This window comes from Phalacrocorax aristotelis, chromosome 2, assembly GCF_949628215.1.
Source record: "Phalacrocorax aristotelis chromosome 2, bGulAri2.1, whole genome shotgun sequence".
NCBI classification, from domain to species: Eukaryota; Metazoa; Chordata; class Aves; order Suliformes; family Phalacrocoracidae; genus Phalacrocorax; species Phalacrocorax aristotelis.
The window spans coordinates 114,554,645-114,664,430 of NC_134277.1; the positions used below are offsets into that span (position 1 = coordinate 114,554,645).

The 109,786-nt window shown below is 39.1% G+C and overlaps 1 protein-coding gene across 2 annotated transcripts; it reads right to left on the reverse strand.

Annotated features, from left to right (window-relative positions):
* Positions 1-8,151: 8,151 nt before the first annotated feature.
* Positions 8,152-92,051, reverse strand: SMCHD1 (structural maintenance of chromosomes flexible hinge domain containing 1). Of its 2 annotated transcripts, none has more exons than XM_075084774.1 (48): positions 91,036-92,051; positions 78,814-78,889; positions 78,188-78,349; positions 71,809-71,891; positions 71,570-71,700; positions 69,958-70,072; positions 69,697-69,816; positions 66,696-66,862; positions 64,540-64,633; positions 64,199-64,409; positions 63,235-63,358; positions 62,952-63,135; positions 61,089-61,286; positions 60,846-60,959; positions 60,270-60,376; positions 59,907-59,989; positions 59,642-59,755; positions 58,431-58,508; positions 58,231-58,350; positions 52,002-52,146; positions 51,678-51,774; positions 48,617-48,689; positions 46,790-46,929; positions 45,606-45,740; positions 44,524-44,751; positions 43,646-43,794; positions 41,619-41,707; positions 40,348-40,466; positions 39,459-39,626; positions 38,106-38,231; positions 34,534-34,613; positions 32,866-33,023; positions 28,813-28,928; positions 28,322-28,383; positions 25,652-25,739; positions 25,114-25,245; positions 23,760-23,909; positions 19,605-19,731; positions 19,319-19,438; positions 17,892-17,974; positions 16,757-16,879; positions 16,293-16,483; positions 15,441-15,550; positions 14,379-14,449; positions 12,522-12,693; positions 10,390-10,548; positions 9,567-9,693; positions 8,152-8,583 (listed from the first exon to the last, which is right to left on the reverse strand). In XM_075084774.1, exons 1-48 carry the CDS (start codon positions 91,816-91,818, stop codon positions 8,457-8,459), a joined length of 6,729 nt encoding a protein of 2,242 aa, XP_074940875.1. In that variant the 5' UTR covers positions 91,819-92,051; the 3' UTR covers positions 8,152-8,456. The 2 variants fall into 2 exon arrangements, with proteins under 2 accessions (XP_074940875.1, XP_074940874.1); XM_075084773.1 differs by having other exon boundaries at positions 17,889-17,974.
* Positions 92,052-109,786: the final 17,735 nt, after the last annotated feature.

Sequence of the window (109,786 nt, forward strand, 5' to 3'; positions counted from 1 at the left end):
TGAGACAGCCCTCTGCCAGCGCTCCTGCTGGCCTCACAGCGTTTGCAGAGTAAGGAGGACAAGGATGGTCAAAATCTCATGCAGGTTGGATGCTCTGATGCTGACTCCCAGGTGGGCTCAGTTTTGCAGGTAGATAAAATCTCCATCCAGAGTCCAGCTGGATAAATCAGTCCTTGCCTGACCACCTGCTTTCAGAGGGACTTATTTCCTTTTAAGCTGTGCATGACAATAAACTGCCTTCGGCATCTGAAGGCTCTCAGGCTCTCCACTCAGAATGTAATTACAAACTTCAAAATGGTGGTTAAAATGCCAGTGAAGGACATGATTAGTTGCAAGCTTGCACCTGTCTAACACACTGCAGCAGCCATACACCATAACTTAGAACTCACCTAACCCATCCCCATTTTTACCACACCGTTGCAGCAGTATAACTCTACCAGACTTATATGCCTTCAGGTCAACTCAGGTGTTGACGATAGAAGATAAAGTTGCTATACTGAAGGCAGCTCTCTGTAGCCAATTTATCTGCCAAAATTACCATTTACAAGAGAAGCAGGCTCAGTTTCAGCATGCGAGGCTTCTCGCATGTGTACCAGTCTTCAGTGTGCTTCCACTTCAGCAGCTCTGCTTTGGTTTCCCCTCACAAAGTTAGCTTTGGTAAGCATTACTAAAACTACTCTTATGGCTGCTTCTGCTAGAAATCCCTAACATTAAGAGGATTTCTAACCACCCCTTCTCACTTTTCACAGGACATCCTCGTTGCCCCAGGACTCTGCTGGAGAAAAGCAGCTCTTGAGCAATCTGTGGAATGGCCTCCTCCATTGTTTCAGAAGAATTCTTTTCACTGCATTCCTCAGGCTGTCATGAATCTTTCTCTTGCACAACCAGCTCTTCCAGCTTAAGCAGAGATGGACCTGCGATCTGCATCTTCCAACACAGAAGCTGTTCATTTAGGTCGATATTATACCTGCACACACGTGTAGGTACGCGCTAAAAGGCCCTTAGAGTTAAAAAGGCAGGTTCTTGAAAGTACGACAAAGCAGGAGCACACCAGTCCACCCTGCCTGTTTATTATGAAGCAGTCTTAAGTAGCAATTTTAGGATACTGCCATTTTATTTCTCTACTATATTTTGGATTTATTTGTTAGAACATGCTAAAAGCAGGAGCTGTATGTAATATGAAATATTTGTTTTCCCTAGCTGTTTACTGGGGAAAGTTAACTTCATTTTTGGGATCATTTTCATTAAACAAAGCAGCACCAACTTTTAATTCAATAGCCCAGTTTTTTATTCAGTAATTTTTTAACCTACCAAGTTTTTGTGAAAAATGATGGATGAGAGGTTCCCACAGTTAGTTAATTGGTTCACCATTCTACCAAACTTATAAGTACATTGGGGGAAAATAAAGTAATTTTCCTGTTCTAGAAATTAGGCTTAAATGCAACAACTTGTGTATTTCTTGCATGATATGGTGTAGTTGATTTGCCAAAGTTATAGGATGAGGGATAAACAGGGAGGGGGCAATAGGAATAGGGATCCCACTAAATGTCCTTCAAGCAACTAGAATGTAACACTCCTTTGCTAAAAAGAGTGAATATTAAAAAAAAAAACAACTTACATAATTTGTTCTTAGTAAGACTGTGAAACAAGTAGTTCTGGTGTTGTAAAATATTTTCAATTCTGGCAAATTGAAGGAGCGTCTATTCTTTGGAGCCCATTTCTGTTGCAACCTGTATGCGTGCTTCATCACGTGCACACAAACAGAGCCTTAATATTGTAGCCATAAACAGCTAGCTGCTAGCATACTGTAAAATAATTACCCACAAAGTAACAAGCGGGGATTTCTTTAGAGCCCTCATAAATACTTAGTCCTATAAAAACTAACAAGAGTTGTAAGAATCCATTAACATACATTAAACATACAGTAAGCATTGTGGAGTTAATACATTTGCAAATTTAAGGTGCTTGTTTGCCTCTAATAACTGAAATTTTTCCTTAGTTTTATACATAGGTTGCTTTAAAACAAAATTGCATTCAATTAGTTTACTTGCACAATTTCCTATGTAAGTTTTGTTTGCCGAAGCTGAGACTGATCCATTCCTTGGATCCCTTTTGTTGCAGAGAAGACACGACACAAGCAGAGATAGAGTATCTGTGCCGCTGAAGTACGTCTGGGCAACACAGTAGCTCTGTTGCAATTTTATGAATTTCCATTGTCACAGTGGGCGTGGAAGAGCCTGTTTACAGAAATACAGAATAGGAGAGGAATTACATGTACGCTTATACATATACAGCTTTGTGCGTGTATGCACATACACGTCTATACTTTTTATGAAACAGAAATGATCCCTGTTGCTGAAGCCTGGGGAGATGATCTGGTGTGGCAGGAATGTCAAAATCACCGGATACACCCTTTCCAGCAACAGGCAGAAAGGGAAGCTAATGGTAACAGTACCTTTCAGTATGAAGTAGCTGCTACCATCAGTAAAACGTGTTTTAATTCCTAACGGATAAGCAAACAGACTTTTTTAAAAAAATACTAAAACTAATTTGGGCTTCTCTTATGCTGGACTGCGTCCTGGCAGGTGAAAAGGAACCGACTGCAGATCTGTTCTGGGATGGGTGTCTCACTGGAAACGATTATACTTGCTGGGTGATAATGAAATGCAATCTTAACTGGCTTTGTTTCCTAAATATGAAACCAACTTGGGAGCAGAATTTTTTGGGAGAAAATGTTGATGCATGAAGACAGACATTTTTAAAAACATGACAGTTCCTTACTAATGCTTTATAAAATGTCCATAAAATGACACCACCGCAACCCCAGCCACATTCTGTAATCATAAAAGTCTTTGACTGAGAACCCCTGTTCCACTGGCTGGGAAAAGAGGTGAAAATAAAGACCTTTAAAAACAATGCTGACTCCTTTGCTGTAATTGATATCTTGAAGAAATTGGAGTTTTTGGAATTCTCTTCTAAGCCGTAAAAATGAACTACGTGAGCTCAGCAAAACAGAATTTGACAGCCAGAGGAGGGAACTGAGAGATAGTTGTAAAACAAGTGCTTCCCTATATCCTTGAGGATTGCTGAGAGACTAATCAAAGCAAACATCTCCCCTCAGAAGACACTGAGAACGGGTGATAAAGTGCATAGTCAAGGAGAACAACTAATTGGGATGGAGATAAACACTAAAACAAAGTGCCCTTTAGGTGAACTATCCTCATTATAATACCAAAAGTCACGCCCTTAGGCCAGGAACCCCCCCCTCTAGTAAGCCCCTCGCTCAGAGAGCCCCTTACTCAGCATTCGTGATAAATTAAAAGTGAGTGTACCTTTAAATTGAAGTGAGAAATAAATTAACCAATTATTAGCTGAGGTGTGTGAATATTAGCTGTGACTGACATTTAACTGTAGAAATGCCTTGTAGTTTCTCAGTGTGGTGTGCTAGCTTTGTGGGTTACCACCTAGCTCCCATCTTTATGCAAAAATTAGTTAAATAAAATATCTCAGCTCTGTACATAGTTTGGTATTTTGTACACTGGGCAAAGAAACCCACTTTTTGTGGTAACACTATCACATGGGAAAAAAAAAATAAAAGAGAAGTCACTTGATGCGTCAGAAAACACAAATTGTGATAAAGGAGGACGAAGGGATCAGCAGAAAGTGTTAGGATTAACAACAAAAAGAAAGAATGGAAAGTCTGAAACAAACTGACTCCTGGATGATATATTTGCCTGAACAATTAATACAAATTTTTAAAGAATCTTCAAAGACCTGAGCAGCATAAAGTAAAATGGAGTTCGTTGATTGAATCATGGAATAGTTTGTGTTGAAGGGTACCTTTAAACATCACCCAATCCAGCCCCACTGTGACTCCCCCTTCAACTAGATCAGGTTGCTCAGAGCCCTGTCCAACCTGACCTTGAATGTTTGCAGGGATGGGGCATCTACCTCTTCTCTGGGCAACCTATGCCAGTGTCTCACCACCCTCATAATAAAAAATTTCTTCCTTATACCCAGTCTGAATCTACCCTCTTTCAGTTTAAAACCATTACTCCCTGTCCTATCGCTACAGCCCCTGCTAAAAAGCCTGTCCCCATCTTTCTTATAAGTCCCCTTTAAATACTGAAAGGCCACAACCAGGTCTCCCCGCAGCCTTCTCTTCTCCAGGCTGAACAACCCCAACTCTCTTAGCCTTTTCTCACAGGAGGGGTGCTCCATCCCTCAGATCCTTTTTGTGGCCCTCCTCTGGACCCACTCCAACATGCCCATGTCTTTCCTGTGCTGCGAGCCCCAGAGCTGGACGCAGCACTCCAGGTCGGGTCTCACCACAGTAGAGCAGACGGGCAGAATCACCTCCCTCAACCTGCTGGCCACGCTGCTTTTGATGCAGCCCAGGATACAGTTGGCCACCTGGGCTGTGAGCACACATTGCTGACTTATGTCCAGCTTTTTGTCCACCAGTACCCTCAATTCCTTCTCCTCAGGGCTGCTTTCAATCCCTTCATCCCCCAGTCTGTACTTACCCTAGGAGTTGCCCCAACCCAGGTTCAGGACCTTGCACTCGGCCTTGAACCTCATGAGGTTCACATGGGCTCACCCCTCCAGCTTGTCCAGGTCCCTCTGGATGGCATCCCGTCTCTCAGGTGTGTCAACTGCACCACTCATCTTGGTGTCACCTGCAAACTAGCTGAGGGTGCACTTGATCCTGCTATGTCATTGATGAAGATATTAAACAGCACTGGTCCAAAACCAGATGCCTGAGGGCCACCACTTGTCACCAGTCTCCACCTGGGCATTGAGCCATTGACCCTCAGGATGCAATGATCCAGCCAATCCTAATCCACTGAACAGTACGGAATTCGTCAACAGTGACTGCAAATCTCTGGAGCAGCTTAGTTGAAATGGAGTTCAGAATAGCAATATAAACTTAGCTTCATCAAATATACACCTACTTTGTATGCTTCAGAGCAAAATATTCAGTAATTATACTGCTCAAGTCTCACAAGGTATCTCAGTGGACATTTGAAATGGGTGCATTTTTCACCCAGGCTACTGATGTAGCAATAGCATAGCATCATCCTGCAGTGGTTCCCTGCCTTGCTTACTGCTCTGCCTTCCTTTAGCTCCCCTGGGCACTACCCTTTCCCTCCTTCCCTCTCACTGCTCTTTCCCTGAAATGGCACCCTGGCTGACAGTAGGACTCAGAGAAGCCCTGGAGGAGGCAGAAGGAAGTTACAGGTGAGATGCATGTGGCTAGAGAAGTACTGTAGAAGGCGGAGATACTGGGACAGCAGAGTTGTGGAGCCAGGGCGATGGTACTGATGGTGGAGCTGTAACACCACAACAGCATGGTTTGGAAAGGAAGGACTTGTCACTGACCAGCTGGGTTACATGGGGTATCCCCATTCACCTGACACAGGCAGTCTCTGCATCCCTGCTTGCTAGAGGAAGAACAGAAAGCAGGGAAGTACACAGCAGCACGGGGAAACAGAGCTTAAACACCAAGTCAAGCTATGGTCCTTTAGGGGTGGGTGAAAGAAAAAAAAAGCCTTGCCATTGATGTTTTCTCCTCTGCTGAAGGGAGGGAGAATGAAAAGAAGAAAAGCGCACTTGCTCACACAAGCCCAGGCACAGGACTCACATTAGGTTTCCTCTTGATACACTTTTTCTGGAGGTTCCCTGCCCCACAGGAGACCTCAGCAGCTTACACCATAGCAGTGCAGCTCCCTCTCTCTCCTTGTTGAAGTGACAGGTGCTCTAATTTCCATCTTTGCTGATGAGCGCAGCACATAACACGATGATATTGGGGCCTGATGGGGCAGGGAGCAATGACACCTGCAAGCTGGGTGGGGAAAGAGCAATGTCTCAGGCCTTTCGATGAAGGAAATGTTGTCTACCTTCTTAGCAGGAAAGCTGCTGTGGTGGGTATGGGGCCAGCTGTGTGGAGTGGGGTCACCTGGCACAGCAGTGGGCCTCCGCCTCAGCTTCCCGACAGCAGCACCATGTCTCTGGGAATCTCTGTTGGAAAAAAGAGGGAGAAGGTGAAGTCCCGTCTCCCTGGGCTGGGAGAGGTGCCAGCAGACAAGAGGGAACCAAGGGGACACCCAGCCAGCCCTGCTCTGTGGCCGGTGCCACCAGTGCACCAGGTGTACAGGCTGGGCCTGACCTGATGTGCCTGCAGCCCCCTCCTCCATCCATCACCGCCCGGCACTGCTGGGCGGCTGCTCTGTCTCCCTGTGCTGAAGCAGCAGGCAGCAGCCCTTCCCTGCCTGGAGCTGCTCCTGGCCTCCATCAGAAACCTGCTCCTTGTTCCCATGAGCTGGCCCAGGCCCCAGCAAGAACCGCTTCCTCTCACATTTCCTGCACGGCTCTTCACCAGCCCCACATGAAATCAGCAAGCACAACATACACACCTTAGCTTTCAATCCCTAGTTTGCTCTGTTACAGAGTAAAGAATGGGTGAAGAAAAAAAAAAAACATTGACACTTACCTTCCGAGCCTGAGTGTTTTGTCAGCCACCCTCAACAGCTGTGCAAAGCAGTAACTTGCGCTGTAGTAACCTGCAATCACTTCGCTGGAAAATCTTGAAAACTCCCTGGTGAAATTTCCTGAAATCTCTTAACTCTGGAAACCATCCTTAATTTCCTGTTTGCTTCTGCCATCAGGGAGATACATCACATGACACTGGTAGTGCCTACACTGACCGCAGAAGGCAAGAGATGAATTTCAAAAGGAAACATTTCTGGTCGAAGAGGTATTTAATCAAATAGGATTCAAGGTCACGCAGAGGTTGGAGGTTGAGGCTAGGCAGATGTCAGAGTTAACATGAGAAAATAATTAAAAGAAGTACTGCCAAGAAACCTAGTGCGGTGGGACAACTTCTTATGAGGGAAACCCTCCATTATGGCTGCCTAGTCCAAGTCTTATGTCTAAATTTAGAACAGGACAAAGGGCTGAGACAGGGCTAGCAGAGTCTTTGACTAATGTTACGTTACACCTGAATAGCGTCACAGAGATGTGCCCCAGTGACCAGCATTCTGAAACTTCCAGCAGGATGCCATCATGTCTTTTTATGTTTAAAGTCCTTTTCTGGAAAAGCTGTACATAAAATGCTTGTTGCTGAGTGAGTATAAATGGGTAGATTTGATACCAACTTTCACTCCGAAGCATATATTCTTTGAGGCTGGTGTGAACCAACATGTCCACATCCTTGAACACCTTCTCCTGCCATGTTCTTTATTTACATAGCTTCAAATAATAGTTTTATACTGTCTCATGTTTAGCTTTCTTCTCCTGCCCTACCTTTTTCATCCAGTCAAGCCTATTTTCAATTGCTTACTCTGACCCTGGTTGAAATCTTATCTTTAATCATGCCTGGTACTTTTCTGCCCTCTATATTACTAAAATCCTTGTGCTGCAGATCACTAGAAGTGACCTTTGACTCTCCCCTCCCTTATTTTTTTGTCTCATTTACCTGTTGACTACTTTCTCTAGCATTTTAATACTTCATTTCTTAAACCATGGAAAACTTTAATTTTCTTTAGGTCTTTATGAAAGCAAACAGAATTGCCTATTAAAAAAAAAAGCTGGAGATGACCACATAAAGTGAAATTCTGTCCAGGTATCTACAGCTTCCCAACATGATTATTTTACCTCAGGCTTAAGTCTCAATTTCCAACTCTTAAAATGCATACACAGTTCAGCTGTAAGGATTTGTCTTTTTCCTTTGTGACATTACTATTTCCTAGTCAAATCTCTCTGTCATTCCCTCCTCCCCACCCTCCCACAGTCCATAGAAGAGCCTCCTAGTAAACCTGTTACGCTTTTCATACAGGTAACTACTTTGGTTTCTCCATTGGCACTGCCTGAAAGAGATCTGAATTCCCACGTCAACGCCTTGGACATACTCTTAGGACATAGCCTTGCCATTAACTGCCTGAAGACTCCACAAACGGCTGTGGTTAGATCTGAGTATATCACTGCTCAAACCCTCCCTTTTAAATTGATATTGCCTTGACACCTCATCCATCAAGAAGAGCAGTCCAGAAAGTTCTCCTCCCCAGGACAACCAGGGGTGCTTTTTAAACGCAAATCTCATTTTATGGCACAATCTGTTGACTTAATTATTATGACCAATTATATTGGCAGTGCTTTGTATTGAAGCAGTTTTATTGAAAAGATTGATTTTTTTCATAAATAAAAAAGGATATATTTTAAACTTTTTTTCACACATGAACATAAAAACTCTGAAAGCTTTTAGAAATGAAAATTAGCTATATAAAAATTAGGCTATGTTAAATACTTAAATTTTTGTTACGACTAACTGAAAAACATTTATATCCTCTATCAGTATAAAAATCTTCATAATAATGGGTAATACAACATGAATTTTTCCTTTAACTGAACGTATTCACATTTTCAATATATAGCTATTTCCAGCAAGTCTCATCAGTCTATGCCTTTCTCTTCCGTGGAGTTCCATTAAGTTCTGAAGAGGATGCTTGTGGTGTTTGCTGTTGCTGCTGCTGCGGCTGCTGCTGCGGCTGCTTCTTTGTGGGAGAAGAGATCCATTCTTCTGAGCTAAACAAAAACACAGCACAGTAGCTTATAAACCAAGCCCTTTTTTCTCTTTCTATATATAATATATGTCTTTATTTATATAGATATTTGATATAATTAATGCAACAGAACAGAGCTTCCACTAACATAAACATTATAAACCCCATATTTGTGCACAGCTTCTTCCTGTAATTATTTTTTTACAATCAGGAATAGCATCAGGCTAATATTAGATAGTTTAAATACATGACCACTTAAATTCTCTACATGTGGATAAAAAAATTAAAATAACAAATATAAATAATAGAGACATAGTAATATAGTGAAAACTCATTCTGAGAAAAATCACAACTCAATGAAATCGAAATAATCTCAAAACCACAACCATAGTTCAGCAAAGACAATGATGCAGTCAGGACAGACATGAGAAGTGGAAAGTCAGTTCCATGTCGTCTGAAACATACAGACCTACAGATTTCCCTGATTTTTTTTTTTGTGTGTGTACAAATGTTCATTAGCCACAGAGGCAATGCAGAAGTAGAAACAGAGGGAACTGTGTTAAATAAAATATCACCAGCTCACCTCAGACAGCGACTTAGAAAAAGCTATTCAAGAATCATTCTTTCTCTGTTCACCTGCCCAGTATTTGATATCGAACCTTAAAAGAATTTACAGACCAAGCCCTCTCAAATATTTCTGGGGTATAACAGAGTTGAATATACCAGAAAATACAGGGAACACGAATGCACAAAGATGCCAATCGATCAGTTCATAAAGAGAAACAGAATTACAATGAGCAAGCAAATCTTTATATCAAGCTTAAATAACAGCAGAAACTTTAAAGGAAATTAAAATTACCTTAAAAACCAACCTTATGCAAACTGTTGGTTATTGTATACAAATATGAATTAAAAAAAAAAAACTCACATGCAAAAAAGCCAAACTAGTTTTTGCTTTGAATTCAGAATATGGGAAAGTAATGACTAGATCCAGAGTAGACTTACCTATACAACTTTTTTACTGTTTCTCTTCGCATTCTTTTGGGAGGGATGGGCATGTCAGGCATATCTAACATTACAGGCTGGAGTAATGGTTCAGTTATCTTCATCTGGTTATCTGATGAAGTCATACCTATGAAAAAGTTGCAAGTAAGAATAAACAACAACAACAAAAATAATCCTATTGGTTATAAATGGGTCCTGTAACAATAGTGTTAAACCTTTGAAATGAGGCATAAATTGCATAGTAACCTTATGTCTGAAACTGACTTCAAAGATGACAGGTAAAACATTTGCTTTATTTATAGTTGTCACAGAGTACATGTTGGTTTATAAATGTAGTTTGAAATATCGTAAGTTATATGACATTGACATAAAAACATTTCTAACTAAAATACTATCCTTGCAGAATTAGGGGTGTTTCTTTATGTAGTACAATGTTTTGATTTTGTTTCCTTAGCAAAAGCAATTCAGCTCTTTACTACGCAGTCATTTCAAAAAGAATGTCAATGTTCTCTACCGCTGGGCCAGCCAGACTAACAGTTATATAATCTCGTATCAGTGAGATCATCGCTTCATGTTTGCAAGACACCAACTGACCACATTTTTATTTTCTGAACACATTACAGGGCAGTGCTGGTCCAGGCAATATCCAAAGCATTGTACTACGTACAGTTTTTCTATTCTTTCCCTAAAATAAGACATCTCTAAGCTCTTAATTTTAACAATCATGGTTTGAACTTGTTAGTTTCTAAGAGTAGAATACATCTGGATTCACTTAACAGTTCTCCTCCTTTAGGACACCAAAAAATATAATACAATAACCTACCCAATTTTTGTTCTATTAGCTTGAGACTTTTCTCTTGTTTGGCAAGTTCCTCTTTTTTCTTTTGCACTTCTGGAGTGTTAAGTGACTGCAAATGTAAATCAAGGTCCTTATTCACATTGTCGAGTTTCACCACTGCTGTACGGTATTGCTGAAGAAGATCTAATTGAAGAATAATAAAACACAAAACAGTAAAAAAGTGGTCATTTTGAATTAGAAGGCTACCAAATACAACCCAGACAACGTATAATATTCACAAGAAAACATATCTTTAAAAAAATCACTGCTTAAAATAACCCACCAAAACTTGTAGTGGACCAGTGGCTGTTCTTAAAATGACTGTAAAGATGGATTGATTTCTCTCTTTGAGCCTGTACCTCAGACCACAGTAAAGTACCAGCAAACTCTGAAAGTGACATGGCAGCCAGGTACTTCTTTACACATCTTGTCACCTTTATGCTCCAAACTGAATTCTCTGCCTTTGACGCCCTTAAGTCTGCTTGGAGTACGTTTTGCTTTTACTGCTACAAAGCTGAAGCTTGTATTACTGACTTGAATTCTAGTCCACCTTGTGGAACAAGAGAACATTTACTGAGTTCCACTTTGTCCCACCTACGGAAGTTTAAACAAGGAGACAGCAGTAGACTCGGGTACAGGGGCCTATTTTGCTGACAAACTTTGTTCCTCTTTTAACATATGAGACGAAGAATTTCTCTTTGTCCAGGCAGTGAATAAATATATCATGTAATAAAGAAAGGGTTCAAGCATGTTAGCCCAGGCTCATTCATTTTACTTTGCGGTGAATATGAGGTAGCTTGCACAAAGCTGAACTGAACACTAAATTACCTTACATTTGCCACAGGGTGAAAATGTTCACATAGATAGTTACTGCAGACTGACAAAAGGCACTGTAAATTCTTAGTACAGTTCATTTTAGAAGTACCTTGTCAGTGTAATCACAGTTTAAGTAACTATTTTCCTTTTATGCTACAAACATAAAAGAAGAGCAAGTCACAACTAATGTTAAGGCTGAAATTCAGTTCAGAACAAGTCTTGTGCTGTTCTTTATATGGAATTTTGCCATTATTTTCCTTTAAATGTCTAGTAACTATCCAAGTGAAATTAAAGCATGTCCATTTCTTTTACCATGATTGTACTAAATTATAGGCAATTCCAATTTAATTTGTGTTGGGTAATAATTGAGTTCAACAATACAAAATGCGTTGATTGTAACCATTTCAGCTACAGACTGAAATATGCTGGTTTTAGCACACTTTATAGTTGTCTACGTTTTTCCTACATGTAATATATTTCTGCTGAAATGCCTAGGAAAGATTAGTTCAGTCTTTTTTATCCCTCAACTGGGCAATGTTAAGTAATTTGCTCATATCTAAGGCTACTTCAATAGGTACAAGTGTTCCCTCTCTCTTGTTCTCCCCACACCCCACTCCATTGCACACTTCTAGGAATACTGTCATGGAAAAACTCCACATCCTTTTTGAAAATAAGTATTTAAGAAGAACCTTATTTATGAGTAAGACTTCTCAATGTTTTACAAATCAGTCAGGTCAGCTGTTACATGTCAGAAGCTGCCATCTTTTAACTTCATTTATAACTTTTATTCTACAAGGAAAAATCCAAGCACATAATGAAATGTAAGTGATCCTACAGGAAATACAAGGTATCTTCTTGTTATGGCAAATAATGTAGATGAAGTTGTGCATGACTGATGAGAACAGGAATTTTTCTACCACTGCTTCATAGAGCTTACTTGCACAGTAAGAAAGTCTAAGTTGATGTATGGTGTTTCTGGAGGAGAAAGACCTGAAACTTCTGTTTTTCAAGGATGCTGGAATTCAATCAGCTCAAGCTTCTCATGCCTGCTGTCTAAAGGAGTACCACTGCTTATACTCTTTCTTTAGTAAGGCGAAGATTTTTTTCTTTCAGGAAATTTAATAGCTATAAGCTTTTAAGAAAATAAAAATTCATAAATAGGACAGTGTACAGGCCATATTTCTTAAAATAACTTTATGCTATAGTGAAGTTTTCCTTTTTATATTACATAAGAGAATAACAAACATAGGCAAGCACTATAATTTTGGAAGTTCTGTGCTTTCATGACTTCATTAACCCACCTATCTGTCCAGAGAAAGTAGAGTAAAGTTTTGGCATGGGTGCTCCAAATACCATTCCTCTCAGTTTGTCCATTGGAGGAGCTTTATTCTGAAGGCCTCCAAATTTTCCATTGCTGCGAATCCTGTCTCCTTCCCTAGTCAGCAAAGTAGGGCAATGTGTGATTTTTACAACCTACACAGGTATAAAAAGTGATACTGAATTAGTACCTCCATGAAAAAAAAATAATTCTAAGTTTTCAGCAATGCATTTGTAAAGCTTTGTATCTTTCAACTACAATGCAGCTTGTTCTCTAATGAGAATGTATTTTATGAAATTACATTTCATGACTTTTGCTTTCAAGTAATAGAATGCGTATATTAAAGTTAAACAGTACTGTCGATAATTATGAAGACTACATTTTTTGGGTTTTTTGTGTGCTTAGATTTTAACAGAAATAAAAAGCTAATTATCAATATATACTATGAAGTAATGACAATAAATATTAGTGTTGATAAAAAATGTAAGCGCTTATTCAGTTGTTTGATGAAGATGGCTTTTGTTTTTAAATGCATAAAATTTAAAGCATCTAAATTCAAAGGGATTTATTTCTTATAACATATTCAATAAAACTTCTATATAGTTGATGAAATTTACCTGTGGTGGGTGACTGAAACAAATGGGGTGATAGACTAACCAAGTGAAATGACCCAGACCTCATTCTGAGAAATGACCACATATACAAACTCCTTTTCCCAGACAGACACAGATGGTCAGTCTCCTGACACTGATTAACAACAGAGACCTGACTCTGTCTCTTCTGTTTGATTATGCAGTAAAAAAACCCAAAAGTGTACTTTTTGATGAAAGAAGTACACACAGTCTTCACAGTTAAAAATGGTAGCTATTTGGTAATGCTATATTAAATAGTAAAGCTAAATGGTAGCTACTTGATGGACACTGAGATGGTTACTACATGTGATGAAAATTAAAATATTAATGTCAGTCATCTGGTTTCTACTATGACTATATCCATATTTCTGAGATACTCTTTGGAAACGTTCAAGACAGTCCTTGTTCCCAGGTTACCAGCTAGCAGTAGCCAACAAAAAGGGAACAGAAACAAGGGAACAGAATCACAGAGTAAACGAGCAGGTCAAGCCCAGAGCAGGAAATCCATGTTGCACTGATTGCAAAAGAATGAAACAGGCAAACAGTTTTAGATGCCACCAGAGGTTCCTTGTTAACTTGTTCTCTTGAGAACAACCCAGCAGTACAATTACTTATACTTCTGGAGACAAAAAACAAAAAAAGATATCCAGCCCCAAGAGCTTAATGTTTAATCAGTACAGTTCTATATCTTATGCTGAATCATTATTTCAATTCTTGCAAACTCATAAGCTGAAACAGAAAGTGCCCAGTGTCAGGATTTCCTCAGAGACTCTTGCCTGCTAAAACGTGTCCCATTAAACCTAAATAAACTAGGTCAGAAAAAAGTCTAGTACGTTTCACATCAAGATCTTAGTGGATCGGAAATTTCATCACGTGCCCCAGACTCCTGTGTTTTATTATACACACAGGGACCAGGGAAGTACTGCAGAATTTGCATTCAACACCAACAGCAAAACTAAAAATGTTTATCTTTAAAAAGATGGCCCCATGTTTCACGGCAACCTTAATTTGTTGAATTAAGGTAATTTTGTTAGTGGCAATAACAAAGATTTCATTCACTGTTAAGTGAATTGAGCCTTACATACAGTAAGCACGCTTACAGCTAGTGCAGCATTAAACTTAGCAATTATTCTAAGTTTGTAATATATTAAATATGTAGCTATGCAATATATTTGTTTTTAAAAATATCAAGAATAATTGAAACATACCTCTTTTCTGTAATGGTTAGCAGCATCCAAGTTATCTATAATGATAGTGTCACCCAAGAGCATCCCAAACACTGAAAAATGTAATTTTTTGAACCATGAAATTCCCCTGCAACAAATAACCTGAGTTTTGAAAAATCAATTCTGAGGCATCATTATTACAGCTTTTCAGAAAAGTGCAAGGGAAATAGCATGGGCATGATCTTTTTTCAATGAAATTTTATTCTGAAATGGCGATAAATATGCAGTCTTCTATTTTCATTGAAGAATTAATGAAGAAAATGATTTAGTATGTGCCTTGTGGCATAATTGACTGTCTTTTCCACCAAAGTACTCTCTTGATATCTTACATTTACATTTACGAAGACACATGTAATAAAATCCCAAGTTTTAGGAAATTACATAAATGATATTTTTTAAAGTCCTCCTTAAATGGCGTTCTTGGTTTCTTAACATTCAATGGGTTATCAAAGGAAAAAAAACCCTCAAACATTCCCAGGCTGATAACGCAACTGATTTTAAGACCTTTCTTCTGTTAATAAGACTGTTCTATACAAAGTCTAACTTGCTGTAGCCTTGGATGAGGTATGCCAAGCAATGTGGTTTTTAAATTCCCCGAGAAAAGTAATAGCCTATCGGCTAATGACAGACACAAAGAAGAATTTATAGTTAAAGTCTCTGACAATACCCTTCTGTAAATAAAGTGGATTAAAAATTATTTTTTATTAACAGTAGAGAGGAATATTTCAATACTGGGAAGTTGTGAAGTAAAATGCAAAACTTATTTTACTGATTCTAACTCTCAATATACAGGAGTAGGTCTACTTAATTTAAGAGTAGTAGTGTAGGAAAAGGAAGGTACTGCTATGCTGTCAGAAAGGGCAAGAGGATGATGGTTCCGTAAACTGACATCTACATAAAGATCGAAAGCTTACTTCTTTCCATAACTATTGTATTTGCAAATATCTTAGTGAAGATTACTGAATAGGTTATGATTGATGATGTTTCTGTATTTCATTTATTAAAAAGAAAGAAGTTATGAACAATTTCTTTAATATCATTTACCTGTTTGACAATGCTCTACGTTATCTGGAAATGTTAACAGTTCTCTGGCAAATACAGGATTTCCAATAGGTCTGAAGCAGATTTTTCCATTTCTTAAGTGAGGTAAAGGCCTAGTTAAAGAAAGGGGAGAGTGAGGGAGAAGAAAAGAAGAAAAAAAAAGTATTTTGTCGTTATTTCATTGTTTCTGACAATCTAGTCAGAAATCTCAAATTGAATTGAATGCAACTTAACACTTCCACATTAAGTCCTAAATGATCCCAACATTATCTGAAATGCCAGTTATGTGAAAGATGCTTTGGTGAAACAGTGATTTGTAGAGACATATACCCAACAAATTCAGATGACTAATTTTATGGACAGATTTTGAAAACACTATTTTATAAAAACTGAGATTTTAGGCCTCATAAATACATCTGCACATCAGATCTTTTCTAAAAGGCATTCTTTATGATATTAGCAGTCATCCTCATATGCAAATTATTTTCAGCCACAGAATTATTATATTTTCCTTTATCTTCCAGGAAACCAAGACAGCAGAATGAATATCTATTACTACAGATGATTTTAGGGAATTACAATTAAAAATTAATTTTTTTTTAATTTTTAAAGATTTAGATTTTTAAGAGAGTTAGAATTTGATTTGAAGCCCTATTAAATAAAGAACAACACACAGTTAAAGATACAGAACTAGGATTTCAGCTAACTTTTCAAGGGGCATACTGTTGCTATAATTATGAAGACAGAAATTTTATACTTCATATCTTTAATAGGAGTCTATTTGAAAAAGATATTAGAAAAAAACTTGAAGCAGTATGTAATATAAATGCAGAAGTTTCATTGTTTTTTCTCTACCTGTTCCAATCAGGGAGTGTCTTCTTATAAATAGAATCAAGGGGTAACACTTGTTGTCGACCTTGAGTTTCATCAAAAATAGAACGAGCGGCTTCAGTAGTCAGTGTCACTACACAGTCCATGTCACTTGCCAAATGCCAAGAGATAACTTTTGCTGCTTCATTATCCTCAATTTGAGCTAAATGTGCAATCTGTGCCACAGAAGTTAGAACAGTCAAAATAGAAAGCCAAGACCACCTCCCCTTTTCATACTACTCACAATCATCCTGCAACATCAGTCAGATATTTATTTCCCCTGTTAATGGCCCTGTTAGAAGTGCTGGTCACCTGACAGGCTGAGAATGCTACCTTTCTTTTTAACTCTCCTCAAAAATTACTTGCATATTCAGTTGGCTAAGGTTTAATTAGTAGCACTTCCTGGAACCAACAAAACACTTTTGAAGGTGCTCTGAGAGAAAACTCACCTTGCCTAAAATATCCTGATTCCCTTTTGGATAGTTTGGGAGGGTACAAGTTCGCCTTGGCTGTTTCCTTACTCCTTCTTGATCCAGCATCTTTTGTTTTATAAGAGAATCCACATACTGAAGCTGGGAATTAAAATTTAAAGTTAGCAAGCATTTATCATTGGGTTAAGCTGCAGAAGTTGTTACTTCATCTGTTGTCAATCAAGTTCCTAACAAAATATTCAATAATCTGAAACAGACTCTTAATATATAGGGACCACTGAGTATAATCTCAGCAAGTGAAAGGAGGCACACTGCAATTTTGACTATGAACTTTTTTTTTAAAAAAAAAAAGACTTCCAGGCAGCTTTTTGCAAAGAGCTACCAGAACTTGATTAAAGCCAAACCTGAAGAAAGTTTAAATCAGTAGGAAAAGGCAACCACAAATATACAAAAAGAAACCATTTTAGAAGGGGACTATGTCTAAGCCTGAAAAATTTAGCCAGCAGGGGGAACTTTAGTATCATAATTGCAGAATGTATATAATTTGATTTTACTGATTTGTGATTAATAACTCTAACACTTTTATTTGATCTAAAGATAACTGATAATTTATATATTTTTTTCCAAAATGTTAGTATTTTGAAAATTTTCTTTAAAATTTAATTGGATCTTTATGGGAAATTAGCAATGGGGTACATTGTCCTGAATCTTTCAAACTTACATCAGCTTTAGTAGTAATGTATGAAATTCACTAATTCTCTGAAAAAAGTGTTTTCCTTTAGTCTGCTTATGCCAGAATGCATCCAGTGTATATTGAACAGCCTGCAAAAACCCATTATTAAAACTAGCAGTACCAGTAACACAACTGGTAACCTTAGCAGAAAGGCAAAAACAAGATCAGGTTATAAAAGAAGTCTTTCTTATTTCTCTAGCAGTTTCTTTAAGAGACAGTCACACCAGCAGAATGGTAAAAAAATTTCAACTTTGGCATAAAGCCACAGATTTTACTCATGGTTTAAATTTTCAGGGTTTCGGTAACAGGTACTTGCACATATACCAGTCTGATTCAATAATGTTACATAATGATATTTCATATTAAGATTAGATTTATATTTAGGATTTTATGGAGCTAGCAAGAAATAAGCCATACTACGTTTGTCTGTGGTAATTCAATTTGGTGTTTTTTCAGTTCATTTTTCAGGTGAGTTTCTCTTGTTTCAGCTTCTTTAACCTGACCTGAAACCAATAAAATCAGAGAGTAAGGAAATATTGAAAGCAACAGAACATTTCTTACAACTTTTCAGAATTGTGCCACCCACAGATGCTAGTATTAACTTCTCAGATTCAGCACAGAATATCAGGATTTGTCCTGCTTCTTAGCAATTTTACCAGCTGCTATCTCCTTCAGCTTCAGGATCAGTCTGAGAATGTAAGCTCTTTTTTCTTTTCATCCTCAATTATCCTTCCAAATCGTTCTCCAACAGGCAAAATAGCAAGAGGGAAGTGAAGAGTGCTAGTTGGCACTGCCCTCTTTTGTCTCTTATAAGGGACACCACTTTCTGGACAACATTTCCTCAACTCTCATACCTGAACTGAAGCAATTTTGAAAACAAATGAGTGAGTTGCTTCCCACTCTCTATTCAAACAGGTTTATATATTTGGAAATGTTACTTAAGCATAAAGTATAATGTTGTGCTCTAACTCTGTCTCTAGAGATATGTAAAAATCTGCAAGTATTAAGCAGCACTTTTTGCCTTTCACACTAGAATTCAGAAATTTGCATCCATAATGGAAACATGCAGTAAGCAAGTAACAGAAACAAAGCCCTGTACTAAAACCACAAGAAAAAACAGCATCTTCTAATTCCTGCATGCTTTATTTACATTTGGTGTTTACTTAAAATAATAATTCAAAATGCAACTATCAAAACAAACCTTCTGATCAACAGACAGGATGATTCAAAAAAAACAAAAAAAAAGCAAAAAAAAACATTTCCTTTCTCTCTCCCATTCCTGTAAACAACTGCCTTCACACTGCTCAGCTGTTTTAACAAACTTTATAAAGGATTACATTTGCTGAAGAACAGAGAGATAAACAATGAAAAGCTACACAAGACTTTTCAATAATGTATGTAGGGTCAAATGAAGGGGGAAAGAGTAACATTTTGGAAATGTAAGATTAACTTTTTGAAAGAGGATTATCTGTAGTTCACATTCCCTAATGTAGTTTTTGTTGAATTTCTAGATGGATGAGTATTCACAGATCCATTGCAAAGACAGGAGTGCAAGGCAGTCATTGGAAAAAAGAATCAGATCACCAACTTCAATGTTTTATTCCTCCTATTGACAGTTTTGACATAAGACATTCTACCTCAAACCAAGACCCTTTATAGGTAGGTTGATCCAAATAACTAGATGCTTTCCTGCTAATGCAAAGATACACTCCCTTCTGCTCCCCTCTAATTACTGTATCCCATGATTTCAGTAGTGATTTTTCCCCCCCCTCTCTGTATTGTCAAAATTATTAAAGGAAAAAAGTTTAATTCCCAGGAAATTTATTTATATATTTGATTGAACTTACATTTAATTTCAGTTACAAGCTGATTAGTAGTATCAAACCAATTTCTGTAAACACCTATTGACTGAGATAATTGGTCTCTCTCCCGTGTAAGGGTTGCCATCTGTTGCTGCTTCTTGAAATCTACAGAAATAAATACATATATTTTTAGAAGAAAAGACAGTAACATACTTGGTGTAAACATCAGCAAAAATATAGTAGGCTATTACACAGTTCCAAAGAAGTATTATGAACCTAAAAATAGTTAGTTCTAAGGAAAAGCAAGCATTTTAGAGTAATTAAAACATACCATTGTAAAACATGAATGACAGACGGTATGGTTCCAAAGGTTGTGTCAAACCCGGCAGATCTGGCTCAAATACAAGAATATATTCGGTGCTATCTCTTCCAGGACTGTTTTCAGCAAGAACTAGATTCTAATAAAACAAACAAACAAGCACACATAAGTTTATGTTCACACTTGAAGTAATACACAAAATAAACATTCTTCTAACACTACATCTTAGAAAGTTACCTAACAGATGATGTCTATACAATATTACTAGAGTTTTAAGTATTGACTTGAAAATGCCTTTTATACCTAATAAAAAGAAGCAAAATACAAAGATTTAGCATTAACTATTTTATTATTTAAGAATTAAGATTGTAATTTTACCTGTTTATGGAGTCTTATTATTTTTGGCTATATATTTTATTTGAGACATATGCTTAGAAAAAGGTATTATTTGCACTGTCCCATAAGCAAGATTTCCTCAGGTGTACTTCATTCAGCATGTGAACAAATGCAAATGGCACATTAAAAAGAAAGAGCCAATACATAAACATAGAGAAAGAAAAATAAACTATTCCCAGTGCTGAGTTAAAGTTACTGCTGTTACCATGGAAGTAGACAGCAGGTCCCAAATGAATGAACAATATATAGCCAAACACTAACATGAACATCCCATTTCTTATCAATTCCTTATTGAAATGACAAGCTAAATCCTTTGCCTTTCTTTATAAACACAGGAAATATTATAAAACCGTAAAGAATGGTAAACAGAAACAAAATTAGTATAGGTAATATCTAAATGTGCTGTTACTTTGGGAAAGGTATCATGCATAAAATGAGTAATGCTTATAATAAAACTCATACTGTTTCCACCTTTAACATGTAGAAATTGCTACTCAACTGGCCAAATCAAGAGAGAGGTGGTTGCAGCCTAAAAGAAGAGATAGATATATAACCTTCAAAGATAGTCTTAATGGCTTTCAAAAAAATTGCAGCTACATATTTCATCAGAAGTCTGTAGTGGAAATATCTTTTCCTTAGAAAATTTACACTAATAAACATCTAAACATTTTCCTTCATCAAACAAGTTTAATATTCCTGAACCTCAGTGTAAGGGTAAACATGTCAGATTATCAGCTTCATTACTTTGATGCTGACTGCACATGATTATATTTATAAATGAGATGGAACAATTTAAAGGTATTTGAAAAAAAAGAAAAACAAAAACCAAAACCACCCCCCCCCCAAAAACCCACAAACATTAGTGTGTCCCCTCCCCATTACTAGTCATATGAAAAGTACATTGCATCACAACCAACAAATCCTTTCCACATGAGTTTTACGAGTTGTCTAAAGTCAAAGAGCTCAGTATAAACTCGCCAACTGAAAACTGCCCGAAGATGGGAAGAGGCATGGAACTCACTGGAACAAAATTACTCCCAAAAGAAGATTAGGGGACACAAGTTACTGTCAAAAGCAGTAGGATCTCATCAGGTTGCAGTAATGAGAAAGCAGAAGAATGCAAACCTCACCCTCTGAACAAACCAGGAATATATAAGTAGAAAGAAAAAGCACCTGCTTACAAAAAAAAAATTCCAAAACAAAGCAAACAAAAACCAACCCCAATCTTGCCCCCTGCCCCATTACAGAGATTGTTAGCTTAGTCACTTGTCATGGTTTAACCCTAGCCAGCAACTAAGCACCACAGAGCTGCTTGCTCACATCCCCACCCCAGTGCAATGCGTGAGAGAATTGGAAAAGAGTGAAAAAATCCATGGTCTGAGATAAGAACAGTTTAATAATTGAAATAAAATAAAGTAAAATAGTAGTAGTAATAATAATGTACAAAGCAAGTGATGCAAAATACAATTGCTCACCACCTGCCAACCAATGTCCAGCCAGTTCCAAGCAGTGATCTTTGTCCCCAATTATCCCCAGCTTTATATACTGAGCATGATGTCATTGCTATGGAATAGTCCTTTGTTCAGCTGTCCCAGCTGTGTCCCCTCCCAACTTCTTGTGCACCTGGCAGAGCATGGGGAGCTGAAAAGTCCTTGACTAGCATAAGCACTACTTAGCAACAACTAAAACACCAGTGTGTTAGCAACACTATTCTTGTACCAAATCCAAATCACAGCACTATATCAGCTACTAGGAAGAAAACTAACTATCCCAGCCAAAACCACGACATCACTGAAGCAAAACTGGAGTATTTAGAACCCAAAGGCTCAACAGCAGGTTAATGGGACACAGAGAAAAAACCTGCTATTTCTGCATCAGTGAGTAGTCCGAGAAATTATCTAGTAATTTCATAGAGTTCACTTTATGGCGTTATTATTCCCCTCAACCGTATGAAGTTTTAAACATCTGTTGAAATATCTATAATGAGCGTAAATGCAGGATTTGTGGAGAAAAGCACTAGTTTTTTAGACCAGTGGTTAAAGCTGACCCCTTATCTATACTTCTGCACTTTTTCCCACCCCACCTGCCCAAGAAAAAAAAGTGTTCACAAACCAAATAATTTATTACTCCTGAAGCATGGTTGGGGAACAAGAGAAACTCAGAGTGTACCATAATTCAATTAGTATATTAATTTTATCTGATACCTCTATTCAGTCCATGCATCGTATTTTTCTAGCTTGTTTTTCATAGGTTATTTTGTCACTTTTCCTTACGGATAGGAGTAGGCCAGAGTTTGACAGATTGTTGAGTGAAATGTTTGCCCATGTTAACCGGAGATGTTTCTGTCCTTGACCATTATCGACAGAGAATTATCTATGCTGTGTCATTAAGTTCCATCTATGTAGTTCCATAAAAGCAGCTAACATACTGAATAAAATACATTATGAAGAAATTTGTATGTAGGATCTGTAGATTTTAGTGATTCTACTAGGATTTTATTGCATTTTCCAAGATGTACTGAGAGATTTTGATTTGTTGCTAAGGCAGTGTCTGCCTCCACCCAGTACACACTGACGCTGTTCTGCTGGGAAGCTATTTCCAATTTACAAAAAGCGGCTTAGAAAATTTCTTCTAAAAGTTGGAACCTCCTGCAGTACCCCTTCTAACTGTTTGAAGACTTCCACAGATTTCAGGCTAGTAAAACATGTGACAACCGGAGGAACTAAATGAAGTAGGGGTATACTTTTTCGCTTCAATTTTTGTATGATACTTCAGCATTTTAAGCATTTAAGAAAACAAAAAACAACCACCAAACACCTATATATACCTATTTCACCATGTGAATAGTTCTGTAGAGTGAAGTTCTCTGTAGGCTTTTAAGGAGAGATTGTGACCATTCCACTCAGAACAAATGTGCAGCTCTACACTCAGCTGGGGTTTTTTTGGTGTGTTTTACACAGTTCCTGGTTTTGTGCATGTGCACTTTTTGTGTCTTTTACATTACACTTTGTAACAACTGTTGCAAATGGAACTCATTGGTTTTAAAAAATAAGTCTCTATTTGTTGGAAAAAAAGTGACTGCGATGACATGACTACAATATGCAGTACTTTCAGAGGTATGCATGATGCTGCAGCCAGAGATTCAAATTGAAATAAGGCAAGCATTTTTAACACTCAAGGGCACTACTGGCTGAAAAAAAAGCATCGAGAGAAATGGTCGTTTTATCTTTAATCCTTCAAATGACAATAGGATTCCTTTCTGCAAAGTATATATAAACCCAGTTAGCTTGACAAAATATAAAGAGGACCTGGTAAAATTTAATTACCTATATATGAAGAGGTCAGACTAAATGATCTTAAGTTATTACAGCCAAATAGTATTATAAACAAAAATGTAAAATACTGCTAGTATTAATGGTTTAACTACAAATGGGTGAAGTGTTATTTACATGTGAAATTCAAATGAGGAAAAGATTTATTCTGGATCCCTCTGTATGTCCTAGTCCATTAACTGAGTTTTCGAATGTACTCGTAAACTTCCCTCATCTGGCAAGGATAACCAGTTTAAAGAATGTCTTTCCTTCAGGTTTTCTGAAAATCAGCAACCAAACAGAGAAGTAATAATTTATCTACTTATCAGTAAGGGAAGGCTACATTATATGCTAAGCCTCCACAAACCATGAGGTTTGAGGTGTAAGATCAACTTTGAAACTCTATGAAAATAGGCCTCCATTGCTCATGGAGCTAACTGCATATTTCAGTCACACTTACAATTTTAGCTGATCCTCTGTCAAACGGAAACTCAGTTGTACTGACTTTCCCCTGAAACTGTGGGATCTCTGTATCATCTTCATTGGGGCTCTTAATTGTTGCGATTATTCTGCCAACTAGATCAATTCCAGTGTGGTTGTTGTATCGATCCTATAAGTAAAAGAGACAAAAAAGTTAGTTTGGAACATGAACTGAAATAGGATATCCACTTATATACTGCATTGGGTTTATGTGGCAAGGTGCTGGCAGTGGGGGGCTGCAGGGCGGCCTCTGTGAGGAGAGGACGGAGCTGCCCCGTGACAGACATGGCCAGTGCCAGCCGGCTCCAACCCACCCACCCCAGGGCACAGTCAAGCCCTGCAGCCAAACTGGTGGTTCCTCTGGGAAATTATATTTAAGAAAGAGCAAAAATGTACAGGCAGAGAAAAAGGGAAAAGAAAACAAGAAACAGCAGAGAGAACACCAAGGTGAGAGAAAGAGCCGGATGAGGTGCTTCAGGTGCCAGAGCAAAGATTCCCCTGCAGCCCGTGGGGAGACCACGGTGGAGCAGGTATTTCCCTGCAGCCCACGAAGGACCACGGTGGAGCAGATACCCATGTGGCAGCCCATGGAGGACCCCACGCTGCAGGGGGTGGATAGTTCCAGAAGGACTGCAGCGCGTGGAGGGACCCACACTAGAGCAGGGAAACTGTGAGGAAGAAGGAGCGGCAAAGAGGAGCTCTTGTAGACTGACCGTGACCCCCATTCCCCACCCCCCTGCACCACTCAGGGAGAAGTAGAGGAGTCTGGAACAAAGCTGAGCCTGGGAAAGGGTGGTGTGGAAGGTTTTGCTTTACTTTTTTTGTCTTTGTTTCTTGCTACTCAAATCTACTTTAATTGGTGATAAATTAGATTAATTTTCCACAAGTTGAGTCTGTTTTGCACAGGGTGGTAACTGGTGAGTGATCTCCCTGTATTCCTATAAACATTCAAAGTTCAGGAAAGCTTATTTTTTGTAATATAAGACTTCTAGGAGAAACTGTCCCCTGGAAGAAAAATCATAGAGAGAAATAGCTGCTGTATATATAAGAGTTTTCCCACTAGAATCTATTCTTGAAGCACTTTTTTTTCCTGTGGTAACAAGAAATGGGTTTCAATTGAGATGCCTCACTGCAAGGATTACATGTTTTCATTTTGGTCATCTGTATTTAAATAAAACAAGATGCACCTGTCATATACTGGAAATCACCGATTTACATCTTTTTGGTGAAGTTCATCTGCAAAGAGATAGCAGCAATGCCTTACAGCAAAATTCAACATATTTTTAGCAGTCATCTATTTCTCTATTTATGATTTTGTATTAAAGTATAGTTACCATTACATGGAGGTGTAAATCCCTGACCAGTGTACGGCTAGTAAGAGCTCGAACATTGGAAACTGCTGGAGTAGCTGGTGAAGAATCAGGTAATAAGCGTACGGGGTCATTAGGTACAACTTCAACTACAATCTAGCAGAAAAAGGAGGAAAAATAAAATAAAACAAAACAAAGACTGATATAATTCACTGCATTTTACCTGCACACATGGGTTGCTCAAAAAATACTGAAACGAATATATGTGAAATTTACTGATAAACTTGAAATACATTAGCATGACCATAGAACAGTTCTACTAGGGTGCAAATTATGCAGCTCTATTATTCCACAAAATTTCTGCTTAATTATAAAAGCTAATGAAAACATCTGTTGTTAATCAACAGTTTGAAATCAGTAACTAGCAAAAATAAAAATGTAATTTTTTGCAAAGCTTGCACATGGAAGTATTTGCATTTTGAATCTACAAAGCACCATATTTCTCCCAGGTGATTCTGCATTACGTATTCTTGGCTACGTGTAATTAATTATAGATTCAAACCTGTTCACTGATGAGCATATTTGTCTTATCCATTGCAAAGATAAACTGGATACAGTAAGTGCCCACTCTCTCTGGAATCACTTTATCCCTAAATAAATAAAAAACAAAACCAAGCAAGAGCAAATCAATATTGAAGTGACAAGTATGTAAGCATGCGAGCAATTTAAATTGAGTAGTCCTCCAAACCAGTTAGAGAGTCCTGTTAGGAAGACATGATGTATTTTAGTACTCCTCCATAATACTCCTCCTTCAGCAAGAACGCCGTGAAAGTTTCTCAAGTACTAGAATAAGGTTTTTGAAAGCTTGGGTGAGGAAAGTCCCCTCCAAGAGTTTGTCTTTACTAGCCGACAGGAAGTTTGTCGTGGCCCTATTATTCAGAAATCTGCAAGTCTACCTCATTTCACTTTCCATTCAATGAATTTTCATAAAGCTACTGAAACAGAGCACAGAGATGTTTAGATCTGCAACAACAAAAAATGCTCTCCCAACTTAATGATTTGGCTTGTTTTTACATAAAATCTGAGTAGCTAATTCCTCCTCTTGCTCAGAAAGTGTACAAAGTTGGGTAACTTGGACCAGTGGCCAAAGTTGAGTACAGTGAGAGAGAAGAGAGTTTTCATTCTACCTCACAGCATTCCAGAGTGCAGACTACTGACAAGGAATCCCTAACATGAAAATATGAAGGGAAGACAAATGCCTGTGCTTCTGCTGCTATAAACAGAACTTCACCTAGCAAGGAAGGCCACACAGCATCCAGAAGACTGCTGCAGTGATAACAAGGGATAGCAGTGACTTATGAATGCTTAGAAAATTTTGAGGAGGTGCAAACAGTCTTTAACCAAGATTCAGACTTTTCTCTGAGACGATGACTTGGCACTCTTGAATTGGTTAATGGGAGTTTTGTTTTCAACATATATCATTATACCTCTTTTGTCAATAACATAAAGCAATTTCTTTCCTCTTCTGTTGTTTGGGAAGGAGTAACATGCAACACTCCCTGGAATGCTTAACTTGTAAAAGATACAAACCCCAAGCTCTGCTTTCTTCTAGAATAGGCCATGACTTTTTCTTTTTGTATTTCGTATAGAGTATTTTATCTAGTTAAGATGTAAAGTAGCATCTGCTTTGTTAGGATGAATTAAAAAACTGAGCTGTAAATAATCTGCTACGGACCTCATGGCTGAACACTGTCTAACCAGACATATTGGCACATTCATTCTAGATTTCCCTTTCTGGAGGTACAAATACATGATACAGAGTACCTTGTTTTGATAATGTTTTAGGGAGTTCTTATGTAACTGCACCTATAACTAGGAATTTCTCAGAATGACCAGGTCACAGAAATGCACCTCATACTTGGTGCAAGTCTGCAGTGATCCTTGGTTTCTGGATAAGTTCCTTCCATAACCTTGGACTAGCCACACAGAAAGCTCTGCTCTGTTAAAACAAAACTGCACCCTTATTTGGGAGTCTCCCTGCCAACCTCAGCCTTACAAGGCTTTGGAACCTCAAGTGCCTTCAAGGTAAAGACAGATCTTGGTAATGATACAAAAAGCAATGCTTAAATAGCTTTTTGAATTACATGTAATCTTTTAAATGAAAAAGCCTTCACATACAAATACATTATGTTGTTGTACACCATCTGAGAACCTAAAAAGACTGAATAAACAAAGGTCATATCAACTGCCTTCCCAGGTGGGATTGTTTCTTGGATGGATATGACAGAGGGAATTACAGATGGAGGTACATTTGCACTGCATATCAAGCTGGGTCAGAACCCTGGATTTGAGCCTCAGCTAACTTGCTCCCCAGGAAAAGACGCGTTGAAGACTTAATGCTACATCAAGGTCTTGAAAGCACATAGATTCCCAACGATTACAAACTGGATAACTGGCTTCCTGAACACAATTATGTGCCTTGAAAGGGAGGAGAGCCACAGCTAAGAGGCAAGTTAGGAAACTTCCTATCACTTCTTAAAGTGCTGCCACTCAGATGCTCCCTGGGATTTTGACAGAGCTGAGCTGCAGCAGCCTCTGTTCCTCTGATGCAGGAACCAGGATCAGCTAGCTGTGCAGCAGCGGTATCTGCTGCATTAAGGGGATCCTGAAGCCTGCTTTCTAAAAGCAGAAGGAAAGTCTGTTCCAAAGACACCATCTCTGAATAAATGATCCATGGAAAGACCACTAAACTGATGGGGCCAAGGTCATAGTTCAGGATTAACTCATAGCTACAGAGATCAGAATTAAGTCCACTTAACTAAATTAGAATTAAGATTAGAATTAAGAATTAGAATTAAATCAGAATTAAGTCCACTTTGTCCAGCCTGCAATTCTGCAGCAGTTGAATATAACCTTGAAAAGAATTAAGGAATGTTACTAGACAAGTGACAAGCAGATGTAGTCCCCTCATTGCTAGCATTTCTCATCATGTATTCTAATATATTATCTTAGACTCCTTTCTGCTCTTAAACGAATGTCAAATGTATCTAGAGAATAATTTAATCCTCATGTTCATTGCATCTTGCTAATATCTTTTGCCATTTCATAGCACTGTATCATACTAATTCTATAATAGATTGTTATTTTGAAAACCTAAAACTTGTTTCTATTTCAAACTACTGATGTAACTTACTGTACAAAATACATAATTACAAAATAAATGCTGCTATACCTGAAGTAAAAGAAGCCATCTTCCTTATCATCCTTCACTTTACTACAGCTAAATGTTGTAACCTGAAAAGATGAAAAAAAATGTAATGCAGTATACTGAAAGCACCTTACTTGCAATATGCTATCAAGTCTTAACGATTTGCAGTACTGATAGCATACAGAAATTCAATTAAGTTACCCATAATTTAGACACTAGCTCCATATTCTTAATTTTCCGGAGTCTTTTCTTTGCAAAATTCAGGGTGGCAAGTTTTACATCTCCCTGCTATTAGTTAGCCTCTGCAGAGCAGTAGCATTTTTGTCCTTCCTATAGTCTTGACGTGTGAACAGTCTGACAACTTGTAATAGGACAGATACTGATAAACAAATATGATTTAAAATCTAGAAAAGGATATTGATCCAAGTTAAATGAAGGAAGGTTTCTACTGCAAATAGGTTTGTCCTATGTTGGCATTTTGATATCCATTTTGAAAATGCATTTTGATGACTTACATCAATTGGTATCCCAGTTCCGCTGCTCTGTGCTTCCCACATTTTCATAGAAATCCGTGCCGAATTAATATTTTTAATAATGTTGTCATTTTCAGAAAGAACACTAACCATAAAATCTGTAGAAAGACAACATTTTTTCAAGATTATTTCTATTCAGAATTAAGACCACCAAACTCCACAATTTCTGTGTCTCCCTCATACAAAACCCACATTCCAAACAGAACCCAAACACTAAAAAATTTAAAACCAGATATGGAAAACCTCCTCTCCCTGTAATTAGACCAGGTAATGATGCTTAGAAAAAAACTCCCACCTACTTTATCCAATGACTGCTTTAAAAAAAGCCTCAAATTTCAAGTCTGCGTTTCCCAGGTTACCATTCTTATCAAAATAGCAAGCCAGGCTGCTTCTTCCTCTCACAAAAGAACAATCATTACCTAGTTAAGTAGCTGATTCCTTCCTGCAAGGACAGGAAATCCAGATCTCCCTCTTCTTTCACAAGTGCTTTAGCAATTGAACTACGGGATAGAAAGGTGCAGCAGCTGGAAAGAGACTGTACCGACACCACTGCCATTCTCCCCATCTATTAGCCACATCGTAATAAAAAGGACTCTGGCTATCAATCTGAAGCTGAGTTTGGCTACTTCTTACAGACATACTTAAATATGTTAGAAGTAGGATACAGGGACACACTTCACCCCTCCATTTGCTGTTGTCTTGTCCTGCAGTCAAAATACTTGCCATTTTACATCCCAGTATGAAAAATTTAGCTTTGCTATAAATTCCACAGCAAGTTTAATGGTCTGAAGGAAATGGAACCCAAACTACAATAAAGCTACTCTTCTTGTAAATGAAATGGTTAGTGGTGGATTTCAAGCATGTAATTGAAGCTGCACTGCTCACGTAGAACTGAATTTTGCACTTTAAGGAAGGACTGTACTTTGACATGTATGAAAAATTCAGGCGTGACTTCCTCCAAGATTACAGTGCTTGCCCTCAGGTGTACCTGAGTTCACCAGTAAAACCAACACATAGGGTGTTAATTAAATATGAGGCTGTTAATAAGGAATTGAATATCTAATTTTATATCAAAATTTAATGGCATATATACTATGTTATCTCCAGAGGAAGAGGTTTAATTTGCTTCCTCTCTCAAAACCTGGCTGAGTTACACTACACACTACATTTGAAAAAGGTCTATTTGGCAGGGGGTTTGCAACTAGATGATCTTTAAAGGTCCCCTCCAACCCAAACCACACTGTGATTCTGATTCTGTAGTGTGCTTCCTGTAGGCAAAACTAAAATACCTTGTGAATTAAGTCAAGTTCTTAACATTGTATGGAGTACTTTAAAGAATACAAACCTCCTTCCATAAAAACGCTGGCTCATCAAATTATGACAGTATAATTATGACCTTTGAATATGAACCTTCTTTGGTCAAGAAACAAGCCCCCACACCACAGACCTCATATTTGTGGGAGGTATTCTGCTTCTCAACTCCTAGTACTACAAATAAATCCTTTTTGTTCTAAATTTTGAATAAATGTTGCAGGTATTTCAAACAGGCTTGGCATTCAACAAATATATTTGTATGAAGCAGATTTTCTGGGGTTTTTTTGTTGTTACTTTTAAGAGATGTTTATCATCTGGAAGTCTAGAAATATTTACAAAGGAGCACATAGAATAGGTGGGAAAAATTCAGAATCTTGCGTGAAATCACACCGTGAAACAGCAACAGAACTGAAAACAACCCTTAGACAATTATTTTTTGTTTTAAGTCCACCTTAAAGGCAAAGGAAAGGCTGAAGTATAGGAGGGACAGTGTCCTATAATAGTTTAAGGAGCTTGCCAGAAGCTCTCTAAGAAACCAAGTACTCTATGTCAGCAGGATCACTTATATTCACACAGTTGTCAGCTCCTTCAAACATATTTGCAAGGCACCACTTTCCTGTACAAAAGTCACGTAATTCCCAACCTGCTCCCATTTCTATATTTATCCATGTACTGACTTCATTATATTCTTTATACTCCTTCCAACAACTGCCCAGTACTGAAAACATACCTTCTAATCAAAAGTTTCCCTGACCTCTCCTGAAGCTTTTTAAGAACTCCATCAGAATTGCCACCTTAATTTATTCCCTTAAAATAAATGCCAAATTAAATAGGATTAGCATATCAGAGTTAGTAATTTAGCAATTTAATGCCTAAATTAATTTATAATTCATAATTGAATACCATTCAGTATAAGAAATTTGTTACTATTTACTTCATCAAATAGGTTTAAGAGTCACCTACTGATGATTCAAATGTGATTTATTTTTTTAAGCTGAAGATGGGATCAAATGGGAAAAAAAATTGGTTTGGAAACTACCTTACTCTTCTTCACAGGTACCACTGACAAAATACAGCAGGCTTCCCAAGTCTCAAATGTTTTTTGCTTTTTAAAATTTCAATGAACTGTTACTGAACGCTTTTTTGGCCTTCCTTAATATGGTATTATATTTAAAGTGACAGAATTGACTTGCTTTCTATTTAATTTACTTAGAGAAGACTTCAGCTTTCTGAAGACTATCTTTGTATCATGGTTTCATAGCGCAAATTTTGTTATTGTGTCCTGGTTTTGGCTGGGATAGAGTTAGTTTTCTTCCTAGTAGCTGGTATAGTGCTGTGTTTTGGATTTAGTATAAGAACAATGTTGCTAACACACTGGTGTTTTAGTTGTTGCTAAGTAGTGCTTACACTGGTCAAGGACTTTTTCAGCTTCCCATGCTCTGCCAGGTGCACAAGAAGTTGGGAGGGGACACAGCTGGGACAGCTGACCCAAACTGTCTAAAGGGCTATTCCATAGCATATGACATCATGCTCAGTATATAAAGCTGGGAGAAGAAGAAAGGGGGGGAATGTTTGGAGTGATGGCGTTTGTCTTCCCAAGTAACTGTTACATGTGATGGAGCCCTTCTCTCCTGGAGATGGCTGAACACCTGCCTGCCCATGGGAAGTAGTGAATGAATTCCTTGGTTTGCTTTGTCTGCATGTGTGGCTTTTGCTTTACCTGTTAAACTGTCTTTATTGCAACCCACAAATTTTCTCACTCTTACCTTTCTGATTCTCTCCCCCATCCCGCTGTGGGGGCAGTGAGTGAGCGGCTGTGGGGTGCTTGGTTGCTGGCTGGGGTTGAACCATGCTATATTGCAAATTGAAGGGGAAAAGCTTCTGGAAGAAGGGCTAGTAAATTTGTATACTTCACTGGCAAATTTAAGAACCGTATCTCCCACCATCATTGTAAAGATGACTTTTACTTCCTGAATTAATGGCATTAGTTAGTATAGGTCTCTTATTCATGTCAATGTTTCCTTATAGGAAATAGCAAAGGTTTCAAATTCTGTTTTACTTTCAGCAAATGATGTTTCCTCACTGTCATAACTTGCTCCTCTTTATCTGTTTTCCTTACTGTGAATACTACTACACACTAGTGAAAATGAGACAGGTTTTTTTCTTTTATGACTCAGCAGCGTTAGTTAGAAAGCAAAGATCATCCTTTTGTGAGAGAATACAGCAAGAGAGAAGAATATTTTGCACTATCCCTGGCGTACTTCTGATCACTTTTTGGTTCCTTGAAATGGTTGGTCATAGCTACCTCCTTTGTTGCTATCCCACACAAAATAAGATGAGGGACAAATATGCATGAACTAGTTCAGATCATCTTTTGGAAAGATCAAAAACTGAAATACAGTATTTTACTAAGAACAGAGGACAGATTCTGTAGTTTTACCATTTATAGACAGATAAAGCCAATAATTTGGAACAAATAAAAGAAGAGGCCTTTTGAAATGCTTTCCAAAGATGATGTACAGATCTTCTCTGTAAAGGTTATAGAGGCATCTCAGATATGGCTGTTACAAAGAACTGAGACAAAACAGAGCAAAAAAAAAAAAAAAAAACCAAACAAAAAAACCCAGGTAAGAAAATACATCAGGAGAATGATCAAAATAGTTTTTCATAGGTTTACAAAGCTCGAGTGATTGGTTTCTACCAAAGAATCCTTATACTTACCAGGGAAGGTACCTCCTGCTGGAAAACAAGTATTTTTGTCATATTTAACATTCAAGCAGACAGGTTTCTCAGGATCAGGCAGGACACTTAATGTGATTGTAGGACAATCTAATGTAGTCTTGTTGTATGAGGCTTTAAGCTGTAAAGTGTGCTCTCCCCTAAAATATACAAAAATCATAAAAACTGTTATAAAATATCTCTTCTGAAAAGATAATTTTCAACAGACTTCAAGTCCGAATCATGTACATGAAAGCACGATAAAAATCTAAAAGTTATCAGTAGTAAATGAAGAAAAAACTTGAAATGTTAATGCAAAGTTAGACAAGTAAAATAATATGTTTAAGATATTACCTTATTAATTTTGCTTTAATATTCACTAGCTTGATCATGTCTTATTGCCTGTCTGTAAGACACTAGCAACTACAGCTTTAAGCTGCAGAAGACAGTAAGTGGAAAGCAAGCACAGCTAATTAAAATGCTGTCTAAGGAGCATTCTGCTTTGACAGTTTCTGAAGAGTGAAACTGTGTACAGCTCACATCCAGCTAAATGCATTGCAAGTATATGACGACTTCATTCCTACACTATAATTCATTTTTTTACAGTATTAAAAACTTAAATTTCAAAGGTTTTAAACGGAACTAGGAATATGATATTTAACTGCATAGAGGCTGTACCCCCCAGCCAGTTTCGGTTATGCTATGAAATGTAGGATGTAACCACTGAGCACACCTGTTTCTAACCTCCAGTAATATATTGATAACTGATCTTCATCATCCTTCTACCAAGATGCAGGTGATATAAATACACTGAGCACCATCAAAAGCATTTTAAACAGATTTTTTTTCCAAATGCAAAATAATATTATGGGTCAAATTCTGCAGATATGAATGCAAAAATATTAAGTGCCATTAAATATTTCAGAAGTTTAAGAACAAGCACTTATTGCTAGCTTCTAAGCTACCTAAAGCCAACCTAGTCTTGCAAGAAAAGCTCAGGGACAGAGGGAATGGGTAGCAGAACTGTGAACATGAGGAAGATATAGACCTAATGAATTTGAGAAGTTAGATGGGACATGTGAGTGTAAGGGGAGCCAGGGTGACTGACATGAAGAAGCAGGAGTCACACGACACACATTTGCAGGAAATGAGACTTCATTAGCTCTACTGCAAATAATTAAAAATAAATATATGTATTGAATACTCTTTTGGACACTTTACCTAATCCTTTAAAACAATGGCTAGCACCCAAAGGAAGTAGCGTTTCGACATTCCTAAAATGTGTTCCTACTTTGAAAGCATAGTGTCTGGATCTTGTCATCCAAAGCCTGTACATTTCAAATATTTTAAGTGGTTTATGATGCCATTGGCACTAGGTATAGGTTGACAATTATAAGCTGTGTTCTACCATGACGAGAAAAAACAGGATTCAGAAAATTAAAGTAGCAGCTTCTCAGAAGACCAGAAGAAGCAGCTATTGAGTTTTATTTAGTTAAGCACTTAATTTCTTAAAGCTCACTATCTGGCCTTCCACTGGCATATAAATGATAAATGTTTGACCTTAGCTCTAGATTAATTCTTGGTAGGCACTTTATGAAATGTGCAGCTTAAATACATCTAGCAAGTGACATTTCAGAATTCAAATTTTTCTGTATAGTTTTCACTACTTACCTAGGCGCATGGATGCTAATAACTCCCAGGTTAGCCCTACCATTTTCATCTGTTTTAGGTTGCTGGTTTGAAGGAACAATCTGTCAAAAAAAATTTTTTTTATTCTTTCAATGACGCAGAAGGAGTATCAATGCTTAGAATAAAACGTATATCTCATTTGTCTGCACACTGTCTTTTCATTTGAGCAATAGCTTCTTTGTATTTCTGCACTCTAAATTAGGGAAAGATACACTGTTAAGAATACGATATTAAGAGGTTTCAGAGATTTCTCTGCCGGTTTTTGAAGACGATCACGGTATCTGAGCTAGAATACTTCTGTTCATTAATACGTTCCAATATTTTATTGGTTATTTCTTTAATTCCTACTGATGCTACCATATCATCCATAGCACACATTAATCTGAGTATATTTTCAGATTCTAGAACCTTCTACAAACTATTTATTCCCTTTACAGTGTTTCTCCAGCCTGCACAGAGATTCCCGGGTAGGAAAACTTAAAGAATTAAACAACGGGAATAAATAAACGAAAATATCTGTGTGTCTTTTCCCCTTACCCTACTTCAGTGCCACTGGTAAAAATGTAAGACTGCTAGACAACCTAGAGAAAAGTGTTAGAAGTGATGAAGTACACTGCCTTATTTACCAAAACATAATGACAAACAAGAACTAATCTCTATACTGTAAGAAATGGCATTTAATCAAACACTAATAATTACAGATAACTTCTTGTCAGTTTTGTTTTACAATAACACCACGTGTGCCTTATACCTCTCCTATTTACCTAGCACATTAATTAGGTCTGACTCCTTTGAAGTCAATATAAATTCTACTTTGACTAAAATGAATTCTCACTGAAGCCTGTTGTTAGAAAACTCCCCTTTAACTCACTGGTGTTCTTTAAGGTGTGTTTTCTATGTGCACCCTGTCTTTGCTGCACTTACTTCCATGGCACTGAAAGTAAAGTCATACTTGCCTTTACACATTAAATGGCAAAGGAGCTATCACTTCACTTTCCTCATCAACCACAACTTTTTGAAACTATGGATGCCAGCGTAGTAGCCAAGGAATGCCTATCCTCTCACAGAAACAGGTGTAAATCTTTAAGAATAGCAATACACTGTTAAAATAAGCAGAAGCTATTTCTTCTGCAAGTGTGTGTGCATGCTACCTTAGCCTTACCTAAGGAATGCAGTGTCAATGTATCAAAAGAACCTCAGACAGTAGCTTTAAAGTTTGGAGGACAGCAAAGGAAGCCATGGATACATTCTGAGTTCTGTAATGAATTCCTCTCTAACAAGGGAAATAAACTTTTTCATTGATGATGTAATGCAACAATGCGGTGCAAATGTTTGCCATTATCTGAATAGTGTTTGGAATGAAATTGCTTTCCCTTTGCTACTTCAGCACAAATTTCAGGAGGTTGAATGTCTAGTGTTCACTTACGCAAAACCAATGTTTTTGGAATAACTGAAGTAGGCATTCTTCTTCCAAAATTATTTTATTTCCCAAATCTCATGTCAGTAAGTTAAAAGAATTCAACTATATTGGGAAAAAAAATTGTGAAAGTTGATTCATAATGGATCAGCTATGGGAGCATGAATTTATCCTACCACGTTACTAGAGAAAGGCAATGGCAAAAAATGTATGCTTAATGATTCAAATGGGAGGCAGCATTGTAAAGATATGTGAAGAAATACTAAGAGAATTGCCAGACATTTCATAAACCCTTCTGAAGATTACATTGGAATCAACAAAATAAGTCCTTGTTTGAAATTACTGTACATCACAGAATGGAAAGTTTTAATTTTTACAGAAACCAGTGCTTTGTGCATTTCCACTACTGAGCTGCATGTAAGAGTTCAGAGTGTTTCTGTTCAGCTATACTTACTTAGTTCTGCACCTGTAGGATAGAGAATGGAGTACAGGAAATGCATTCGGCAACTGCAGAGTATCAGGCTTAGGAGACTTAAGAGGACATGATGTGAAATACAGACTGAGAGTTTATCTGAGAATTTCAGTTCCCAGAAGTTTCTCATTTCCTTTGGCAGACTGTGCATACAACCTATTTGAAATGCCAAGGCAAGACAGTTCTCTAAAGAGGTTCTCCAAGATACTCATGAATACTGATCCAACGTCTGTTCACCAAGTAGCAGTTGGTTGCTCTGCTGATGTATGAAAGTAACTCTTAGAAATGATACTGGTGTTAAGCTCTGGGAGAAAGCACTGTAATAAACACACTGTAACAACAATCCGCCTTGGCTTTCAGGACACTTTCTCCTGGACACACCCCACTTGGATAAAGAGCATGCAGACTTTCTAAGGCATGCCTCAGGTCCTCCCTGGAGGACGGTATAGTATCGGAAAAGACACAGCACACCACCAGAACATCTCTTTGATCAGGCAGCACAACCACACAGTGTTACTGTCAAGGTTGTATGTTCTCTCAAGAATAACATAACTAGAAGACCCGAGGAACTGCAGCCGCCATCATAATGGCAGTACCTGAGGCAAACAAAAAAAAATTTCCAAACTATGAGGCAGGCCTCTATGGCAAGTCATTCAAAAGACCCACAAGAAAAATGTTCAAGATATAAAGAAATTTCCTTGGAAAAAAAAATCCAATAAAAATAAGTAATTGGGGGACAGGTGAGACAGTGACACAGATCTTCAGGGATGAGCAAAAGAAAGTTCTTGGCTGCTGTGTGTTCTGAGAAAACTGAGGGACACAAATGCATGGCAAGCAAGAACAAAAAAGGAACAAGACCAGCCCTGCCTGACAAAATGTCATGTCCAGAGGTGGATGAATATATACTGTATTGATAATGCACACATTCAATATAGAAGTCTGCACTGACAGCTAAGAAAATTTGACAGTTTGACTTTCTTTTTTCCAATAACAAGAACCAAAGTTTTAATGAATGGAGTATTCTGCCAAACTCTTCTTCATACAGACTAATGCGCAGACCATCTGACACTCACATCTCGCTCATGGAAAGGAGAGTAACCACTTAAATTTGGGTTATATTTGCATCCCCATTGTTTCAATTTGGTCTATACTGCTAATGCTTTTCACCAGGATAATCAAGTAGGGAGCAAACCCTGCTGACTAGCTTTACATACAAACCATAAGTGATACATTCAGGAACCACAATCAAAGAACCACCAGATAAAAATTATTTGGCTGCTAGTTTGGACTGTATCATCATCATTATTATTCTTCAGTAAACTACCTCAGATGAAGTGGGGGACGGGGTGGGGTGGTATATATGCAGAAATTGGAAAAAGGTTCAGTAGAAGATCCAGAATGCATGCTAATTACACTTGGACACAGTACTAAAGGAATTTTGTTATGTTTGTGACTGTTATAATGAAAGGGAGCTGAGCAATCTGTCCTGGGAACGGTTTACATTACTTGTTGACACTACTATTATATGACATTAATTATTCTTTCGTGCTCTTACAAAATTTTATTCATTTTTCAAAAAAATGTCTTGAAAACGAAGAAGACAATGTAGACATGACAACAGAAATTTGTGTTAAACAAAGTTTGCATAACAATGCCTATGCTTACCTTTAAGTGGTTACTCTTTATAAGGCTGATTTTGACATTAGGTTCGGGAGATGGATTTCCCCACTGATCACACAGCTGAACAATAAGGGGTTTCTCTAATTCTCTACCATTAATCACTGCAACAGGCTGGAAGAGATACAAATGCATTACACTATTCTGTTCTAGGTATATCAGACATTCACAGCAGGTCAGGAATCCCCAGAGCAATAGTGTCTACATTTTCCATACTGTTTGTCTCCCATAACAGTTAGACGATGACAGAATTGTAAAACTCCAGGAAGGTATTTCTAGAGTTTTCCTATTTATATCCTTGTCATTATAAAATACACTATTTGAATTGAATTGCATGTGTTACTCGTGTTGATGTGACTAAAAGAAAGGACATGATTCTGAAGAGGCGTATCAGACAGTTTCCTTCTTATAGAAAGAGCAAACGGCCTAAAACTTACCTTCTGTTATACCCTGACAGCTTTCTAGAGAGTAAAAATAGTTACGATACTCCCTGAACCTTTTGTTTCACTTTTTAATTCAATAACTTCCTTCTGCAGTTTCTCCAACATGCCAATCTTTATTCTTGTTCTCTACTCAGAGATCCCATTTTCTTTTACCTGCTTCCACTCTCCTATTTGCCTTCTACTGCAACTTCAGCACTATCACTTAATAGCCAAAGTAAACATTGAAAAATAATAATAATTAAAAAAAGCAAACGAATGGTACCAAAAATCTCCATCCTTTTCATTTGATACAAGTACTGTACTCCCTTCCCCACCCCCTGACTGTAAACATTTGTAAACTTAAGTAAATTTGGGAGTGCCTTCCTACATCCTAAACATCAAAAAAACCCCAGTAACAAATAAAGGTGAAATGAGCTGCCAACTATTACTACCATTAAGGACAGTATCTTTGGCAAACAGCAGTGGAAGACGGGTGTTAGGATTCAGCCCACAGGAAGGGCAAAAGCGACAGAACAAACAGTTTAAGAGATTAAGGAATACAGTGTTGTAAACACACTCATATGAGTTAGATTACTCCAAAATAAGTTTACTTTTAAAAAACTAATGTAGTTACCTATTTTATGAAAAATGCTTCACACCTACAGTCCCATTTAACACTTCTATATAACTAGTCAGATTGCAAACTACTTAATTTTGCTTGTGTTATGTTATCCTATTTAGAATTAAAAAAAAAAAAAGTCTCTAGAGCCATCGTATTCTGACAATTTTCAGAAGGATCTATGCTAACAAATCAGGGTGTTCAGCTTAGCATCCTGTGCTCCAAAAAGCTCTGGAAATAGAAGACCTGCTGACTAGTGATCCCGTTGGTTTTTTTCCAAACAAAATCTGTTTGACTTACCTTTTCTAACTCTGGCCAATCCACAAACTGCAATTTAGCAGGGGATCCTGCAGTTAAAGTTACTCTGAGAAAGTCAGAAAATTCACGCCAAGCAAAGCACAATTCTTTGCTTCCAAGTAAACAAGGTTTAAACCGAATACCTTTTACTCTCATTGTTAGAGTACTTTCCTGTTGAGAAATAAAAAGATTGTATCAAGAACAAATAAAGGGAAGTATAATTTATTATACTTTATTTTTTTTCAACATGCTATTTTAATGTTTATGCCTGCTAGACACTATTTGCTGTTTTTACTGTGAGGCAGCAGACTAAAAATTAAACTACAAGTTCTATTCCTTTTGTTAAATTTAAATGGGCTTCTTTTGTAAGAAGTGATCAATGTCAAACTCAAGCATTTCTCAGGAACCTGTTTTTCAATGTATAAGAGTTATGTACAACTTAGTTATATCCAAAATATTTTAAAAAGTATAAAATGAACTTTAATTTAAACTATGGCAGACAATATCAGTAGTCCGTTCTAGAATGTTCTTCAAAACATCATAAAATCAACTGTAGGACCATAAACAAACACAGAAGAAAAGCCTAAAAACAAGTTAGAACGTACAGAACAATGGACCAGAAACAAAGCACACTTGACTCAAGCATGAAGTGAACTGGCCCCCATATTGTATAGCTGCAGCGGTGATAAGGTTTTTAACAGAGGCTGCTGTATTTCCTTAGAACAGGATCATACAATTTTAATGCTTTAGGTGTCTGTCTTCTCACAGCTTACCAACTAGTGTTTCATTTGACTACATTTCCACGGTTTTTGTTCAATTCTGTGTGACAGAATTAAGGCAATTACCACACAAAAGCCACAGAACAATAAACTATATGATATCTGATAAATACCTGCCAAGTTATTTTCAAGTTTGATTTATCAAGCCCAGGCCCAGAAACTCCTAGGGAATTTACACACGCAGATGTCACTGTCTGAACCTGATTTCCAAACTGATCTGTAATCATTACATCTGTCAAAAAAGATGATAATTATTAAAATTATTAAGATGATTACCTCAGCAGCTGCTTTAGTGAAACATTATTGAACATACTGAATATAAATGTTCCAATATACACACAATATAGAGGAAAATTTACATGATTATCACTGAATCACAGAGTGTCTGAGGTTGGAAGGGACCTCTGGAGGTCATCCTTATCCGATGACCCTGGCTCAGGCAGGGTCATCTAGAACCAGTTGCCCAGAACCTTGTCTAGATGGCTTTTGAATATCTCCAAGGATGGAGACTCCACAATGTCCCTGGACAACCTGTGCCAGTGCTTGGTCACCCTCACAGTGAAAAAGTACTTCCTGATGTTCAGAGGGAACCTCCTGTGTTTCAGTTTGTGCTCATTGCCTCTGGGCCTGCCACTGGGCACCACTGGGAAGAATCTGGCTCCATTGTCTTTACACCCTCTCTTCAGGTATATGTGTACATTGATACAATCCCCCCATCTTCTGGGAACTGAAACAGTATTAAAAGAAGTATCTATATACTCATATCACATTTTTTGCTTCCCACTTTTTTGAAAAGATTATTTCTTTCTATGAAGTTAAAAGAAAAAAAAAATTTTAAAAATGAAAGCTGTTTTTCAACCTTTTAGTTTGTCTTATGTGCTTTTCTTCACTCTCACACAAGCTTTCAACGTCCCAAAATACTGTAAGAATTTTTAATACTATGCCTTGTATGAAATGCATACAGAAATCAAAGGAGAAAGAGAAGACGGATCCCTAACATTCCTTCCTCTTAGGTTAAAGTTAACCTTAAAATGTTTTGCTTTGAATTCCAGGCCTTTGAAATATTTTGAATGTTGTTATGGCCTGTAAGATTTCAGATTACATAAAGTAAACAAAAATTCACGAACAATTTGAACTCAGTGTGATGAACGTCCCAATGTACAAACTAAGTGGCAAATTTTATCGGAGAGTAACACTAGAACTGTAGAATGGCAATTACAGAATTCTGATCATCCTTCCATGAATGAGAATATAAACCTGTTACTATATTAAAATAGTTGAAGATGATGTCATCAAGAGTGAATTTGTATACATTACAGGCTAATAAACTGCAAAGAAAAAGAAATGTATCTTACAAGAAATTGAAGAATATGCAAATACTCACCAACTTCACCTTCTAGTTCTTCACCCATCTGCAGTGTGTTTGGTCCTTTTAATTTACATTTAATGTGCTTGGGTTCATCAGGTAGTGGTCTAAATCAGTGTACAAAAATTGACTTATCATCCTCATGAAGGCATTCACTTATAACAGCAGGCATGATAAGGCATACAGCAGTTATCACTCATTTGTGACTGGATTTTTTTTTTTAAATTTTATCCTTGCATATATTTAGAGGATCAAGCCTCATGTGCACACAAGTTACACAGTAGCTTTCACCTCAAACTTAGCAGGGGGAGCTTATCAGACACTATCAACGTAACAAACCACAGCAATGTTATGGGATTCTACCTTATCTGTAATAACTTGCCTACCAGTATTTTACCATAAATCTGATCATTAGCCAGATAAAGCAGAATTCAAGTTTGGAATATTTTAAATATTGAAAAAAAACCCAACCCCAACCCATCCCCAACACCTCTAAGCCAAAGTAACATACAATTGCCTACATATTAAAATACATCTATTACTGTAAATCCAATTATAATATCAACATCCTGGTGTGTACATACAAAGGTATCACAGTCTCCCTTGCTATGAAAATATTTGCTGACTACTTAAGGACCTAATTACAACTAACAAAACTTAAAATTTTTAGTGATACAGTTCTTCCTTAAAAGCAAAACAAAACCAGAGCACATTACAAAAATTATGGAGAAGATGAACAGCCATAAAAAAAAGAAAAATCAGATTTCCATTTCCTCTCCTGCTGTGATAAAGCAGAAGTCATCAGCCTGAACTAAGCCTAACACTAGTCTCTTAAAAATACTTTTTGGGGTGCTTTTCAGTCTCAGCTTTTCCTTCCGTTTACTCGATGAAGGTTAACATGTTACATGCTGGCTCCCCAAATTCTTAAGAGTTACCTGACATCTGTAAGTTATTTAAGATTTAAGAGTTATCCAACACAATGTTTTTTACTCCTTTTGTGTGTTCTAAGCTAAAAGTTAGGTTAAGACCTTGAAAAATCCCATTAGAATGACCTCCAGTTAATTTTATGACAACTACAACAGAATAACCCCTAAATAGAAGTTCCCTGATCTGAGACTGCTTTTCAATAACAAGAAAAAATGTATGAAAATATTCAATAAATCAATCCACTGTTCTACTGCCTTTCAAGAAGAGAAGTATCAATTCACTCGGCTTTTCTGCTCTTCTTAAAATGGAAGATACTACTTAACTGAAAATTTTTCTGTCTCTGACAGTGTTGCATCACAGACAAACATTATACTCCCAGTATTTTAAAGAACCTTAATGCTTGGTCATGTAATTTTTTTTTTCTACTGCAGATCTGTGAAATGTCTAATTGCTGCAAATTTACCCTGGCATCAGTGTGCTGTGAACTAGTTACTGAATTTTAACCTATTAAGAACACATGAAATACACTAATGTAATATACAATCAGATTCACCTTACAAACTTTTTATAAAGATACAGTACGTAGAGCTAACTGGCTAGACTCACTAGGAGTGATAAACAGGCAATTTAAAAGTTCAATTTACAGCCTGTCACTTTTGACTGAGATACCAGGCATCCAGCATTTGGCTAGATAAATACTATCTTTAGCTTCAAAGTAATAAACTGTATAAGGGTAATAATTAACTCCACTGTGATATTTATCTTTGGTAACCAGTGACCCGACTCTTCAGTAAAACTAGTTATTCTATAAGCTAATGTTTACTGAAAGTTTTCAGAGAGAGCAATAATCTTCTTCAGTGTATATATACTTACAAAAGTGATTATAGGGCTGAATACAAACAGATCATGATGGAGTCTCTCACATAGGTAATGTTCTCATCCGTAAACAATTTGCATTAAAAACCCCATCCGCCCACCAAAACCTACATTCTCCTGTTAATTTGCCAACTGCTTTTATTATTCCAGCTTCTGTAGAAAGATTTTCTTACCCCAAAGTACAGATCTACAATCCTTTGCCAACAACATAATTCATAAAAAAGTATTTCAAATGTACAAACCTGACTGTGAATGCACTCTCCAAAGACACATGGTCATCAAGATAAGTAATTAGACAGTAACGTACATCTTTTACTGATGTTGGTACCTTTACATCAGGTAATAATCCCTTAATCAACTGTTCTTTGTTAATTCTAGGTGTCCAGTTAACCTAAAATTAGAATTCTTAAATTAATCAAAAGCTAAATTATTAATGACTAGCTGCATAATACATCTCTGGTCATTCTAAATATGGAAATTAACATAGAGGCAATAGAAGCTTTCAATGGAAAGCTTGTGCATTTCCCACCAGTAACCAACACTGTTTTCCCAAATACAGAAAATTACTCTTAAAAAACACCAAACACAACCAAACAAAACAAAACGTACATGAAGTTTCCTTCACTTATCTTGAGTTAGGAAAGATCTGATTCTGAAAAACCTCACCAAAAAAAAAAAGCATCTCTCACTGGGTGAAGGCTCTACCTTTGTATTATGCTCCACATATGTACACCGAGGGATAAGATAGGTCAGCAAATCTTCATGAAGGAACATGCATATTCAAGGTTCTTAAATGCTGGGAAAACCCCAGATCTGAAGAATCATAACTATGTCAGAATTATTTTATTGTGTTTAGGAGAGGCACTGGAAATTACTAACCTGCTTTTCATACTACTACCCTGAAGCACTATTTAACATTTCCTTAAATGTCTTTATCTCATTAAGGACTCCATTTTAATACAATTATTTTAAAAAGTTTATTAAGCAGAGAGTGAAGTTCCCATATTTAATAATACAGTCTTGAAGAATATTATTTTGTAGTCTGATGTCTATGGATTTTAGAGAATCAGCATTTTATCTCTCTCCCGTATTATGCTGCTGTTCACTCAAAAGTACTTGCCTTGATTTTTTCTGCTACAGCTGGAGTTATGTTTATCTCCCTTTCCCCTTCATCATACATCTGAAATATAAGGTTGCGCATGATGTCGCCAGCAATCCAATTAATTTCATCCTGATGCTTAATTTGAATGGCTTTTTGTCCGTCCATACTTAAGACCTGTAGTCTTGCAACATGACTGCTAGGAAGAAGTTTGATGACCTTTTCCACTGGTGGCACATCTTTACAACTCTACACATGGGAAAAAAAAGGATATATAATTAAGATATTAAATATGCATATATGCATAAATACCACTTCATAATAGCCTATGGCGCTACTCTGGATTGCCTGGTGTGGCCAGGTATCCAAACATGAAATTATCTCGACTTGTCAAAAGTAAATCAAAAGGATATGCCAGAATACTTAAAACTTTTAATAAATACTAGAATTGGTGCTAGCTATTTAGAAAACGCTTTGTATTCCAAAAGTACTATGTTATACAATTTACAAAATACTTCTTAAGAGTAATCATAAGTATCCTTTCATCTTGCTGTATTAGTATTAGTATTTGTTCACACATTTTCCAGGGTAAAATACCACAGGTCTTATTTTCTCCAGCAGCTGGGATGTTCAACAGCATTTAAAAAATTCAAACTTCAAGAGCTGTAAGACTGAAATGCTACAAAAAACTACTGACTTTTAACCTTTGAAAAAAATACATCCTTCTTCACTGAAGTTTTGGGAACTTGTTGCCATACCTTTTCTGGCTCTAAATGTTTATGCAATGAAGGCAATTTGTCAGAAGGATTTAGGGACTAAAAAGGGGAAGAAAAATCCCAGAAATAATGCGTATTTCTGAAACACTTCAGGGATTTCAGAAATAAAGAGTAAGAGGTGAAGAAAAAAATGGGAAAAATTCTTTGCCTTTTTATGATCTCCCAGAGAGGGAAAAGGGCAGCCACCTGATTATCAGGCTTATGGTAACTAAAACAGTAACTTTTGGGGATTAAGTTGATTCTTAAAAGACTTGAGTACACTAGCAAGACAGTACAATAAACTGTACTCAGTCTTTTGTTCATCCAAACATCCCAGTCAATACTTACAATTATTTCAATCCTTGCTTTCAGCATCTGGTCTTTCTTGATATTCTGTACCTGTATAACTGGACCAGTTAAAATGTTTGTTCCTCCATTACTACAGTCCACAGAGTACACAGGAAGGTTTGAAGCACCTGAAAACTATTTAAAGAGTAAAATTAAACTTCAGGTTTCTTTTAGAGAACTAGTAGCATTATTGCAGAAATGATTATTTGTACAAGTCCAAATATATATACATATATACACACATATATACATACACACACAGGATTATGTACAGATAAATTTGGTAAGATTTCAGTTTTCCAGAAGCCTGCAAGATCAACACCTATGTTTTTTTGCAGGTGATGTGGGAGAAAGGAAGAAGTTATAGAAGTAAAATTTGCTATCTATTCAACTGTTTTGTATTAACACAAACACTAGTCTCTTTTGCCATTATGGCAATAAATTCAATTAAGTTGTTAAATAAACCTCCTTTTAATTAATTTTCTGAAAATCACACATTAAACAGAATTTAAATAACAGGTTTGACATGACATCATACTACAGCAGACCCAGTCTACAGGAAGAAAATGTATGCATATAAAGTGTAAATGGAATGCTGACTATTTTGCAGTGGGAAAAACATTTTTTTTTACCTTTTTACCTGTTCTTACTGGAAGGCTGATTTCACTAGAATTGGAAGAGTCACTTTCTTGAGTTAAAAAAAACTAGGTCCAAAAGGGCAAAAGTTTTTTTTACTTCTAAAAGCCACAGTAACACCTGCATTCCCTTCTGAACTTAGAGAAGTGCTTGTGATAATAGTATTTTCTTATTTTTAGGCAATAGACTTGCATGTTCATCTTTTAAAAAAAAAAAAAAAAAAAAAAGCTGCATGAAGTTTTTTTCCCTGAACAAATTTTAGCATTGTATATGGTAAATGTGGCATAAAATAACTTAATATTATGGCTATATATCCTCACACAATTTTCTCTTCCATTTCTAAGGCCAGGTTACTCTGGTTCTAAAACTTACTGAATGAATAATAGATGAGGCAAGAGAGTCACAGTTATGGCTACCAAGCTACAGAAATTTTAAAAACATTATTAAAGATAATAAATTCTATCTAGATGCCAAAATAGGTTCTTCTCCCAGCCCTTCAAACAGCAAGTGTCAAAATCCTTATGACACACAATAAAAATGCAGTTTACCTTACAATGAACTAGCAACTTTGGCTGTGCTGTTATATTTCCTGATTCATCCAGGACTTCAACCTGAAATGGGAAAGCTGTACCATTTTCAATCTTCAGAATTTCAGAATCTGGTTTAACTCTCAGCTGATGAGGAGGGCCTGTAAAAATGCACAATTGCAGAACAGTGATTATATTTTAGGTAACTTGTGAGACATTGGATTTCAGTTTTTGCTATCTCAAGAAGCCTTTAAAGCCAAGCTACCAAGATATTCGTAGTAATGAACCATTTAGGCCAATTTAAGTGTACTGGTTTATGCCAAGAAGTTCTAGACATTTCCTGTCCTTCAATACGTACCACCTGCCATTTTTTTTAATGAATTCAGTAAGGAATAGTTAGACAAACATGATGAATTTCAGCATATACAATGTGTAAACACATGATATAACACTATTTACATACTATACGGATGCATATTCATCAAAAAGAAACTTGGAGCTTTCTCCTGACATGTCAAATCTAACGATATTAAAGCTGAGATATCTGATCAATCGTGATGTGCAGCAGTTTAATTACCAAAGTCATCGCAGCTACATCTTGCATGCAAAGAAAAGCAGAAGAAAATTTTGTTGGCATTACTTGAAGAGTAAAGTGAAGCTATTCAAGTAAGTCTACCCCCTGGAACATATAATTCTTTTATCAGTTTTAAAAAAAAGGAGGAAGTAATAGATTACTATTAAAAGACAAGTTCTGAAGGAACAAAGGCCATTTTTCAGAAACATCCTTTATACATCATTCATTAAAACCTCCATTTCAAACTCACTGGTTGAAGAGCACGAAAGACTGAAATAGCTTTTATTCACTCCTTCCTCAAAAAACAGCTTTAAAAGCTAAGGATAAGTCCAATGAGAAGAAAGAGGTAGTGAAGCATCTCTACATTGGCAAAAGCAAAATATTGTAATGAAGGATGATGTTGCCTTCAGTCCAATGTAAATAACCAAGCAATACACAATATAATCTGTTTCAAGTCAGATCATTCCACTACATTTTCTACAGGCAGCCCTAACTCCTCAGAAGATAAAGAATAATGGAATAAGCTGTTCATTGTTGGTCTAACAAAGCTTGAAGTACACAACTCTGCAAAATGAGATGGGGAAGCCTGAAGTTTGGTAATCTGCGAGGCCAAAAAAGTCAGCCTTCAAACTATACCTTATCTCCCAAATCCAGAAAAATCCAGGTAACAAGGGATAACAGGTATCATGTAAGGGAATCCTCAGTATCAAGACATGCACAAAACATAAAATTCTGGCAAGGGCAGTGGACTTAAGACTTCTATATTCCTCTTTTGCATTATGATAAAGTCAACACGTAACACTAAAAATTTCAGACACAATCCCAACTGCTAAAGCATCCCTGCTTTGCTGAGGTAAGAAACTGAATAAACACTTATTCATTCATATCTTCTACAGGGAGAACAGGTCAACACAGATTAGCACAGGTGAAAAGGCTTAATGCTGAAGAAAATCAATAGGAAATTCATTCATTCAGTGGTGCTAGGTTAGAAAAAGATTTAAAATAATTAAAAAAAGAAGTGAAAAATCAGTCTCAAGTAAGCAGACAAATTCCAGCTGCTAGACTAATAGACAAGTTTGGGCTGTGAGTTTGATATTATTGCCAAGAATGACATGCCCTTAGCTTTATTTAGTTTCAGTCATCATTTGGATGAGCTAGAATATCCTTCTTTATGCCTCACTAAATATTTTACCTTCTTGGGAAAAGAAGTATTTCATTAATAGTGTCTGAATAAAGTTCAACAGAAACTCACTAAATATTTTAAGGATACTTACCAGGCTGCAATCTTATTTTAAAGACTTGTGTGTCTTCTTTCAAACCAGGAAGCGTAACCTTCAGATTAAAGTTCTAATGAAAAGAATATTTTAAACATTAACCTTAAACAAAACCAGATCATAAATTTTCTCACACAGTCATGTCAATTCATGGATACATAAATTTCAGAAGTCTACCTGAATTTTCTTGCCCTGCTACATAAATAAAGATTTTTTTTTCCTGTACCAGTATCTGTCTTTTTCATGTTTTATTCCCAGAGACATTAAATCCAGAATTTATATGTTAAACTACACAGTTCTGAAACCATTAAAAGCAGCTATCATAACTTGTGGTTTCCTGCTTAGACGCTGTTTTAGTGGGGGGAAAAAAAAATCAGTTTGAAAGAAGTAGTTTTAAAAGAAAGGGTCTGCAAGTTCTGTGTTCATTGTTCCTTAGCTAATTGCCTGAAGCAAGACACCACAATTACAATCCATCTCATCTTTGAATAAGGCAATAAGAAAAACTGCTGTAGAACTGCATCACTAAAACTGATTTTCATGTTAAAATCAGAGAATGAAGCATTCTAAGCAATAATTTTGAAAGCTCCAACTTTAAAACTAGTTGCACTGCAGATATGTGAATTTCATATTTTATGTATCTGATATTTGAGAATATTCAGTTTCAATTCATGAATTGTCATTTTACATGCTCAGAAATGCTGCCTCTGGAAAAGTTTATTTTCATAATCCTGGCTTATGCCCGTCCCACACCTGAGAGAGTATGTGCAACATTAACACCTTGCAGACTGGATGAAAACAATCAGGCAATTCTTTTGGTTTGCTGGGTAAGAGAAGCTGAAAGTGCAATGAGGCCTGGGCAGGTGCATCACAGCTGCAACCACATCACACACATGAGCTGCCCAGCTGATGGCTGGCCACAGTGGTGCATAAAAACTCTCCAGCTCAGACTAGCCAGCCAACCATACTGGTCTGCCTGCAAGCCAAGCAGCATGTATCACCCGGAGCCCCATTAAACCAAATGGTGAATTACAAAAAAAGGGGAAGGCAAAATATACTAAAGTTACATGTTGGTGGACTGGGGAGGGGAGGAGAAGGGTAAAATAAGGTAGGAAATAAAAACATAGAAAATGACTATAGCTGATAGCTGCTGTTTAACATTAGTGAGTAGAATTCTTCAGTAGTTCATTTAATAGAGCTTTGTATTAATGCGCTAAAAACTCCTCCTAAGCCTCCCTTCTTTTAGTTTCAACCCCCTTCTGCAATACTGATTTTTACTTAATACTCTCTTCTTAATACTGCACTGTTTTCTGCCTCTAATTAATCATTTTACGTTTTTAACTTCATTCCTTTTAATCTTTCAATATCTGTGTCATCTAGGGAAGTTCTTTTCCCTTATCCTTCATGATCCCTTTATCTACTATCCTTTTACTTTCAAGTCTGCTTCTATGTATACCACAGTCCTTCAAAAAAAGGAAAATAATATTTCTTTATTCTTCTTTTAATTTTAAACTCCTTTCTTCACCCTTCTCCTGACTGAATTAAAAATCCTATAAGGGAGCAGTCGTCTTTGCTATTGCTTACTCACTTAAAATTCTCTCTTTGATTCCACACACAATCAAAACATACTTCTGCCTTCACTGGTTTGGGGAGAATTAAATCAATGACTATGGAAGTAAATGAAGCCTGCTCTTTCTTCTCAGTGCTTCCTTCACTGATGACTGTGATATTCTGTATTTCCTATCTCAATCAAGTTTCTTTTCTCCATTTGGCATGGTTATTCCTTCAACTTTTTTTTCCTTACTCCTTTGCCCAAAACACACTAATTTTCCCCATGCTCTCCATTTCTTCCTTCTTGTTGTTCCTTCATTCACTATCTCCTTCTAAATTCTTTCCAGAATCCAATTACTAGCTGTTTCTCTGAGATATTTTAGCTGTTCTGCTACCATTTCAAAATCAACTTTTAAGGTGCTGAAAATTTTTCCAATGTTGTTCTCTGTTTATTTTAAATTAAGCACTGAAAATTACACTGTATTTATGTTTTTAAATTATCTGTTGTTTTTAGTCCATTGTCCCACCATCCTGCTTTTTGCCATTATTCTTCATTACTGTCTTAAACAGTCCTTTTTTCATATAAATTAGAACTGCTACTTTCAGTGCCATTTCCTGTATTCCCTCCAACATTTTATGCAATTAAGCAATGTAAGAAAATAACGACCCTTCTTTTCCATTTTTATGGTATGGTATTATTTCTGTACGGCAAGTTCCTTAAATGACTCTTGGCCTTGTTTCTCACCAAATTTATGTCTTGCCACAGCCTGGCACTTTTGCTCCTGCACACTTTATTTTCCATAATCCACCTCTATTTTCTGTCATTATTCTTGCCCTTCACCTTGAATTCTGAGCTTTACCTACAAAATGTATTACATTCAACACTCCCTAGTTTTAAATAAGCTGGTATATGCTCCCTGTTCTCTTTACACACCTTTCCAACAACAACATTATATGATTTTTTCTAAGCCACGCAGCAGTGGTATAGTGAGGTATCTTCAGCTATTTCCGTTCCTAGCTTTGTCTTTACTATGCTAGACTGCAAGACCAAATGACAGGATTCGGACCTGGTTAGAATACTGTGTAAACATGCCATATACATGATTTTAAATCTTGTGCTGAGAATCCATCAGTAACAGGTTGAATTTGGATGACATATTTGCTACAGAAGTGAAAAGAGCATTTTGGATGTGTCTAGAGAAGCTCAGGTAGTCACCACTCATTAACTATTACTACTCATCACCTCAACTACAGGAAAGAAAGATTTCAGTGCTTCCTATGCTACTTCAGTGCAAAAGACACCAGGATGATTTGGCTTAAACCAATTTCAGCACTAGTTTTAACTAAGACAGCTGATTTAGCATGCTGGATACACTCTAACACACACCCATGTGTTGCTCAGCCCCTCCAGCTCCAGTCCCATCCACTAACAGGAATTATTCGCTCTGTGGTTTGGTTTTTTTGTTTGCTTTCTTTTAAATATGTTTCTTCAAGTTTAAATTCATGAGCTTACCTTGCCCTGGCAACTATTTACACAGCCTTTAGCAGTGACTCCCTTAATGAAGCACTTTGTTCCTGCAGTTATTTCTTCATACTGCAATGTCAATCCACTAGAAAAATACATCAAAAGCAAAACAGTAAATTTAAAAATAAACACAGTGTTTTAATAGACAAGATACTTTCAGATATCCTTATGAAAATAAAACAAAAAATTCCAGTTATTTTATATGAATAGCATCAAGTATATCACTTGGACAAACCCCAGAGAATTACTATATTAATGTCACATGAACAAAGGACAAAGGAAAAAAAAAAGAGAGAGATATGGTTGAATTACCTAGCTTCAAGAATTGGTTTAATGTCAGTTGACAACTGTGTTGCATGACCAAATTCATCCTGCAATTCCAAAGGAATATTGAAAGGTACTCCAACTCGAAAAGGAAGCTCCAAAAGACCCACTGAAAATTTCTCTGGTTTGCCCTCTACGGGAAAAGAATAATACAGTTTTAGCAGGAATTACGTGTGTTCATTGGCTTTTTCTTAAGTAAGGCTGCAATTAAGCCAAGTGGTTTTCAGCCTCGAAGTAAACAGGCTGTTCAAAATACTCTTGTAACTAAAATCATGGTTTATTAATTGATCCTCTTTTTTTTAACTTACACTAACATAGAAACAATAATTAAAACATAATAGCAGCAGACTACAGTATAAGAAACATAACAGGGCAGCCAAAACTTCCAACGTACTTCGAACATCAATACAGCACCTGCAAGTGGACAAGCTCCTTGTGGACAGCTTTTCTTAGATGTTTAATTGCTTTAATTCTGTTAAAATAAAATCATTCATGCAACCAAATATTTTTGTTCTACAGCTATCCCAAATTTGAAAGATAAAAATGAGTAACGATGAGTATTTGAAAAAGGAACATGAGTGCATCCTTCCTGTGGAATCTGGCCCCATTAGACTGCCTCCAATTAAGCACTGAAAAAAACCAAACGACCAAACAGAGCGGTACAAATGGGAGCTTGTAAACCAGAGTAATGTTTTGTGGAATCAAACTGTGTTGACCAAGTGGCCTTTGAAAAAAGAAACAGTACAGTGCTGAGCTAAATGGTAGATGTCCTATCAAATTATTTTGGACTCAAATTAACAACTACGTTCACCACCTACAGGTGTCATTATTAAGGAGCTTCTTTTGCACAAGAGATGTGAAGATCATGGGGGGAGAGAAAGTGTTACCTTGTATTGGCGATAAATTATTTATTGGTAACAACAAAAACAAAAAGACCTCAACCTTACAGTGTTTATGGTTTTGTTTAAAAGTGAATAATAAAACTGTTAAGTGATTTGACAAAATAACAGCAAAAGAACTTCTGCCCTGTCAAAGCGGATAACTACCAAAAGAATGTGTCTAAACTAAAACCACAAAACTTAGAGATTGACTTAGGAAGTTTTTTAAACTAGCATTTATGATGATTTTTTAGCTTACCAAGAAGAACTGTAAACACTGAGCAACAGCCTGCTGTCAGAGAAATAAAATAATTTGTTTCTCAGACAAAAGAGCCGTTCATTTCAGCTTAGATTTTAATTGCATTTTTAGAATCTATATACACAAAAGGTCACAAAAATGTTACTATTTTGGAATAATGAGTGTAAGGATTTATGGCTGCCTCTGAGAGCACAAAACATTGCAAAAAAGACTGGAAATTTTATCTTTTCAAGGCTGAAGATATTAAAAATGTCAAATTATCTTCTGACTAGATAAAAAAGCAGCAACGACAGCAAAAATTGCTTTTGGTACCCCTTGTGTTAGAAGTACCAAACTATCAGTTCATTAGATTTTTAGAGCGTATATTCCTTTCTGAGGACATTTGTCAGTTTCAACTGTTACGGAATTAACATTTCAATTGTTATGTTAAGGAACCTTTAATTGAAGGATGCCATGCTGGGGAATTGAAAAAGAATTTTTAAAATACAGGATGCAACTTTTAAGTCTATTTGCTTTGATAAAGAGATAATGAAGGAGCAGACAAGGTTAATGTATGCATTTGTTCAGAGAAAGAGATTTTTTTCTCTTCTTGGAACTTCACAGAAGTATCTTGATACTTCAATGACAGGTTTTCAGACATATGTTTAACTTTTCAAGTAATGCCAAACATTCTTCTGTATCATCATACAAGAATACCTCTTTTTATTCTGCCAATAATACTTCTGCAGAAGCTTTTAGAAGAATATGCTACAAAGAACTCTTTTCTACCTAAAGGGTTTGCATTCAAAGCCTCTAGTGTTGTGGAAAAAAATAGGAAGCTACCAAAAGCATCTATTTTTTCTTGATCTTCTGGAAACAGATGTTAGCTCTACCTCCTGAACTTGTGACAAAAATACCCATTTTAATATTAAATGCAAAGGAAGTAGTATTTTTCTGTCTTCCCTCCTCCCCCTCCTCCTTGTAAGTAAAGCTTACAGAGTGGTTGAGGTTGGAAGGGCTCTCTGGAGGTCATCTTATCCAATGCCCCTGGCTCAAGCAGGGCCATCTAGAGCCAGTTGCCAGGGACCATGTCCAGACAGCTTTTGAATATCCGCAAGAATGGAGACTCCACAACCTCTTGGGCAACTTGTGCCAGTGCTCGGTCACCCTCACAGTAAAAAACTGTTTCCTGATGTTTTCGGGAACCACCTGTGTTTCAGTGTGTGCCCATGCCTCTGGTCTTGTTCTTCTTGGTCAGGTGGCCTACAGCAGATGCTCACTACAGCATCATCCATACTGGTTTGCTCTTTAATCCCACATCCTTACAAGACCACTGCACATGTCCCAAAACACCACATCTACACGTCTTTTAAATACCTCCAGGGATCGTGATTCAACCACTTCCCTGGGCAGCCTGTTCAAATGCTTGACAACCCTTTTGATGAAGAAATTTTTCATAATATGTAATCTAAACATCCCCTGGAGCAACTTGAGGCCATTTCCTCTTGTCCTATCGATTGTTATTTGGGAGAAGACTGACAACCATCTTGCTATAACCTCCTTTCGGGCAGTTACAGAGTGCCAGAATCATAGCATCATAAAATCATTTAGGTTGGAAAAGACCTCTAAGATCATCAAGTCCAACCATCAATCCAACACCACCGTGTCTCCTAAACCATGTCCTAAAGTGCCATGTCTACACGTTTTTTGAATGCCTCCAGGGATGGTGACTCCACCACCTCTCTTGGCAGCCTGTTCCAATGCCTGACCACTCTTTCAGTAAAGAAATTTGTCCTAATATCCAATCTAAACCTCCCCTGGTGCAACTTGAGGCCGTTACCTCTCATCCCAGCACAGTAACTTGGGAGGATAGACTAAGACCCACGTCACTATAACCTTCTTTCAGGTTGTTGCAAAAAGTGATACGGTCTCCCCTCAGCCTCCTCTTCTCCAGGCTAAACAACCCCAGGTCCCTCAGCAGCATCTCTTAAGACTTGTTCTCCAGACCATTCATCAGCTTCGTTGCCCTTCTTTGCATACACTCCAGCACCTCAATGTCTTCTTTGTACTGAGGGGGCCAAAACTGAACACAGTATCGAGGTGCAGCCTCACTAGTGTACAGGGACATAATCACTTCCCTATTCCTGCTGGCCACACGGTTCCTGATACAAGCCAGGATGCTGTTGGACTTCTTGCCCACCTGGGCACACTGCTGGCTCATGTTCAGCCGGCTGTCAGCCAGCACCCCCAGGTCCTTCTCCGCTGGGCAGTTTTCCAGCCACTCTTCCCCAAGCCTGTAGTGTTGCATGGGGTAATTGTGACCCAAGTGCAGTATCCAGCACTGAGCCTTATTGAACCTCATACAATTGGCCTCGGCATATTGATCCACCCTGTCCAGATTCCCCTGCAGAGCCTTCCTACCCTAAGGCAGATCAACACTCCTGCACAACTTGGTGTCATCTGCAACCTTACTGAGGATGCACTCAATTCTCTCAACCAGAGCATTGATAAATATATTAAAAAGAACTGGCCCCAAAACTGAGCCCTGGGGAACAACATTTGTTACCAGCCACCAACTGGATTTAACTCCATTCACCACAACATTTTGGGCTAAGTTTTTTTGCCCAATGGAAAGTACAATCAACCAAGCCATCAGCAGCCAGTTTCTCCAGAATATCATGGGAAATGGTGTCAAAGTCTGTACAAAGCCCAAGTAGACAACATCCACAGCCCTTCCCTCATCTACTAAGTGGGTCACCTTGTCATAGAGGGAGGTCAGGTTAGTCAAGCAGACCTGCCTTTCCTAAACCCATGCTGACTGGCCCTGATCCCCTGGTTGTCCTGTATATGCTGTGTGATGGCCCTCAAGATTATCTGCTCCATAACCCTCCCTGGTACCGAGGTCAGGCTGACAGGCCTGTAGTTCCCCAGATCCTTCTTCCAGCCCTTCTTGCAGATGGGTCTCACATTTCCTAACCTCCAGTCAACTGGGACCTCCCCAGTTAGCCAGGAGTGCTGATAAAGGATTGAAAGTGGCTTTGTTTGCACTTCTGCCAATTCCTTCAGTACTCTTTGGTGGACTTCATCCAGCCTGACTGACTTGTTTGTGTCTAGGTGGTGTAGCAGGTTGTTAACCATTCCCCCTTGGATTATGGGGGCTTCATTCTGCTCCCCATCCCTGTCTTCCAGCTCAGGGGGCTGGGTACCCGCAGAACAACTGGTTTTACTGTTACAGACTGAGGCAAAGAAGGCATTAAGTACCCCAGCCTCTTCCTTGTCCTTTGTCACTATGTTTCCCCTGGCAACCAGTAAAGGATGGAGATTCTTCTTAGCCTTCCTATAGTTGCCAATATATTTATAGAAACGTTTCTTATTGTCTTTTACAGCAGTAGCCAGATTAAGTTCTAGCTGGGCTTTGGCCCTTCTAATTTTTGCCCTACATAACTCATGACATCCATGTTGTCTTCCTGAGTTGCTTGCCCCTTCTTCCAAAAGTCATAAACTCTCCTCTTTTTTTTTTTCCTCCTCAGTTCCAGCCAAAGCTCTCTGTTCAGGCCTTCTTCCCTGCCAGCTCGTCTTTCAGCACATGGAGGTGGCCTGCTCCTGTGCCTTTAAGATTTCCTTCTCAAAGAATGTCCAGCTTCCTGGACTCCTCTGCCCTTCCCAAGGGACTCTGTCAACCAGTCTCCTAAACAGGCCAAAGTCTGCCCTCCAGAAGTCCAAGGTAACAGTTTTGCTGACCCCCCCCTCCTTACCTCTCCAAGAATCGAAAACTCAATTATTTTGTGATCGCCATTCCCAAGACGGCCTCCAACCATCACATCACCCACAAGACCTTCTCTGTTCACTAACAAGAGGTCCAGTGGGGTGCTCTCCCTAGTTGGCTCACTCACCAGCTGTGTCAGGAAGTTATCTTCCACACACTCCAGGAACCTCCTAGACTGTTCCCTCTCTGCTGTATTGTATTCCCAACAGACATCCGGTAAGTTGAGGTCTCCCACAAGAACAAGGGCTAGCCATTGTGAGACTTCTCCCAGCTGCTTATAGAATATTTCATCTGCCCCTTCATCCTGGTTGGGTGGCCTGTAACAGACTCCCAACATGATATCTGCCTTGTTGGCCTTCCTCCTGATTCTTACCCATATACACTCAACCCTATCGTTGCCACCATCAAACTCTAGACAGACAAAACACTCTTGAACATACAGGGCTACCCCACCACCTCTCTTTCCTTGCCTATCCTTTCTGAAGAGTTTTAGCCACCCAAGAAAGGCTTATAAGCAAAAACTAACCAGCCACTAACAGACAAATGCACAGAAATAAAATCTTAGAGGATGAGAAAAACAAGACTAGCAATGCACCAGAAACATGATGTAACCGTACACTGTTTATCTTATGGTCATCAACAGTGTCATTAAAATCAGAATTTGTCAATTTTCTTGGGAAGATATGATCAGTCACATACTATTTTAGGTCACATACATACATACCAGAGTGTATGGCAAGACAGAGTAACATCATACATATTTAATAGTATTATTTTTATTCTGATATTTCAGTAAGTATTTTATGATGGTTAATCCAAAGATACACACCCATTGTAACTGAATGAGAATTTAGTTTTGCATAAGTTTTTTTTTTAATTAAAAGAAGAGACTTCAATCTCAACATGCATATTTTGGATGCATAATCTGGTTTTGAATGAGTTTCTCTGTGTGGTTTATGCATGAATAATTAATACTAGTTTTATGAAAGAATATTTATGCCAATGGCGTAAGGAAAAAGGGTGATTCTAATTAAGCAGAAGTTTACTTTTATTAAGTACATTTAGGAAAGGTCACACGAGGGAAAATCTTTTGATTCCATCAACACTTTTTTGTAAAACTGACTGTATAGCAGAGCCAACACGTTACAGGTGAGATCAAAATCTATCAGACAAAAAAAATAGATTTTTTCTGGAAATACTTCATATTTGACATGCAAATGCTACTTTTCAGTGCTGAAGATTACCTCTCAACTAAAATATGAGTAACTGTGATATACAATGAATGAAATAGAAACATTAAAACTAGAAGAAAGTTGGCATGACTGGAATTCTTACCAATAATAGTAAACTTAAATATTTTAGAGGGTAGAGGCCTTCCTGCATAAGTGTCTGCATTACTTTCATTCAATACTACTTGCAGTTTCAAGGTGTAGTTCCCAAGTTTCTGAAGATTTTCTAAACAGAAATATAAATACAATTAGAAAGGAAAAAAGTAAAATTATAAATACACAAAAATATTGCATATGTGAACTTACCCATTTTTTTAAACCAGTATGGCCATTTGCCTCCATGCTGACTGATATGAGAAATTATTTCTTTATTCCCAGTAGGTGCTGCAAAACAAACAATTAGCTACATGTATTTCTACTTTACACCATAATTCTTCATTTTTTCAAGTATTGCTATCACTCATTATTAAGTATTACTATCACTTCTAAGTCTAAATTCAGCTTTACAATTGATCACATCTAAAAAAAATGAATTCCCTACCTAATCTCATTTCAATTAAAAATTGCTAGCCTCTGACACATTAAACTGAAAGCAGCAGGTCTGTAAAGTTGAATTTTATTAGCTCATTGGTTGTATGTTCCTCATTAAGTCTGAGCACTTGTAGGCTGTGCACTCCACACCAGCAACTGATTGACCTAACAAACGACCATAACAAATTAGCTTAGATGGAAGCAATGGTAAAAATGTGCAGTTGACTGAACATATAATTGGGGAAAAAAGAACATTCTTTTTTTGCTCCAAATTATTGTATCTGTCTTTATAAACACTTCTGCAGCGTTATGACACATCCAAAAAGAGAACACACTGAAACTTCAAGGCAATTTTTTAGTGATTGGTTCTATAACCTAAGATAAATATAGGAATAATATTTATAGTTTGAAACTTCAAGAGGCATTAATGTATATGGTTTTCAAAATATAATTTAGAATAAATACAGAATGTGACTGCAATAAGACTACACAGAATAAAAAGAAATGCAGTAAAAATATACATTGCTCTATAGCTAAGTACAACTGTTTCAGACCCTGTTCTGGCACCAAATTGCATACATAAAACAAAGTAACAATTGTCAACTTTCTTAGGTGTTTTCCTTTGGATGTGTAATTCTGGAATATTGGATTGCTGTGTTAATATGTCATATGAATTGCTGTGTTAATTACAGAAACTTTGCCCATTTTAACCATGTTCTTATGCATATTAAGTAGACAGTCTATAATTGACAGACCCTCCTTACATATAGCATTAAGACATCTGTCACATTATGATTACATTAACCATTTGGCATTGCAGCAATTGTCATTTCATGAAATGTGGCTTTGGAGTACTACATGCTCTGATGGGACATTGTCCTTAAAATTAACAGCTATAACCATCTCTATACACACACACAAAGAAATGAATTATCCATTATGTGTTTTTAAAATAAAGACTCAGTTAAACGTACTGAAATACTTACAATGTAAAATAACCTTGAGTTCAACAAGAAGTTTCTTTGAACCTCCGTGGCTTGTACCTGGAAGTTTTTGCATTGCTTCTCCTTTTTTATTCAAAATTACTATTCTTAATGCTCCTGTATTTAAAAGGAAAAATGATGGACTTTAAAAATGTGCTGTGTATTATAAGTGATTGGATGTTTCTGTATGCTTGTTTTATTAACAAGAGTGAACACTATATTTTTAAATTGACATTTTACTCTTTACTATTTGGAAGAAAAAATATACCTATTGGTGTACCAGCAAATCTTGTTTCGTTTGGTAATAACTCATCCCCTTCAGGCCACGTTACTGATAGTTTGTCAGGAAGTCTAGTGAAAAAGAGAGAATGAACAGTTTTCCTCTGAGTAAAAGACAAGGTAGTTTATCTTCATTAGTATATACATGAAGCTATTCTTTTCTGGGGGCCGGGAACACAGGGGGACAGGACAGACAATGACACCCCCAAACTACTTCTTCCTAGTTTAGAGTCCTACCGAAACAGCTGACTGCTTTCCCATTTGGGAATAAAACGGAACTTTTTTATTATTCTAAAGAAATACTAAACCTGTTACTACTAAATAATTAAATTAATTAAAATTTAGAGCTTACCTTGCCATTTCATCCTCTATGTATTTTTTAACAGCTTTATCAGACACTGTTCTGTCAAGTTTTGAGATTGGAATAGTTTTCATTTCAGCATATAATGCCTGAGGTTCCTGAAAAAAAAAAAAATTTAAAAAAATTGAGTGCAGTTATAAAGAGATTATAATATGTCAGAGGAGAAACACCTCTCTATTAAGGAACTAGACAAGTCAACGCAGACCTAATGCAATATGCTAATAAATACTACCTTGTGACACCACAAGACACTGTTCTAAAATTTGCTGAAAACACAAGGGTTAAGAATGGATGTACAACATACTGTTGATACCAACTGTGGTACTTTATTTTATATGCAAATTTAAATAAATCAGATAATTGATAATTAATAGTTATTTCAATATATTTACATTAAAACTAATGTAACTAAGTAGTTTGATTATTTCTAGATTGCTGAATCTCAAAAAACTACCATAATTTTCAACAGTTATTCAAAAGTTGTTTAAATAAAAGTCTGACCCACGATTACGTTTAAAGATTCCATACGCATACTAGGTATGTGAACCTTTTTTGTACTTGTCTTACCAAAGCAATTTGAACCTCTCCTCCAGTGGCATATATATCCCCATCATGGTCTCCATATAAAAAAAATTTCTCAATACTTCCATAGAATATTGGAAGAGTCTTAACAGTTTTCACCTGTAAAGAGAAGACAATTAATGTCAATACACCCCTGTGTCAAATGTATAGTATTTGCCTTTTATAGGGTTCAAATGCTCTATTACAAAATAAACATAAAACCTCAACATCTGTGAGCAACTAACTTACCAGCTGTCCAGTTTTGTATGTTTTCCCATCCCATTCTATTGCAGCATACATTGTCCAAGGGCTCTGCATTCTTTTGGATGGTAAGTCAGTACGTGTAGTTACTCCTTTAAAGACTGTGAATTTTATCTGTTTGTCATATTTTTCATGACAGTCTTTGAGCCACAAAGCAAATTCTCGGTCAATTTTCATTCGTTGCTCCTATAAAGAGATTACAAAACAAATGCATATTATTAATGTTCTACAAAATTTACATCTCACAACTTCATAAGTATGAACAATTGTAAAAGTACAGTTATACTGCACTAAAAAAAAAACAAAAAAGATTCTTCAGCTTGGAAACGCTACAAAATTCTAGGAAAGTTATACTTCAAGCCAGAAAAATTGTTTCCCCTGGCGCCGATATTCCTCTATTGGAAGGGACCTCTGGAGATCATCTTGTCCAACCCCCTTGCTTGAGCAGGGACACCCAGAGCAGGGGGCACAGGAATGCGTCCAGGTGGGTTTTGAATGTCTCCAGGGAAGGAGACTCCACAGCCTCCCTGGGCAGCCTGTTCCACTACTCTGGCACCCACACAGTAAAGAAGTTTTTTCTCATATTGAGGGGGAACTTCCTGTGTTCCAACTTGTGCCCATTGCCCCTTGTCCTGTCATTGGGCACCACTGAAAAGAGTCCAGCCCCCTCCCCTTGACAACCACCCTTTAAATATTTGTAAACATTGATAAGATCCCCCCTCAGTCTTCTCTTCCTCAGGCTGAACAAACCCAGGTCTCTCAGCCCTTCCTCATAAGGGGGATGCTCCTATCCCCTGATCATCTTTGTAGCTCTCTGTTGGACTTGCTCGAGCAGTTCCCTGTCCTTCTTGAACTGGGGGGCCCAAAACTTAACAGAGTACTCCAGACGTGGCCTCACTAGGGCAGAGGAGAGGGGGAGGATAACCTCCCTTGACCTGCTGGCCACACTCCTTTTCATGCACCCCAGGATACCATTGGCCTTCTTGGCCACAAGGGCACATTGCTGGCTCAGGGCCAACTTGTTGTCCACCAGCACTCCCAGGTCCTTCTAAGCGGAGTTGCTTTCCAGCAGCTCAGCCCCCAACCTGTACTGGTGCATGGGGTTGATCCTCCCCAGGTGCAGGACCTTGCACTTGCTGCTGTTGAATTTCATGGGGTTCCCCTCAGGCCAGCTCTCTGGGTCTCACTGAATGGCAGCGCAGCCTTCTGGTATATCAGCCATGCCTCCCAGTTTTGTGTCACCAGCAAACTTGCTGAGGTTACACCCTGTCCCGTTGTCCAGGTAATTGATGAATATGTTGAACAGGACTGGATCCAGCAGAGACCCCTGGGAACACCACTAGTTACAGGCCTCCAACCAGACTCTGCTCCATTGGTCACAGCCCTCTGAGGTCTGCCGTTCAGCCATTTCTCAATCCACCTCACTGTCCTCTCATTTAACCCATGCTTCCTAAGCTTGTCCATGAGGATGTTATGGGAGACAGTGTTCAATGCCTTGCTGAAATAAGGTAAACAACATCATCCACTGCTCTCCCTTCATCTACCCAGCCAGTCATGCCATCATAGAAGGCTACCAGGTTGGTCAAGATGTTTAATGTTGGTCAATTGTTTAAGAAAATAAAAGGAAAAAGACTAAATCTTATTCTTACAGATTTAAAAAGCCAGCTTTACTACTCACTAAAACCGAGAGAAATGTCTGCTACAAAGTCCTGTAGAAGTGCCCAAGGTGAAAGTTCTCCAGAAACCGGGCAATATTCAGTGACACCAACAAACAACCAGTGAGTAAGGGTTTCTATAACATATGCATTAAACTTTGCCAAGAAGAAATACTTAACAGAATAAAATGATTACCTGTCCATTGAAGATTCTTGTGAACAAAGTGTTCTTATCTTTTAGCTTCAGCTCCAGATCCATGAAAGTGAGTTTGTTTGTGCTGACCTGGAACTTATCATTGGTAAATAATGCACCAGAAATTCTGTTGTAGCATTCAGCTGGTGCCAATCCTCTCTTCTTTGGAGTAGCACACCAGTCAAAACTTAAACAAAAGGAGAAAGACATTAAAACCTTTTTATAGAGACAGGTTTACATTATAGAAACAGACTGGTTTACAATGTAGAAACAGATTACCACTTACTCTTCCACAGTTGTGTATGGTATTAATCTTCCATTCCAAAAACATTCAAAAATAGGCCTTTTTCCTCTGGCACCCTTTTCTACTATAAAGCAGTCTTCATCATCATCATCATCTTCGTTTAATTCTTGATTAAAAACAAGACAGTATCCATGAATAAATTTATTTAAAAAACGAATATAATATAAAAAAAAATAGAGCAGTCTAAATTAAGGATTATCTATACTTAAGTTAGGCATAGCAGCAGTACATATGATATCAAGCTAGGTATATATAATATTAGGATTTTTTTTCCAGTTTAAGAAATATCAAGCAGAAAAACTAAGGAAGGCTAAGGAAAAATTTCAAACAGGGATTGAATAATATTACCAAATTTGCAAATTTCAAATCTGAATAAATACTATTTCTTCCTCTTAGATTCATCTGATGCTTTTCTAATAATCATAAAATCTTGCCACAAGTAAAACCAAGATTTGTTTTGTCAAAAAAGAGGAAAAAAATCACCAACAGAAAATTATCTTAAAACCCTAGCATCTGAAAACTGAAAGACTGGATAAAACAAATTTTAAATTAAAGGCTTAGACTACACATTGTCCTCTGCGGTATTCCAATGTTAAAATCTCTTGAATCAAACTGCTGGTGTTTCATTACTTTCTCGGAGCAAAGATCTAACAGTCAGGAAAGTGGAAATGTTTCAGTCAGACTGCATTCCATAAGAGTTTATAGTTTGAAATCATACGGTGTTATGTCAAAGATCAGGTTTACATGAATGAATTACCACAACAGCCAATTTGTTCACAGGATTTGTTAATCCAAAAGAATGTGAACTTTCCTGTTCTGGCACGACTCAAATTAGATGATAATTTACACTTCAATTTAAATTGTTCTAGTTTCTATTTCATTAAAACATTTAGAGTAGTAGGATTGTCTATAATAGGACTGATAAGCAGCAAAACATTTCACTCACTTGATGGAAAACATGGATCATCAGGGTATGTTTCTCTATCATACAGGAAGGGATGATATCGGATGATGCCTTCCACTATACCTTCTCCTTCAACATGTGCCTTAAACTCAAAACTGTCTGCTGCTGTATTTATATACAATGTCTGCATGTCATCTTTGATCTCCCTAAGATTTACAATCTTTGGTACTTTTCCTTTTTCAAACATTGAAATCTGGAAAAAAAAATAAACCAAGTTCATTTTCCTTAGACCAAAAAACCTGCAATAATTAGCATTTGTGACATTTATCTTAACTCCTAGCAAAATTAGTTAGTTCCTATGCTGCAATGATAAACAGTCTTACCTGAATGTCGATATTGTTGAAAGGGGTTACATCTTTTGTTACAGCAATAGTTTCATTTCCTTTTGGTCCATGAATATAGTAGTGATAGATGTGTCTGAAATACATTTTAAATGAAAAATAAATTTCAGAAAGTGAAATTTAAAAAATGGCACATTTTAATTTTCAAGAATCTAATTAAACTCCTATTTTTATTAAAATATAACTGGTTCATTGCATTGTTATAAATCAACTCCATTACAAAATGTACATCTGGTACAGAAGATTTACTAAAGGGAGTAAGTGACTCCTTTTCACTCCTTTCAACTCTCACCTCCTTCACGCACAATCACATTAGGATCATTTTTTTAAAAAAATAATTAAAACCACTACAAACTGGAAAATAATATGCAAGTGAAAAAATTTATAATTTTTAAATGGCTACAGATCCTTTACATCAATGTGCAAACTAATAAAACTACTGTAATTTGTTACGCACTCTGGAGACCGAACAGAACTACAGCCAAAAAGCTTTCCACACATTGTTTCTGATATCAGTTTTGTATTGATCATCTAATAGTAATAGAAACATTTAACAACAATCCCTATCCTTAAGTTATTTACAAAAAAGTAAAGATACCCCATTTGAATATAGGCAGCAGTCATGGATGTGTTCCGTGTATTACAAATAGTATTTCATAGAATCATAGAATTGTTAAGGTTGGAAAAGACCCTTAAGATCATCGAGTCCAACCACTAACCTATCACTGCCAAGTCCACCACTAAACCATATCCTCAAGCACCACATCTACCCTTCGTTTGAATACCTCCAGGGATGGAGACTCAACCACCTCCCTGGGCAGCCTCTTCCAATGCCTGACAACCCTCTTGGTGAAGTTCGTCCTAGTATCCAACCTAAACTTCCCCTGTAAACATTATTTTCTAATGGTACTTGTGCTCATTTAAGAAATTCAAAAAAATCAACACAGTCAGATAGATTTATTATTTTCACAGAGCTATGGAGTTTGAGAAACCTGAGGAACTTATGTCCATTTATGTTAACTTTTCAGCAAGATAGCTAGTTCTTCCTAGCTCAAAAACTGAGTCCTTAAACCTCATGGTGGTAGTGTGCAGAAGAATGAGATTAAACAAGTCAATGAGACTGAATGTATGGAGGAAGTTAAATGTGCCTGCAAGTGTTTATAACAACTTTATTTCTGACATCTACTGTACTAAATTCACCCCAAGAAGAAATCTTAGTTCCCAGACAAAAGCCCCTTAGGGTGTCATTGCTCAGGACTTTAGAGCAGACTGGTACGTCCAAACTGCTTAGCATTTTGTCCACATTTCTTCCAGACTTGAAAAGGTGCTCTCACGGCCTTAAGAAATAAGTATTTTAGGGGGACGTCTCCCCTCCCTCCACTTCAAAGCACCTGAAACAATGAGGGCTGTGCTGTAGCCCATTAAAGAAGAAAAATAAAATTGTAGCTTGAAAATGAAGTTCTATGGTTTGCCAGATTTCAAAATTGGGCTATGACTTCAGAGTTCAATTTACATTCACAGACAGATCCATCATCTTAACAGATAAGCCCACACGATTCACAGGTATCACAGACTTCCATATCTCCAGGATCTGTGGGCCCACTGATGACACCTCCATGGTACTGAGTCAACAGTATCATCTATCATTCTCCCTCAAACTGGGATGAAGCAGCAGCTTTTTTTGTTGTTGTTAAAAACAAAAAGCCAACCAAACAAAAACAACACATAAAAACCCCCATCAAACCTGTAATTACAAAGCTAGATATCAAGGTTAGGAGTACAGCTGTGAGAAAAGTAACTTATCAAGCTATCAATAATTATTACATAAATAATGTAACCATTCAATTGAATAGGTTATTAATAACTAGAATGTATAATTATGTATCAATTATCAAGTCACACTGAAACTGATGTTTGTAAACATATTTCTTTGGATGGGGGGCCCCAGTCAGTTGGGCTAGTTTCTGTAAAAATCAGTTAGCTAGGAAGCTAAGAAGACTAATTGTGTCATCAAAAAAATATGTATCAATAGCCTTAACAGGAATAAAGCCAATGACCATGTACAAAAAGTAATTAATAATTATCTGACTTTGTTAATAGTCTACTTTTAAATCAAATCTTTGAAATCACCAACTTACGCCAGCTGCCTTGTCCAAAGATGAAAGTAGTTTTTCAAGTACTGCATGTGATCTGGTTGTACACCTGTAATGACAACTGCTGTGAAACTCTCTTTATCCCTTTCTTCTAATATTAGATTATGAAGAAATCTTTCATCATCACTTGTGATGTGAGTAGAGTCAGATGGCTACAAAAAGAATAAAATAGTAACAGCATGAATGTACACTGAATTTCTGAACTCCCATCAGCTTTGAAAGGGATTAAAAAACAGAACAGGAAAATAATACAGAACACATGATGCTAAGAATCACAAATAATTAATGCTTAAAATACAGCTTCCAAATTAAAGTCAACAAACTAAGAAACTTACATCCCTGATCCAGTTCATTTTCAACTCACTTTCATCACAGCATTTGAAGTATTCAGTCTAGAAATGCATTTAATCATATCTAATGTGGCGCTGTGTGATATCCATGTTCTCCTCCACCAAATGGAATTATTATGTGTACAAGACATAAGCCTTTTTTAAGAAAGCCAAGCCAGAAAAGAAATTATTTGCTTTCAAATGGATAGGCTGCTTTCTAGAACAGAAATTGAAGTGGAAGAAACATGCATTTGCTGTGAAGGGGAAAGGGTGAATCCACAGTTCCATCTGAAATAACCAGCAGTCTCACAGAAACAGAAATTCCTGATTCCAGAAAGTCCTGATTGTCTTTTCCTGGATGGATGTACTTTACTCTTATGACATGAGGCTTCTAAGCTGCATAGAAACACAGTGGTTGATGTCATGCTTCATGCTGGACCTGTGAATAATCTTTTACATTTGGTGCATTCAGAGAAGCTGCTGTTTTTAATACAAAGATTGAGATCTTGATAGCAATTGCAAACAATTGGTACAACTGAAAATATTCTTTCCCAGGCTGTAGTAAATGTAGCTTCATGCAGGAAAACAGGCAAAAAGGAAACACATCACTGAGTTGGTAAAAGGACACATCTCCTACCTAACTCTAGATGGTGAAACACATTAGTCAAGGGAGTTCTGTTAAGACATATTTCCCCCAGGGAATCAACCTCCTTGACTGACAGGATGATTTAACCAGTTGTGGGAACTTTTATTGAAAAAGACTGCAATTCTTTAAATGCTTTCTTTGGCCCACAGCATAGCCTCTTTTAAACCAAACAGTCTTGCTGATTTCATCCAAGCAAAAGGCTGTTTCTGTGACAGTGATGAGGTCACAGATCATAAAGAAAAGCCAGAGCCCTCACCTCTGTATGATTTGATCAGTGACCTAGAAGCTGCATGCACATGTTGAACAAGTGCTATCCTGTACAACTTAGAGTTAATGTACCTCCGAAATGCTGTTCCCAAATTCTTTGGTTGCCTCAGATGACAAACTACCATGGCACTTTTCCCTACATTCCTAGCATCCATCTCAGCTATAAAGTAGTATTTACTCGTTGGCAACATTACTGCACTCAATTCCCTGGACCATTTAAAGACAGGTGCCTATTATCCACCAACAGAAGATGGTTGGCTGGGGTGCCACCAGTGCCATTCCTCTTCAGTGTTTTGGCCTTGTTCTAGAATACCTGAGATTAAATATTAATTACATCTTGATTTCTTTGCAAAAGTAACTTTCTTTACCAACTCAATTCCTCAGAGATTCAGCTATCCTTCTCACACTGCAGTAATCTATTACAACTTCTATTTCTGCTGTATTCTCCTCTCGATCACCTAGGTACACTGCAGACCATTTTTCAAGACATTACAGAGAAATCCACACATTTAATTTCACATCAGTACAATGAATTGGCCTGGCTATTTCAGTGACTTGTAAAAACTTCTTAGACCTGAGTTGTCTACCCATTATCTCCACACTTCCATTATTTGAGTGCTTCACATCATCACTTCTTTATTGGATATTTACAAGTTATTTTTTAACCTCTAACAGAACTTTACTTGCAATTTTAACTGCATCAGCTTAATTTTTGTTTTATATTATCACCATAACTTTTCAAATAGTTGATTGCACCACCTTCTTGAATTCTTTAGTAGTATCTATACACCTAATTCACCTAGTTTCCTCCAAATAACATCTGTTAGTTTATTTTCTCCTTTTCTATCCCCCTTTTTAATATCAGACGGGGAGGGAAAGCATTTCTGCCCTCTTCAAAAAGCAGATTTTGTCTGCTTTTGATTTTTGTCTGTCTTATGATTTTATTTTCAGTTTCTATTTCTGGTACTCTACCTTCTCATCTCTATTGCAAAGATTAAAAATAAAACATACCTTTCTGACAATTCATCCTTTGTTGCCAGTCACTGACCCAAGACTGGCATGATAAAAACTGTATTCACCTCCTGTTCCTTTCTTACCCATACAAAAGACCAGGAAGAGCCCACAAGATATGGGCTATAATCAAGGTCTGATTACCTCGTCATACACAGCACCCACTTATGCTCCCATCTGCACCCTTAATTATATCTTTGCCTTTACCTCCTTCCTCAAAAATGTCCAAAGAACAATTCCTTTTGGTCTTCTTCCTTATCTTGCAGCTTTTTGCTTAAGCGTTACTTCTTCATGAAAACCATCAGGGTTTTTGTTGATCTGGGTGACTTTTCTTCCATATGCAGGGTAGTTCTTCTACATACTTCTATATAGTGCATAGTTTGTTTTCCTAATTTATTCCTTAATAGCTCAGAGAACGGACATTTTTTAAATGTTTCATACATAACAAAACAATTGCTGTTCTCAGAAAGATCTTTTAAGATGTTTTTCTTAACCTGATATGTCAAACTATGACATTTCTGCCCTTTAAGCTAAACTGAAAAAAACATCACATACAAATAAAGCCTTATGAGATAGTGTTTCTAGTTTCCCATTACTCCCTTTTACACTCCAGAGTGCAAATGATTCATAAGATAAAGATATCACCAGATAAGTATTACAAGAATATTACACAGTGAAATCACGCTGACCTGGGAAAGGCTTTCAATAATAAAAAAAAATTAAGGTCATTTACCTTCCTGTTTCGAATGTATCCACTATATATTGCTTCTTTGTTTTTCTCCTTCTTTTCAAAATCCTCTTTAGAAAGTACAAGTTCATGAACATCCTGAGAATCTGCAGGTTTGCTTATCATCTGTTTTTATTAAAGAGACAGCATTTCAAATCAAAATACGAGTTGAGTGAACATAGTAAAAGAGCTTAATGCTGTGATTGAAAGCTAGGATAGTAACAATCTGATTACGTAAAAATGTTTTAAAGTTTGACATTTACTTACTCTGGCAGATTGTCCAACGAAGAACACTGCTTGTTTGCCTCCAACTCCAAAATATGAAATATCACTGTTTAAACTACGAGGCACTGGCAAAGGGCGTACATAACCTGAATGATCACTGACAACAGAAGTAGCTTTAATAAGCTTTATCAAGACAACTATAATTAAAATAAAACCAACAGAAAACCCCTGATCTAAATAGCTTGTATTAAATTATTCCTGTAGTCACTTTGTTCAAAGATCTTTCATTTTAGATCTATTATAATTGCAACATTAAAATGTGCCTAAAATTCTTGATGCATTTTTTTTAAAAGGATGTTGACAAAGTAACCCTTTTCCTAAGTCATCTTATATATAAGACACTTCTGTCCCTTCTAGCAAACCAGATCTTATTCAGTCATACACATTCAATTTTTTAATCTAAGTAACTTGCTTATTACTATGTATAGACAATATTTTTTACACTGGAGATGAAAGACAGGAAGACATTTGGCAGGGAGAATCTGATAGAAAAAGAAACTATTACCCTGAAAACTCTCCTCCATCGTTACCTCTGGAATCGGGACATGGTCAATAGGTCTGTGCAACAGGTATTGCGGTAACAGCAGTTACATACAATTTTAATGTTAGAAGGTAAAAGGTAAATCCCTCAGTGCTCTCCCTTTGACTATGGCAAGATATTAACTGTGAAGCTGCTGCAAATGAAAATGGATTACAATGCAAGCCTGATCTTTCTGACATAATCTTTATGCCCTTATCTCCAGTTGTCTGATAGATATTGATTGTTCTATTTGGAGATGCATCCAATGCAAAACCAAACCCCTCTTCAGCTCTATTATCACTTTCTAGCACTCCACTATTTTTTAATACTCGTTTCTCGTAGGACAAGTTAGTTATGATTGAGGCTGTGAACCTTATCTTCAAATTTAATATCCTATGCTTAAGGAATTTAAAAAGTGAGTAAAGCTCAAGAACTGTACCTAACTGTTTCTCTAAAATTTTCTACTCTAGGGTAAAGCCTGGCTGTGCAGATGGAAGATCTCTTGGGAACAGATTCAGAACTGTAAAATTAATTCATCTAAGCACCAAACCCCACCATAAATCTCTAGTTTCTTCTTTACATGCAAAACATTTATTTTGCCTAGCTTTCTTCAATAAATAGACATCTTCAGCTTTAATTTTGCATTACATTGTATATGATCAAGATTAAAAAAAACCAAACAACCTAAATCAAAACCCCATATCCATTATTCCCGTAGCATGACAAATATTGAATGCATTCCTTAATACACTACTGAAATGCTTTCAGGTAACACTACAACAAAACCTCGGCAGAACATAGAAAGCCCCTAACTATATGTAGGCAAGTCAAAGACAAACCAGCTTAGAAAAGGCCACAAGAATAAAAAGGTGTTCTCATGGTATCATATTAGAGGAGCATTTTTGGGTTATGAAGCTTCTCTATTTCCTACCTACAGAAAATATGTGTTTATTTACAAGTAACCATAGAATGACAGCTTTTAGCTAAGTGTTAGTATAGACATATGTCTTAAAATGGTATTCTGTGAACCTTCACAGAGTTTGATAATTGTAAAAATGACTAAAACTTTCTAACCTCTCAAAGTCACCTCGTCTTGTAAACTTTGACAGTCTATATACAGCCCAGTTGTTAAGTTGTTTAGAAGTCATTCCTCTTCCATTATCAATCACAGCAACAGCTGGTTTTCCTTGGGAGTCATCAAATAACTGTTTGGGGAAAAACAAAAAAAAACAAAAAAGGAGCACCAGGAAAAAAAAAAAAGAAGACGACAATGCAAACTACACCTGAAAAAAAGTAGAATACTTCTATCTTACCAATTTTATCTGTATGCTCCGAACACCAGTCGTTTGGGATGTAGCTGATAGAGAATTGTCAATCAACTCGGCAAGGGCAAATGCTAAAGAAATTGAAGAAAAATAACCCTATTAAAATCTTGTTCTCAAGAGAGATCACTCTGAAAACACACACACACACTCAACAGTCGTTTCTTGTGAGCGATTAGGATAACACATTCCCTAAACAGAGAAAAGCTAAGCAATGTCAGAACCACCAAAATTATGTAACATCTTGATGTTAAGAAAAGCTTTTGTACATGTACCTTATGATTTGTTTCATCACTAAATCTCTCATATCTCTCTTGATTGTAAGAATACAATTATAGGAAGTACCTAGGTGCAGCAACAAACAAACAGGCTCCTTACCATAAGGCAAACTTGTCTTTTTCCATGGTTAGGAATGAATTCTTATGATTCATATGAAAATCCAAAGTATGCAAAAAGCTGACTTCGACTTGTTAAAAATATTGAGGGAAGAATTAACTCAATGAAAAAATCCTGAACAGAAATGTTGCGCAATTTCCAAAACAGAAAGTTATTTGTTTACAAAAAGAACACAAAGAAAATTGTTAAAATGAAGAATTTAGTCAATGGTAAATACAACCAAAGTTCTGTCACATACGTGGCAATACACAGCAGAAATCATCAGCCAAACTACTTGCACAAGTTTGTTGTTTCTAATAATTAACACTTGGAGACCTTACCTAATTAAAGTTAGGACTACCTAACTTTAGTGAAAAATGTCATTTAATTTAGGACAACAGCACCAATCTGAAAAACATACATCAAGTTTGCTTTAATTTACTCCGACTGATCAGCCTTAGCGAAAAAACATTTCCATTCAGTCTCTCCAATAAGGAAGCTTTACTCCCTACAATCTGCAAGGCTCTTCAGAATGCTACAGTGCAAATTATGCTGGCCATACACTTCAGACATACAAATCCCTTGAGTATTACTATCATATAGCAACACTGAAGTATTTGGCATTTTCCCTCAAGTTGTTTCTGAAGTATAAAAACAGTTTTCAGTTTCTTTGCAACTTTCTTCACTGCGAACAACAGGAGTTGAGCATCAGTTATGTGATCCATACTTACTATTTCATATCAAAGAACAACAGTCCTTCATCAACACATGAAACTGGTTAGGCATGCCCTTAGAGATATTGTATATAAGAAGCATCAGCTGCAGTACACTTACACATGCTCATAATTGCTGTTTGCTCAAACATTCAATTCTAGTACAGAATGAACAAAAGTAGACAGTTTAATATAGCTGCAAATTTTAATTACTAGCGTGTTGCAGAATTTCGCAAATTACTTCACTAGAGTCTCAAAGACTGAGAATTAGTAACACACTAACAAAAAAATAAACCGGTAATGTCATTACAGAAGTGGATCTAAAAGTTAGTCTGTTTCTAGTCTTGATCATTGTGGTCTCTTTAGGATTGAAGAGTTATGAGCACAAGTATTACCAGAACTTTTGGACCATTTTAAAGGCTTTTGTGGTAGCAGTATGAACACATGCAGTACACTCAGAGCATGAATCCTCCCTTTCCCTGTGTCACCTATTGCAGAGTACAGACAAGATCAAGAATTTACTTAAATGAATATGAAAAGTTTCTCAGAAACACCTGAAGCTTGTTCAATCTCCAAGAGAATGGCGATTTAAAGCAAAAGCTGCTTTAGCAATAACATGGCAGAGGAAAGTATAGGGAAAAAGTTTACTTTTCCCTTAGTAGTAGTAAAGCCTGCTTTACTACCAAAAAAAAAAAAACCCAAAAAACAAATCAACAGACTTCCAACAGACAACATTGAGATTCCCTATTTAAATTACTTTTTGACTCATGAATAAATATGCTTCAGGCTTTTGGGCAACAGTAAGCAGGGAAAGAAAAGAGCAAATGTATGTGGATGATACTACCAGATTAACCCAAACAAAAGTTTAAAAACATTTTGAACTACAGCAAGTTGTCAAGAAACTTTGATATCTAGGCCCACAGACATTGTCAGGCATGATCAAAGACTCTTCCTCTCCTGTGGATATACTTTCTTCCTGTTTCAATACTGCTGGAACACAAATACATCCGATGCTGATACATTTTACATTCAAACCACATTGGAAGGTGTAATATTTTTACATATGGATGGCAGATTTGACCTTGATACAAGATCTCTGGATAACACAAGAGGTTATCATTGGAGTTATGTACAGGGAAGTGATTGTAACATGAGGCAACAGATGTGAAAAACCTCTTTTAGGAGGAAAAGGAGGGAAAAGAAATAATTTGTACGAGAACTAAAGGAAAACTGAACATATGCTTTATCTCACTATTATTCTGAAGCCTGTTGAGAGAAGGAAAAAGAGGTTTTCCTACCAAGGGAATGCTCAGCATTTCGTGGGAGACCAATGGTAGCTACAAATCATGTGAACACTTATAGGAAGTGCAGTACTGAATGACTTCATAAAGATCTTTTGAGATTTAACAGTTCCTTCTGACAAACCAACTGTTTGTTTACAGTGCTATTTACTACCATGAAAACGGAGTGAGAATTGGATTGTTATGCACATACTGGGGAAATTCTCCAGTGTAGAAGAGTTACAGTCCTCAGTATATATTACATTATTAAATCAATAAATAAAATTTATTGATCTAAAACTCTTCAAACATTTAATATACTCCTAAACTGAAAACTTGTTCAAATATTTGTTTTCTTGACATAGGACACCATAAAAACAGAAGAAGGAACTTCAAGTTCTATTGTAGAACCTGATGACCATGCATTATCTTGCATATAATGCATAAACCTGTTTGTTTAAATGCTACCGTAAGTAAAGCTAAATGCGTGATATTTGACTCTGACTCCAAAATCCTCCTTTTCTTCTCAGATGAGACTTTTATTTTTTTCATAGAGGAATAGGGATTGGGAGTTTTGATAAACAGTTATAGAAAAACGAGACAAGAAACTACAGACTGCATATACTTCCTCAAAGTTTAACAGTTCTAATACAAGGTGGTTACAGTAACTGTAACTATATGTCAGAGGACTAGGTTCACTATTTTTCTACCCTTCATCTCTCCATTCTTGCAATATAGGTCCTTGCTCCCAATTTCCAGCTCTCATCATCTGCTTGTCCCACAAATTTTGTTGTGCTAGTATTAGCAAAATAGCATTAACTCTTTTTCTAGAAATGTTACATAGATTTAAAAGGGAAATATTAATGGTTAGTAGCAAAATTACTTGGTTTTCCAGCGGAACATCAAATAACAGAAGGTTCTGTGTCCACACCATTGCACTCAAGACCTCACATTATCCTGACATGCCACAGAACTAACAGTTTTCTTTTATTCATTATTTTTCTGTCCCAGTGGATCAGCTGCATGTGTTTTAATATTATTTCCTACTTACACCCTCATGCTGAAGAATTTTTTTTTTTTAGTCTTCAAATGTGCTTGCTAAAGGTACACTCCTTCAAATCAAGGCTGACTCCTTCAAATCAAGGCTGAACTACTCTACAGTTTCAGGAACGTATTATGGTTTGACTGCCAAAAGTACTCATTTGAATCTCATCAAATTCTGTGACTGAAAGAATGGAAATACTTCCAGTTAACATGAATCTAGCAATGAGAACAGTACTTCTCCCTGCAACTTCTGAAATACATGGATTTACCTAAAAATGCTATTGTCACACTTTCCCCCCATTAGTCAGCATTAATGTCTGTAAACTAACAATAATTCATAGAATCATAGAACAACCCAGGTTGGAAGTGACCTCAAAAGATCACCTGGCCCAACCTTTCACAGGAAAGGCAGCCTAGATGAGATTATCCAGCACCCTTGTCCAATCGCATCTTGAGAACCTCCAGCAATGGGGGCTCTACCATGTCCCCGGGGAAGCTGTTCCAATGAATGATTCTTCTCGCTGTAGAAAACTTCTTTCTTATATCAAGATGAAACCTCTCCCAGTGCAACTTGTACCCATTGCCCCATGTCTTCTCCATGTGGCTCCTTGCAAAGAGAGAGCCTCTGTCCTCTTGGTAGCTGCCCTTTAAGTACGGAATACTGTGATGAGGTCCTCCTGAGCCTTTTCTTCTCCATGGAGAAAAGACCTAACTCCTTCAGTCTTTCCTCACAAGGCAGGTGCCCCAGCCCTTTGATCATCTTTGCAACCCTCCTGTGGACACTGTCCAGTCTGTCTTGTGTCTTTCTTTACTTATGGGAACAGGAACTGGACACAGCACTCCAGGCATGGCCTGACCAGCACCATGCGGGGTGATTACATTGCCATCTCTGCCAGTAACACCCCTGCACATGAAGCCCAGGTCCCAGTTTGCCTTTGTTGCTGCAGCGGTGCTCTGCTGACTCACATTCAGCTTGCTGTCCACTAGGACCCCAGGTCAGTGAGGCTGCTGCCCAGCCACACAGACGCAACCCTGTACCAGGCTCTTCGGTTATGTCACCCCAGGTGCAAGACTTTGCACTTGTCTTTGTTAAACTTCAATCAGTTCTCACTTGCCCACTCTTCCAGCCTGTCCAGGTCTCTTTGTAAGACGGCTCTCCCATCTGACGTGTACACCTCAACATCCGGTTTAGCATCATCAGCGACACTGATAAAAATCACAGTGGAGAACTACCTCATTCTACTGCTTTTGTTCTTCTTTCTCTTGCAGTCTCCATCAAATACAGAAAGCCACAGCTTTTAACAACAAATAAATTGAGAGTCCCTTGAATCCAGGATGAGAGTGGAAGAACAAACAATACAAAACATTTGCCAACAAGAAGAAATCTGACAAGTAAAATTAGCAAAAAAGTCAAGCAGCTGGAGATCTGAGTAGCCTAAGATAAGATGCTATCCAACTGCATGGCTTCAGCATCCCTAACATGCATCTCCCATTAAGCCATGCTGCATTTCACGGAAGCATGACACAGGAGCTAGAGGTGTGATTTTACAGTATTTCACTTTCAGCAGAAAGTGAAGATCTATCACCATGGCACAAATACAATGATGAGGTACGATATCTGCCAGCTTCACACAGTTATATCCTCCAAAGGAACAGCCCTGCTGTTGACAACTACGCAGTCAACAATCTTACTGTTAACAAAGAGTAGAGGGAAGGAAAAAAAAAGCTTGACACACAAAGAAAAGGAAAATGTAGGTCTGACAGACAAAACCCACCCTAATCTATCCACCAATCCTCACTGATCTACATCCCTTTCGCACTTTTTTCCTGTGTTATTATGTTTTGCCCTTGGGGAGCATTTTTAATAGTTGCCCTGGATGGCTCACAACAGCCGGTTGACCTCCAATAACTACCTCCTGAAAGCATAAGAGTAGTTCTCTCCTATGTGCAGAAATTCAGAAGTCCCTGAATCGCTTCTGGTGCACCTCTGCATGGCCTTTCTGGTCTCCTAGTATTTCTCAGGTATCTGATACTGCCTGCTGGTAGGAAAAAGCACAAATCTAGACAGAATGCTTTGTGTGGTCTAATACAGCAATTCCTGCGCACAGACACACACATATCACTGACCAAACTATTAGTGCATTTTGAGCACAGAGGCCCCAGACCTGAACCAAAACTGTCTTTGGTGGGATGGGAAACAAATGAAGTGCAGAAAGAGAGAGGAGGCAAAAGGAGAACGATACTTCAAAATACAATTGCTATTTACAGACATCGTTGAGATGGTTTTGAAACAGAAATTGCTGTGGGACCAGTACAATGCTTGAATGGATGTTTGCATTTTTTCTGTACAATTTTGAGCCTGCGGTACCTAAGATACACATACTTAAAAAGTAATCATAGCCACAGACAGAATTTTCAGGAAAGCCATAAACAAATTAATTTTTCAATAAAACAATACAAGATGCTGGTTACATATTTAATATACCAGTTAGATAAAAACTAAAGCAGCATCTTTTTAAAGAACTACTTGCTGGTTTTGATAAGTTAAGCCCTGTAGAACCACAGATGGGACAGCAGACAAAATTCTATGGTAGCTCACACAAAAACTGGTCACCAGGTTCAAACAAAGTCAGTACAGGAGACAAAAACCTGGTAACACAAATCCTGACCTGTCTGGATGATGTCTGCAAAATTATTCTCAAGACTGAAGTAATTTTACTCCTAAAATATTCAAACTTCTTAAAGAATTATTTGAGGAGGTACCTCTGTAAATCTGGATGGTTACATAGCCATTTTGAGTCATTTTTAAAGGAAAAATTTTTATAAAGCACATAGTTAATTTTTCTCTTACAGTTAAGACTGCTTTTTCACCAGCTGTAACTAAAAGTTAAATTGATCATAATCACATTATAGTCACACAAACATAATTTACACAAGATTATTTTGGCAAATACTTACGCAGCGGATTTTGCCCTTCGCTGGCATAGTACTCATACATCCCACTTTTGACAAGTGTATCATAGTGGGGCAGGAAGTCAATTCGCTCCTTGGTTGCTGAAAGCAGTGTTTGATCAACTGACTGTAGCAGATATAAAGTAACTCCATCTTGAACAAGGTTGCCTGCAGTGAAGATGAAATATAAAGTATATTGAAGAGCATTCACTGCACCAGTCAACTTCTGCGCTCAAAACTAGTACAGGTTTAGCCTCAGGTAATCTCTATATTTTCTTAGGCATTGATTACTCAGCCTTCTAGCAACATTTAATTTAAAATCCTTTCACATTTCCAAGCTTAATAATGCAAGTTTTCTCAGGTGACGTGCCATTTTTTCCTATCGTTTACAGAATTTGTGATGGAAGGTAAAAAATTACCTTGTATAACTGTCATCATACTAATGAGTAGCTGTTAAAAACTTGTTTATGAAAGCAATTTTGTAACAATTCTTGGCAAAGAATTAACTGGAAGTACAAGTCCTACAATAATTGCATGTCAGAGCATACAAATCATCATACTGTCTTTACAATCAATATAAGAAACAGCTGCATTTATTTTGCCATCTAAGATTTGCCATCTAAGATACTTACTGAAGTTCTCTTCTGTAATTTCCTTCCTGTTGGTTGTGGTGATAACAAAGTTTTCATCAGTAGCTATGCCAAATGCCTACAAAAATTGGAAGTTATTCAGTTATGACAACTATGGACTCCATAAAGTACTCAGATAAATGGGGGGTGTGGGCAAGTAGTCTTTCTATTCACTTTGCCACAAACCACTGAGAAGCAACCAAATATTTTTCCCTTATTAACTCAGAAGTAGAACACAGTTTAATTCCAGAATTTAACTCCATTTACTTTCCCAACTGAGCCAAAACTGTCTGTACTAGAGTAGTTTGGTTTTTTACCTGTTTAGAATGTGTTCTAGTGAGCAACAGGAATTTTAAGAAGAAGGAACTGACTTACAGGTAATCACCTTGAAGGCTGAGGAAGGAGACTGAACAGCTCTACTTCAGACTGCGCAACTATAACAGCAACAGTCATGATCTAGAAGGTGTCCCATATTTAACTGAAATCTTTTGAGACATTAAACCAACTAAACATTTCTTAATGTTTGATACACATTGAAGTTTTTGTCCTTTGATTGTATCATATGTTTTAAAAAAATAAAATATTTCTTTTAGAAAATTCTTTACCATTAAAACACTAAGGTATGTTCTTTTGAACTGAAACAATCTTTGCCACTTTGCTGCCTCTATCTTTGGAATAGATTACTGTAGCTATGGACTTCTTATCCTGGTTTCTATCTACATTTATATGCCTCTACATTTGCCCTCATTTTCGCACCCTGATATCCAACACTAATGTCTTTCTCAAAAGAATAAATCTGTATATTCTCCTGCCTTGCCGTGTTCAGTTTTGAAACTCAGGTAAAAGTCAGCTCTGGTTTTGTTTAACTCCATGAACCCCGTCAGTCCTGTGATCATGACTATGACAGGTTCTTTATGCACTTTTAGATTTTCCCCTGAAGCTCTTGCACTCCCTGTAGCAGCTTGCCCTCATCATTTCCCATACCTCTTCCTTTCTATCCCTAGTACTGGGACTCACAATAGTATTTTTAAAACACTGCTTAAGGTTTCATTAGAAGTCTACTTTCCATCTTTCAGTTACCTCCTCCCTGGTTGTTAAAGATCCAGCTAGTATCCATCAGCAAAATAATCAAATTTCACATAGCACTTGGTGCAAGTGAAACAAATGGAGATGACATGAAGAGATTGATGTTCAGACTTAAGAGTCTGGAGCAATTGTTACTTTTAAGCTCATCTACGTTAGATCACTTCAACTTAACTTCTCACATTATGCAAATTTCCACATGGCAAACCTGCACAGGAAAAAAAGAATTGCTCAGAGCAAGGAAAATAAGCAATAAAAATTATGGATACTATAAAACTAGCATCCTACTGTGCCATCCAAGGTTAATGGTTAATACAGAAAAACAGAACTGAAGGGTTTTACATTTGAAATGACAGATAAGCATCTTTTCCCTCCAGATACAATTACAGCTGTTTTCTTTACCTCCCAAAAGCTCTTCTGTCTCAGAACCTTATGAAAAGTGCAGTATTTACTTTAAGACAGCAAGAATTTAGGATAAGGTAGTGCATGCAAAAGACATCAGCCTGCTAATCGAGCAGGGGCAACCTCCTCCTCCTGGTCCTCTCCCCCATTCTACGGGTTAGCGTCAACTAAGTCAACCTCAGCAGCCTCTCAGGCAGAGCTACACCTGCGTTTCCTGGGTGAGCCCAGCATTACTGTATCTGCAAGCAGCAGGTCCTTTCTGCTCCACTCCAAATGGTTGTTGTTTTGAGATAAGCTACCTGGTGGGTTCATGGACCAACTCCGGCAGTCCTAACTGCAGATAACCTGCTCTTCTTGTCTGTGCTGGAATTTAAAAGGCTGCTTCCTTTCTAAACTTTGGCCAACTTGGAAAATTTCTCAGTTTGAAAGACGCAGTTTTATATAAGACCTGTTTGTTCTACTTCCTCCTTCCCTCCATCCTATACTCTCAGTTAACCCAGCCCCTGTCTCTTCCCACTATGTCAGGTAGCGGGTGAGGTGGCTGCACAGTTGTCCCATTATGTGGATGTGGTCTCCAGAAAGATGAGCTGGTCATCCCTGAATAAAAGTGAACCTACCGGGTAATTTACTTGAACAGTTAATGATGTTTCATTTGATTATGATAAACAATGTTTAGTCAAATATTTCATTTCTAAGATTCTCGCATGTTAGAGACATCATGGCATTTTTTTGTTGACTTCATATGAAGTTAAGGTTTCACTGCTGAGCCCCTTTCAGCCTAGCATTGTATGCTTTTTCAAATAAGCACTGAAGATGCACCCAATTCTTGACTTCAGAAGATTTGTGTGACAACCTAGCAGTATGTCCAGATTATAAATCTGTTGGTTATTCTTTTGCAAACTGCCCTGATGCACAATCATGATCTAGCTTTTGATAACATCAAAATCTTGAAGAGTACAACAGAATCACTATACTCAGAAATGCCTCTGCACATTCACAATGAAAGCATGTTTGGAGGTTATCGTGTTAAAACACCTAAGCAGAAAGCTTTTATTTTTTTGGACACAAAAGAAAAAAAGACTTTGGGAAAAAGAAAACAGAGACAAGCTCCAAATTAATCTACAACCTAGGGGAAAAAAAATAATTGTATATTCTCTAAAAAGAGAGGTAGATATGTGAAAAGACAAGAATTCCTAAGCACACATGCAAATGCAAAGTCAAAATGTTACAAAATTGAACAGTTATATGCACACAAAAGAGGAAAAAAAGCCACCTAAAAAGTATAGAAGATTATATCAATGAACCAAATTTTGAATAGTCTGGGAAAACAACCATAGCTGTTCACTAAGAGCCATTTACAAAATCACAGAATGGTAGGGGTTGGAAGGGACCTCTGGAGATCATCTTGTCCAACCCCCCTGCTTGAGCAGGGACACAGGAATGCATCCAGGTGGGTTTTGAATGTCTCCAGGGAAGGAGACTCCACAGCCTCCCTGGGCAGCCTGTTCCACTGCTCTGGCACCCACACAGTAAAAAAGTTTTTTCTCATATTGAAGTGAAACTTCCCTGTGTTCCAACTTGTGCCCATTGCCCTTTGTCCTGCCATTGGGCACTATTGAAGAGAGTCTGGTTCCATCATCCTGACACCCACCCTTTGGATATTTATAGGTATTGATGAAATCCCCTCTCGGTCTTCTCTAGGCTGAACAAACCCAGGTGTCTCAGCCCTTCCTCATAAGGGAGATGCTCCAGTCCCCTGATCATCTTCATAGCTCTCCACTGGACTTGCTCAAGCAGTTCTCTGTCCTTCTTGAACTGAGGGGCCCAAAACTTGACACAGTACTCCAAATGTGGTCTCACTAGGGTAGAGTAGAGAGGGAGGATAACCTCTCTCGACCTCCTGGCCACACTCCTTCTAATGCAGCCAGAATATTGTTGGCTTTCTTGGCCACAAGGGCACATTGCTGGCTCATGGTCAACTTCTTGTCCACTAGCAGTTATATCCTCCAAAGGAACAGCTTAAATTGTTTGCTGAGCACACTTGGAGATGTACTGAGTGTACACTGCAGGGTTTTGGTGCCAGAGGGCTACAGGGGAGACCAGTGTGGGAGGAGGCCATGCATTGCCCTGAGGCAGTCATAGCCCGTGCCAGAGGGCTCTCAAACTGATGGAAACAACCCACTGCATGCCAAAATTTCAACCAGAAGAGCATATGGTGCTTCTGCTCAAACATAATGGGGAAGAAATAGAGGAGACAAATGAGAAGCAACAGAGAAGATGCATCGAGGACATTGCTAGGGACAGCACTGGAGACACATTGAAAGGTTCTCGATGCCAGAGCAGGGATGGGCCAAAGGTGCTGGGGCCCATGGTGTACCCATGTTGGGGCAGAGAATTTCCCCTCCCTGTCCTCCTACTCATACAGGGCTGTGGCCTGTGGACAACCCACCAGAGCAGAAGAAAACCAGTAAAGAGCACAGAGGAGGAGGAGCAGCAGAGGCAAACCCTGCACAAGGCCATGACCTCTTGCACTGCCTGTTGCCTCACCAAAGGAACTGGGACTGACGAAGTGTTGTGCACAGGGAGGGCAAGGGAAGCTTAGACTAGGAATTGGCGGAGAGGTGTATGACAGAAGATGAGCTTGGAAAAGGGGGAGGAAAAGCACTTCCGAGTGTTTGTTTAATTGCCTTCCAGTCAATAACCAAAAGTTTGCGTTAAGTGGCAATAAGCTACATTAAGAAAAATTCCCAGAGTTGAGCCTATTTTGCCTGCAGCAGGATGTCAGTCATTATACCTGTGAAACGATACATAAGCCAAAAAGTTGTCTTTGCTCCAACAAAAGAAATGCATTATAAACTGGAGGCTCAGTCTGGAGCACTGCCTATGTTTCATGATAAATAAATAAAGCTAATAGCCCTCAATTTGTTGGTGGATGTTTATGACATGAGATTAATATAATGCTAAGAGTTTGAAACAGCCAAATGAATGCCAGATGCCCAAGAAGCTTTCAGCAAAGCAATTTACAGGTACAATAAATGAAAAGTGTGAATGAATTGTGATCTTTCTAACCCTTAAATCTGAATCAAGAAGCAAGATTCAATTTATATACTTGTTTCAGTCACGGGTTTTCTTTATAAGCTAAAAAGTCCCTCAAAACAAAACACAAGCCCACAAATCACAGACAACTCAGCAGCAGCAGACTCCTTCAAATAGGCCTCAGTTTCTTTTCTCTTTCACGTATTAGTACATAACCATAATAGCAGCAAGTTTTGATGCTATTTGATCTGAACACACACTGTGAGGCTTACTTGGCTACTAAGCGAACTAGAACACTTAACATGAAGTCAATATAGATTTTGCCTCTAGATTTACCATCTGCCTTAGAAGAGGTGTTCAACAACCAAATGTTCAACTTTGGTCAACAGCTTGCAATAACATGGATAGGCTTGAAGTGGTAAGTGAAGGAGAAATAACACACTGTAAGCACAGATTCATTGGTCTGCTTCCAGTGATCCTCCAGCCTATTACCATAAAATAATAATTTCTGGTGCTGACTTTTCAAACTAAAGGAATGGAACAGTCTCACATGTGACAGACATAAAACAATGTAACCAAAACTACAATATCTTTAGAGAAGACAATCCAAAATTTTCCACCACAAACAAGTTGTTTCCTACAATAAGTAACTTCCATACCTTTAAAATGCTATGTCTCCTCCTATGATAACTATTCCCAGCAGGCAGACGCATGAGAATGATGTGAAGAACTGGCCTCAGAGCTTGGCAATGTAGCCAAAGGATAAGAGAGACATAACAGCTATGCAACCACCTTCCACAAAGTGGCACCTAGCCCAGAAAAAAATTTCTGGCTAACAGAAGGGGACCTGAACTGTATCAGTTAAATATAAAGAAATCCAGCAATGGCATTTTCAATGCGGTTTTTATAGATACTAATTTTCACAAAACTTATCTACATACCTCAGCTACCTAACGTGATAAAAAGCAAAGCAGCTTTACTTTGAATATTTCACATTGATCCAGCAGCTCCTGTGCAGGAACTTGTTCAGGAATCTAAAAAAGGAACCTAAGTGCCACATCTGAACTCTAAGAAGCCTGTAGCCACCTGTAACTTTGCATGTGATTAACTGAATGTCCCATGCTATTTGCCAATTTATCACCTGAAAGATATACATTTATCAGTTAGCTATATGCCACACTTCATGCCACATTAAAAAGAATTATCAGTCCAAACTCAGAGAAATCTCTTCGATCAACAAATGGATGAAACTAGAAAACACATTTAAGGAAAAGGGTTTTATTCTCAAATCAGAGATTTTTTTCAAACCAAAAACTGTGTTTCAGTAGTGCTTAAGGATACGGAGATATTTGTATCACCTCTCTCAATTATTCATGCAACTAGATAATTTAAGGCAATTCATACAAATTAGCAAATACAAAACCTAATTTATAAACAGGTTAAGTGGAGACAAAAGCCTTCCTGGAAGTAACTGAGAACAACTGTATGTAACTCATAAGAGTGCTTATCACGTACTCTTCCAGCCCACTGTTGGGTCAGCTAGCCTCAACATGATGACAACCTGCTGAGGATCTGGTACTGAGCACTTACGGTAGGAGAGCAACTATGATAACAATCATCTTTAATCACAGTCTTAATGAGCTTGGCTAATGTCAGAACACAGATGTGTATCATCTTTGGACACCAACGGAAAGGGGATCTAGAAGTCTCTTGAAAAGCAGCTGCATTCAAAAAAAGAAGTTATTTCTAAGCATTTCTTGGAGCTCAAAGCAAAGAGTTGTATATTACAGAAACACAGGAACAGCCAGTACCCTGTATCTTCTGGGCAGATGGTCACTAGAGACAACCTACACACAAAAACCAGCAGTGAACACTAGCATTCTGGAACATTTTCCAACCATCCTTTATTGACTGAGTCACCTCCACCTAAAGACGAACTACAGAAGACAACATTAGCAGAACCTGAAGTGCCCTGTCCTCTGCCTACTTAAAAATTTTACTTCTTTCAAAAGTTCTTGATACATTTCTAAATATTTACAGAAAGATACCAATGAAAGGTGTTAAAGAGTGAACAGATAGCTCAACAAAAACACTAAGAACATTGCTACCTGTCACAAGATCCAGTAACAGAAGAAGTTTTAATGCGGTATCTTAAAGTAAAGCTTTATCATAATTTTGTGGAAAAACAGAGAGGAAAAAAAAAAAAAAAAGAGAGGGAAATTGCATGGCAAGCACTCTGCAGAAGCCACATACATAAATCTACAAAATCAAGTCTAGAACAACGAGTTAACTCAGACATCTTTTCAAGACTTGCAAGATTTAACAAGCAGAAAGAAGCTGGGGACCCTAGAGTTTATGCAAAGAGCATGCTGTCATCAGTAGACTTATTCAGAGTCTAGACAAATGTAGTAACTCCCACCAGACCTTCACAAGCCATTGTGTCTAAAAGCACAATCACAAATATTAATGAGTACAGCTATCAGTCAAAATTTTGACATCAACTCCATACAGCTTCCACCATCAAATACTTCCTACAGCATTACTTGTTAAAATAAGAAGAATTCGGAAGCCACTCTTCAAAAGCAAAAAAAATACTTGGTCACATCTAAGAAGCTGCACCTGGGTAACTAATGCTAAAGGAATGCAGATACTCTGCATCTGACTGTATCACCAGCACTCAAATTTGAGCAGGAACTTAAAAACCACACAGCTTTCCAAATCAGTCACCACATAGTAAGGTAGTGCCTTAGCATACAAAGGTATCAATCCTTCTTCCCACTGAAATGTCAGTAACAAAGATGCAATACACAAGCATTTCAGTGAAGCTGGAATTACAATATGACAGTTTTGGAAAAAAAACTCACAATATTGTTGCATCTTATAAATACATTACAGTACCTCCAACAGTTTCTTTAAAAGTAAAGGAAAAACTTGTTTTGTGCATGCACAGCATGTTTAAAATATATCTATTTTTACTTTTTGATTATACAGAACCTTGAAAGGTGAGTAAATTAACAGGTTTTATAATATGAAAATATAATTATTGCAAGATGGATTGGATTTCATAAGAATGGAAGTACTTTTACTGAGCAAATTTATCAGAAGAGTATCTTAGTAAGTAATCCAAAGATCTCTTAAATACATTTTAATGTACAATGTACCTGGTGATACAAAGAGCAGAAGCTGCTAATATTTTTTTCATTGTTTGCAATAGTTTCATTGTATGTTATTTATTAAGCATTGGCAACCAAATATTCACAGGGAAAAAAAAGTTTTTTCCTTGAGTTTCCACAGCTATGCTTCTTCTTAGTCCCTCTTAATGAGCATCCTTTTTTGCCTCTTAGCTTATTGATACAGTGGAATTTATTTTGGTGGACTGGCAAAATGATCTGTTTAAATAGTAGGGAGACTGTTAGGATACTACGGGAAGCTCAAGAAAAGATATGACAAAAGACGAAAAGCGAAATAGTTTGGTTTATTGCTATGTCTGAATTTTCAGTATTTACTTTCTGTACACATTAGAGACCTATACTTCCTATATATTTCTTCAAACAAGGAGGTCACAGCAATGACGCAAAGTTTCAAGAGAATTAAAGAAGCATTTGTAAAATGTGTTCAAGTCCTACTTAAATAGTAACACTAATTTTAGTACCATTAGTTCTCTTCAGACTGGTACTTCACCTCAAAGCCTCTCGAAAATCCCTTCGCACATAGCAAAACTTCTGTGCAGTTTTCAGCACGGATAACTTTCTGTTTTAAAAGGAACGTGACTGCTGTAAGTGCCTGGAAGGATTCCTTCCAGCTTAGCAACAAACTGAAGCGCTCCAGCTTTACTGTTTATCTAGGATTAGCTGCCAACAAAGTTTAGTTCCGTTCTGCTCATTGCAGGTAAATATTTTCCAGTTATACTCTAAACACCAGGACAAGCAGTGGGGCATATACCTAACAGAAGACAACAGGAAGGTGTACAAGCATTAGTACTCCCAAGAAGAGGTGGCACTCTGTATTCAATTCACTTATTCACCTTAAAACTTCGTGGTTCTGGGGACTGAAAATACATGACTGCTCCACATATGCTCAACAGTGCTCAAATGGAATAACAAGGCTAACAGATCATTTTTAATTAAAAGATTTCCGCTTTAAGATTGATCACTGCAAGGAAGAAGAATGAGGACTAGATATGCTCCAGCTTCTTAGATTTTTTTTAAAAAAAAAAGTTATAATTCTCACACACACGCTCAGAAGTAAAGGCTAATTTATCAGTATATAAAGCCACATCCAACCACACTGCCATGCATTAACTTGTAGTTTGGGGACAGTAACAAAATTTGCTGAGGTGACAACAAATATTTGCTTAAAAAAAAACCCAAACAACGCAAAAGTTGAAAAAATTAATAAAGACTTTTAATAATGATGGAAGGATATTTTATATGGCCACAGACAGAAAGGACACGAATCAGCTCCTAAATCAACCTCTCAGTGGCTGAGTCTCTTGTCTAAAGAATCAGTTATTTTGGTACACAAACAGGAAAAGACTCACTTTCTCTCTGCATTATGAAAAAAAGCTAGTCTCAGAAGCAGCAGCGTAAGACCATGCCTTCAGATATTCAAGTATTTTCAACTCAGAATCATCACATACTGCAATCAGGTTTAATTTAATTATTTTTTCAATATTTACATTCTCCTTTGACTCCTTCATATTCAGTTATATCCAAAGGAATTCTCTTACACCACAGGAAGATGTTCACGGCAGAATTAGTCCCAACAGTTTAATATTTTTGGCACCCTTGTCAGACATTACCACCCCCACAGCCCAGTTGACAGACTAGAAAATACATGTGCACCTTCGCTGCTACAGTAGAACCTTTCAGTTGCAGAATAAACTGTCAATGAAAGTTGATTTGAAGCTGAGCCTGTACTGAGGTTGAGCCACCAGACAGGATATCAGTGGAAACAACGCTGCTAGATATGTAGCATTTGCCTGATCATGGACTCAGATGGTCTCTAATAGCTTTAATTGGAGAAAAGCAAATTCATCTTAGTCTGAACAATCCAAAACTTATCAAAACAACCTTTCTTCCTGAACTTTCATCACTTCCCTGACACATTTTCAGCACCATGAAGTGTGGAAAGTCTGTCCCAATCAGGTGAAACCACAACACCTTCTTCTTGAAAGCAGTCAATTGCAACATTCAAGAGGTGAGAAATTTGACACTTTGGAGTACAACACCCAGAGAAACACAAACAATGCGCAAAACTCCCAGAGACACCGAAATGCAAGAACACTCTTCCAGAAGCCTAAGGAGAACCCCTACACTGTTGGTGTAGGAGACATCAGATGTCAAACTTCCTGGACCTCATCCTGTTCAGTTTTCACTGTACCAGCATTTACTGGTCACGTCAAACCATCTGTCTCGGCATGCTTTCAGAGTTAGATGCCCATATGAAAGATAATGAAAGCTCCAAGGTGCAAAGAGTCACTGCACTGAAATTAGCTGTGACAGAGGCATCCTGACTGAACTCACAGACAGTCAACACATTGTTGGAGAAGGCCTTTCTCTAAGGGAATGATCATTTGAGGTTCTTGTTACCCTTAATGCCCGAAAACAGCCTCCAGGACTGGTGATAAGGATTAGGGTATTGACATGGTAAAAAACCATACTTGAAAATTTTACTTTCACAGGCACCAAATCCAAACACGCCAAGTTCTACTTTGCAGCACCAAACTTTTCAGTCGCTATGTTGCGCATCTGAGCAGTCTGCCCAATGGCATTAAAGTACCGACTCCACATTGTCCATACGTTTTTGAGACAAGAAAACCATGAAGCTGTTTGTACCTAAGATTTGCCACATCTTGTGATGATGGCTTATAGCTGTATAAGACTGCAAATATGTCAAATGCTCTGTGAACTACTGACCACCATGAGGATGCATGGAAACGGCAGTCACCAGAGTGTGCAGCATATACAAAAAAGCCGTGAAAAGAAAGGCTCCCTTGTCTGTAACAAGTTGCAAATTAGCGTTAACCACAGCCCATTGATTAATTAAAAAAGCTTAAAAAAAAAAAAAAAAGATGGGTTAATCTTCAACATATTTGCCCTGAATACTGAAAATATGAAGTATCCTTGCAAATCATCAGCTAGGTAGAGTTGAGATGGGATCCATTAAGACAACTCTTGGAGGAAATCACGTAATAGTCATAATTACTCATAGGAGATACGATCCCTCTAATGACACTCCATTAAGGAGGACGTTGGTTCTCTAGAAGGCCTTAGAGGGCCACGAACCCACTGCCGAACTTCTCAGAACATTACATAGCATGAAGTGTGCCGATTTCTTTATTCCATTCAGTCACTTGTTTCTTCCAGTCTTCTGAACTTTAGGGGCTCTGACCAGGTCAAGGGATGTGCTAACACTCCATAGCCAAGTTACTGCTGAGTAGTAGCGCCTTAAACAGCGGTACAGATTCCATACCTCTGACAGAATATTAATGCATCATTTTTAACACTGAGGTAGAACTGTGCAAGGAGGTGGTAGTCACATGTGACAGCTACTCCTGTCATTGATAACTCAAAGCTTCCATTGCAGTAGGAAACCATTGTATTAAACGCTGTCCAGACATAGCACAAATGAAACAATTTCCTTGAAGAGTTCATATCCTAGAGAACAAAGTACACTGGATAAAGAAACTGAAATAGAACCTTTTATCAGCCCAAATTAGTGTGCAATTTACAGCTAACTTTCTTGAGCGCTTCACAACATAAAACGCGCAGGCAGCTAAGAAGTTTATGGCATTTACTACTCCTTCGGAAAACGAAACCAGGACAGAAAATGGGCGATGCCTACTGGTATCGCTAGCACACTAAAGTAAACAGCCCCTACGTAGAAGTAAATCTCCACCTCCAAGAGATCTGAGGACAGAGTCAGTTCTTATTTCCTATAACGGAAGGAAAGAGAACTGAAAGCACGCGCGAGACAGCAAAGAACAAGCCAGGTGAAGTATTTAGCTGGCAGCCACCGCCGCGGACTCGGGAGAGGCGGTTACAAGGGCTGAAGCCGGGGAACGACGGGCGCTGACCGCCAACACCTTGGACAGCAGAACCGCCACGGCTGCGGCCCCCCGGTGCCGGCCGCCCTGCCCGAGGGCGCCGCCCCGCGCCGCCGCCGCTTCGCCGCGCGGGGGAGCTCCCGAGCACCCCGCTCCCTTCCCGCCCGCCGCCAGGGGCTGCTCCATTCACACCGCACCTCACCGCACGGCCGACCGCCCTGCTGCTGCCCCGGGGCGGAGGGGGTCGCGTTTTCCGCCTGGCGGGCCCGGCGTCCGGGGGACGCGGATCCCGAGGCAGCGGGCGCGTTCTTCCCTCGACGCCCACCCGCTTGTCCCGACAAGAAAGTTTGGGGGAAGGAGGCGGGCGCGGAGACCCGCGCCTCCCCCCCCCGCCACACACACACACACCCCCACCGGGAAGGCGGAGGAAGAATCCCGCCCCGGGCCGCCCAACAGCCCCCGGCCGGGCGCGCGTGCCGCCGGTGCCGGCCCCCCTCGCGCCTCCCCTCGCACGTGGGGCTGCCGAACGTTCGCGGTAGTTGGGGAGCGCGGCGCCCCTCGGCCGACCCTGTCCCCGCCGCCGGGGGGGCGTTAACGCCGCCGCCGCCGCCCCGCTCGCCTTCCCTCCCACCCTCCCTCCCTCCCGCCCCCGGTACCTGGCAGACGGCGCTGCGGAAGGCGCGGTAGTTGTCCTTGCCGTAGCTGAGCACTTTCTCGTCCGGATCCGCCTGCTCCTGGCGCCGGTCGAAAAGAAAAACGGTGCGGTCCCCGTTGCCGCGAGGCGTCAGCAGCACCGGCCTGCGAACCCCGCGGCTGCCCCCCGCCGCCGCCGCTGCCATGTTGCGAAGCCGAGGAGACGGAAACCGTCCCGCAGCGATGGCGGCGGCAACAGCGGTATCTATCGCCTGACTCGCGAGCTCCCCCGCCTGGCGCTGGCCAGACCTTGGCGCGGAAGCCCCGGCCGGGAGCGGGAGGAGGAGGAGGAGGAGGAGGAGCCAGGGCGGGGGCGGGGGCTGAGGCGCCGGCACGCGCGGCGGAGGCCCGGGATGGGGTGGGGGGGCGCTGCGGGCGGCCAGGGCCGTGCTGCCGCTAGGGGTGGGGCGGGGCCAGCGGGGAGAGGCCGGGAAACGAAAGCGGACCTCAGCGCCGCGACCTCGGAACGAATTCACGCCGTCCGCCCGCGCCACTTCCGCCGCCGTGGGGTCGGGGCGGAGCGGGAGCGGGAGCGCGAGTGCGGCGCCGCCGCCGCCGCTGCTGCTGCAGCTGCAGGAGAAGGGGGACGTGACGGCGGCGCCGCCGCGCAGGCGGCCTGGGCAGGGAAACCGGGTGCTGCGCCCGGCCACCGCACCCGCACCGGCGGTCGTTTGACGCGCCCGATGCTGTTGCACGACGCCTCTGCGGCGCGGGGCGGGGGTGAGGCGGCGGTGGGGGCCCGGCATCTGGAGCGGTGGTGTAGCGGGGCTCGGCCCTGGGGTTGGTGTGGCGGAGCTGGGCCTCAGTCCGGGGCCGTGAAGTCCTCGTTCGCCTCCCTCGGCATATACGCTGCGGGATGGAGACCTGTCACCTGCTGTTTCGCAACGTTAAATGCTTGACACGCCGTCCTCCTCTGAAGGAAATAGTTGATGTGTTGTCTTCAGTCTTAAAATCACATTTAAATTAAAAACGTACTTAACATTTTAATGAAGTTCTTGCGTTTTTTGTATATGCAAACCCCTAATGACTTTTGCATTGTGCCATTATGGAAGAATGGCAGGATTAGACTAGTGGTAAAACTGCAGTTGAAATAAAATAATCAAGAAATAAATACAGTCTTCACGGTCTTTAAGGAACCAGCAAAACACACTTGTCAGGAAACTGTTGGGAACTTTTGATTTCTCATTTGTTGTAGGGCAGACTAACAGCTTTTCCTCCCGTTACGAACAGCAGGGACATAGCTAGGATTCGCTTTATAAACAAGCTTAGAGAAATTCAACAACCACAATTTATGCGTCCAAGTTTTGGGCAGGTGCAGCTTTTGCTTCTGATGGGGTTAACCTGGAGAAACTGGATGTGTTCAGAGTTTTGTGTGTTCTCCTTGTACTTGCAGTTCATCCTTTCATGCTGCGTGTTGTTCTTAACATTCTGAGCTTATGGATAGCCTTTCAGTATTGCCAATTGAGCATAATGCTTTAAAGAGTTTCCTCAGTGTTTGCTGTCATTTCTGAGGGAAGTCTCTGGTCTAAGAATACAGTTGTGAGTGGAAACATTTTTTATTTGTAGTCATTCTTTAATCTGAGGGTGACATTTTCATCGTCTGATACAGCTCCTTGTACAGACTGATACCTGGAAGACGCACATGGCTGGACACTGATATTTGACCTTCAAGCCTTCTAAAAAGATTATATCCCCCCCCTCCCCAGTTGTAAATTGATGACGTTCAAGCTTTCTTTGTACATAATTGCATGTTCACTGATCTCTCATTTAGCAGTGCTCAAGGGGTATGTAGTGTGTGTAGTGTTCTTAGGGTAGGATTATGAAATGAAAGAGAAAAATGAAGGAACACAGCCCTTGTACGTGCTTTGTCCTGCTTGTTTAGAAAAGGTATGAACAGGAATGCTCAGAAGAGTGCAGATGATTCAGTTCTAAGGACTCTTAGCTTTGTAAGGACTGTGGTGGCACATAAGGGAAGTTTGTAAAACAGTGGAAGTGACAAATAAGTAACAGGAAGACAACCCCATCATGCAGGATCTTAAGTTCATGCAGTGTTGCGGAAGGAGAGAGAGTGCCTTTCACTTGTAAGAGAGAAGCAGAAAATACGCTTTATTGATATAAAACTGAGTTAGCAAAGTTCAATGGTAAATGTGACAGTGGTTTAACATGATCTGATGGCAAGGTACATGTCATTATTTACTGCATAGAGGACATAGAGGGTCAGACAAAACTGTCAGGGAGACCCTCCCATTGAGTCATGAGGTTCTGAAAGGACCCTCTTGCTTACTGAACTCCACCTCAGAGAGGAGTCTAGGTGCAGCTGGATCCAATCCTAGTCCCAGACTTGGTCAATGATTTATGTCTAAAAGATTATATATGTGCAATCAGTCATTTATATCACTTAGTTAAGATTTCAAAGCTTAACATGCTATTTGTCACTTGCTGAGGATCTGCTGTGGCAAGGAATCTCTCAACCTCAAGGAGTAACCCTGAGAGGCATCTCCACTCGGGGAGATGCTGGTGGGCAGCACGCTGCTGTGCAGGACAGCTCAACAGGCTCTGTGTTGTCCACTACTTATAGAGTAAGGTGACTTAGAGTCAATTTGCATACCAGCAAGATGTTTGGGTCACCGGTCCAGACAGCCATTGGCCACTGTCTTGCCATCCATCCCCAAAGTCCACGATAAGTGACACCCAGTGGATGACACCCACTGGTGGTTATGGCTCGCCCGGGGGGTATGGGGACGGGAGGACCACACTGCCATGCTCCACCCTGTGGCTATAGTCAATTCTTCTTAGCTTCACAGGGTGGCAGTACACTCACCTCTTGCCTCTGTGCCATAAATAGTATATCAATAATTTGTGTGCTTATAGATCCACAGTTAAGTAGACAGTAAAGCACTGCTATTTGTTATGTGCTAATTTGTATGTTTTGGGTGGTTGATGTCGGGTTATTTGTTTTATCATATACCAAACCTTTATATACAATATAATTACAATAAATAGGCATATTAATGTTAGAGTTAATAAAATCACAACTGGGTGAAGCATAAGATTAAACACTCCTGTTGCTGTTGGTGACCATCCAATAAGAGTTTCCCACCAATGGTGTTCTCCATCCCTCTTCACTCTTTCCAAGACATGGTGTATCTCTTCCCTATCAAGATAAAGAGTTTTGCATCCATTGTTTTGGACATGTTCTAGCAGCTGACACAGGTCATCATATTGTAGTAGTTACTTCACCAATATGAGATTCATTCAGATGGGGGTAAGCAATAAATATTGACTCAGTGATAATTAGATTATAACAGTTGGTAAGATGTAACAAGAGCTGAGTAGTCTAAAGTCGCATCCCATAACTTTAGTAAAGTTACAAACACAAATATTTGAGTGATCGCTTGTATTAACAGTAATGTTATCTAAAAATATAAAATCACAAAGAATTCTCATACAAACTCATCCTTTTTTCAACACATGTAGGTACAGTTTCAGGGGCTTCATGAGGATGTATTTCAAAGTGGCAAACGTTTTGTTCAGTGTCAAGACAAATGTCTTGGCCTTTGATGGTGTAACTCACAAATAAGCCCTCATTGTTCCCATACAATGTATGCATTAACATCAACAGTTTGCCATTTGTTTCTGTTTCGTTGGCCCACATTCTTTGTTCTGATGGATAGAGAATATATTTCCATTTTTTTTCTAAGTATGTTTCAGTTCCATGCGTGACCACAGCAGAAGGATTTAAATCTCCGTTAGCGGAGTGCATTCCCATACTCCCAGTGTACTTAAGATGAGCTTGAGACCATGGCCTTGTAGGGTTCTTTGATCACAGGTTAAGAGAAGCAGCATTGTTGGGGTTTGGAGTAGTAACACGAACACAGCATTTCCATTTGTCATCTTGTAAGAGAAAAACAGACTTGTTTCAGTGGGGAGAGTCCAAACAGGTTACCCTGTTAAAAAGAAGAAAAAATCCATCGTGCACTAATTCTGTGTCACCACCACTATAGATAGCTTCTCAGGGAAGTGGGCGCCGAGGTGCAGTAAACGTTACAGGCACAGTACCAATGGATGGTAGAGTGACCATCACAGGCAGTCCTGGCTGTCATGTTGTCGGGTATTCTCTTTTCCCAGTAGGTGGAGTGCTAAGCTCAGTTTTTGCGAAGAATGCTCGGTTTACAGGGCTTCCGGTAAGTCCATATCGATTGTTTAATTGATGGAGGACTCTGGGGAGTCACGCGTCCCACTGAGCCTCATGTGCGTTGAGATTCCTTTTCAACGAGCCATTAGCTCTTTCTACCATCCCATTTGATTCAGGGTAGTATTTAATTCCCTCTTGTTTTGCCCAATTTTGCACTTCCTTACACAAAAAATGTGAGCCATTATCACTTTGGATAACATTGGGGTAGGTAGATTTGAGAACCAAAACGATAGCCCTCTCACTTTATTTGGCCCATCGTCTCTCTGACACTTACACTGTCGCTCCTGCAAGGATGTATTGATATCCTGCAGAAGGTCCGAATGGTCCGATATAATCAATTTGCCATGTAGATCGTGAAGTTTTCCCGTCATTGATATGCAGTGGTACTTCAGCAGGATGATTCGCATGTAATTTCACAAGTTTTTCTGTCTATAGGCCAGCCTTTACTCTGTGCAGCAAAGTGCTTCTTTACCTGTGTGGTCTAGGTTTTGATGTAACCATTCTCCCAGTCAACACCTCTCAGGATTTAAGGTGCTTTTCCCAGTTTTTGTTAGCTCATCTACCTTTTGATTCCACTTTGTGGCTGGCTGATTATCCTTAACATGAGCTTTGACCCATCCCATCTTGAAAGGTGTTTTCCTGGCTTTATCTGGTAATAATTGCCAGTCTTTGTTTCCTCAAACTGGGGATCTATTTGCTTCCCAGTTCAAGGTTTCCCATTGGCAGGGCCACTGTGTGGCACAAGCCCAAATAGCATAAGAGTATGTATGTGATTTTTGCTCCGTTCTGTGCTGCCAGAACAACTGCTCTTATTTCTCCTACTTGTGCACTGCCTTCACCTTCTTCCATTACTTGTTTGCTGGTGATATCTAATGCAACAGCCTTACATTGTTATTTACCCTTTTTGCTGAAGCATCCGTAAATCAAATGCTTTCTGTTGTTGTACCCTCAGTGAGGGGTGGTGCATCCAGAATAGGTGAAGGTTTAAAAGGTTGTTGTAATGCTAAAGGATCTGTTTTTATAGGCATCTGCAATTTGGAAACCTTAGGGTGTCCTTCAGTTAATCATGTTTTCTGCAACTCACGTTAGGTAGGCATACCATTTTCTGATAGTGGGTTTCTGTGCAACTCCTTCTGGGGCAGCAGTCCCCTTTAGGATTGCTTCCAGTAAATTAAATGGTCCTCTGATTTGCACAGGTTGTCCCTGTTGTATTTTCTCAACTTGTTTAACTGCTCAGACTAAAGTTAAAAGTCCCTTTTCCCATTCAGAGTATTGTTGTTTTGTTTCTTTAAATGCAGTTAGGCTAAACAATAAAGGTCTTTTTTGCCCATCGGGGCCAGTTTGGAACAGGTTACAGTAAGTAGCATGTTTGGCGAAACCCCATTCGGCTCTGTTAGGGTTGCAGGGGTGTACTGGTCCCTGTGACTGATATGGTTTTAATTCTTCAGTTAAGAGTTTTGACTGCCTATTTATGTTCTAACTTCCACTCCCAAGGTTTACCTTTCTGTAAGAGTGAGTATAATGGACAGGAAATGATAGAAAATCGAGGTACATGCTTCCTCAACATCCTAAAGTTCCCATTAATTGTTGTAACTCCTTCCTTGATTGGGGCATTTGCAGCTCTTCAATTTTTCTTAAAGTATCTGGAGGAATCATTGCACGGCCTGCTATCCACCAAGTACTTAAAAACTTTACTTCTTTACTTGGTCCCTGACATTTTCCAGGTGGACTCTTAATTTCTGCTTTATTTAGTGTTTGCAATACTGCTGTGGCTGCTTCCCACCACCTTCTCAGGGAAAGTTCCTCCAGTCAGAATATCATGAATATATGGGTACAGTTTCACTTCCTGGGTGAGTGAGACTGTCTGTAAAAGTTCAGCATGTCCAGCATGAGCAGTTGTGGGTGAATGTTTATACCCCTGTGGGAGTCTGTTAAAGATATATTGTATTCCCTCCCAGGTGAAAGAAAGCCTTGATCTCCTCCTTTAAGGGAACCATAAATAATATATCTCTTCCATCTAGTGCCGCCTTCCATGGGTGTGCAGCTGCTTGTGAAGGAGCTGTTAGGTTTGCAATGTTTGGTACAGCAGCTGTTAGCAGGGCTGTATTAGTGTTCAGGCACCAATAATCAATTGTCAAACGCCACCTCCTGTCTGGTTTCCAAACTGGCCAGACAGGTGAATTATATGGGGAGTGGGTTCTGGAGATAATTTGTTGTTTCTCCAACCAGCTATGACATCTGAAATTCCATTTCATGCCACAGCAGAAATTGTATATTGCGGTATGTTAGTAATTTTTGACTCAGGGAGTGCAGGGGCTGCACTACGTGCACGAGTGAAGTGCATTCACTGATGCTTTCCGATTTCTGCCGGGGTTGGGGTTGATGTTTGAGTCAAAGGACCACATGCCATTTGCAGTGGCAGGTTCCAGGTTCGTCCATTTAAAACATCAAAACCTAAAGTATTTTCATGATGGTCTTTAATTGCAAAATGAGTAGTTAACATGCCCTTCTTGCCTGGGAGCCATAAATTGACCCTGGTGGTTTGGCACACAATACTCACTCTGTTCACACCAGTAATCTGAAGTCTTTGCTGCCTGGATCGCATGCCCAGCTTCTCACATCTTGTGTTACTATTGAAGTTTATGTTCCCCAATCTATTAAAAATTTCAGTGATCGACTGTTGTGGTTTAACCTCAGCTGGCAACCAAGCACCACACAGCCACTCGCTCACCCTCCCTGCACTGGTGTGTGGGGAAAGAATCTGAAGAGCAAAAGTAAGAAAGCTAATGGGTTGAGATAAGAACAGTTTAATAATTGAAATAAAATATGATACTAATACTAGCACCAATACTAACAGTAACACTAACACTAATAATAAGTTGTAATGAAAAGGAAAACAACGAGAGAGAGAGAGAGAGAGAGAGGAACAAAACTCAGAAAAAATAAGTGATGCAACAGCTCACCACCTGCTGACCAATGCCTAGCCAGTCCCAGAGCAGAATCCTGCCCCCCAGCCAACTCCCCCCAGTTTATATACTGAGCATGACATCATATGGTTTGGAATATTCCTTTGGCCAGTTTTAGGTCAGCTGTCCTGGCTGTGCCCCCTCCCAGCTTCTTGTGCACCTTCTTGCTGGCAGAGTATGGAAAGCTGAAAAGTCCTTGACTTAGTATAAGCAAAAGTTTTGCTTAGTAAAAACTAAAACATCAGTGTGTTATCACATTATTCTCATAGTAAATCCAAATCACAGCACTATGCCAGCTACGAGGAAGAAAATTAGCTCTGTCCCAACCAAAACCAGGACAGTACAATCTATGTCATGCCCATGTTCCATATTTGCCAATATATTTCAATTAATCATCACCCCTTTTCCTGTCTTTTAATATATCCACACAGATATCATTCCCTTAGTCTATAGGCTATCCCTCTGAAATGTCTGTTGGGTTAATTTAGTCCATGGCTTTGGGCTCCATCTGCTGTAACAGCCCTTCAGGGCAAGAGAGATGGTGTGTGGTGTTGGATTGTTGCATGCTGAAGCCAGTTCTGGTTCTATCATTGCTGCACTTTGCTCGGTTTCATAAAAGTTCATTCTTCATTAATCTGGGTGATTCTTACTGTAATACCATTGACATGGCATATAACAACTATAGTAGTAATGACATACAGTATTACACAGCAATTACCATAGAGTTTAAATGATTGGCTATTCTCACCCAAAATCAAATCCCCTTGAGGTGCACATCAGACTTCCCCATCCTTCCACATTATTTAGATAATTGATATTTGGATAGTAAGTATATCATATACATGTAATGAAAATTGCTGTCTCTTCACTACAATAAAGTGCACAGCCCCTTTAGTAGGGCTTGTTGCAGTGCCACAGTCTATTGAGTGATACTGGATGCTACTGCCTACATATGCTTTGTAGGAACTAAACTACAATTTCCAAATTATCTAACAGAAAGTGCTGCTCTTTCTTAAGGTAACAAAGGTTTTGTATCTAAGAAGAGGAGCCTGTGGCATCTTGCATTTAGAACTCCATAGACCTTTGATATGGTCCCTTACAAAAAGTACCTTGGTGAGAACCCCTGATGTGTGAAACAAAACAGCATCATTACTTGAACCGCTGAGGTGTGAAATGACAGCATTATTACTCAGAAAACCACCTGATAGACAGAAACCAAACAATAGAAATAAACAGTGAATTGTTATCATAACATGCAAGCTAAGGTAGATGTGGAGGAGTGGGTTACTGAAGTGCTATCTGGTATTTTTATTTACTTCTCAGTTACTTAAAAAAAAATAGTGAGCAACTAAAATGACAAAATTGGTGAAGCACAATCCAGTTAGTCAAGCTGAGAGGACTGTAAAGACAGTCCATGAATCTGAGATATCTGACCAATGTGATAACAGATTAAATTATATTTTTAAAAATTGAAGGCAACACAGGGAGAGATGGTGCAGGAGTGGGAGGGACAATGAACCCTTCCTTCACCCTCCTGTGATCCAAATTAACTCTATCAGCTGGGCTTTGTGAGTAAAACTCATGTAAATTCTCACTGTTCAATGTGTACTTCATTAACAAAAGTACAATGTGACATGCACATTTAAAATCCAATGGAAATAATGGCTCTGATGACTATGGACAGGATATAACTAGTTGTGGAAAGTGTGCCTAAGACAACTGGGATTTCCAAACTGAGAAGATATTTTAGATAAAAGTATAAAAATAGTAAAGAAAATCAGGAACTTCTAGTCTATCTTATAAAGCAAGAAAAAGGGACATGGAGTTCTATTAAAAAACATGCAGATATACAGGAAGATATACTTTTCATAAAACATTTGATTCAACTGTGAAATATGTTTTCACATAGTGAGAATTAATACTTTAGTGAGATATAAAACCATTTTTCTGTATATAAATAGAAAGGAGATTAAGAACTCAAAAAAATAAACAATTACATTATTACCAGGTGACATACAAATCATATACTTTGGCCCTAGGATAAAATATCCAAATATTACTGAGTAGGAAGAGTTTAGGATGAAAAACAAGTCATCCCATATCTGATTGTTGTAGAGTTTTTTGCATCATTTTCGAAAGACATATTAGGAAGGAGGACACCAGACTAGATGGATACTTGTAGGATTTAGCCTGGCAGCTCTCCTAGGACTGTTATAGAACTCTATGAGGGAAACCATGACAATACCAAGGAACCTGTCTGAAAAGTGAACTAGCAAGAAGCTCTTGCCATTCACCCACTGGAAGCAAATGACTGCAACCAAAAATGCAGTGGTCATGAAGTTTGATAGCAGTCCACTGCATCTTGTGAGTACCAGTCAGCTCTCATGGAAAATTAATGAGGATGGACCAAGCCTTAAAAAATTTATTCCTCTGTAAGACAAAAAGATATAAATGATTCTTGAATAAGTATGTGAAAACATGTATCTGACAAATACTCATTGGGAGAAAACATAGGTTTTAATTTGTGGAAAATCTGTTGCAGTATAAGATTAATGTCTTCAAGCATTAATATTTTAATAGAATGCTGTTGCTGTTACACTTGCAAATATTTTTTTTTAGAGACCATGTCTGAAGAAGTTCTTCCAACCACACTCTTACACGTCATAAAGACTGGGATCAAATACATCATGCTCTTTTGTAAGATGTGTAAGAAATAGGAAACCTTCATAAATACATTATCACAGAAAAGGTCCTGCTGCAGGTGTGGGACATTATGCTTTTCAATTCAAGTCGATATTGCTGCTACAGGGTCTTATTTGAGTATGTTCTAGCCTTTTTTATGGCTGATTGCCATTACTACTTGCTTTTTCTCTGCAAGGCTGCTTCCTCCTTTTACTCTTCCTATCACCTTGGCTTTTGGCAGTGATTTCTTACTCTTCCCTTTTACCCTGGGCTAACAGCAGGTTTCTCCTGAACCATCAGGTGTGCCTTCATCACCAGCTCCAGTAGCAGTGGCACCTTGGAGTCCAAGCCAAAAGGCCAGCAAGACTTGTTGACTGCTTAGTCATTTAAATGTCTCTGCATGGCATTAACCCACACTCCAGATTTTGGGATGGTGACACAGTAACCATTGCCCTGTCTTCCTGCTTGTTGGCATCTTTTGCCATGCAGAGATTTTTCAAGCGTGTATCACAGTATTTGTTGTAGCACACACAAAAGACAGCTAGGATTTAAAGAGCTTCTAGGCTAAGCATTTGTGTGCTCAACATCCATAATAAAACACCTGAGGAATATCTTCTGAGTAATCAATTGGGTGGGAAAGGTTGATCTTTGCTGGTTGCTGGAAGAGATCCTCAGTGATGCTGAATTGCCATTCCCTAATCTCTTTTTTATTCCTTTACAATTTTGTATCTTTCAAGTTGGTGGTTTTCCTCTTAAAAAACCTACACTTGTCTGAACAGTGCAACCTCTGGCTGTAGTTTTCCCTTTCTTATCTTGTGTGACTCTACTCTGCAGCTTTCCTTATGATTTTCTTACAGCTGATAGCCAAACCCTTGGGAGAGGGAGATGACAGTAAGTCACTACACAGTATTAGTCAAGCAGAGCCCATAAGTTTGATGTCCTCTTGTTGTGATTTAACCTGACAGGTAGCTAAACACCACACAGACACCACAGTAAGACAGGGATGAGACCTGGGGAAAAAAAGTAAATTTTTTGGGTAGAGGTAAAGACAGTTTAATAGGACAGAAAAGGAAGGGAAAATAATAATGATAAAAGAATATACAGAACAAGTGATGTTCAATGCAATTGCTTACCGACTGATGTCCAGCCAATTCCCAAGCAGCAGTCGTCCCTTCCCCAGCCAACTCCCCCCAGTTTATACTGTGAGCATGATGTCATATGGTATGGAACATCCCTTTGGCCAGTTTGGGTCAGTAGTCTTGGCTGTGCCCGCTCCCAGCTTCTCACTGGCAGGGCATGAGAAACTGAAAAGTCCTTGACTAGTGTAAGCACTGCTTAGCAACAACTAAAACATCAGTGTGTTATCAGCATTATCAACATTATTCTCATACCAAATCCAAATCACAGCACTATACCAGCTACCAGGAAAAAAATTAACTGTATCCCAACTGAAATCAGGACAGTATCCACCCCTATTCTACACCATCTATGTCATGCCCATGTTCCATACTTTCCAATACATTTCAATTAATCATCACTGCTTTTCCTGTCTTTTAATATATCTACACAGATATCATTCCCTTAGTCTATGGGCCATCCCTCTGAAATGTCCATTGGGTTCAGTTAGTCCATCTGCCATAACAGTGCTTTGGAGCAGGAGAGATGGTGTGTGGTGTTGATTTTTGCATGCTGAAGCCAGTGGTACCATTATCTCTGTGCTTGTCTCGTTCTATCATTGCTGCACTTTGCTCAGTTTCATAAAAGTTAATTCATAGAATCATAGAATCATAAAGGTTGGAAAAGACCTCTAGGATCATCAAGTCCAACCATCAACCCAACACTATAATGCTTCCTAAACTGTGCCCTGAAGTGCTGTGTCTACGTGTCTTTTAAGTACCTCCAGGGATGGTGACTCAACCACTTCCTTGGGCAGCCAGTACCAGTGCCTGATCACTCTTTCAGTGAAGAAATTTTTCCTAATAACCAATCTAAACCTCCCCTGGTGCAGCTTCAAGCTGTTTCATCTTATTCTATTGCTAGTAACTTGGGAGAAGACACCAACGCCCACCTTGCTACCACCTCCTTTCAGGCAGTTGTAGAGAGCGATAAGGTCTCCCCTCAGCCTCCTCTTCTCCAGGCTGAACAATCTCTGTTCCTTCAGCAGCTCCTTCATTTACAAGACTTGTTCTGTAGACCCTTCACCAGCTTTGTTCCCCTCCTCTGGACACACTCTAACATCTCGATGTCCTTCTTTGTACTGAGGGGGCCTAAACTGAACACAGTATTCGAGGTGCGGCCTCACCAATGCGTACAGGGGCACGATCACTTCCCTGCTCCTGCTGTCCACAGAGTTCCTGATACAATCCAGGATGCTGTTGGCCTTCTTGCCCACCTGGGCACACTGCTGGCTCATGTTCAGCCGGCTGTCAACCAGCACTCCCAGGTCCTTCTCTGCTGGGCAGCTCTCCAGCCACTCTTCCCCAAGCCTGTAGTGTTGCATGGGGTTGTTGTGACCAAAGTACAGTATCCAGCACTGAGCCTTACTGAACCTCATACAATTGGCCTTGGCCCATGGATCCAGCCTGTCCAGATTCCCCTGCAGAGCCTTCCTACCCTCGAGCTGATCAACACTCCCGCACAACTTGGTGTCATCTGCAACCTTACTGAGAGTGCACTTGATCCCCTAGTCCAGATCATTGATAAAGATATTAAACAAGACTGGCCCCAACACTGAGCCCTGGGGAACCCCGCTCGTGACTGGCCACCAACTGGATTTAGCTCCATTCACCTCAACTCTTTGGGCTTGGCCAGCCAGCCAGTTTTTTACCCAGCAAAGAGTATATCCATCCAAGGCATGAGCAGCCAGTTTCTCCAGGGGAATGCTGTGGGAGACAGTGTCCAAGGCTTTACTAAAGCCTAAGCAGGCAACATCCACAGCCTTTCCCTCATCCAGTGAGCAGGTCACCTTGTCATAGAAGGAGGTCAAGTTAGTCAGGCAAGACCTGCCTTTTATAAACCCATGTTGACTGGGCCTCGTCCCCTGGTTGTCCTGTACGTGCCGTGTGACGGCCCTCAAGGTGAACTGCTCCATAATCTTCCTTGGTACTGTGGTCGGGCTGACAGACCTGTGGTTCCCCGGATCCTCCAACCTTCTTGTAGATGGGTGTCACATTGGCCAGCCTCCTGTCATCTGGGACCTCCCCTGTTAACCAGGACTGCTGATAAATGATGGAGAGTGGCTTGGCAAGCTCCTCCACCAGCTCCTTCTGTACTCTTGGGTGGATCCCATCCAGCCCCATAGACTTGTGAGTGTCCAGGTGTCTTAGTAGGTCATAAACTGCTCCCTCCTGGATTTTGGGTGGTTTATTTTTCTCCTTGTCCCTGCCTACCAGCACGGGTGCTGAATACCCTGGGGCTAACTGGTCTGACTGTTAAAGACTGCGGCAAGTAAGGCATTAAGTGCCTCAGCCTTTTTCTCATCCTCAGTAGCAACGTTCTCCTCCCCATCCAATAGAGGATGGAGATTCTCCTTGGTTCTCTTTTTGTTGTTAATGTATTTGTAAAAACATTTTTTATTATCCCTTATAGCAGTGGCCAGGTTGAGTTCTAGCTGGGCTTTTGCCTTTCTAATTTACCCTCTGCAAGACTTCTTCTTCATTAATCTGGGTGATTCTTACTGCGATACCATTGATATGGCGTACAGCCACCATAGACATGATGATATACAGGATTATATAGCAATTAACATAATACAATTTAATTCATTAGCTATTCTCTCCCAAAATCGAATCCCCTTGAGTTACACATGGGGCTTCCCCATCCTCCTGCATCACCCACCACTTTTGCTTTTCCTTGAGCAAAAGCAATATGACAGATGGGTTTGCCATTGCCCGTGGCAGTATTAATCCAAACTGTCTTCCCCAGCATATTTTTTACGTGCACTGCAGGGACTCTATCCCCTTCCACAGTACGTAAGGGTTCTGATTGGGCAGGACCAGCTCAATTGGCAGATCCCATAGTATTGTCTAACCAGGTGGCTTTTGCTAAATGTGTATTGTAATGTTTGAATGTGCCACCCCCATTGCTCTCAGTGTAGTCTTTAACAGTCTGTTTGATTTTCCCAGAGGCTGCTGAATGATATGGGATGTGATATACCTACTCAATGTCATGCTTTTTCACCCAGGTGCCTATGAGGTTGTTTTGGAAATGAGTGCCGTTGTCCGACTGAATCCTTCCTGGGGTGCCATGTCACCATAGGACTTGCTTTTCAAGGCCCAGGATAGTGTTCCAGGCAGTGGCAGGGGGCACAGGAGAAGTTTCCAGGCATCCGGTGGTTGCTTCCACCATTGTAAGGACATGGCGCTTGCCTTGGCGGGTTTGTGGAAGTGTGATGTAGTTAATCTGCCAAGCCTGCCCATATTTATATTTCAGCCATCGTACTCCATACCAGAGAGGATTTACACGCTTCGCTTGCTTGATTGCAGCACATGTTTCACATTCATGGATAACCTGTGCAATAGCGTTCATGGTCAAGTCCACCCTTTGATCATGAGCCCACCTGTATGTTGCATCTCTCCCTTGATGGCCTGAGGTGTCATGGGCCCACTGAGCTACAAATAATTCACCCTTACATTGCCAGTCCAGATCCACCTGAGCCACTTCAGTCTTAGTAGCCTGATCTACCTGCTGGTTGTTTTGATGTTCTTCAAGTGGCCTGACTCTTGGGGGCATGAGCATCCACATGATGTACTTTTACAACCAGGTTCTCTACCTGGGCAGCAATGTCTTGCCACAATGTGGCAGCCCAGATGGGTTTGCCCCTGTGCTGCCAGTTGTTCTGCTTCCATTGCTGTAACCACCCCCACAGGGCATTTGCCACCATCCATGAGTCAGTAGAGGTAAAGTACTGGCCGCTTGCTCAGCTGGCGATATCTAAAGCCAGCTGGATGGCTTTCATCTCTGCAAACCAACTTGATTCACCTTCTCCTTCAGCAGTTTCTGCTACTTGTCATGTAGGACTCCATACAGCAGCCTTCCATCTCCGGTGCTTTTCCACCAGATGACAAGACCCATCAGTGAACAGGGCATATTGCTTCTCATTTTTTGGTAGTTTATTATACAGTGGGGCCTCTTCAGCAGGTGTCACCTCCTCCTCTGGTGATATGCTGAAATCTTTGCCTTCTGGTCAGTTCATGATGACTTCCAAGATTCCTGGGCAACTGGGGTTTCCTATTCAAGCCCGTTGGGTGATCAGTGCGACCCATTTACTCCATGTAGCATCAGTTGCATGATGTGTAGAGGGGACCCTCCCTTTGAACAGCCAGCCCAGCACTAACAGTCGGGGTGCAAGGAGAAGATGTGTTTCAGTACCAAGCACTTCCAAAGTAGATTGAACCCCTTTGTATGCTGCCAATATCTCTTTCTCAGCTGGAGTATAGCTGGCCTTGGACCCTCTGCATCCCTGATTCCAAAACCCAAGGGGTCAACCTGTGGTCTCCCTTGGTGCTTCCTGCCAGAGTCTCCAGGTAGGACCATTCTCCCTGACTGCGGTATAGAGAGCATATTTTTTATATCTTGTCCTGCCCGGACTGGCCCAAGGGCTACTGCATGAACTCTCTCCTGTTTAATTTGTTCAAAGGCTTGTTGTTGCTTAGGGCCCTGTTTGAAAACATTCTTCCAGGTCACTTGATAGAGAGGACTTACGATCAGACTATAATCTGGAATATGCATTCTCCCAAAACCCACAACGCCCAAGAAAGCTTGTGTTTCCTTTTTGCTGGTTGGTGGAGACATGGCTGTTATTTTGTTGATCACATCCATTGGAATCTGACGATGGCCATCTTGCCATTTTATTCCTAAGAACTGGATCTTTTCTGTGGGTCCCTTAACTTTACTTTGTTTTAGGGCAAAACCAGCCTTCAGAAGGATTTGGACTATTTTCTTCCCTTTCTCAAAAGCTTTTTCTGCTGTGTTGCCCCACACGATGATGTCATCAATGTATTGTAGGTGTTCGGGAGCTTCACCCTGTTCCAGTACATTATGGATCAGTCCATGGCAAACGGTAGGGCTGCGTTTCCACCCCTGGGGCAGTCGATTCCAGGTGCACTGGACGCCCCTCCAAGTGAAAGCAAATTGTGGCCTGCACTCTGCTGCCAGAGGGATGGAGAAAAATGCATTAGTGATATCAGTTGTGGCATACCACCTGGCTGCCTTTGACTCCAGTTCGTATTGAAGTTCTAGCATGTCTGGCATGGCAGCACTCAGTGGAGGAGTGACTTCATTCAGGCCACGATAGTCTACTGTTCGCCTCCACTCTCCATTAGACTTCCGTACTGGCCATATGGGACTGTTAAAGGGTGAGCGGGTCTTGCTGATCACTCCTTGGCTCTCCAGTCAACAAATCAGCTCGTGGATGAATCAGGGAGTCCCAGCTGGTGCAACATTGCTGCCGGTGCACCACTGTGGTAGTGATGGGCACCTGTTGTTCTTTGACCGTCAGGAACCCCACAACAGAAGGGTCCTCCACAAGACTGGGCAAGGTAGGCAGCTGATTGATTTCCTCTGTCTCCAGGGCAGCTATACCAAAAACCCACTGGTACCCTATTGGGTCCCTGAAATACCCTCTCCTGAGGTAGGCTATGCCAAGGATGCACAGAGCCTCTGGGGCAGTCACAATGGCACTAATTCCCAGCTCACTTCAGCTTCCAATACTGCTGGGATCCCCCTGTCACTCCAGAAAAACAGATGGTTTCTGCCCCTGTATATCTTGGTGGCATTAGGGTGCACTGTACACTGGTGTCCACTAGAGCCTTATACTCCTCTGGGCCTGTTGTGCCAGGCCATCAGATTCACAGAGTGCAGTAAACCCGGTTGTCCCTTTCCTCCACCTGGCTGGCGGCAGGGCCCCTCTAGTCCTGGTCATAGTACTCATTACTCACTTCTTGTAGATACGAATCAGAAGTCCCATCATTAAGCTCAGAAGTAAAATAAGCCTTTCTACTCTCTCTGGGGAACTGCCCACTGGAGACTGGAGCAGCAATTTTCTTGGAAAAAAAACCTTTTGTGATTCTTTTTCCTTGCATCTCATGTACCTGTGCCTCTAGGGTCGAGGTAGATTTTCCATCTCACTTCCTCATGTCCTCTCTGTGGTCACACAGGTAAACCCACAGGTGGCCTGTGGTGTGTACCCCCTACATCCTCCCTCTCGTGCAGAGGAATGCTTACTCCTAATTGCTGAGATATTGGTCTGTACAGGTGGGGAGTAGGATCTATCCTCTTTGAGTTGCTGGACCAGTTTCTCCACAGCTGAGATGAGGGAGGAGAAGAGACTTTCTTTGCATTGCTGGAGTTGGCCAGCCAACTCATCCACTGTTTGTCCCTCTCCATCTTTCCGGATCATTATTGCCAGTGAGTTGGCATATGATGATGATGCACTCCATACAAACTTCTGTCACATGGGTCATGTGTACCTGACTTCATCTGGACCTTTGGATAGCTGCTTGTTTTTCAGGTCATCATCATTCATCTCCAGCACAGCTAATTCCCTTAGGTACTGGATACCTCTCTCCATGGTGGTCCACTTGCCTGGGTGACATATAACATCTTCCTTGAAGGGATACCTTTCCTTCACTCCAGACAGAGGCTGAGGGCTTGTGCCTCTTTCCCAATTGCTTTGTCAACAACCCCTTCCCTAGAAAGGGACCCCAGCTGCTTGGCTTCCCTCCCTACCCTCTCATTCCAGGCTACTGGCCCCATTATCCCAGTATTGGAGCACCCAGGCGACAATGTGCTCGCCTGGGTGATGACTGAAACCTTTTCGCTTATCTCGCAGCTCACCCAGGGATAGGGATTGGGTGGTTACTGTCTCATTTATGGTTTCTGCCTCTTCCTCCTCCTGTTCTTGTGATGGCCCTGGTTCATCTTCATCCCATACTAAAGGAGCTGATTTCCTTGTGTATTTGTTTTGTGTACAGGGGCAACTGATCCTGGCACAGGTTGGTTCTCTTGTTCATCTGCAGTGCCTGTCGCTGGGGTTGGAGTATCTTCAGTGCGTGTTGGAGGTGTTGGAGTAGCCAGTGTGGGTCGCTGGGGTCTGAGTTGCTGCAGTGCCTGTTATGGGGGTAGATCTCTGGGTGCTGTCCTTAAATAGTTGTTTAACTCTAAGCAATACCTGACACACATTGAGGAGACATAGATAGGACAATGCTGGTTTGAACATCCCAAGGATATTCAAAATTCTCAAGAGCTGCTGTAACTAGCTTGAAGGAGAAAGCAAAAGTGAAGGAGTGGGGGAAGGTGTCCCCCCTGTGTCCCCCATAGATTAGTTCTCCAAGGAGAAAAGGTAAAGAGTGTAATTATTATTAGTTTCCAAGAGGTGGCTCCCAAGGTGCAAAGATGACGGTAATGTGGAGTGCAGACACCAGGTTAGTCTCATGACCAAGAATTTTATCATAAGCCAGTGTTACACTGTGCAGCAAAAGGATAACCTTGACCCAGCTCCCAGCAGTGATAAACAGCACAACAGGGAACATATACTGCAAGTAAGGTGTTGCGTAACACAACTTTGAGAGCAAGCACAACTTAGGAAACAAACCAACATTGTGACCGGCAACCATTAAACCAATATAATGAATGCTTAGAACAAATTTTCCTTAATACACTGTGGTCAGATCTGTCGTTATCTCAACCCTTTGTGTCCCACGTTGGGCACCAAAAAGGCCTGTTGTGGCTTAACCTGGCAGGCAGCTAAACACCACACAGTTGTTCGCTCACTCCCCTTCACAGTAAGATGGAGGAAGCGAATTGGGGGGTGGTGGGGAAAGTAAAACTTGTAGGTTGAGGTAAAGACAGTTTAATAGGACAGAAAAGGAA

What these genes read in the sequence shown, in the direction of transcription:
- SMCHD1 (XM_075084773.1), bottom strand. Translation starts at nt 91,818, where the DNA reads ATGCCGGGCCCCCACCGCCGCCTCACCCCCGCCCCGCGCCGCAGAGGC. An exon ending in ATTGGCCAGAGTTAGAAAAG is followed by an intron (nt 38,232 to 39,458) that starts GTAAGTCAAACA and finishes TATCTCTTCCAG; the next exon opens with CCTGTTGCAGTGATTAATGG. An exon ending in AATTACCACAGACAAACGTA is followed by an intron (nt 16,880 to 17,888) that starts GTATGGCTTATT and finishes TTTAATTCCCAG; the next exon opens with CTTCAGTATGTGGATTCTCT.